Source organism: Neofelis nebulosa, chromosome 3, assembly GCF_028018385.1.
Source record: "Neofelis nebulosa isolate mNeoNeb1 chromosome 3, mNeoNeb1.pri, whole genome shotgun sequence".
Taxonomy (NCBI): domain Eukaryota; kingdom Metazoa; phylum Chordata; class Mammalia; order Carnivora; family Felidae; genus Neofelis; species Neofelis nebulosa.
Genome location: NC_080784.1, coordinates 186,969,912 through 187,114,090, shown reverse-complemented (window position 1 = coordinate 187,114,090; position 144,179 = coordinate 186,969,912). Strand labels below are relative to the sequence as shown.

Here is a 144,179-nt window from a genome sequence, read left to right as displayed (position 1 = left end):
CAACGTTTTTTATTTATTTTTGGGACAGAGAGAGACAGAGCATGAACGGGGGAGGGGCAGAGAGAGAGGGAGACACAGAATCGGAAACGGGCTCCAGGCTCCGAGCCATCAGCCCAGAGCCTGACGCGGGGCTTGAACTCACGGACCGCGAGATCGTGACCTGGCTGAAGTCGGACGCTCAACCGACTGCGCCACCCAGGCGCCCCTGTGATTAAGAGCTTTTATCACATTGTATCATAATTGTTGCATGGCGAGAGATTTTGTGATTATGTTACACAGGGAAGCTGCCTAAAACAGGTTATTTTCAATTTTTCACTATAAGTAATCCCAAGATGGTTATATCTCTGCTTATTTACTTTGGACATATTGAGAAATATGAATGAAAATCATACACTTTTTTTTTTGAAAATCATAAAAATTTTCAAGGCCCTCGATACATGTCACAAAATTGTTTTCCAAAAATGTAAAAATTTACCCTCCTACCAGCAATGATGAAAGATCCCTTTTCTCACCACACTCAGCAGAATTTTATTTAGAAAACAAAACAGGGGCGCCTGGGTGGCTCAGTCGGTTAAGCGTCTGACTTCAGCTCAGGTCACGATCTCATGACTCAGGGGTTCAAGTCCCAGGTCAGTCTCTGTGCTGACAGCTCAGAGCTTGGAGCCTTCTTCTGATTCTGTGTTTCCCTCTTTCTCTGTCCCTCCCCTGCTTGCTCTCACGTACATGGTATCTCTCTGTCCGTCTGTCTCTCTCAAAAATAAATAAACCTTAAAAAATACAAATCTGTCATATTTCTTTGTGTAAATTTTCAATTCTAGTTCATTTTGGGTTAATTTTAATATTGTGTATGGAGTTTAACTTGTACAACGTCTGTCTTTTCATCATACGTTTCATGCTTTAGAAAGTCCATTTCCATCCCTGAATCCTATAAACAACTTGAAATGTCTTCTAGACTTTCTGGTTTCTTGGGGGGGGAAGGGGAAAGTTTAATTCTCCAATCAGTAATTCTGATCAAACGTATGAAGTGAAATCTGCATTTCCCCCCTGATAATTAAATAGTTGTTCCAATATGTTTATTTAGCAATTTTTTCTTTACTCTTTTATTATATTTATCAAATAAAAATCTTATGCTAGAGTTTTTTCTGGGCTAAATCTTCTGCTCCATTCATCCATTTGTCTGGATAGATTTTAGAGGCTGGATTTTTACTATCACATTATGTTTTCTGGAAATTAGATTTCTCAAACCTCATAATTTCCCATCTACTCAACTATATTATAGGGCTATTCTCCTTGCCTGGTAGCCTTTATTTCATATCTTTCTATTTGAGTGTGGCTTCCTTGGGAAGCCCTCTTAACCCTCATCTAATAAATCTCCCCTCCCCAGGGCTTACCTAATAAAACACTTTATTACAATTCACTGCATAGAATACCTTAACTCTTTGTTCTCTTACCTGCTTATTCCATTAGACCATCAGCTCCTTGAGGGAAGCTTTTTGCCCCTTTATTTTGTATCCCTATTACCTAGTAAGTATAATGCCTTTCTCAAAGTAGGTGCTCAATAAACATTTGTTGAATTGAGTTAAATTGAGTTGAGTTGAATGGAAGCCAATCATATTGAATTGGATTGCTAATAGTGTATAGATTGAGCTGGGTCCCAGATGTCATTGTTTAGCAAACTGGCTTCCCTTTCTGTATCAGTTAGGCTCCAGCCAGGTAAAAAGAAACCACTCTAAGTATTTGAAACAGGAGGCAGTTACTGCTAGAATCACTGGGGGCAGAGAGGAGTAAGAAATATCCTGGCTTGGGGCGCCTGGGTGGCTCAGTCGGTTGAGCGTCCGACTTCAGCTCAGGTCACTGTCTCGTGGTCCGTGAGTTCGAGCCCCGCGTCGGGCTCTGGGCTGATGGCTCAGAGCCTGGAGCCTGCTTCCGATTCTGTGTCTTCCTCTCTCTCTGCCCCTCCCCCGTTCATGCTCTGCCTCTCTCTGTCTCAAAAATGAATAAATGTTAAAAAAAAAATTTTTTTTTTAAGTAAAAAAGAAATATCCTGGCTTCTGCCTTCTTTCTACCCTGCCAGTTCCCACCATTGGGAGTCACTAGCCAAACACAGCCAAGGTCAATTATATTGGAACCTCGGGAGCACAGCCTGTAAGGGCGACTCCCTCCACACAGAGCAGAACAGGAGAGGGAATGAATTCAAGAACAATAAGACCCATACATTTTTTTCTTTTTTGTTTGTGGTTTGACAATATTATTAATTTCTAAATGGAGCAGCTAGGGAAATGAGATAAGGAAAGTCAACAAGTGAAAAATCAACCCACAATGGAAGGCAAACTAACAGACTGCAGTGACTCCTTCTAATAGACTCTCCTCTCCAGTGGTCTAGGAGTCAGTATGGATGGCTAAGTGCTTGGGGAGCAGGAGTGGCAGGGGGGAGGCCATGATAAGTTAAGCATGGCTGCAGTCTCATTAAAGATCCAAGGGTGACGTTGTCCATCAATTTTCTTTTTCCCAGAATCTTTCTCTGATTTGATGCTTTGTGAAGATGGATGGCTGAAATGCAGGGAGAGGACAGAAAGGAAGTCTAGGGATCCTGGTATACTCCCGAGCTGCTGGGTCTCAAACTGGGCCAGATGTCCACAAGAAAGAGAAAAGAAAGCAACAAATATATTGCAAGATGACTACGGAATGCTGGGATCTTGGCTTCCACAGTCTAAACGAAGATCCAGAGAAAGTATGGAAGAGACTTTTAAGAGCTTTGCTTCGGGAATTGGAAAAGCCACTTTCAATTCTAAACTCAGATGCTGAGTTGACTGTGTAAATTTGGACAAATTACCCAAACTCCCTGTGACTCAGTTTCCTCATTTGCAGAATGGGAAAATGAATAACACCTGTCTCCAAGGGCTACTGTGAGAATTAAATAAGATTATACGTGTAAAGCGCTTCACCGTATAGTAAACATTCGGGAAATGTCGGCCGCCACTTTGGTGTTGTTTTTTCATTACTGGGCGTGTCTTAATAGAGCTGACCCATGGCTTTGTGTGTGCTGTGCTGTATTTTCTGCCTGAAATGTCTTTCTCCTTGGTCTCTTCTCCCTGCTTGGTCTCCTCCCACCCCTCCTTAAAGACCCAAATCAAATGTTACCTCCTCCAGGAAGTCTTTCTTTCCTGATCCCCACAGGTCTGAGTTGGCTGACCCTTCTCTGTGTTCCCATGGCATCCTGTTCTTACACTTACCATATATCACTTCCCACATTGTATTGTTTTTGACAGATTGCTTAGTGGGCCACGAGAAACTAAGACTACAACTAGGTCTTTTCATTCTATCTCTTTAGTCCCTAGTACCTGGACCAAGACATAACAGGTGCTGAAAAAATGCCTGTTGGATAAGGGAATTATAATTTCAAGAGTCCCTGGAAAACTCCTCTTACTTCCAGAAGTGCCTCTCTCACTTCCTAAAATTCTACTGTCAGAGCTTCTCCTTCTAGCTAACACTCTGGTCTTATTTAAATCCTACATATCGCCCACCATCCCCTGCCACCTGCCACCAGAAAATAGGTGCGCAACTAATATTTGAAGAATCTAATTGACTGAGGAGTTGGGAAAAAATGCAGACATCAGCAAATCAGAGAGGAGAGGATGGGGTGGGGCAGAATAGAAGGTACCTTCTCAGTAGGGATCTCTCACCAAAACAGAAGCCCAGCTCCTCCCACTCAAGGCAAAGTTCAAGGAAAGGGAAGGTTTCTTCTGGGTCCTCTGATTTTCCTTGGGTTCCATTTTCCCCTGTGGCCCTTCCAGACCTCCTACTTCATCTCCTCAGGAAAGCTCCTAGTGCCTTGGTCTGTTCCGTGCCTTTGAGAGGATAGACTTTACTGAGAAGCAATACTTAACTCACAAGAATGGGGATTTGAAGGAAGGAAGGGCAGGTACCCATGCCATGAACTCTACATGCAATTTGCTACTGCCTCTAATAATGCAGAAAGGTAAATGCTATTAGCTCCGTTTTACAGATGGGGCAAATGAGGCTCAGAGAGATGATCGCCTTGCCCAAAGCCAGGCAGCAAGTAAGTTGTGGAGCAAACACACCACAGCACCAAACATCTAAGAGGCCTTCCGTGAATGCATGTATTTTATTTGCTAAATCTGGCCACCCTACTGTATTTCAATGGTGGGTTCAAAGTACTTCCCTTGCTGCCCTAAGTTCATCATGGGAAAAGTTTTCTGGCCTTTTTCTTCTTCGTATTGCTGCTCTATAGAAGTTGGGTATACCCAACTTTGCATTTCTATTTCTAAGTTCCCTGATTTACGTGTTATCTCTTGGTGATTTTTTTATACCTTCCTCTTCAAAGTTTTAAAAGGGTTATCAAGCACTGGGCTAGCTGGATGTGTGGTGATGTGTGTTGTATTGATATAGAATAGAGAAGAAACACTGTTGAAATGTCTTTTTTGTTTTTGTTTTTGTTTTAATACACACACTCACTCAACAGGAGATGGGTGGTGGGTGATATGCTAAGAAGAAATGACATCATGTTTAGACCAAAGACTGGGAAACGCAGCCTTGCTGGGTGACAGCCAGTCAAAACAGCCCTACCTAATGGATAGTACAAGCGTTGTTTGGGGACATTTACTACAGAATACGATGGGGTAAAGGCACCAAAGGTGAACAAAATATCATCCTTCATAGGCAGAAACACAGGCAGTGACAGAAAATAAATTGCTGGCGAAGTGTCTCTTAAAGAAAAATAGGCTTAAATGTCTGCCTGATGTGAGTACTAGAGCCTGCTAGGATTTTTATCAACCGTAGAGATGGAGCTCAGCAAAAGAAGTTTGTTTTATTTTTTCTTTTGGAGGGGGCGACGTGATGTAGAAAAAGCTGGTTGGGTTTGGAGAAATATTAAAATGCCTAGCTTCTTTGGCAGTAAGCATTTTTCATCTTTCTTTCTTTCTTTTCTTTCTTCTTTCTTTCTTCTTTCTTTCTTCTTTCTTCTTTCTTTTTTCTTCTTTCTCTTTCTTTTTCTTCTTTCTTTCTTTCTGCTTTCTTCTTTCTTTCTTTCTTTCTTTCTCTTTCTTTCTTCTTTTTTTCTTTCTTCTTTCTTTCTTTCTTCTTTCTTCTTTCTTTCTTTCTTTTTTCTTCTTTCTCTTTCTTTTTCTTCCTTCTTTCTTTCTCTTTCTTCTTTCTTCTTTCTTTCTTTCTTTCTTTCTTCTTTCTTTCTCTTTCTTCTTTCTTTCTTCTTTCTTTCTTTCTTTCTTTCTTTTTTCTTTCTTTCTTCTTTCTTCTTTCTTTCTTTCTTCTTTCTTCTTTCTTTCTTTTTTCTTCTTTCTCTTTCTTTTTCTTCTTTCTTTCTTTCTGCTTTCTTCTTTCTTTCTCTTTCTTCTTTCTTTCTTCTTTCTTTCTTTCTTCTTTCTTTCTTTCTTTCTTCTTTCTTTCTTCTTTCTTCTTTCTTTCTTTCCTCTTTCTTCTTTCTTTCTTTCTTCTTTTTTTCTTCTTTCTTCTTTCTTTCTTCTTTCCTTCTTTCTGCTTTCTTCTTTCTTTCTTTCTTTCTTCCATATATTTAACCTCAAATAAATAGTTTGGGAGCAATATTGGATAACATGATGGTAGTAGAGTACAACACTGAAGACCACAAAATTTTGTAGCCGAAAGAGCTAGAGTTGCATCCTGACTCCAGTGACTATTAGCTGGTTAAGTTACTTAACCTCTCTGTATATTAGTCAGGATAGGATAGGCTGTGCTGCAGTAACAAAAAATGCCCCATAGCTCCAATTTGATTTCTGGCTTGTGTGCCAGTCTGATGCAGGTTGAACACCAATTCTCTGTGGCTCTGCTCCAAGCAGGGATTCAAGGGTTCAGGCTCCCCCCATCTTTTGACAGTTTCACCTTAAACACGTGGCCTCTGAGGTTGCTGTGGGAGGGGAAGAGAGGGTGACAGGTAGTGCGGGAGATTCCAAGGCCAGGCCTGGAAAGGATACGTATGACTTCTGCCCATACTCCATTTGCCAGACCCAGTAGAGTGGCCCCACCTAACTGCCACAGAGTCTAGAAAAGGCGGTCCCCCAGGATAAAAACCAGGAATTACCCCCACCACACTGTGTGAACATCTATGTAAGGCAGAATATAATAGAACCTGCTGACGTGGCTGCTGTGTAAGTCGTGGCTCGTGCCAACATAGCTACTGCTATTTGAATGTAAGCCGATACAGGTATAGCTAATGTGTCCAAAAATTAGGTTTGGGTTGTAGTCAGACTCATGGAAAACCTAGAATGGTGGTTACCAGGGGCTGGGGGCAGGGAAGAATGGGCAGTTACAGTTTACCGGGCACAGGGTTTCTGTTGGCAAGGTGAAAGATCTCTATAGAGGGTTGTGATGGTTTCACAACTGTGTGGGTGTACCTAAGGCCATTGACCTGTACACACACAGGTGGTTAAAATAGTACATTTTCTGTTATGTAGATTTTACCATAATTTTTTAAATAAATAATTTTGTTAAAAATCAGGTCTGGGTTAACTCCAAGATCTGGGTTCAGCTGGCTCCAGACGGAGCAAGGGCTGTGGAATTCGTGTCCGATGGCAGTCAGGTTGATTCTGGGCCTCAGCTTCCAAGGACATGAAGGAAGTTTGATCTGATCCTCTCGTGTTGTGCTTTATCTTTGGAAGCATGGTGTTTAAAGTTGTCGAAGTCTATCTAGAATGCAGTCACTTAGCATGAGGATTAAAGCAGTGATGATCCCAGTCACTTTTCCCGGCACCCGCCTCCCCCATGCTTGCTGGCTCTCCTGTCCCTGGGTCTTGCCCCGGTCTCAGTCGCCTCAGGTCTTAACCCTGGGTCTGCACCGTCCAGCTGGAGTTCCTGGCCCTGGTGCGCAGTCAGATTCGTCTGGGGAGCTTTAAAGCCTACGGATACCCAGGCTGAAGCTCATTTCAATTAAATCAGCCTCTCCAGGGTGGGGCCTGGGCACCAGTGCCGTTTGAAAAGCTCCCCACTGATTTTCCTGTGCATCCAAGCTGAGAACCACTGACTACAATCTGTTCTGGCCTCTTCCCAGCTGCCTTTCTGCAGCTGCTGAAAGCAGGGCCCTGAGGACAGACTCAGGCTTAAGCCCTATTTCAGCCCCTCCTGTGTGGCCTCAGGCACATTGCATAACCTCTCTGGTCCCTAGTCTTCATATCTATACAATAGGGGTGATGGGAAACAGTGAAGTGCCTGACACAAGGTTTCAGTGCTTATTATACAATGATATATATTATTATGAACGTTTCTTGTTACTGTTACCTCCTGAGAAGGATAGACTGCCAATTTCCCCACACAAATTCCTTTTTTTTCTCTTGTGTACCCATAGTCCTGGTTATAGAATCTATTTTCTATAAATTATTCAATTTATTTAAACTAAAAAAAAAAAAAAAAACATCAGTTCACCCTTTTTCCTACCCTCACCCCCCAACCTCTGGCAACCACCAATCTGTCCTCTGTATCCATGAGTTTGGCTTTTTGTTTTTAAATTCCACATGTAAGAGAGATCACACAGTATTTGCCTTTTTGCTTGACTTGTTTCACTTGCATAACTCCCTCGAGGTCCACCCACGTTGTCACAAATGGCCAGGTGCCTTCTTTTTCATGGCTGAGTGATGTTCCACTGTATGTACGTAAGTACCACAATTTCGTAATCCATTCAGCCTTTGATGGACATTTAGGTTGTTTCCATATCTTGGCTTCTGTAAATAATGATTCCATGAACACAGAGGTGCATATATCTTTTTGAGTTAGTTTCCATTTTCTTCAGATAAATACCCAGAAGTGGAGTTACTAGATGGTATGGGATTTCTATATTTTTTTTATTTAGGGGGAACCTCCATACAGATTTCCACAGTGGCTTCACCCATTTACGTTCCCACCAACAGTGCACAAGGGTTCCCTTTTCTCCATATCCTCACCAACACTTGTTATTTCCTGTCTTTTTGATAAAGTCATTCTAACAGGTATGAGGGGATATCTCATCGTGGTTTTGATTTGCATTTCCCTGATGAGTGACATCAGGCGTCTTTTCCTGTGCCCCTTGGCCATCTGGATGCCTTCTTTAAAAAAATAGCTATTCAGGTTGCTCAGTCAGGTAAGCGTCCGACTTCGGCTCAGGCCACGATCTTATGGTTTGTGGGTTCAAGCCCCACATCAGGCTCTGTGCTGGCAGCTCAGAGCCCGGAGCCTGCTTCGGATTCTGTGTCTTCCTGTCTCTCTGCCCCTCCCCCACTCATGCTCTGTCCGTCTCTCTCAAAAATAAACATTAAAAAAAATTAATAAAAACAATTATAAAAAACAACTATTCAGTATTCTGCTCATTTTTTAATCGGGTTGTTTGGGTTTTTGCTATTGAGTTGTATGAGTTCTTTATAGATCTTGGATAATATCTTCTTATCAGATATATGATTTGCACATTTTTTCTGCCATTCAGTAGGTTACCTTTTCATTTTGTGGATGGTTTCCATTGCTGTGCAGAAGCTTTTTAGTTTGATGTAGGAATGTTTTAACTTGCAGCGTGTTGCCTGCCCCACCGAGATCCCTCAGATTCCGTCAAAGACCATGAAGGGGCCAACTCTCTTTGTCCCTTAACATGGTCCCTCCCTTGGCCAGTCACCTGCTACTCTCTTACAGCGCTCTTTTCCCTTAGAACATTCTAAATCCTATTAAGCAAAACCAAACATGAATATAAATAATCAAATCCAGATTTCTTCCTCCTACACCTGCCAAGAAGTGCGACAGAAATGTTCTTATGGGGGGTGGCCCTTTAACCACGGCTTACAGGAATTTGTTCAGGCTGGTTTGAAGCTTAGGAGTATGGCAAGGTAAGGAGTTGGTGCCAGTCTGAGTTAAACTAGGTTTAGTCCTTAATCTCCTAAACAAACCCAATTCAGACAGGCTGAGGCACGAGGCATGCTAGCTAGAGCCAGGCCATTGGGACAGGTGGGAAAGTCAAGGCAGCTAAGGAACAGAGGGACAGAGACTAGGAACATGCTCTAGGTGCTAGCCTGGGAAGGGAGTGACCTTGTACTTGGTCAAAACAGGAGGTGAGAACTGCTCCCAGACATTGTAACGGGTATGAGTTTTATCCTTGCTTCATTTACATAAAGCATATTATTTACATAATTATACATCAAATTAAATACAAGTCAAGCCTCCACCTACCAAGTTCTTTTCCTGGGAAAGATCCTTAGGGGGTTAGGTGGGGGGGAGACAGGAGTTCGTAACTAATCCAGAACATCTTCAGAGGGCCCTTTTGGTGGCCAGGTCTCTCTGGACATTGTTGACAAGCCGGAGATTCTGAGGACCTCCAGGTGCTCCAGGTGGGAGCCTCCCAGAAAACCACGCTCAGGGCACCTCCTTCGAGGTGTAACCACACCAAAGGAACTGAGGTGAGGCCCCGCCACCCCGGCCGCTCTCCCAATCACATGCCCTTCCAAGTCTTTGAGAACTTTGCTCCCAGCTCTTGCGAGTTGGAGGTCTCCCGCTTCCCCGCTCATGCCTCAGTTTGCTCATCAATGAAATGAAAATAATACCAATTGTGCCCCCCTCAGAGGATCAGATTGCAGCAAAGAATGGAGGAGTTAATACGAGGCTCTTGGCACGGTGCCCAGCACAAAGTCCTGCGTGCCTGTTAGCTTTTGTTAATGCTGCTAATCCTCAGAGTCTCCCCCCGCCACCCTCAACACCACCCAAGCTTCTTGTTGATGCTGCTACCCCTCCCCGCACCGCCAACACCACCCAAGCCTCCGCATCCCATTGTAGCCTCTGGGCTCCTTATCTAAGCTTTCAAAATCAGGGGTTCCTTCCTTCCGCCCCAAGCATAACACAATGCTCAGTTTCAAGACTCCAAGTTTCCAAGCTCTGCTTGCCTCTTGAGGGGAAAGAAAAGACAAAACAACAACAACAACAACAAAAAAAAAACCTTTCATTTTTACCAACTCATCTGCCATTCCAAGGACATATAAAAACCTAATATTTCAATATCTTCAGCAGCTGGGAGCCTAAGGAAGAGGAAGATCCAGTTCCCGAAGAAGGAAGGCAGACCTTATCTTCACTTTTTCGTTTTGTATTAAGCACCTACTGTGTACCAGTAAGACAGCAACCCCCCCCCCCCCCTCCAGGAGGCCACAGTTTAGGGCTGTGTTCTTAACCCTGGCTGCACATTAGGATCCCCTGGGGAGCTTGTAAAAGCATCCATGCCTCCAGACCTGTTAAATCAGAATCTCTTGGGGTGGGGGTGGAGCTCAAGTGGCAGTATTTTTTAAGGTTCCCCAGAGGAGTCCAACGTGTAGCTAAGGGGAGAGCCAGTGATCTAGTAAGAGTGGCAGGTAAAAGATTATTCCGATCCGGTGTTGTTACAACAGGCAAGTGATACATAGTGCCACTATGATACCTCGGTAAAGCCGTTGAAAACAGGCAAGTATGAGGTTAAACAGGCAAGTATGAGGTTACCCGCACCCAGGGAGGACAGGCTGATTCCACCCAGGGACTGGGGTAGAATTCAGCAAAGCCTCCCAAAGGCGGGAAGTTTCCTCCTGCTTAGATAGCAGAAATAGACATGCTGAGATAATGAGGGGAAAAGTGTGCACTTAATTCTCATTTTGAAAGCAACAGCCCCCTGTGTTATTGACAGTATAGGACACACTGCATAATTAAGTCCGTTAATGAGTATTAATAGAATTGGCGCATTTTTTTCATTTAGATTAACACTTCTCAAGCCTCGAGGTGGTTTAGTTGGAGCCTACTGGGAACTCTGAGGGAAGAAGCCTGATGTGTGAGCAAGAAAAGAAAGTCCTGGACCAGAAAAAGCTCAGTGGCAGCTTTGACTCACCTTTCTCTCATCCTGGGTCTGAGGCGTCCCCAGTCCTCCTTAGTCTCTGCGGTGAAGAGAGTCCAGACATGGCCCTGGTAATTCCCCTTCTCCCGGTGCTTTTGTGCCATTCATCACGTTAAGAGGTGGGACCCTGGGGACGCCTGGGTGGCTCAGTTGGTTAGGTGTCCAACTTCGGCTCAGGTCGTGATCTCATGATGTGTGAATTCGAGCCCCGCGTCCTCTCTGTGCTGACAGCTCAGAGCCTGGAGCCTGCTTCGGATTCTTTGTCTCCCTCTCTCTCTGCCCCTCCCCCATTTGTTCTCTCTCTCATTCTCTCTCTCTCTCCCCCAAAAAAATCATTAAAAAAAGAGGTTGGGGCCCATATTCTCTCCCATGGGATCTGGACTGGCCGGTGACTTGTTTTGATCAATAGAAGGTTGTAGAATTAATTTTGAACTCCCATGCCCAGGCCTGAAGGGTTGGCAGGGGCTTCTTTGTCTCTCTGGAGCCCAGAGGTCATGCTAGGAGGAAATTCAGGCTACCCAACTGCATGGTCACACAGATTATGCATGAAGAGAGGCCTTGGAGGATGCTCTGGACTGAATTGCATCCCCCCTGAAATTCTTGTTGAAGCCCTAATCCCCAACGTGACTGTATTTGGAGATAGGTCTTTTCTGGAAATCAGTAAGATCAAACGAGACCATAAAGGTAGAGCCCTGATCTGAGAGTACTATCTTCCTTATAAGAAGAGAGACCAGAGCTCTCTTCCCACCCCAGCAACGAGGCATCTGTCTATACACCAGCAAGACAACCCTCACAAGAAACCAAACACTGCCAGAAACTTTCCAGACTCCAGAGCTGTGGGGAAATAAATTTCTGTTGTTGAAGTCACTCAGCCTGTGCTGTTTTGTTATGGCAGCCTGAGTAGAAACACATAAAATGTGAGGCCAACTTGGAAGTTCCAGGTCTAGCCAACCTCCTAAGTGAAGGGAGGCACATGAAAAAACCCAACTGAGACCAGTAGAAAGTTGCCCACCTGAGCTCTGGCCACCTACTTGACCTACAGAATCATGAATTTAATAATTCAGGAATCATAAATCAGGAATACAATAAATCAGGAATACAGAATCATGAGGAAATTAATAAATCATTGTTCTAAGCCACTAAGCCTTGGACTCTTTTGTTATACGGCAACAGCAACTGAAAAAAAATTCTCCCACGGCATCTTTCCTTTCCATTGAGTATCTTCACAGTCTGATGGAACCATACTTGTTGTGTCCCAATTATTAGTTGGGCAGCTATTAGCAGCCTCCCAATAAGAGCCTTTAATCTGGGGGTCATGGAATTCAAGAAGGTCCATGAACTTGGATAAGAAAAAAAAAATAACATCTTTATTTTCATTAACCTTTAACTGAAACTTAGCATCGTCTTTCATTATGAGTGAGACAACCAGTTACAGCCATATAAGAATACTTGTGGGGGCGCCTGGGTGGCTCGGTCGGTTAAGCGTCTGACTTCAGCTCAGGTCATGATCTCACCGTCCGTGAGTTCGAGCCCCGCGTCGGGCTCTGTGCCGACAGCTCAGAGCCTGGAGCCTGTTTCAGATTCTGTGTCTCCCTCTCTCTCTGCCCCTCCCCTGTTCGTGCTCTGTCTCTCTCTGTCTCAAAAATAAATAAACGTTAAAAAAAAAATTAAAAAAAAAGAATACCTGTGACTTTGTCACTAATAGAAATCACAGATAAATTTTTTCATATCATGTTACAATTGTTATCAAATATCCTAGAATATCTTTCAGGCTTATCACTACCCACTGCTAGACATTGCTATTTAAGGCATTCATAAAGGAGTGCACATATTATAATAAATTTGTTCATTAACATTTCGATAGCTGTACTTCAATGTAATTTATTTCTGCTGCATCCTAGTGTTTTGTTTGATGCATTTAGAAGCATCATCCTGCAATGGTATCTGTAGGCTTCACCAGGCTGCTGAAGGGGTCCATTGCCCTAGAAAGGAATAAGAAGCCCTGAACCAGAGGTAGATAGGAGCCAAAGTTCTGTGCTCTACAAATTTCCCACCAGGTTTCACTGAAAGCAAGTGTCAGACTAAGTCCTGCCACCTACACAGACATTTATCAGCAAGCTGGCACTCAAGCAGTTCCTACAATGTATTCTGGAAGCAAGATCAAGTTCTGGCTCCCTCTGTCTTTTTCGGAGTTCCTATGGCATCTCATCTGAAAGGTTCATTCAAGGCAAATATTCTAGTGGCACGATTCAACCAACTAGCAGCTGGACACTATAATCATGTCTTAGGAACTCTTCCAAAAATCAAAATCAAAATAGTGTGAATGCGAATAATATAACAGCTAGCACGTAGTTGAGAACTGCTTCTTACACTAAGCGCTCAACATAAATTATCTCATTTAAATCCTCACAACTACCAGATGAGGTAAGCATACTATTATACCCAGGTCGTAGATGAGAAAACTGAGGCTCACAGAGGTTAGTAACTTGCTCAAGGTCACACAGCTAGCTCCTAAGCAGCTGAGCTAAATGTGGAGCACGCCAGTTAAGTCAAGGTTGGCAGGCAGAACTCCGGTATCAGATTTCTTAAGGCTGCGCGATCACAATGTGTAGCCAGGTTTGAGAACTCACGTATTGTTGGATTCCCTGGACACTTAAACTCCGCTCGTGCAAGAGTGGGAGTCCCCGTACAAAATTCAAGCCCATCCACACATCTTGACTACTTCGTATTTCACCAATGAGAAACAATTTCTAGCATCCATTATGTTAATTAACAAAGCCTCTGACATTGACCCAAGATAAAGATTGCTGAAAACTTGTGGTGGCCACCTCCAGAGGTTAGACTGACTTGAAATGCTAACCACCCACCCCTGGAACACTCTGATTAGAATGTTCTAAATGTTAACTGTCTATAAAGCATGATTCAAAACGAACTCACATTTACATCTTATACTATCTCTGTTAAAATATTTTAGATTAACTTACAGACAACATAATGCTTCACCGTTACCTCTACTACCTTCTCATGTTGACAAACCTAACAAATCTTCCCGCCTGTCCTACAGTCAACAGCTGGAGTTTGGCTAATCAGCTAATTTATAATATTAGTAGATCTTTTTAACCACCAAATTTTCAACATGGAATTTCAAGATCGGGTGCTATTTCCTTGTCCTTGAGATCAGAACAAGATCACCTCAAGCTATCCTGTCCCCCCCCCTTTATACTTTATCACCACTATTCTGTCAGGATCTGAGACGTTATCCTCTTTGCAAGCTATTAAGTTAGCCTGACGTGGTTTCATGGATGTTGGCAGAAGACACGAGACTCTTGGGTCAGAGACAAAAGGATTCATTATTCACAGCCTCGCAAGTAGTGGGGCACAATGTTGGCACTGGTATTCGTATCTCCCAAGTCCCATTGGGATGACCCAGAGGGGCCTAGTGGGATGCATTACATATAATGGATTTGCACTCCAGCAGAAGAGTGTGGGGGAATTTATAGCTTCTATAGTGAGCAGTAAGCAAACCTGCTCTACGTGTGATGGGAAACAAGATTGCTCACCACAAACACAAGCCTGAGAAATGGCCTAGTAGAGAGGGTCTCACATTCTTGGCATACCAAGCAATGAAGAGCAGGACACTCAGCACCCATATTGGATTGCTTCTTCCAACACCCGTTGCTTTGTTTTATTTTCATCTCAGCACCTAGCTTCTTGATATTTTCTCATTAGTTAGTTCCTACCCACTTGTAATGCAGAAGCAGCTCCACGAGGGCAAGGACATGTCCATCTTTTCGTTGCTAATTCCCCAACACCAAGGATAACACCTGGCTTGGCCCACACAAGGTGCTCAGTGAATGTTTGTTGAATGAGTAGGACTGGCTTCAACTTCCAACATGGGCTCACTGCTCAAGCTCACCCACCCCAAACCCAGTTCAGTCCCCTCTCAATGTCCTTCCACCTGTACGTCTTCCTCTTTTTTTCCCACGGTTTTCCCCTTTGGCCTCATGCATTATTATTATTATTGCTATCATTATCCCCTTCTTCCCTACCATTATTATTTAGTTGCCATGGTTTAAGGATCTTGTTAACATGTATGTATATATCCCAGGTGGTGAGAAAAGGAGATGAGGCCAGGGAAATAGGAAAGGATAGTCCTGACAGTCTCCGGATATCTGCATTGCTACTTGCTAGCTGCATGGCCTTAGGCAAGCAGTTTAACCTCTCAGTGCCTTAGTTTTACTATCTGCAAAATGGGAGTATGCCCATACCTATCTCAGTGTTATTCTGAGAATCAAATGGGCTATTCTATGGAAGGTATGAAGAACGGAGCTTTTTGGTTATTTATGGCACACCTACTACCTGGATGTTTTAGATGCATTCTTGGAGGCCCCCTTGGGAGTGCCTTCCTTGAGGGCAGAGGTCTGGATTTCTGGTTCTCCTGCTTCCCAAGCTGCTCTTCACTCTGTGGGGAGAACACCTGACTACTGGGAGAGGGAAGTCATGGAAAGCATGTTGAGCAGATATCCCCAGATGAAGTCAAATCTGTCACAGAATTGGGAGTCGGTGCTCACACATGACTTTAATTATGGTCAAAAAGAAGGGCCTCATTGAGCCAAATGGCTGAGAAACGGTTACCCCACATTTCAATACTGGTAAGAGAAGCAAAAGTTATAGTGGGTCATCTTAGAGTTGGTTTTCTTGGTCGAGGAAGACAAATATTTCTAACTAGCTCTGGACTGGCTTGAACTAGTTTTTCTCCCCCAGTACTATTTTATTGATAGCAAGAAGCCACCTGTTTGTAGAACTTCACAAAACACCTTAACATACATCATCCCCTTTAACTTTTACAGTTCTCGGGGGTAGGCGTTTTCACCAGCCTCATCATTATCCCACTTCATAGAGGAGGAAACTGAGGCACAGAGGGTTGCAGATAACAGATCTGGGATTTCAGCCCCGTCCTACCCCTGAAGTAGAATAAATGCATTTCCAAAGATGACCTTGCCCTAATCCCCAGGATCTGTTCATATGTTTCCTTGCATGACCAACGGGACTTCAGAGCTGTGAATAAGTTAAGGATCCTAAGATGGGAAGATTAGGCTGGACCCTCTGGGTGGGCCCTCTCACGTGGGTCCTTAAAAAGAGGAAACCAGAATCATAGATAGGAAGATGCAGGGGCCACAAGCCACAGAATGCAGAACTCTCTAGAAGCTGGAAATGGCAAAGAGGTAGATTTGCCCATGGAGTTCCCAGAAGGAACACAGCTCTGCCAGTACCTTGATTTTAGCCTGGCTAGATTCACTGAGGACTTAGGGCCAGCCGAACTATGAAATGAGAAGTCAGTGTTGTTTTCAGCTAAGTTTGGGGTAATTTGTTACAGCAGCAACAGGAAACTAATACATCCCCCGAGTGGCTGCCAGGGCACCATGATGTTGTCAGCGTGTTAAGTGAATTTATACTTGATGGGAACAGGGTACAGGCACGTAGGATCCAGAAGGAGCCTCCATCTACCTTGTCCTGTCGGCTCCTGGAATTACCTCCTAGGAAATCAGTAGAGGCAGGACGCACGGTGGTTAGGACGTGCCTCTGGAGCTCACGGCCTGTGAGACACTAGACCAATTATTTAGCCTCCTTCCAGCTGTTTCCTTTTCTGTGGACGAGAATGAAAACAGTACGGACTTCAAGGGCCAGGAGAATTAACAAACGCTTGGAACTGCGCCTGGCACTGGGCCGTCAGTTATCGCTATTAAAGAACTTTCTAGTCCTTTAAAAAGCTTGTTAAAATTCAAACGTGGTAGAATGGATAGTGAGGGTGGGGGGAGAGGGGGGAGATCGCTGACTGAGCCTTTTGTCTGGTCACCTACCCAGTAGGTGGGGGATCTGGGATCCAGACCTGGGCTGTGCCAGGCCCCGTCTCAGGGACTGCAGATACACTATCTGATACATTCTCCTGACAACCAAGAGGTGAAGCTCAAAGGATTAAATGCCCAAAGTTATGCAGTAAAGACGAGGCCGAATTCAAACGCAAATCTGTCAGATTCCAAAGCTCTATCCAGAACCACCTCTCACACCACAGCAAGAACAGACAGAAATTGGAAGGAAATTGACAAGTTAGTGTATTTTCTGAGCCTCAGCTCTCTCGTCTGTATGATGGAGACGAAGTGAAGAATAACCAGAACTGCTGGAAAAAATCAGAACACATAATGCCCAGGAGCTTCCTTTGCAAGCCAAAATGCACTGTTCCGATGAGAGGGGCAAGTGTGGTTACTGGGAAAGTCAGCTGGGGTGGGACTGAGGACAGGGAGGGGTGGGGTGGCCAAATGTAGAGAGAGTGGCTGGGAGGGTGGGGGGGAGAGAGTGAACACTAGACCGAGGCACTTTACTCAAGAGCCGCTATTTTGAAAGGTGGTTCTGGGCCGGGCACTGGGCCAAGTGCTGGACATTCAGTCCTCAGGCCAGCCCCTCTCCCCCTGGAGTCGCCGATTCTTTTTTTCTTAGAGATAGAAGGAGTGGAGGTTTGGGGGGAAGTGTGCAAGCCACTAATACATCAGCAACCACCACTGAAATGCTGAGTGGAGAATGTTCTGGCCTGGAGTGTGTTGGCTGAAGGATTTTCCAGCAAGCAGTGGCCAGGCCATTTGGGGTCAGTAAGCAACCTGGTCTAAAAGCATAGGTTTTGTGGCGGACGAGAGGTCCCTGTGCCCCATGATCCCAAGCAGGGTGACCACCTTTCCTGGTTTGCCAGGGACCGAGGGGTCTTCTGGGACCCCTCAGGCTTTCAATGCTAGAACTGGGAAAGCCCGAGACAGAGCAAGTTAGTCTCCTTATTCCCAGGACTTTGGCCCTCCGTTCACCAAACCACCATTGGGAATTCTCCCCAGCTTGACCTGGAATAGCATGGATTTCAAGCCCTCGAGTTTGGATTTCCTGCCTGAAGCAGAGACTGCCAGCATTTCCAAACCAATAGCAAACACGGCCCATTTGCCGAGCTCTTTACGGCGTGCAGAGTGCTTTCTCACACACTAACATGTTTAGTCTTTAGAGCGATTTCCAGGCTAAGGAAAATAAAAAAGATAGCTGTATGAGGAATGCTTTGGGCTATAAGGGACAGAAAACGTAACTGGAGTACCTTAAGCAAATGGGTTGGATTGTTTCCCCAAACGGGAAGTCCAGAGGTAGGAAGCTACTGGATTTGATTCAGGAGCACAATGATGTCAAGCTGGTTGCCTGTAACTCTACTGGCCTTCCCTCATGGCTGTAAGACGGCTGCCACTGCTCCAGGCATCCTGTTGCGTTCTAGGCAGGAAGAAGAAGGGTGAAGGAACGATACCAGCAGAATTCTGGTTATGTTTCTTTGCCGGAAAAGTGTCATGCAGGCACTCCTCGCTGCACGGCAGGTAGAGAAACCAAGTATTTAACCTTCTAACCTCTATAGTAGAGGAAAGTAATGGATAAAAGATTTGGGAATGGTGTTGAATGAGTCACCTGCTGGTGACTGCTATCATACGAGTAGAGGCTACAGGCTGGAAGAGACTAGAATGACTTAGGATCTCAAGTCCTCAACACTTGGTTGTACATTAGAATCACCTGAAGATCTTTGAAAATAATGATGCCAGGCCTTACCCTAGACTACTTAAATCAGAATCTCAGGGAACGCATTCTGGCATTGTTATCTTTAAAAACTACCCGGTGGATTAAAATGCATGTAGCCGGCTTCTCAGAGCTGTTCTGTCCAACACGGTAGCCACGAGCCCCATGTGGCTATCGACATTGACATTGAGATGAATTAAAATTGGATAAAATTTAAAATTTACTTTCTCAGTTGCACTGGCCGCATCGCAAGTAGTCATCAACCACACGGGGCCGGCGGCCACAGTATTGGAGAGCACAGGTATAGAACATTCCCGTCACCGCACATAGTGCTGTTCCGGAGGAACCTAAGAGTGAGAGCCTGTTCAGCATTTCAAGGCTTCTTAAGTCTGGCCTGACTGAAGTGGGGCAGGGCAGAGAGGTCTGACCTGGAAGCAGTGGAGAAGAGGTGTTTAAGGGCATGAAGCACGGGGCCACACAGCCCAGGTCCGGATCCCAGATCCCCAACCTACTGGGTAGGTGACCAGACAAGTCACTTACCTCCTCTTTCTACATGGGTAAACTGGGAATGCCGTCTCCTGGGCTCGCGATGAGAACGCTAAGCTGCTTCGTGTAATGGTGCCGTGGCCCCTGCTATCTGCTGTATGTATCTGCAGCCCATGTTGTCTAGGAGGGCACCAGGTGTCCGAAGCCCCCCCGGAGGGGCCCTCACTGGCCACCTGTGCCATGTTACCCGTCAACACCACCGGGAACCGCACCTAAGCTTCCTGACTGGGGCCCCGACGCTGGCATTTCCTGCCACCCAGGAATCTCCTGGCACCCAGCTGGATGGCCCACCCTGGTCCCTGCCTGTAGGGCGAGTGAGAGAATGAATGAATGGATGAACCCTGCTCACATCCTTGTTTTCATTCACAGAGTGTAAGGAGGCCCTTTGCCATGTAACTCGCTCCTGGGTGTGGTGGCTGCAAGAGAGTGTGGGGGCAGGAGAGGCAGGCTGTGTGGTCCTGGGCAGGCCACTGGGCCTCTCTGAGCTTGTGGCCCCTGATCTATAAAATCAAGGGCTGGAGGGAAGAGGGAGTACAGCGTCTGAAGGGCGTGAGATCTCTGCAGCACAGTTTTCCCTTCTTGGGGAAAATTACAGCTTCCTAACCAGGGTGGCTGTACCTTGGTCTTCTTCCAGGGCTTCTGATCTCCCCAAGGTGAGATGGGTTTCCTTTCTCAGCTCCCCAAGCTGCCACCCGAGCCTCCCCTGTCCCTTCCCTACCTCCAGGCTGTGTTCACAATGTCTAGGAATGGGGTCCTGGGGTAGGAAGATGTGATTTACTGCACCAGAAATGAACACGATGCCCCCTCCCTGCCACATGAGGGTTCTCAGAAAGTGGGGGCGGGGGTGGGGGAGGGGGGCAGCGGCGAGGCTCCTTGAACAGTCCGCCTCCCAGGGAAGGAAGGGCGTTTTCAGATGCAACAACCTTGAGCCTCAGCACATCTGCTCCTGGCGTGCGCACTCCTCAGCGCGGCAGACACGCCACGATGGGTCCCAGTCATTAACTGGCTGTCAGGTTCTTCAGATGATGGAGCTAAAAATAGCGCGCTATAGATAGAACCTTCTCCCACGCAGGCAGGCACAGACTGCAAATGGAAGTGGGGAACAGGAGCTGCGCGGCTCCCTCTCCCCTAAAGGGAGGTGTGTGCCCATCTCCAGCCCCCTGCCGCCCTCATGGGCAATGCCCTGCCTCCCTCAGCCGCGCCCCCCCCCCCACTTGCGACCCGCAGATGCGCCCCACTGTCCCTAACGATCACTGCTGGCCCTGCGCTGCGGCGGGGTTCATTTGTATGCAGCACCCTGGATAAAAGTGATAAGGCCCCAAACCCTCCAAGGAGACGGCGCAGATGAAACCCCGCGCTGCTCGCTCCGGAGGCGAGCTATTTATAGAATCCAAATATCAGCATTTTCCACCCATTTACACAAAGCAATTTCAGCCTTTTCAGATGAGAAAAGAGCAGCCCGGGCCGTCATTCATTCCGGTGCCGGAATCACATTTGGGGCCAGGAAGCCCTGATTTTATAGGAAACCTCGAGGCGGGCTCGGATTAAAGATCAATGGCCACATAAAATGTAGGCTGTCATATTCTCGCTGCGAACTTGTCCTGGTAATAAAAAATGTTGGTTTAGGAAATAAACTCGGGGAGATGCATTGCCCGGGTGCTGTTTATCCCCCCACCCCTTCCCCGCACTTCCCCCTGAGCCCTGAGAGCAAAGGACTCAGAGACAGAAAGAGACAGGGAGCAGGTCATGGGAGCCCAGCGCTGAGCCTGCCCCCCTGACTCGCTCTCCACCCGCAGAGCCCACGGGCCTGCCCTGGGTAGGTCTCTCTCTGCTGCTTCCTTAAGAAAAGTGGGAAACGGGTTTGCAAATAATGATGATGCTCTGGTTGGCAGAGCAGATCCTGGGACGGACAGACGTGGGGCCGAGGTGGGGTCCTAGCACATTCTAGCTGCTGGCGTCTGGGGAAATTATCCAGTCTGCTGAAGTTCAGTTTCTCGTCTGTTAGGTGGGGGCCTGGTGGTCTCCCCTTCCCCCCTCTCTCCCTCTCTCTGTCTCTCTCTCGTTGGGCAAAGACCCTCGTGCATTCAGACCGTCCCCTCCACACATCCGCGTCCCCTCCGACACCACACCCTGATTTGGCAAACCAAGCCGAGAAGGGGGCTGGCAAGGACCTGTCGCTCATCTGTTTGCTCACTGGCTAGACCAGTGGTTCTCAAACTTTAGCGTGTCCTCAAAATCGCCAGGACAGCTCACTGAACCCCAGAGTGTTGAGCCCCACCCCCGGTTTCTGATTCAGTCGGGAGTGAGACGGAGTCTGAGAACTTGACGTTCCTAACCAGTTCCCAGATGATGCCAATGGCTAGAAGAGGACCCGGCAAAGAGCACTGTGGGAAGGAGGGGCCGGCGTATGTGTTGGATGGAGCCGCATGGCCGATGGAGGGAAGTGAGAGCAAAGGAGAGAATACGGTTAAGTATGAGTTTCCAACCCAAAGAAACCAACTGCCAGCTGTGGTCGCGTCATCTTGTCGAGACTCCTTGATGAGAGGTCAGAACAGATGCTCAGAGGCTTCCTCCTCCCCAGAATTCCTCCCGCCTGCCTCAGCCCCATCGAGTCCCGAGGCTGAGGGCCCCACCCTTGTTGACTGTTCTCACCCCGTGTATTGTTTCAGTTGGGGACTGCTGCATAGACACCCCAAGGGTTAGTTCTCACAACTCTGTGGGTGGGCTGGTTCCTCGGCTGGCCTCACCTGGGGTCTCATGTGCCCGCAGCTGGCAGATGGCCTGGGGCAGCTGCTCAGCTCTGTCCATGTTCTATTGGCGGAGGGGAAATGGAAGGCAGGAGGTGGAGAGAAGAGTCATTCCTTCCTGTTTTCTTCCTGTTTTCATCCACATCAGCCACAGCTTTCAGGCCTCAAGAAAGAGTCTAGAGGTTGACAGTCTGAAGGCTGGCTTAGTTTTTCAACAGGGTTGCAAAGGACCCAGATTCTGTCTTCTTACTCTGCCACCTGTGAGTGTTGTCTTTTCATCTTCATGCCTGTCACCTCACGGTAGCAAGATGGCTGCTGCAGCTCCAGACATCATGGCTACATCGAAGGCAGAAAGCAGAGAGATGGCTATGAGGGGCGATGAGAAAGAACTTCTTCCTTCTCTCTCTCTGTCTGTCTCTCTGTCTCTCTCTCTCTTAAAATTTCCTCAACAGACTTTCCCCCCACATTTCATATACCCAAACTAGGACAATACCTCTAGCCGCCTGGGAGGCTGGTTAATGTAATGTCTAGCAAAGGAGGATGAGATTACCATGAAGAGCTGAGGTCAACCGTCATTTCCTACCCAGGGCTCCGTGTACTACCTGAAAAAAAATCAGGGGCCTCTTCTCAGTAGGATGTGGAAGGGGAGCAGCGAAAATGGGGAACACTGCGAAGAAAGCAGTCCCCATCCAGCTCCTTGCCTGGCCTGCCTTCCTTGCCCCCGGCAGATCCACAGGCACTCCGCTGGGCTCCCCTCCAAGTCTCCTGACCCAGGGCTTGCTGCGACCTCTGGGGCCACCCCTGCAACACAGGAAGCGAGCTCCGGCCCTCCCGCTGCAGACGCGCAGGTGGGGACAAGCCTGGGGTCCCGTGCTCCGGCTCCCTGGCCTCTCTCTCTGCCTTGACTTCCACACTCTCGGCTACGGGCCCTCTTTCTGGCCAGCTAAGGAGACACATCTCTCCCTCCAAGCTCTGTGTTTCCACATACTCCCTCAGACCCCCCTCGGAAGAGAGGCTCAGACCTTAAAAAAAAAGGCACAGTCCCACCAGGGCCCTGACTCCCCATTCTCCCTGCTGCTGCTCATTCGTGGGCCTGCCTGTGTTCAAGAGAGAAATAAAGGAATTTAGGAAAACGTCTGTCCTCTCGACAGCACCTGGCTTCAGGAGACTGTTCTCTTACTAGCGCAGGCAAGAAGATCCCAGCCCAGGAACCCAGGGGACACCTCCTCAGGATGGCGTGGCTCCCCACCCCTGCCTCTCCACCATCACCCATCGCTGCGTCACTGTATGGACAGACTGAGGGCTGGGGTTCCCCGGAGGCCTGCTGCCTCCCCTCGGCCATGAGCACCCCGTGCAAATCTAGCACACCCATGCTTATCTGGATATTTCTAAAGCTACTCACTCTGCCGGCGGCCAGCAGGGAAAAGAAGAGCAACGACCTAGGTCCGTGACGTTTTCAGTCTCTGTCTGGTGCCATTTTTCTCCACGACCTCTTGGGGTCAGAAAGGTGGGAAAGGGATTTCCACCTCCTTTGTGTTATATCCTCCTTCTTCTTAACTCCAGCTCAGCTTTTGGTCACTGCTCTCTTCCCAGGGCCTAGAACAGTGACTGGCACACAGTGGGCGCTCACCGAGTATACTCTGGAAGGCTGAGCGCCTCTGGTCCCCTCCCTCACCCTGTTCCTGGGATGTCCGGCCCATCCTCCCCCACCGCCCCACCCCCACCCTGCCTCTTCCTGGCAAATCCTGCTTATCTGTCATCGTCCTGCACACATTCACATTTTCCAGGAAGCTGTCCTATCCTCTGCAGCAATTAGAATGACTCAAGAGTTTCTTCTTTCTTTCCCTGAGACTCATCCCCACCCCCTCTGCTTAGAAAGGACTTTTTTTTTTTTTTTAACTTTGTGTTTGATCAAGTTGCACACGCACCCTACCCCCATTCTGGGTGTTTGTTACTCGCTGAGGAGAATGGGAGACATTTTATTTTGCTTTATATTTATTCCCCCTCCCTCTTACCCCCATTTCCAGGGGCCATCACCATGCTTGGCACATAGTGGGTGAATATTCGTTGAACGACTACTAATGATTATTTTATTGTATATAATATGGATGTAATATTATATTTACCTATAACAGATGTATATTGTATGTCGTAGATGTATATATATGTTATGTGTGTTATATATACTAGTTATATATAATGAGTCTTCCTCTACACATTAACTCATTCCCTCCTCCCAGCAGCCCTGAGGGCCGCACAGTCAGTAGGAGAGAGTAGGAGAGAGAGCTGGGAATACAGCACTGGAGGGTGCTTGGTTTTAAAAGCATATTCTAGGGGCACCTGGGTGGCTCAGTTGGTTAAGCATCCGGCTTCGGCTCAGGTCATGATCTCACGGTTTGTGAGTTCGAGCCCCACGTCAGGCTCTGTGCTGACAGCTCGGAGCCTGGAGCCCCTCCAGATTCTGTGTCTCCCTCTCCCTCCGCCCCTCCCCCGCTCACGCTCTGTCTCTGTCTCTCAATAATAAATAAATGTTAAAAAAACATATTTAAAAGCACATTCCAAGAAAAGGGTGTTGGTCTTTGGGGCATGGTAAATCCGGGAAGGCTTCTTGAAGGCAGGGGTAGATTGCATGGTTATTTAAAGGAGAGGAAGAATGTTTTCTAGGTGGGTGGAGGCAGAGAAGAACAAGGCAGAGTAGGAGGCCCACGGCAAAGCCAGTTGCCCTTTTTCTATTCCTCCCTCATCTGGCCTCAAGTCAGCGAACTCGAAAGAGCAACTGCTTTATTTGGTTCCAGGGAAAGATGGTTCCAACAAACATTATCCGGATATGCTGACTTACTGGCCATCTTCGCTGCTGGAAAAGGCGCCCCGTCTTGGCGTATCAGACCTTTAGTAAGAGTTTACGGTCAGTTACCAAGGTGCATTACTTCCCACATAGGTATTCAGTGAATTGCAGAAACGCCATCCGCCGTAGCTAAAGGGTTCCATCGCCATCTGCATAATTCCCGATGCTGTCAGTCTGCGTGACATGTGTGCACTGGGCCTCTCATGGCCATCTGGCAGTCTCTCTGAAATCACAGCTTCCCCTGCACCCCCCGCCCCGTCCTCCATCAGGAGTGGGGTCCCCGAGCCAAGACTATCGGTAAAGCAAGATCAGGACGTATGGACGCCTGTGTGATGATTTAGCCGTGTCACCTGCTTTCTGACATTTCCATAGCTCTTCCCGGCTTCACCTCTGCGGCCGGCCAGTTGAAAGCTGCAGGAGGCAACAAGCAGAAATTGAATTTTCCACAGTCTGCCCACACTGGGGAGGCCCATTCCTCAGCTCTAGGGGCAGCTACGTGGGAAGGTTCCAGCAGCTGCAACTGTCCCCCACGCTCTGCCCTCGCCCACTCCCCTGAGAGGAACTGGCCCCACCCGGAAAGGGAAACGTGGCTCCAAGGACAGAGGCAGAGGTAGGACCGTGCTCTTCTCTGTGGCCCCTGAACAGGTGTATGGAGGCCCTCCCCCGATTATCCTGAGAAAGCCCAAGAGAATTTCCCATTTTGTGGATAATTTGGCCACACAGAGGCTCCCCGGGGCATCATGGCGAGTGTGGCTATGGGAAAGGCACATCCGCATCCACACTTGGCTTAGTTCTCTAAATCCCTCGGACAAAAGAATGTTTGTCCACGGCAAGGTAACACAGGAACCGGGAAGAGAGATTTTCCTCACGGTCTGCTGGGCACCGGACCCACGGGCTAACGTGAGGGTGCGTGAGTGAAGCGAGGGTTCCAGACAACCTGGTTATTTGTTTCCGTCTAAACCCGAAGTCCTCTTTCTCTGACTGAGCGTTTCACTCCAGCACCTATCAGGTGGGCCACGAGTGACGGTTCCTCGGTTGCGGTGTGTAAAGGAATTTCCTGGTGGCTGTGGCAGGACCGGTCCAAGCTGCAGGGGTTCTCACTGAGTCGCTTTGAGTGGACCCAGGAAAATACGCGTTAAACAAGTACCATGCAGGGTTCTCTTGTAGGTGCTTCTCAGCTGTAGTTTAGGAAGTGGAGTTGCTACCTGCAGTCCCTTCCTACCGCGTGGAATCTCTCCTTGAGGGTTAGGGCAACAGTGCCCACGGGTGGGGGTGGAGGGGGGGTGTTACAGATGTTCTGTGCTGCTTCTTTTCTTTTTTTCTTAAGTTTTTAAAAATTGATTTATTTAAGAGAGAGAGAGGGAGGGAGCGTGAGTGGGGGAGGGGCTGAGAGAGAGGGAGAGAGAGTCCCAAACACTCTCCACACTGACAGTGGGGGGCTCAAACTCACGAACCATGAGATCACGGACCGGAGCCGAAAAACCAAGAGTCAGACGCTTACCTGACGAAGCCACCCAGGCGCCCCGATGCTTCCTCTTTTCTATCCCTTAGACATGGGATACAGTCTCTGCAATTCACTGCTCGGGATGACCCTTGCTTCCCTGCGTTCTCCCTCCCGCTTATTTCTCCCCAAAGGCAGGTGCCTCCCCCGACTCCTTGTCACACGCTGGGTGTCCATGGGGGCAGCAGCAGAAACGACGCCTAGCATGACGGACTTTGTAAACATTTTCGAGCTACTGTGCTGCATATGTATTAAGTCCTAGCTTTGCTTCAGGCCCTAAGCTAGCTGCTAATGAGAAGAAAGAAGATAGAGAAATAATTTTAACCGAAATTGATAAATAGCGCTGGGGATAGAGGATGAAGCAGCCAATCTGTTGGAAAAAAAGGAAAACACCCAGCTTTGGCAGAGGTGGGGAGAAGTTCTGACGGGGTGTGTAGGACTGCAAATGGGCAGGGCCGTTCTGGAGAGCAATCTGGCAATACGTGACCAGAATAAAAATGTCTGTTCCCTTCGATCCTAAAATTCCAGTTCTAGGACACTTTTTCTAAGGAGATAACTGAACGAAGACACAAAGCTCTTCACCTGAGTTGTTCCTCAAACATCTGCTGAGAACCTCCTATACCTGGGCGTGGAGCGAGGCACTGGGCAGCCAGAGTGTGACTCAAACGGGCAGGACGAGGTGAGAGTGTGGATGGTGTAGGTGCGTGTGGGGAGGGGGACGGTTATCAGAGCAAAAGCCCAGCAGCAACCTACAAGGCCATCCGTGGGTGGCCCACGCAGCGTTTTGATAGAACAGAATACTGAGGACCCTAAGCATCCATTTAAAATGTTGCTGTGTGTTTGCAGTCGTTGTTGGAGGCTCTCCGTGACATTGTTGAATAAAAAAACATGCAAAACCAGAAAATGTCTCATTACGTCAAGTGACACCCAGATGTCCACGTGACTGTGTACATAGAGAAAGGTGTCGAAAACTTCACTGTCCCATGTCAGAATGTTCAAAGGGTTTGTTTCTGGTTCATGGGGTGCTCTGTATTCCTCTTTCTGCCCTTCTGTATCTAGATTTTTTATAAGAGCAGGCACTCAGGATGCAAATACCGTCTTTGTAAACGGAATGAACGAGCGAATGAGTGAACGAGTGAACCAACGAATGAGAGAAAAAGCAAAATAGCATCAAAGCTCAAGCAAAGAGCTAACTGCCTGGGAGGGCCAAATGGCTTTTCATGGAAGCCCTGGTGGGTCCTTGCCCTCGGCCCTGGGAGGACTCTAGCTCCTGGGGGGTAGGCACGAGGGCTGGCAAATGGTAGGTGTGCAACTGTGCGGAGGCTGCCCTTCTATGTCCTCGGGTGACACATCCTCACCCCAGAAAGCCTCACGGGTCTCCTCTCATCCGACAACTGTTGGACCCCATGGCTTTCCCGGGCCTCTTCCACCAGGGAGGCTCAGAGAGCTGAGACTCCGACAACAAGAGAACCCCATCCAGGCCTCATCGGGCTGGAGTCCGCCGGCTGGCCCCGGGTTGCTGTTTCTTATCTGCCGAGGCTCCGTTGAGCTGGCTGAGTGACAAGGCACAGCTGAGGCAGTTAAAGCTCCCCCAGCAACGCATGTGCGGTCAGGATTATTCACAGCGGCTTCGGTCCCCTGCCCAAGACCCCTTTTCCCCAAAGAAACCCTTCCAAGCCCGACGCATGGCTAATAAACCCATACCCAAATTGATCTCCCAGCTGTTCTCCAGAGGAGCTGCCAGGCCCCCTCGTCTGATCCAAGCTGTTTGGCCTTGCAATAAATCGGGGTGATTTTTCATCCGGGGCTTTCATTGGTTTCAGAAATTGTTCTCATTCAACAAAGGCTGTGTGTGTGTGTGTGTGTGTGTGTGTTTTAAGATTTTATTTTTTAGCGCAGTTTTAGGTTTACAATAAAATTGGGAGGGAGGTGCAGAGATCTCCCATATATCCCCCCTCCCCCTCCACATGCATAGCCTCCCCCCTTACCAACATCACTTATCAGAATGGTACATTTTTTTTTTTATTAAGGACAAACCTACAGTGACACATCATAATCACCCAGAGTCCACAGTTTACCTGAGGGTTCACTCCTGGTGTTGGACATTCAGTGGGTTTAGATAAATGTATAATGACATGTATCCATCATTATACTATCATATAGGATATCTTCACTGCCCTAAAAAATCCTCTGTGCTCTGCCTGTTCATCCCTCCCCTCCTCACCTCCACCCCTGGCAACTACTGATCTTTTTATTGTCTCCATAGTTTCAGCAAAGGCTTTTCAGTAGAGACAGTAACACATCTTGGCAACAACATGGGTTTGGAAAACTGGCTTTCTCCTATCACCACATATATTGGCCAAAAAGACGCCCCCCCCCCCCCCCCCCCATCTGCTAACATAGCTTGGTTCTTCCATGCCTGCATGATTTGTTCATGAGAAAGACAAGGAAACGGTGAATGCCCCCTTCTCACAGCTTCCTTTCATCAAATTGAGGCAGAACTTCAAACAACATGGCCCAGATGCAACAGGGAGGCTGGATATTAAACACCACTGATGAACTCAGTACTAGGCACTTGGGGAAACAGGAGAGGGGTGGTTCTTAAGAAGGAGGTGTCTGGAGGTCCATGAGGACAAGATCTGCAGACCACAGTAAGGCCAGCAATGGCATAAGCCCTGGAACCAGTAGCCAGAGTGGTGGTGGTGACAGCAGTGGGAGAAGTAACAATTATCATGACAAATATTTGTGCAGGGCTTGGCCTTCCACAAAGCGTGTGCCCATATATAGTCCCATTAGCTTTGGTTGCAAAGACAGATTTTCCCTTAGATGCATAGCAATATAGCACCCGATGACCATGCATGATTCATCCATTCATTCATTCATTCGCTCACTTATTGAAAAACACTTACCAAGCTCCTCCTTTCTCCCAGGCACTCTGCTAGGTAATTGCCAAATCCAGGGTATGCCACAGAAATAGAGCTGATATGATATTTGTATATAAAGAGAGAGCTTTAGGGGCGCCTGGGTGGCTCAGTCAGTTAAGCATCCAACTCTTGGTTTTGGCTCATGTCACGATCTCATGGTTTCGTGAGTTCTAGCCCCGTGTTGCTCTGCGCTAACAGTGTGGGGCCTGCTTGGGATTCTCTCTTTCTGTCCCCCCTCCCCAACTTATGCTGTCTCTGTCTCAAAATAAATAAACTTAAAAAAAATAGAGAGCTTTTTTTTTTAAGGAATCTACTTACAATTACAGAGGCTTGGGCGCCTGGGTGGCGCAGTCGGTTAAGCGTCCGACTTCAGCCAGGTCACGATCTCACGGTCTGTGAGTTCGAGCCCCGCGTCAGGCTCTGGGCTGATGGCTCAGAGCCTGGAGCCTGTTTCCGATTCTGTGTCTCCCTCTCTCTCTGTCCCTCCCCCGTTCATGCTCTGTCTCTCTCTGTCCCAAAAAATAAAATAAACGTTGAAAAAAAAAAATTTTTTAAAAAAATAAAAAAAAAAAAAACAATTACAGAGGCTGGCAAGTCCAAAATCTACAGGGGGGACTAGCAGGCTGGACACCCAGGAAGAGCTAATGTTGCCATTCAAGTCCAAAGACCATCTGCTGGAAGAACTCCCTCTTGCTCAGTGGAGGTGAGTCTTATTCTATTCAGGCCTTCAACTGATTGGACGAGGCTCACCCACTTTATGGAGGACAATCCACTTTACTCACTGTCACCTGATTTAAATGTTAATATCATCCGAAAACATCTCACAGAAGCATCCGAGATAACGTTTGACCAAATGTCTAGGCACCATGGCCCAACCAAGTTGACAAATAACATTAAGTATTATAGTAATGAAGGCACTAAGCTGAAAAACTCAGTCCTCAAGAAGATCGTAGACTAAGAGTAGAAGCAGTCGTATGTACTAGAATGGTAGCACAAGATGGGAAGTGATACATGCTACAAAAGAGGCACAGGTAACAGTGCCAGAAATCCAAACTTTGTTTGGCCATGGGTAGAAGGTAGAGGGGCAAGGGGTTCCCAGAAGGCTTTCCGGAGTAGGAGGATTTGAGCAGGCTTTTGAAGGATGGGTAGACTTTAGAAGCCTGCACGTAGAGGGAGGGATACGGCACTAGGTAGAGGGAAGAGTATGAACAAAGAAAGAGATTCGAATCTGTTCACTGAGCAGCCAGGAATGGAATACAGGTGTGTAAAGAATTAACAAGCAATGTTGCAATCAACAGAGCAGACAAAGGCATTGAAAGCGTGCTTTCTTGTCCCCTTCCACCTTCCTGTTCCCTGTGGTCTGACTTCTTTCTTTGTTCAGTTATAGTTAACTACGAGTAAGGCAGGCTGCAGGAGGCAAGCAACCCCCGTGTTTGTCCCAGCGTCCACGGAACGGCACCCGGCACTCCGCTCTGGGGGACACTCTTCCCCAGGCTCCGGCCCTGCTCTTCAGTTCACGCTCCGCCATTGGCTCTGCGACGGAACATCTGACCCAGTCCTGAACCAATCAGAGCCCCACACTCGCACTGCTAGAGTGATTGGTCAAGAATGGACACGTGACGGCACCGGGGCCAATTACGCGCTGCGAGCGGGTTTTCGCGCTTCCTCTCGCCCTGAATATGACTGACAGTATGAGTGGGGAGTGAGCAGAGAGGCTCCAGCGGAGGCTGAGCCTGAAGCCCACACGCTGGAGGGCAGAGCCGACAAGAGAGAGAAGATGCGTTCCTGTGCCTCCAAACACAGCCCACAAAACACGGAGGAGGCTTCTGTGAGCTCGACATCCATAAGCGTCTGGCAATGATTAAAAACCCTGATAGGAATGAGCAGCAACTGTTTATTGAACTCTTACTGTGAGTCAAACACTAACGTAGTCTGTCCTTGGGGCCTCCCAGCCTTGAAAGGTAGTTACTGTCATCCCCCATTTTATCGCCGAGAAACCAGTTGCAAGAACTTAAGGAACTTCTTCAAGGACCCCTATCAAAAGGTAGCAGGAAAATCAAGTTGCAAACCCGGGTCTCCCCAGCGGTGAACCCCAAGCTCTCTCCACCTCAGTGGTTCAGAAACCCCTGGGAAGATTCTGAGAGAGTGGAGAAATGTGGGTCACTTGGTCTGGAGGGGTTGCCCGGGCACCCCTAAAGGGTAGCCACCGCACCAGATCGTGTGGGAGGCAGTTCCTATTGCTGGAAAGTCCTCGCAGCCACGTGCACAAAAGCGTGTGACCCCGACCCCGCAAACTCCCAGCAGCCCAGGGCAACCCTGACTTTGACTCCACACCGCCATTTGGATCACGCGATTCCAGTTCAGCCCTGATTGCGAGAACTGCCAAATCTTCTAGAGGGTGCAAGGGAGGCGTGGGGGGGGGGGGGGGGGGGGGCGCTAGGCCAAAACAGGAGACCCCCTCCTTCTCTATTTAAATTTGGCCTGTCATTTTTAGAAAACAGGCTGCACAGTCCATGAAGTGAGGAAAAGCAGCTGCAGTGAGAAACGCAGGGACGTGGGCTCCTGGCTTGTCACAGCTATGATCCACGTTCTGTTCCACTCCACTTACAGGCACAAATGTCCCTGTGATATTCAGGGAACAGTGTGCACAGCTGGTCCCACCACAGCATACCACAGCCGGGGCCAGGAAAGAGGCTGTCTGAGGCAGGGCAGGAGCCTGACTCCAAGTCTGGGGGCCATTTGGATTTTTAATTGTTGGGCGGTGGGGATGGGAGTGGAGGGGGGGCGAGGAGGAGGGAGAGAGGTCGGGGTTGTTTGCTTGTTTTGGAGAGTTGGCCAAATGTAATCAGAACTTCTTTTCTGAACATTCTTCTTGCTTTAAAAAAAAAAAAAAATGCCTGGACTGCAATTTTGGTTTTATGGCTTTTCCCATGAGATCAGCTTTTATTTCAAAAGTAAAACCCCAGCACAAAGGGTAAGGAAGCTTGGAAACCTTTTTGAGGATGGCTGTATAGCATGAGTTTTCATTAAAACGCTTCAGTAACTCCTATGTTACCAGGAGAAGGCCTTTTGCACTTACTCTAGAAACTCCAGGTTCCTTCTGATTTTCTGGTCCTGTGATTCTCTTGTGCCCAGCACCGTGCCTGGCACATAGTTGGTATTCAGCAATTTTTCTTCCCGAAGAACAAGAGCAGAAGAGAATCCTTATTGACCAACTAGCTTTTTTCGTCAGTAGCAAGTTGCTGCAAGGACGTCAGTATTACACGAAACGTGAAATTATTGCCAAACTGAATTTTAATGAAACATTTCACCATGGGGGGAAACTTTAAGTAAAAAAAACAAAAACAAAAACAAAAAAACCAAAAAAAACCACAAAAGCAAAATTATCCTCCTTGTTGTTACTATTTTAACATGATTCTACAAATAAATAAACAAACTTTAAAATAATGCTCGGGTGGGGGGAAAGCCCCAGAATAATAGGAATAGTGTTGGAGAGCATGCTATCTATTTCTAAAATGCAATAGAGATATATTTAGGCCCAAGACTCAGCTCTTAAGACCTTTCTCTCACACTGGTCATTACTCAACATTCTTTGGCTACAACCAAAGATGCATCAATCTATCTGTGCTACGTAGCCAGACCACATTTCTTCATCTTGTCCAAAAGGCTGTTGTTAGTGTCTCTGATAAAGATCTCACAAGATCAAGGTCTACCAAGTCTTCAGCATTTCCCAGACCCATATTAACCCCATCCCCAAAAGAGTTTAAAGGGGTTTGGCATGACTTGTTTGTAGTGAACCCATGAGAGTACCTGGTGATCACTTCTTTCTTCTAATCCAGGTATGTCTAAACTGTTGGATATTTTTATGAGGGATTATTATCACACAGTCTGGGGTTTCTACAATATATCCTTTTCTCCTTACAAAAAGAGCTAGAAGAACCCTTTCCATCTCTGGCTCTCTCTCACGACTCCCCTCTTTTGATTCCTCATAGGACTCTGACAGCAGCTCTATGGCCACGCCCACAAGTTTTTCAATGTCCTGGAGTACAATTTAGCTGAGCCTTGGGAATGGCACTAAAGTAGCTCCATATGCTTTCACTATCTTCCTGCTCTTAAGAATCAGTTCGCTTATTCCCTGAACAATTGTTTAAAGGCAAAACTAAGTGTGATCGTGGTCTGTTCTGGGCTTCCACACATGCTCACATTCTCTAGAATAACAGCTGCATCTGCTGACGAGTCTACAACGTGTTGGACGTGAGTCTTTCAAAAAACTCAGTGAAGAAGGTACAGCTATTAACCTTGTCACGCAGATGAGGAAACTGAAGCATAGAGAAGGTGAGTCATTTCTCCAAGGTCACACAGCACAATGGCAGAGCTGGTATTCAAACCCATGTCCTTATCCAGTATGCTATACTGACCTGTCCATTCTTTGCCACTTTTTCTGAACTCAGTTTTAAAAGCTCTTTATGATATGACAGGATTATGGGAGATGATTTTTCAATTTTCTGCTAAAATGTTTTTATCCGATTAGTAGTTTATAAAGCCTGTTTAGGTGACTCCAGTATCACTGATAGGTCCTGCCTTTATGGAAGCCTAGCGAATCAGGCTCCTTTCCTGCCTCCTGCTTCATTCCCCATCGGTCTTTTCAGGAGCCACAGGCCCAGTCTAAGATGGTGGCAGGAACAGAAATCACTTCCGTGGAAGCATCAGCCATAAGGAGAGACTTAATGTTGTGTGTTGAAATGTGTCCCTCTAAAATTCACATGTTGAAGTCCTAATCCCCAGGATGTCAGAAGCTGACTGACCTTATTTGGAACCAGGGTCATTGCAGAAGTAATTAGTTAAGATGAGGCCATATCCGATATGACTGGTGTGCTAATAAAAAGGAAATTTGGACACAGACACACGTAGGGAAAATGCCATGAGGAGGCATAAAGACAAAGACAGAGATCAGGATGATGTATCAAAAGCCTAGAAAGACCAAAGGTTGCCAGCAAACCACCAGAATCTGGGAGAGAGGCACGGAACAGATTCTCCCTCACAGCCTCCGAAGGTACCAACCGAGCTGACATCTTGATCTTGGACTTCCAGCTTCCAGAACCCTGAGACAATACATTTCCGTTGTTCAAGCCTACTTTGTGGCACTTTGTTACGGCAACCCTAACTAATACACTGAATGTGAAACACTAAAGAGGGACGAAGGACATCCCAGTTAATGAAATCCTCTGACTCTCCACTTAGATGCCCCCGGTCTCAGGAAGCCTTCCCCAAGGCCCCGACAGTGGTCTACAAAAGAGGGGGGCTGGGGGCAGCTCCCTGGCAGAAGAGAAGGCCAGGGGAATGGTGTGGAGGTGGGGGTCACAAAAAGTAAGCCTAGGCCCTTAGTAAATAGCAACTATTCCCACCTTTGCTGTTCCATGAACCAGCCAGTGATATTCTTGGAGCCAGTAGCCCATAGTTGCCTAGGTGGTATGTGGGAGGTAGGGTGAGGGGGAGTGGAGGGCTTGGAAGATGTTTGGAGCAGGTCCCCAACTTCTCCTGCACTGGTTCCTACTCCCCAAACCTTAGGCAATTTTACAGCTTTGGGGACTCTCCAGGGACTCTCTTTAGAAGGCCATCCTGGGTGTGGGGCTAGTTCCTGTAAAAGTAGGTTGATCTCAAAACCGCTTCTTCCAAGATGTCAGTGTTTGGAAGCAGTCGCTGATGCTCCCACCAGCTCATCTGTGAGTGGTCTTGCCTATCTGGGGGCAGTAGACCTCTACAGCCACTCTGCTGTGGACACCCCGTGAGCCTGGGCACATCGGCACAAGGCACAGCCCTTCAGCTCTTACCAAGTCAGCTCGTGCAATGGTTGGCAGCTCCCAGGTCCATCAGGGTCAGGGATGGGACCCAGCCAACTCTGAACAGTGGAATCGATGCCCAGGACAGCACAAAGTCCCCTTCTGCTTCCCATCCATGTTAGCTTGGGTCTGGAAAGACTGACTACCTATGGTCCCTATTGTCTGTGCTGTGCTCTTTGCTCCTGGTGTCTTTCTGTGGAGCTTCCATGGTCCAAGCTGATTGCTTGAGTTCCAGCCATCACATCTGCATTCTGCGTGCTTCCCAGAGGCCCCCATTGTGACTGTTACTAAGTGCATGCCTTATTGATATGGGTGCCTCTTTAAAACATGTCCACAAATTCTCTGACCCTCCTACAGAGAAAGATGCAGGTGTATGTCCCCTCCCCCGAAGGTGGGCCAGCATTTGTGACTCGCTTGTAACCAGTAAAATGCAATGGAAGAGAGACTGCTGAGATCAGAAAGGTCATGCAGATTCCACCTGGTACTTTCTGGCTGCTGGCTCTGGGTGGGTGGGGGTGGGGGAGGGGGGTCATCACTTAGGAAGTCTCAGGCCCCAGAGCCACCATGCTGAAAAGGCCATGCCCAAGGAGCGACAACATTGGTATTGAGACCACTGGATGGGAATCAGAGGGTCCAGTACCAGCCGAGTGGCCGTTCCAGAACGGCAGTTTCTCTAGCCTGTGAGGGGACAGCAGGGCACACTGCTAGAGTGTGGACCCGAGAGACTGGGGGTCAGGATTCGTGTGCTGCTTCATCCACTCCCTGGCCGTGTGCCTTTCACAGGCAACTTGATCTTTCTGTGCCTCCGTTTTCCCCATCTGTAAGATGGGGATAATAATCGTCCCTACTTCACAGAATTGACGTGAAAATTAAATTGGTTACTACCTGTGACAGACTGAGAACCTTGTCACACTCAATATTGCCTTGCTCTCTTTACTTCGTGGCAACGATTATTTCCTGGCATTAGTGTGTTTCCTCATTTGTAGCTCTTTCTCCACTCGGATGTGAGTGTACAGGTAATGTGTCACGTGTACAGGTCTCACTGCGGGGTCACCACCACCTGGAAGAATGTGTGGCATATGGTGGGGACTAGTATCAGCTTAGAGCAGGTTTGGCTGTGTGTACCAAATGGATTCATGACAACAGTAGTTTTATTATTTTTAGAAATTTTTAATGTTTACTTATTTTTGAGAGAGAGAGAGAACAAACAGTGGAGGGGCCGAGAGAGAAGGAGACACCATATCCGAAGCAGGCTCCAGGCTCCCAGCTGTCAGCACAGAGCCCGACGTGGGGCTTCAGCTCACAAGCCAGATAATGACCTGAGCCAAAATAGGGCACTTAACGGACTGAGCCACCCAGGCGCCCCAGGACAATAGTAATTTTTAAAGGTAGCAGTTTATCTGCCTCTTGGGAAGAATGTCTGGAAGTGCCTCACCCAGGGCAAGTTTTGTGAAGCTGTCAGCTGTCATCAGAGGCCCCAGCTCTTACCTACCTACCCTACCCGGCTTAGTGTATCCACTTCGTGGTTCAAGATAGTTTCTTGAGCTCCAGCCATCGCATCTGAATTCTGTGTTAGGAACAAGGAAGCCCAGAAATGTGTATTGCTTCCCTTTTAAGGAAACTTACCAAAAGTCGCATACAGTAACTCAGCCTACCTCTCATCGACCTGACCTTTCTACGTTTCTACACCTAACTCCAAAGCACGCTGAGAAATAGAATTCATTGGAAGGGTGCCATTATTCCCGGTTAGAGTTGGGGTTCTAGGGGAGAGGTGGAAATACTGAAAAGAAGCTAGCGGTCTCTAGCCAGTGCTCAGTAAATCTTAGTTTGACAGATAGATAAATGGTGTAGTCCTTTCCAAGGGGATTGCCCTGGGGAATCCCATGGAACTGAAGGCCAGTTGACCTGTAATTTGCATACACCAAACTATGACTGCTGTCTGAGTCAGAGTCAGAAGGTAGGAGGCAGGCTCAGGAGAGAGGAATGCTCAAGGCAGAAGCAGTCACTCTTTGCTCTGTAGCATACCCGCTCCTTCCCATAATTAAGGTCCCCAGATCACGGCCAGAGCAAGCCCTGGGCACAGAAGAGGCGACTGACCAACAATGAGGCTGTCGGATGGAGTGGGCACGGCCAAGAGCTGACCTCCTTCACTTGCACTTCACCCCAGGACCTCATCTGCTTGGTTACCGAGGGTTCTATGCAAAGTGTCACCTTACTCATGGTCAGTGGGAGCGTCAGTGGTCACCTGGGCAGGCGCAGACCTTCCGGCTGACAAAGGGGAACTTCAGGCTTCCTCTTAGTATCCTGGGTCCTGAGAGCCCTGCTCTCACCTCTGGAGCCGCCCCCTTCCTTCCTCCAGAGTGTAGAATCATCTGAGGTGGGTCTCTAGAGGATCCCAGAAACATGTGCCAAGCCACAAGCATCTGCTTCTGAAAGGGGAGAGCAGGGAGCCAGATTTGGGCAAATCTAGGCCAGCCGCCCACATGCTGAGCAGACAGACTCAGGACTTTTTCCTGGATTCAGCTCTTCAGCAGCTTTCTGTGCTCCCAGGCGTCTTCTTCTGGCCTCCATCCCAGTCTTCCCTGGTGATGCCAGAGGCCCGTAGACCATGACTCCTGGCCTGGGTCTGAATTCTTGGGGTGATAGGATTGGAACGCTCTTTCCAAAGTTCACACCCTCTTAGTCCTCAGGAATTAGAGGAGCACACTTGGCTGATAGACAATTACCCCCCTCCCCCCACCACCAACACCAACACTCAGGTCAGGTTCAGAACCTGAGCTTGGAGGTGGGCGCCGATGAGGTACAGAACGGGGAGTTCATCGGCTCTGGAAGAGTGCTGACCCCATGCACAGCACCAAGGTATGCATTTGACACGCGTTACCCCCAATCCTATGGGGTAGAGCCTGTTGTTATTACCCCCATTTTAGAGATAAGGACACTAAGGCCAGGAAACACAAATTCCTTATCCTGATTTCGGGTCAGGAGACCTGACATGCAGCCCATGCTCGTTTAGCTTGGGCCTTTCTTATCACCGATGAGATGATTTTTAAGAGCGTATCTTTGGTTTAAAAAAAAAAAAAAAAAGGATTTCTGCCCTGTGGGCATGTCTGGGTTTCTCTTCAATGCACAATTTATCATTAGCGCCAGGTGCGGAAAAGGCTGGGGTTGTTTGAAAGAGACACGTATATTTTGGGAGGACAAACCATTCCCGACGTAGCATCGGGTCGTGGCACCTCGCATGTACCGAGGGCAAACTTACGACACACATTATGCTGAGTGCTTCACAGCCGTTACATTTCACCCTCCAGTTGCTGCAGGGAGAAATCATCACCTTTTCCATCTTGTAGTTGAGGACACTGAGGCTTATCTGGATCATCGGCCCCACTTCATAAACGGCAGGACCAGCTCTAAACGTGAATCGCACACCATGGCCCAGAGCAAAACCCAACCAGCCTCCTTATTTTTGTACAGCTCACGAGCTAAGAATAGGTTTTACACTTTTAAATGACTGGGGGAAAAAAAATCAAAAGAAGGCGAATATTTCACAACTCATGAAAATTATCTGAAATTCAAATTTCAGTGTCCATAAATAAAGTGTTACTGGAACGCAGCCATGCCCATCATTTACATATTGTCTGTGGCTGCTTTCGAGTAATTGCGGCAGAGGCCGTATGGCCTGCAAAGCCTAAAATATTTACTACCCGGTTCTTGACAAGAAAAGTTTGCCTGTCCCTGTTCTAAAGCAGGATCCTGTTTGAAACCCTTGTTCCAAAGTTTCCACGAAACCTCCGAAGGCCTGAGTCACAGCCCGAGCGCTAGGGTTTCTAAAGCCCTACCCCTCGGAGTGAGGCCAGACAAGACATCTAAGTCATCAAACGCCTCTTGGGTTTCACCGCAGAATAAGGATCATCACCACACCCTGCCTGGCTCCGAAGGCTGTCAGTGGATGAAAACATGATAATGTATATGAAAGCATTTTGTAATCTGGAAAGCACTCTATAGAAATGGGAGGGATTACTGCATTATTTGGTTCAGGAAAAGGAGGTTGGTATGAGGGAACGAAGCCAGTAAGTGCAGGGGAAGGGGGTGGAGGGGAATTCTACTTTGCTTTGGCATGATTCATTAATAAAACAGACCAAACCTGCTAGAAATGGCCTTTGGCATAAACCCTAGCCCCCTGGCTCATGTGGTGGTTTCTTTGGCCTTGCACAGTGGAATCCACCCTCAAATATTCATATTTGAGGCCAGTGCCTCGGCCCTGAAATGGCTTGGGCTGCCGCAGGGGGCGGGGGTGGGGGGCTTCCCAGGTCCACCCTTCTTCCCAAGGAGTGGGCTTCCTCCTCAGTGGCTCTTAAGGTGCTAGGAAGACATCCTTGCCCCCAAACATGCCCTGCTCTTCTGTTTTCTTGTTTGCAAAATTGCAAGAACTTCACTTCTATCTTTATTCCAAAGTTGTTAAAACAAATATTTCTAGAATAGGCTACCCTTCAACCCTATTGGTTATGTCTATAGTGTTTAGCAAGTTAGTTGATCATTTGTTCAACAAATATTTACCAATGTCCTCCCATGTGCAGAGCAAAAGGAGGAAAATTCGGGAAGTAGATCAATGCTTCCCCCAGAAAGGAGGCAATCCGTGGTCCAAGCAGGGGAGGTGAGGAGGGCGAAATCGAATCTGGTGCCATCACCACTGTGCTGAATCGACCCCATTCTTCAAGGTGTCTAGGAAATGAAAGGTGGAGAAGAAAGTGCAGCAGGAGTCTCAGGAGGTATGGTTAGGTTCGAAAAGTTTTGTAATATAGGAGGGCAGGGGTATGAGCCAGGTCTTGAGTCCGAAGGGATAGTTGGATCTGCCGCCTGGTAACTCCGGGGTGGGGGTGGGGGGGTCCGCGGCTGCAGTGAGCCCCCTCCCACTAACAGAAAACCTGCTGTCCTGTTGGCTCTGAGCACGAAAGCCAGGCTGGAACCCAACGGCAGCCCTGCTCTCCTATGCCCCCCGCCTGGATCCCCCTGCTGGCACGGTGCACGCCTGACACTCAGCCGATCTTTTAAAAGTGAGAGACAAACAAAACTGTGTGCGGAATTGGATGTTTATTTCCACCATCTGCGTGGCAATACAAGTTCAAGTTATAATGGCATCCGCTCTCCACCAGTATTAGGGAACCATTTAAACATCCACAGCCATTTACTGATTATAAACACACACTGAAAAAAAGGCGGCAAGTGGCATGTGGCCCCACACCTGCTGCCTTTGTGTGCGTCAGTCAATTTCATGCCTAGGAAGCGCTGGGCTCCGTGGGGATGGTGATAGAAGCAGCTTGGTTGGTTGTGAGTTTTTCTTTTTTTCCTTTTTTTCCCGAGGAACAGCATACACCAAGTTATAAACCAACCCCAAATACTCTTATTGCAGATAGATAGGAATCAATGCGACAGAGACAATGATCATAAATGCAAACCAAAAATGCTGTATTTCCTAATGTCAAAAGGTCCATTTGCTTCCAATTAGTAGATTAAAACTAGGGGCGCCTGGGTGGCTCAGTCGGTTAAGCGTCCGACTTCAGCTCAGGTCACGATCTCGCGGTCCGCGAGTTCGAGCCCGGCGTCGGGCTCTGGGCTGATGGCTCAGAGCCTGGAGCCTGCTTCCGATTCTGTGTCTCCCTCTCTCTCTGCCCCTCCCCCGTTCATGCTCTGTCTCTCTCTGTCTCAAAAATAAATAAACGTTAAAAAAAAAATTAAAAACAAAACAAAACAAAACTAAAGAATATTTTTTTTACTGGCCTTCCAGAAAAGTTACAGGGGTCACTGTGCAAAAGGCTCCTCTCTCTCTCTCGGCCATCGAAACCTCCCACAATCACCCCGGAAAATTGAGTCACCAGGCAATGGCAAGTAGGTCATAAATTGGACATGGGAACAGCAGGTGTGGGAAATTGAAGGAACAGAGAGAACTTGATGCATTTTACAGGCAAGAGAAAATTTACCCCAAAGCTGTGAAAATGGTCTCTGGATCAACTTTTTATCTTGCAAAGGGCTTCTTCACCTCCTTCAGACCTGCCCCTGCCCTGTCATGGGTCCGCTGGAGGCCTCAGCCTCAGTTCTGACCTTAATTAGCTGTGTGACTTTGGGTCCTCATTCTCAGAACCTATTTTCTTACTGGGGAAAGCTGAAGTGGGTTGGGGTGGTGGTGTTCCATTAGACCAGGGCGTTCCTGGGCCTTTGGATCACCCATTTCCCCCTTAACTTCTGCAAGGAGAGGTTTTGGCTTTGTTTGGCTTTGCTTTGTTTTGTTTTGACTGCTTGTTTGTTTGTTTTGCCCCCTCACAGCTTTCTTAGTGCAAGTACTTCCTGCATTTATGGTGTAAAGGACCCATCTATTGCCTTCACCAAATTTTTTTTGGAGCGGGGAGTGCAGAATAGCTCTCTCAGCTTTTTATCTGGTCAAAAACTCCAAATACTTCCTAAGAGTTCCTTCGTCTTTCTGATGTGATCCAGGAGACACATCAGGCTGACTCCTGCCACAGGAGGATCACACTGACTGCTCTGATCAGTCCCAGGGGGCCCTCTCTGCCTCCCTTTTCCTCTGGACACTGGCTTTGAGATGGCACTCTAGTTTCCACTGCTCATTAAGCCTGGCCGAATGGAACCAACATAATGGCTCGATGAGCCTTCGATACATTCATTTAGAATAAGGGTTCCCCCTCTATAGCTAGAACAATTACCCCCACTGCCTCGTAGGCCTAATGCACTTTGGGGTTCTAATTCACAGCGTTATATGAAGGAAGTGGGCATTGAAATTGTACACGAGTTCGGACTGAAGTCCATTTCTTAGGTTAACCAGCAGGTAAAATTGTGACTTCTCCAGTGTCCTGGGACATCTGTAGGATCCCATGCAGAGCACGACTATCCTCCACGAATCCAGTATCATTAGTCGGTGGAAAAGTCGTTAGAAAAACACCACCTCACATGTTTTGACTCTCCTCTCTCTGTGCTGGTCACATTTTCACTGTCCCTTGTGTTACTTCTCACCTTTTCCCCATTTCCACTAAAATCTACCCCTAGGGGGGCGCCTGGGTGGCGCAGTCGGTTAAGCGTCCGACTTCAGCCAGGTCACGATCTCGCGGTCCGTGAGTTCGAGCCCCGCGTCGGGCTCCGGGCCGGCGGCTCGGAGCCTGGAGCCTGTTTCCGATTCTGCGTCTCCCTCTCTCTCTGCCCCTCCCCCGTTCATGCTCTGTCTCTCTCTGTCCCCAAAATAAATAAAAAATGTTAAAAAAAATAAAAAAAAAAAAAAATAAATAAAATAAAATAAATAAAATCTACCCCTAGGAAATCGTATTTGGATCCTGACTCAACCGTAAAAAAAGAAAAAAAAAAAAAAAAAGGTAATTAGAAAAATGGACACTGGCAGTGTAGTTGATATCAAGGTATTCATATTAATTTTTTTAAAGTGTGATAATGGTATTGTGAGTTAAAAAAAATGAGTCCTTTACTTTAGAGATGCCGGAGATTTAGTTTAGAATAGGGTGGTGTAGGGGACACAAACTGCACCGTTCTCTCTGCTTTTGTATACGCTTGGAATTTTCTATAATAAAAAGTGTTTTCGTTTTTTGTTTTAAATAACCCACTCCTAGGGAAACGTGATAAACTCATCTACATTAAGATGTCACTAGCTGATAAGTGTAAATATAGTTATCTGATTTCTCGGTGTACCTGCATTTGACCGGGAGGAAATAGACTTATGGCAGAGCAATGAATCCAACAGTGGCAAGTCAGGAAGGGTCAGAGGGCACGGAGGGGCGGCAGCCGGGCCATGAGGAAAGAGGCCGCTTGAACCAAGAACTCTGAGTACAGTTCCAGTCTCTGTGTTCTTTTTTTCATCTGACCTAATAGGAGTTAATAAAGATCAGGCTGATGAACACGGCTGCATATTAAAAAGATTGTTTCCGGTGTTACTTTACTGCAGATACCGCCCAGTTCTTGCTAACCGCCATGTAAAAATAGCGACTATCTGAGCCCTTGCCATAGATCAGACTCTCTGCTGGGTACTTCACACATGTGATTAAGAGGATCTTTATTAACCCTTTTAGATATTGTTGCCTCTATTTTACAGATGAGTCAAAAGTGGCTTGTGCAAGGCCCCTCAGCCCAGGTGAGGTCTGCGTCTTAATGACTTCACGGTCCCTTTGCGCCTTGAACAAAAACTCTTCCTGGAGGTTGGTCATTGGATGATTTCCTTCTCTCACAGAGTATGGACCACTTCTCAAAGTTGAGCTAAATTATTAAGCCTTGCCGCATACTCAAAAACATTAATTAGTATTTTAAACTATGAAACAGCTAACAAATGATGCCACATTAAAATAAGAATCTGTGATGGCCAACACGCGAAAGATCAATTAAGCTAATGAGGAATCATACTGTGGATTGGTATTACTTAAATGGTAGTAAGCGGGTGCCCTCGGGTTTGGCCTGTTTAGAGCAAGAGACAAGAGGGGTGGGTGATGAAGCTGACTGGAATGGTGGGCAGGGGAGTATAGCCCACCCTGTAGGCCACAGGTGTCTGAGGTTGGAGTCTCTGGGAAGCACGGGCCGAGATAAGCACCTACCTTTTGTACTTAAGAGTACAGAAGGTTTATGGGAAGTAATAATGCCTGTCGGAGACAAGGGGGAGAAGGAGGCGGGAGCCGGGGGAGGCATCAGGCTGCGATGCAGGCCCCATGAAGTCCAGCCAGCCCTGTGGGAGACGCTGAAGCAAAGACATCCCCTTAGAGGAATCCTACGTTAGACAAAAAGCCGGGCCCTTGTACCACTGCCTTGCTCAGAATTTCCCCAAAGGGTGTGACTTTGGCTCCACAACTGAGCTTTGAGCTAAACCTTGAAGGAGCTCACAGCAGGGAGGCTAAGCACACTCCCCGGCAAGCTGGGTAGGAAGTCTTTTCTTGAAGGAGGTCTGAGCAGCAGTACCTCGGTGTTGAGCCCCATTCTGATAGTGGAAAACCACAGAATAGTTCCAATCAGACATGATGAGACTGCACATATGGTTATGTAAATATTCACCAGTGCCTATTGAATCGTTCCTACGACAAATATTTGAGTGTCTGTCACGTTCCAGGTACTTTTTAGATGCTTGGGATACATGAGTGGGCAAAACAAAGATCGCGCTCTGGTGGAGCTGACGTTCTAACCAGAGGGAGAGAGACAAACAATAGGGCACAATAAATACCTAAACTACTTAGCGTGCTGGACTCTTGCTCCTGTGTGGTCCATGTGCCAACAGTATCACCTAGGAGTTTGCTAGAAATGCTGGCCTTACTCCAGACCTACTCATTTCAAATCTGCATTTTAACGAGAACCCCAGGGGATGCTCATAAGCACAGCACAGTTGAGGCTTCACTCTCAATTTTAAGACCATCTTGAGACACTGTTAGAGCGGGGGAGAGAACTATAGTGTTAAAAAGGATAGTCCGAGTAGACATCACTGGAAAGGAAAAGTTTGATTAAAAAAAACGAAGGAGGTGAGGCCTTTAGCCGGGCGTCTGGGCTGAGGAGTTCCCAGGCAGGGGGAATAGAGGGAGCCAAGGCCCTAAGGCAGAGGGTGCCTGCGGTGCTTGAGGAAGAGCAAGACGGCCAGTTCGGCTGGAGCGGAGGAGGCCAAGGTGAAGAACAGGAAGAAACGAGTCAGATAAAGGAGGGAGGGTAGGATGGCCACATGCCGTTGAACCTTTGGGGACAGCAGGGACTTTGGCTTGTACTCGGCCACATGGGATCGGAGTCTGAGCAGATAGCTGATAGGATACAGGCCTTAAAAGGATCACCTTGGATGTGGGATTCACAACGGACTGCAAAGGGGCATGGAGAGAAAGCAGGGAGGCTTTTGAGGAGGGCGGGGAGCAGGGGGAAATACTGCGAGAATCCTGACAAGAAACGCTGATGGTTCAGATGCGGCTGGAGGTGAGCAGGGGGTTTGACTGTGGATAACTTTAGAAGGTAGATCCAAAATGAGTTCTTGATGGATGAGATGTAGGATGTGAGGAAGAGGGTTTTTTTGGCCTGAGTAATTGAAAGAACAGAAGTGTATTCAACTGAGGAGGAGATGGCTGTGAGTGGAACAGGGTTTGGGGGGAAAAGATCAAGGACATCACCTTGGCATGAGGAAGACGAATGTCTAACAGATACCCAAGAGATGATTAGGCAGTTTCATAGGAGTGTGGAGCTGAGGAAAGAGGTCTACTAAAGATGTAAATTTGGGAGCCTTCGTCAGTCATTCTACTGAATGTGCAGTCATCTAAGAATAGGGCTAAATAAAATGAGTTGCTGGCTATTCCAAACACTTTAGTCAGATAATGCAACTGATGTGGAAGTCACTGTGGCATGAACTGTTACTCTTAACATCTCCCTTGAGCTGTGATCCGAGTTCAGGTGCATAAAATAGTACAAGCATCTTAAATGTGGTTCTTAAAAATAATTCCTAAGTGTAAATGCAAAACAAAAAGAAATTCATAAAAACCAAAATAGAAACACTCTGAAAAAAAAAAAAAAAGAGAGATGGTCAGGGGCACCTGGGTGGCTCAGTCAGTTAAGCATCTGACTTCGACTCGGGTAATGATCTCCCGGCTTATGGGTTTGAGTCCTGCGTGCTGGGTCAGGCCTGGGTCAGCCCTGTACTGACAGCTCAGAGCCTGGAGCCTGCTTTGGATCCTGTGTCTCATTCTCTCTCTCTCAAAAATAAATAAATGTAAAAAAAAAATTTTTTTTTAAAAAGAAGATCATGTAAAAATCAACTACTTACTTTTTAATTTCCACTGGAGAATGGGCAAAATTCATTGATGACTCCCCCTCAAAAAAAGTTCTAATACATTCACTAGAAAATGAATATAATTTAAATCTAGTACAAACTAATTTTATGCTGAGCATCATAGCAGTTATTAACAGAAAGTGCTATTTCAGGCACTGAGTTAAATCTTTACATATATTACCATCTTACTTAACCCTCAATCCTGTAAGATTGTACCCATTTCACATATGACAGGACTGATATTCAGAAGTTAAATGTGAGCTCACATGGCTAATAAGTACCCGTGCAGAGGTCCAGCTCCAAATCAAATTAGAAGTACCTGCAGAATTCAAACATCACAATTTAAAAATGAAACCTGAAGAAGGAAGTAATGCTATTTTCTTTCTTTTCAAATAAAAGTGCTTCGTTTATTTTTTTTTTTTTTTTTTTTTTTTAAAAATTTTTTTTTTCAACGTTTTTTATTTATTTTTGGGACAGAGAGAGACAGAGCATGAACGGGGGAGGGGCAGAGAGAGAGGGAGACACAGAATCGGAAACAGGCTCCAGGCTCCGAGCCATCAGCCCAGAGCCTGACGCGGGGCTCGAACTCACGGACCGCGAGATCGTGACCTGGCTGAAGTCGGACGCTTAACCGACTGCGCCACCCAGGCGCCCCTAAAAGTGCTTCGTTTAGAAAAGATTCTGTACTTGTATGCATCCAGCTTTCTATGGGCAATAAATCCTCTGCAAAAGGTTGGAGTGTCATCGCCTTCCTCTTTTAAAACAAAAACAAAAACCTAGCCCCCACCCCCATGACTCATGATTCTCATTGTAAGTATGACTTTTCTTGCTGATTGATACTGATGACTGAATCAAAAAAATGAGCAAGTAATTGGTATCAGTTATCTGTACTTCCAGATTTTATCTATAGCAATGATTAGGTAAAATAATGCACTGTCAATGACTTATTAAAAATTTATTTCATGTAATAAATTATATAATTCATTTCTATTTTTAAACAGTCTACACCAAAAATATTTTTTGAAACATTTTTCTTTTAGTAAAACGTACAGGGTAGCAGGCTGACATCACTTCACTTCTAGTAGGTAAAATCCCCTTGCAATTATACAGTCAAACATAGCTTTTCCTCACATGTCTCTAAAAGTTCAAGTTGACACCACTTGATAAAAACAAGACAGCATAACATAAACATTTCCAGATTTTTGCCTAAGGCCTTAGATCGAACTGAATATTAGGTGGAATATTACAAAGATATACTCGGCAGCCTTGAACTCATCATCTTACGTGTATACACACACCATATGGCTACAAGGAGCAGGAAAACAAGAAAGGCACAAAAGGACACAGTGGGGAAGTCTCAGACTTGTACATCAACAATGGCCATAAGAGACATATAACCAACACAATGTGACACACAAGGAAGTTATTTACAGGAATTTTTTAACTGCTAACAGCATATTCATGGTTTTTATCAAATTATTCAGAGGATATCAAACTTCTGAAATGACCAAACTTCTGTGTACACACACTGGATTAATTTTTAGTTGCAAAATAAAGTCGGCCTCACAAATGCAAAAACATAACAAAACCATTGAAGGGCTTGGGAGAAATTAGTAAATGGGAAGAGAAAACTCAAGTGTAATCTGAATGATACTCATCAGAGTTTGCTGTTGTTATTGTCAAATGTTGGCTATTTTCCTCTTTGAAAGAACACAAGAATTTGATTCTCGTGATAAGCTACTAATTCAATAAAGCAATATCACTGGTTAAAAAAATTTGCCTTTATTTAATTTAAATTTTACACCTATCATAGGTATATAGTCTAAAAACAAAAACACATCCAAGAGCTTAGGCCTCAATGAGAGTGTTTTGGGGTGCTGGGGAGAAATACCAGAAAAAACTTAATTTATATTTAAATTTACCATTGTGTATATCAAGTGCCTACTGGCTGAACAGAACTGTAGTCAATAATTCACACTCTATAACTTCATTCAACTAATACAAAAAGCTAAATAGAAAGATTTATAGTTGAACACCGAGTTCCTAAGGCTGGTATCACATATCATTCCCTGATAGAGCAAGAATTCATCAACAGAGGACATAGGAGCCAAATTGAGAGCTGGATTTTAAAATACCTTTCCCTGCTGTGCGTATAAGTAACACATTGTGTAGTGACCTAAAGAATATTCTGTGTTACTCAATTTTCTTTTCTGGGAAGACTACCACAGTCCAGTGACTTTAAGAACCAAACTCCAAAAACTCTACCTGAGAGCCTTAATAAGGGCAGCTGGGTCATGATTGGAAAATCTATCAGCCGATGCCCCTCTGCCACAGTTCAAGGGTAACTAGGCCAATTATGAGGCTTACCCAATGGTACCAATAATTTAAAATAAATAATTGTACGTGTATACTTTTTTACACTTACACGTGAAAACGGGCGAGAGTGAGTGAAAATGATGCTTGGCTGGGAGCAAAGGAAACCTACGACACCCCTTCAAAAACTCTTGTGAATTCCAGGACCTCAAGGTCAGATTTAAACCAGCAGGAATAGGGCTGTTATTCCAAAACCTCCGAAAAGAAAGAACTAATAATAAAAACTGCAGCTGATTTTATGCACCAGGAATGAAATGTTACAACACATCTATCATTCACATGTGGGTTCATGTAATTTATCTTCAATTAGAATTATTATCTATTCAGCAGCTGAAGCCCAAGAAGTGCTGATACACTGCAGATGAGAAAACATTTGCTGGTCTCTCGGCTCTGGCCTTCTCCAGCTAAATGATGAGCACACAACACAGATCACTCGTTCTATAAAACAACCTTGGCTCACGTGTCCAGTTAAGCTGTGCCGCCAGCACGTACATTTGCAACATCTCTTCATCCCGTCTCGTGGACCCCAGAGGCTCCGCTGGGGCTCTTCAGCTTGGTTGGTTCTACAACTCGGTCCCAAATTCACATAAAAAAAAGCCTCACACAACCTTTTAATCCAGGATTTACTCCTCTGAAATGTATTATTGGAGCTATAGCTAAAATATTTGAACCCCAAGGATACAATAATTTAAAAGTAACCTTTACAATATTTATAATTGAGTACTTTATCTCCACAGCCTTGACTTCCAAGGTTGTCAAGCTAGCGTCAAAGTACTTTAACTTCCGCGTTGATGGGAGTGGCGTCCCTCTGAGCTCGTGTTTACCGCAGTTTACACTCTACCAAATCAACAGGGAAAAAGACAACCCGGAAACAAAGGCAGCATTCTCGACTGCAGTGTTCTCAAAAGCATGTTCAGTGGGATGTCAGTAGGTGTCTAGCTGAAAATAGGGGTTTCATCTTCGGATAAGGACACACTCAAGCTGGTTTCCAACCGATTCTTTGAGCCTTTCATGTGCCGAGAGGCAGGTTTGCAAGGGCCCCAGATTATCTGCCTCTGAACATTTATCCCCGTGAGCACCTCCTAGGAACACGGCTCCACAGGGCAGGTCTTGAGAAACATGGGTTTGGCATTTTGGTGTTCGGAGACTTCACTAATCCCTCGGGCTTTGAGACCACAGTCTAGTTCTTAAAAATAAACAACACAAGTAACTGTGATAGCCGGTAAGTCTGGAATAGCAGACTCAGAAATTGAGCGTGTGGGCAGGGAGGGGAGAACACACCTGTTTATCCTCCTACAACATTTTCATCTCCCCAGCAAAAATACGTCCCCAGATTCCCAGGTTAACCGCTCCTGATAATGGCTGTGCACAACACCTGAACGAAATAAACAACATACAAAGGCCGCTTAAAGCAGAAACAGTGGAATAAAGTTTCACTTGCCCAAATGGGGAAATGAACAAGTGCCATATAATCTCATGTTTACAACCGGTAACCCTGGTTATTGCTTACGAGTCTGACACCGTACAGGTGCCTGGGTGGCTCAGTCAGCTAAGCATCTGGCTCTTGACCTCAGCTCAGGTCACGATCTCACAGTTTGTGGCTTCAAGCCCCTGTTGGGCTTTGCACTGACAGCTTGGAGCCTACTTGGGATTCTCTCTCTCTCCCTCTCTCTCTCTGCCCGTCCTACACTCATGCTTTCTCTCTTTCTCTCTCAAAATAAATAAATACGCTTTAAAAAAAGAGTCTAACACTGTATAATTTGATAACATTTATAGAGCTTTCTTCTTTGAAGCACTACTGAATAATTAAAGTTGCTATGGCAAACTTCTTTACTTGAGGAGTTCGTTTACTTTCGAGTAGGATTTCTTGACCTCAGTACTACTGAGATTCGGGGCTGGATAATTCTCTGTCTGGAGACGCTGTCTTGTCCATTGTATGGTGTTGACGGTACACCCCCGGCCTCAACCCCTGGATGTCGACTGCACTCCACAAGTTGTGACAACCAAAAATGTCCCCAGATGTTGCTTAGATATAAGCAAATCATCCCCAGTGGAGAGACATTGCTACCGAGTGCAAACTAAAGCTTGACTCTGCTTCCCTGGGCAATGTCCATTTCGCAGGCATACTGTGACTTAGACACATCAACGTCTTGTAAATAGTAGCATCAAATCTTTCTACCTTCTCTGTGACCAGAAACATAAGTAATCTGTGTGTGAATGGTAGAGAATGGTTAGAAGGAAGCAGTCTACACATTTCGAAAGCAATCAAGAAGTAATTTTACTGTCCTGTAAGAATTATCGGAATCCTAATGCATAACTGACAAATAGGATAACAATTAGGAAAATGTTAATTGTGTATTATCTGTTAAGGATCATAATGACTGAGGCGGTCTAAGAGTAAAAAAACTAACAGTCAACAGCGACTAGCTCCGATCACATTCTAGTTCTCCACCAAACATTCTCCACGAAATTCTCAATTCAAAAACCTAAAGTCTTGTCTTTAAACCGCTTATTTGTACCGCAGCCTCGTCACTTCTTTCAAATTATCACAGAGAAACCTTTCACATGTCATGAAGAATTCTGGTATGTGTCAAGAAGCACATTATCTAGTTTTAAAGCCATTTCTTCAATATCCACATTTTCAGTTCTGTCATAATTGTCAACTCCAGACACATGACTCTCTTTACTTTGTTCTTTCCTTACTGCCTTTAAACACTTGTCAAGTCTCTTTATGAACAAGTCCACATCCTGCGTCTTCATTCCAATGGCTGCGGCAGCATTTAGGTAAGCACAAGGATAATTATTTGTATGCGACATAAAGCCTTGGAAAGTGTAGCCACTCACGGTTTGCACAGACCCAAGAGGCACAACCCTGTAAGAGGAAAGATTTAGCAATTTAATATGTCTGGTGATGCTAACAGAATATCACTCATAAACAAAATATATCTGTGTTACTAAGCCTTGTATCTACTTATTGAGAAGTTTAAAAACAGTCATAAATCATGACCTATGAAAATACACTGTGGCAGCCTTAAAATAAAATTATGCAATACGTTGCTATTTTACATAGAAAAGTACTGCCTGGAGAGTACCGCTCACTCATCTTCTATTAAAGAGCCATAACCTCTTTAATACCTGCAAATACCTTTGTACCTTCTTCAAAGAGAAAAAAGAAAATGATTTCTGTTTTGGTACCAACTATGGAATCTGACTTCACATATACCTACCTTAATGAAATACTGAAATTTGTAAGTCAAACCACTTTGGTTAATTGTGTATTGCCTCAAAAAATCAACAAACTAAAATCACACCCATCTGATCTGTGCTGTGCAATGGAGAGCTGTAAAGCAAAGATCCAGAAAAAACTATGCACCTGCTCACAGTGGATGGTGGTCAGCAATCAGTATATTCAGCAATGGCACGTGCATTTCTTAAGCTAGATTTCATTAGCGAACTTGATATAAGCAGATTTCTACCAGTATTTCTTTCAAAAAAATAAGTCAATTAAGGTCAATCTAAACAAAAAGACAAATACTGGCGACACTAAAAGCAAGGCTAAGAAAACCACTTTAGAAGTGTCAAAACTATGCTGTGTATAGACAGGAGTTCATCAAGGTAAAAGCTGAATTAATCTAAGATTTTTTTCTCTTAAAAAGTTGTCCTTTGATGTGAAATCTCTAATCTCTGGTAGTCAAGAGAGAAATGCTTTCATAGAAGCATGTAAAGAAGAGTACTTAGGGCAAGATATTTCTTTTCAAGTCATTTTTCTCTGACCTCATCAAATATAAAATGAAAAATGAAATTCATTTTTAAGCCGTGTATCTATAAGAGAAAAAAGTACACTTTTCAAAGGTAGCACTTAGACAAGAATTGCATAACCTTTTTAGTTCAGGAAATGGGCTTCTCCTTAAAAATGTTTTCATCTAAATTTAGTAATGAAGATGACTTATCTCTAACACCCTGATGTGACACCACTGAAGATTATCTAACAAAGGAAAATAAAGATAAAAACGTATAGAGACAGGCGATGTAACTTTGTTTCTGTAGCTCTACGAAACAGACAAGATCCCGATCTCCCTGAGGCTGTTTCCGGCGTGGGCCTTCCACAGGCGAGCTTTCATAGCACCACACGTTTTCCATCTCTTCATTCTTTCACTCATGACAAATCCTCAGATGCACCTCAGCATATACATGGGGGACTATTGTTAAGGAAAGGTACTTTTTTACAGGCAGCTTGGAAAAGCCAAATAAATCCAGCCTCTTTCAGACACACTCACCTGGCTCCAGACACCTGTCTGGTAAACAGCATTGAGCCAAGCTGAGTGACAGCTTTGTCTTCGTCGTCACCTAGTGTCTTAAGTGTCATGGCTGAAAGAGAATAAAGGATCCCAGTGTACTTTGGTTCACCAGCACAAAATCACTCAGAAAAAAAGTACTTAATGAGGGAGACCTGACTTAGGTGTGTGTGCGTGTGTGCCTGTTAAAGGACACATAACATAAAATGTCATCATCTTAACCATTTTTGAGTGTTCAGCTCCGCGGTGTTGAACACACCCACACTGTTGTGCAACCATCCCCACCACCCATCCTTGTCACTCCTTCCATCTTGCGAGGCTGGGACACTGTACCTCCATTCTCCCCTCCCCTCCAGACCCCCAGCAACCACCATTCCATTTTCTGTCTCTAGGATTCTGACTACTCTAAGTACCTCATACAAAAGGAATCCTACATTCTTCGTCTTTTTGTAACTGGCATGGAGATATTACTTTTTATTCATTGTCAAGGGGCATGATTTCACGTTAATGCACTTAATAAATCTTAATAAATGCAGACAAAAATTTGTTAATGTAAACGAACATACTCAGAATCAGAACAGAATTTCCGGATCACCCTTCTGAAGAGTGAACATTCCAATTAAATAGATGGAACGATGACATGATCAATATGGCAGTTTATTCAAATTCAACCATGTTTTAAGAACTTATAAAATGGGAATGTGGGATATTTTCAGCACATACATAAGGTTATGTAAGATCAACTTCTGCATATATAAATGAGAATAATCTTTCTGAGGTTACATGAGTAAACTATGTTCTCACCACCACTACTAGCTACTATTTCCTGAGGACTTGACTTCCCACACTAGATACTTTACAATCTCAACCATTCTTTAACAATTTTGCATGTGAGGGATCACTGTCTCTATTTTACATAGATAGGGGAAAGGAGGTGAGAGGTTAGTACATAGCAGAGTTGTGATTCAAAATCATACCATATCATCTTCTGTAATATAAACCAGCAAAGGACTAAATGGGATGGGTTTTATTATATATTGGTGGCATATATAATTTGTTATATATTAATATATATATTTAATATATTTTTAAATATTTAATATATATTATATATTTTTCATGGAAGCCAACTCCTGCAAAAGGCTTCAGTTACAAATGATTGTTTCCTAACTTTCCTCAGATATGCATGAAATATGAAACATTCCACTATATATATATTTGCAAAAGGGAGAATTATGAAGCTTAAAAGCTAAATGCATAAAAGTCAACGTTCATATTAACCTGTTAGTAGCCTTTGTACTACATAACAAAAATATACAGTCCTTTTACAAAGGAAATTATCATAAATATGGAGTTCTCTAACATAAAGACAATCAGGAAAACAATCACAGCATTAAAAACAATATAGATTTAATTTTTAATATTACGGTGTTTTGTTAAATGGTGAACATTTTAATAGAGTTCTTACTAGTGACTAAATTATTTTGGTTAGAAGCAGGAGTCAAAGTATCTTTTTCTGTATATTCTAATATTGATTTGGATTCTTTCCAGTGTATGGTTTTTCATCTCAGGAATACATTAAAGCATTTCTAAAGGCTAACTAAACCTTTTCAATTTACAAATTAATAATGTAATGAATTTAGAAATATCATTGTAACCAGAAAGAATTCATACTCTTTCTAGAAATACCAGGTCCCTGCTGGGGATGGTTATGAAGCACTGATTTTTTGTTTCTTAAGAAAAATATATTACCTAAAGATATGGGATTGCGAGGTGTATGCAACAGTCTTTCATTGTAGGTTTCTGACAGCTTCTTTAGTTGGCTGGACAGATACGAAAACATTTCCTGCAACAACAAAATGTTACATTTATTCTTTTTTAAAGATTTTTAAGTAATCTCCACACCCAACACGGGGCTCAAACTCACAACCTCAAGATCAAGAGTTGCACATTCTATTGACCGAGCCAGCCAGGTGTCCCCAAAATGTTACATTTAAAGAAAATCAAATGAATGCTTACTGAAACTTGCCAGATTTAATAAAACAAAATCTGTTTGGTGTGGTATCTGTGCTGTAAATTAACTCATTTCTGTGCCCTGGGAGCCAATTCTTTCCTTTGATACAATATAGTGAGATTCAAAGCCGCCACAATTATCAGAAACCACAGGATTTAGGTGAAGAAGGCAAAGGACCGGCAGATTTCCTGCTTTGGGGATATTATGGAGCTATCACAAATCCGTCCTCTCTTCCGAACCTCCAGGGCTACCACTCTGGTCCAAGCTGCCATCACCCTGTCCCCTGGACCGCAGCAGTAGATTCCAAATGATTTCTCTGTTGACTTTCCTGCCCCTCTACAATCTGTTCTACATGCAGAGGCCAGAGCAGTCTTTGAAAAGCATAAATCAGATCACGTCCTTCTCAATGATTCCCGTCTGTAAGTACTGAAAACCCAAACTCTTCACCTATTAAGGCCCCAAATGATCTAGCCCGGCCAATGTGCCCAACTCAGCAACTGTCATTCCCCCATTTAGTATAGCGACAGCCACATCAGCCTTCTTTGCAACCACCAAACACAGCAAGCTCATTCTGGTATAAGAACCTTTGCGCCTGCTTCCTCTACACACAAGACAGTGCTTCTCCCAGAACGTTCGATAAGCCCTCCCTTTATTATTTGCCTATTAAAGTCCTCCCGGTCTCCCTCCTACAACCACTACCTATTTTGGTTTCTTCACTATACTTATCACAATCTGAAATTACCTTATTTATTAGCTTAAATGAATACTTCCTGTGACTACCTACTCGAATGGGAAAACTTGAAAGCAGGGACTTTGTGTTCTTCACTACTGTTTTCCAAACACCAAGAAAAACGTGCCGTACTTTTAGTATGTACGTAACATAGGAAAAAGTAGTTTAAAATGCATTTCCTTCAAAGTGCACAAACTCAATATTAACAACTCCCTCAACTCAAAAGAACACAGCAACTCAAAACAAAAAAAAATTGTGTTCTTGGTCCTACTCTGGAAAATAATGTATACCTAGGAGTAGAAAATAAAATAAAGATATTTTATAAGTATAGTTCCATGTGCACATGTATGTAAGCAGTTTAATAAAGTCTAATAAAATAAATAAATCTTAAATTGGCAACTGTTTGACCTAAAATTATACTTTCTTCTAGTAAGCCCTTTATAAAGTGTTGAAATAAAAATCTGACCAAATGAGTCTTTCCTGAAGAAGCCCATTTGCCCTGACCTCCTCTAGTCACAGTCAAAACACATAAACTCTACAGATACACTAAAGGGCCAAGGGCCAACAAAGTACCAGGTGTAGACAGCAGGAAATGATACTTGTCCTACTTCGAAGGCTGCAAAAAGTGCTTCAGTTTTCTCTAAGGTAAGGGTTGAATAGTCTGATTCTACTCAATCCATCTTCTGTTAAGATTAAGAAGAAGAAAAGTCCTACCAAGTTTGTTAATTATTAATGAGTCTACTTAAGACCACAAACATTTTTTTACCAGTATATTTTGTGCTCTGACCTGAAAAAAAATTTTAAACTAGTAGTCATTCTTAAATTTTTAGGCCATTATATAAGATCAATTGTCTCAGCATGTCAGAATTGTGAAATCTTAGATCACTAAAATAAACTGACTTTTTTATATTAGAAAACTTAACATACATATTGGTCATATCTAATGAAGTTATGAGGAAATGTTACTGTTAGATGTAATAAACCTTTCTCTTTCATTAAAAAAATAGAGTAGGGACGCCTGGGTGGCTCAGTCGGTTAAGCGTCCAACTTCAGCTCAGGTCATGATCTAGCAGTTCATGAGTTTGAGCCCCACGTCAGGCTCTGTGCTGACAGCTCAGAGCCTGGAGCCTGCTTTGGATTCTGTGTCTTCCTCTCTCTTTGCCCCTCACCCACTTGTGCTCTCTCTCTCTCTCTCTCTCCGTCTCTCAAAAATAAACAACAAAAAAAATAGAGAAGTAATTAAGGAGGCAAATGTCCTCACCACTTGCAAACTGTAAAGAGCTGTTTAGGCAACTTTTCTTAGACATATAAAGATTTCTTGGCCCCTCCTTCTTAAACTACTGTTCTGATATTCATTTCAGAAGGTGAAACAGTAAGAGAATCAAATGGAATGCAAAGATCAAGAGTTTTTCTGACAACTGGAACAATTCCTAATCTTTTAGTACTATACCAGTAGTAATGAACAGTAGAATTTCTGGATTTCATTTATATATTTTCATCTACTATAAAGTAACTAGGCCACTAATCCAAATGCTCTGTATTGCTTAAAAAAGAAAAAAGCAGTCACATTTTAATTTAGATGTTAACTGCTGATTTTTCATCATCTATATTATACACCGAAGTCTTAATTTGCAACTGTCTGTCTAACTCTCTTAGTCTCAAATTCAACTTCTCATAAGCAGAAACAAATCTGATAGCTAGGAAATGCCTTTTATTAGCCTCCTACATCTTCCACCCTAAGAGTAACAGCAAAATACTTACTTCAGTGGTGAGGACAAATGTAAAATATTATTCTATCCAGTATGGCTACCACAAGAATCACCAATGTGAACACACTCGTAAACTAAGAAGCCTGACGAGTAATTAATATGTATTTATTTGTACTTAGCTATTTCCAAAAAAAGAGGAAATGTTTCCCTAGTAACACCCCTAGAGGGTGCTTTTAAACTTACTGATGCATACATGGCTATTAAAAAACTGAGATTCTCCTAATACTCAATTTCTAATACTTTAACAAACCACTTTTAACCAGTTCTACTGATTGCTAATATCACTAGGAATCAGTTTTACCTAAAACTTTAGACTACAAACATAATGCTAAGGTACATCTTTAGACTACAAACATAATGCTAAGGTAACTAAATCTTACATATAACGAGTATGGGAGTAATTACACAAAAAAGAAAACATCTGTGAGTCAAGTTCACATCCATCTGCAAATATTTCGTGTAAAGGGTTATGATAGGTAATCCAATAAGCAAAGAAGCTTAAATATCTTAACGTGCAATACACTGAGTCCTATAATATCTGACAGGTTAAGGCCCTCAATGTTCTCCCATTAATATCACTACATTTAAAAAATATCATTTGGAAGGCTGTACCACTATTTCCTACACTACTACTTAGCTAAGCAGTTTTTTCCTGATATATTAAAGGTACTATAAAACCTGCACTATTTTTTTGCCACAGTTAAATCTATAACTGACATTTATTATAAAATACTTCTGTAAAGGGAGAAATTTATAAGTACCCAAAGCAAATGTATATAGAAAGATCTTACTTAAAAGAAATGAAATATTATTGATTTTCTATGTCTTTTGTGCTGTATTTAACTTAATTTTAAAAGACTCTTCACTAGAGATAAACTGAACTGCATACCTGAATGCTAATGTCAGCTATATTTCTAGAATAAAAATACAAAACTTTACACCATAGTTCAAGATGTTAATGGAAGGGAAGCTGAATTATATTAAGCATTATCTTTCACATGGCCTTTTGTAAATTGATTTGCAGCTGTAAAGCCCGTTTAGCCTATCCCTCCCCATAACCCCCAAATGTGCATAATTCACTGAATTTTAAGGGAAAATATCTTATGTAATGTTTTCAAAACATACTGCTTCTTGTTACAAGATAAGATGAAAACAGAGCTTCAAAAATTATTATAATATGTCTTACAAAGTAGGTAATAGATCGAAAGGGAAACGTAACAAGTGGTCTAACACATCCATGGTACCATGAAAGGACAGGCGACAACTGACCGCACGTACAGACCCATGCACACGGAGGTCCCCGTGTGCACATGCCAGCACGGAATGCAACGTGCTGCTCTGGCCGTGGCCAGCGGCAAGGACCTGGGTGCCCTCAGCAGGCCCTACATCTCAGGCTAACGCCCTGCTTTCAAACTCCTCTGTGGAGGCTCCATAACCAGGCCTGAGATCTGACACTCTGGTGGAAATTCAACTACTCCACTTGTGGGACTGCAAATCTACTCAGGTTCCCAAGCTTAGCTCTGTTAGAGAACAGCATCTGAAGCTGTATGTCTGATGTTCTTTCAGAACTTAGCTGGTCTTCCAAGCCCAGCTAGCAAGCGCTGGCCACTGGAGCGGCCCTTCCGCTGTCACTCCTCATCCACCCTTGGCCCACTCAGCAGATACTTGCAACGACGAATGATTATGCACGTGCCCTGTTCGGCAAAGCACTCTTCTAGAAGGAAAGCTAAGCAGAATGCTGGCCTTCTCTGGAAGCAAAGAGAAGTCAGGAGAAACTTCTAAGACTGATCCTTCTTTTTGCAGAGAGAAACCCATAGAAATGGTGTCTTAAATTTTAACCCCTTTCTCAAAGGGTTCTTCAGTTAAATTCATGGCCATCTCTCCCCTCAGTGAAGCAGAATGTTGATCAGGAAGGGGCTAAGGGCACAGGTTCAATTCACACGCCGAGTGCCAGTCTCTCTGATCCTTTCACACTTCAAAAAAGAAGGCTTGAGAAGGAATGGCTTCAAGCTGAGTTCTTGTCTGCCTCTACTGTGAAAAGATAAAATGCTTTCTGAAGAGATACACTAGATGAAATAACCTCTAAAAATATCATTGTGGTGAATAAGGGCACAGAATAAAAAAAAAAATCCTAAGTTTTCTTTTAACACTCCTTTTTTAGTACGCAATAACACCGATAATATAAAAAGGAGCTCTCAGTGATGGTATATAAATAGCTCCGGCTGAAGCAAAATAACTTTGCCTCAGCTTCTCCAGAGCCGAACCGATAAACTATCACGATTAAATTTTCACAGTTCAAAAGCAAGTCCATTTAAACAAAAGAGGCCCTTACTCCTGCAACAAATCCAATAAAAAAACAATATTTATGCCACATACATGCAATTAGGGCTCATGGAGGACGTCCAGATTTTTCAGTGAAGAGCCCTGCCTGTTGAATGAAGTTGTTAAAGAGTAAACTTTTATTCACTCACAATGACAGGGTTCTCAAAGGAGTACTTTAATACTTTGAAGATTACTACTACAGGTAGTCTCTAAGAAATTCTACACGAAGAATTTTAAACATTAGTCTTTGAGGTTTTTACATACCTCCAGTAGCAAAGAAGAGAGGGTCGCGAGATCATCATTTTTATGGCTCTGATGCCTAGCACAGAGCAGGAAACCATGAAGCAGTGGGAAGGGAGTGGTTAAGACACAAAGCGCAGAGGCGTTAGAATCCCACAGACCTGGGTTTCAGTGGCAGTTTTGGCACTTCTTGTGCTCTTTGGAGAAGTACCTAACTTCTTTGAGCCTCAACTTTATCTGTAAGATGGGGATAATACCTACCTCGTAAACTTGCTTTAAGTCGTACATGAAATAATGAATATAATAAACCTAGCAGAGCTCCTAACATACAGCAAACATTCATAAAAATGCCAACTTTCCACCCACCTACTTTTCCCTCCTAAAAGAGCTTTCTGGTTAAAATAACTAACATCAGCTGGCAGGACTCCATGAACACATGCCAACACCCCATAGCTATAATCCTATTCTTGTCGTCCTGTGCATTCCACTGTATTCCATCCAGATAAAAGGAAAAGAAAAAAGTTCCGGATGTTACAAAGACAAGTACTTCTTGACATCTGAGATGGAGCCATCCAACTTGTAAATATCACTAGACATAAAATTAGTCTCATAAAATATTTGTTCGATGATTAACAAAGAACAAAGTCCCAATGAGAAGCAGAGCAGGGCTACCTGCTGGATCTATTCACTTGTTAAGCTACATATTCCTACAGGTCACTCTCAAGGCAGGTGGATTTTCTATGCTGAGCAAACTGTACACACGCATGGGTGTTTGGAATCATCTAAATGTAAGTGAAAAATTTAAAGTCAAACCCTAAATGTCAGAAGTCAGAAGAACCATGGCATCACAGAAATTCTTAGATTCCAAAAAGATGACAGAGCCCCTGTAAGATCAACAATTCCAAAATCCTACAGTAAGGAAATAAGTTTGGAAGAGGAGTAGCCTGATATAGCACCTGTTACACACAACAGGTTATCACCATTTTAACTCGTTCCTTTTCACAAGTTATGGTGAGTATTGAGAAATACTGAGAAATATTCCTATGAGAACATCTAGTTCATAACGTCAGTATCAAAAATTATTTGCTCTCTAACTGGAAGATACTTATTCTGCGTAAAACAAGAGATGACCATGCCAAAGTAAACCTAGGTGTTCCCTAATACCTCCCGTTAGTTCATTCAACCAACATCTGAAGAGCATCTAGCGCCTCAAGCAAAGGATGCTAAGCCCAGAGGGATGAATGCAAGCTCCAGGCTGGACACTAGTCTCCCAGACTCCCCGTCCAAAAGGACCAAGTCTCATTTCACACCCTTGATGGTGATTTCTGGGGGGTATGCACTCAGATAATCAGTTTAATATGCTAGCTAAATAAACTTAACTACAAAATCACTCAAGACTGATATTAGTTTATTACAGCAAATACATAATTTTATTAGCTATTATCATATATAGTTTCAATTGAAGAACAGAAATAGGAACTACTGAACAGTACACTTATTTGATACTATAACAGCATATAAAAATTGTTAAGGTTTCAGGGCGTCTGGCTGGCTCAGTTGGTTAAGCATCTGACTTCAGCTCAGGTCCTGATCTCATGGTTCATGGGTTCAAGCCCTGTGTCGGGCTCTGTGCTGACAGCTCGGAGCTTGGAGCCTGCTTCAGATTCTGTGCCTCCCTCTCTCTTTCTGCCCCTCCCCCCACTCTCTTTCTCTCTCTCTCTCTCTCAAAAATAAACATAAATTTTTAAAAATTTTTTAAAAGTTTCTATCTATATGATAAACAATAATCTTTAAATGTCTAACTTAAAACTTGATGTAATAGTCTTCTCAGAGATCTTATATTTCCAAAAATGAATTTTTAGCCAAATCTGCAGAGGGACCATTAGAAGGCAAAGAGCAACAACAATACAAGAAAGGACTATAACTAGGACAACTAAAGAGATCAGAAACAGATAACTAACAAGTTATATTTTTAAACCTTTGATATTTTGGGATATTTATACAGTCCATCTCAAACTCCATAAAATATTATCTACCTATGTACTAAAATGATAAAAAGTTATGTTTCTTCTCCAAGTTTCTGTTATAGATACAAGTGACCTGTGTGCCTCCAAAATAATGGGTTTCAAACTAGGATGCGCATCAGATTTATCAGGGAAGTTTCTTAAAAATGCAGTTGTCCTATCACTTCTTGGCCTTTTGGCTAAGATCAAGTGTAAAAATGCAGTTGTCTTAGCCCCACTCCAGACTTACTGAATCTGAATTTATCATAAAGGAAAGTTAATTTTATGAAGTGATCTAGAACAAACTCTCTTGGAACTGCATAGGACTTTGCTTTCTAGACCCAGTCTAGAATATCCTGTAAGTAGGGCACTTAGGTGGCTCAGTTGGTTGAGGGCCTGACTCTTGATTTTTGGCTCAGGTCATGATCTCACAGGTCCCTGAGATCAAGTCCCACATCAGGTGCTGACAGTGTAAAGCCTGCTTGGGATTCTCTCTGTCTCTGTCTCTGTCTCTGTCTCTTTCTTTCTCTCTCTCTCTCCCTCCCTCCCTCCCTCCCTCCCTCCCTCCCTCCCTCCCTATCTCTCTCTCTCTCTCCCCCTCTCTTTCTGTCTCTTCCCTGCTTACACTCTCTCTCTCAAAATAAATAAATAAAAACTTAAAAAAAAATACCCTGTAAGAGTTGTACAGGTAGTTTAGCCATCCAGTCTAGTTTATGATGACACCATAAGAGTCTAATAAATGCACAAGTTGTACCTTCATAGAACAGATGCCACTTCATCAGGGAGGCTTTCCCCAACCCTGCCAAAACTGGGTTAGGTGCCCCAGCTGGGTTGGGTGAAACATGCTCTCATATCTTCTGCTTGTCCTTACATAAAGCCAAACAGATTTGTAATTATTTATTTAACATCTAGATTTCCCCCAACTATAACTTCCATGAGGGTAGAGACTACACGAGTCTCACTGGTGAATTTAACCTTAGGGCCTAAGCATAAACATTTCTTTGCCTGAATAAATGAACAAGCAAGGTCCAATACTGCCAACATAATGTGGGGGCCGGACTATAAAGGATCATGATGACAGGGTAAGCTTTGTCTTGCAGGCAACCAGAACTCAAAGCAGAATAACTTGAAAAACTTTAAAGTATTAACCTGGCACACTCATTTACAACACAGCAAATGAGAGTAGGCTACAGATTAGAAGGAGAATTAGTAAATTCCTGTAGCCATCCAGGGGTGATATGGTAAGGGCCTGAGCTAGGGAGCGGTAGCAGTGGAAGGGAAAAGGAGAAAATGAACGTTGGGAAACATTAGGAAGGACTCAGGGGCATAAGAGGAATCACAAGTATCAGTGTCAGAAATGTAGTTTAAAACAAAAAAGGGAATTTGTTGGTTCATCTACAGCCAAGTCTACAAGGAGGCATGGCTGGATCCAGAAACTCAGATGATTCTTAGTTCTGTTTTCCCTCTTAGATTTTCTAGTCCCAAGAAGGCTTTCTTGGTGAGGCCAGAAGTATGGCAGGTGAGTAATAAGATCATATGCTTACAGTTTACTATCTGCAAAGCAACAAACCCCCTCTCTCTCAAGACTCTATCAAGTCTGTTGGAAGGAGTCGACCTCCACATGCCCACCTGTGAACCAAGCTAGCCGGGTCATATGCCCACCGCTCCGACAAAAGGAGGAAAGAACACTGTAACTGACAGTCCCACTGGGATCACCTGGAGTCAGGGAGGGGCAGCTTCCCATCAACAGCGATTCTGTACAAACAAAATACCTTATATCCTTTCTAAAATACAACTGAGCTTTTTTGGCCAGGGTTGCTAAATCCATTCATTGCCTTTGCCTCCTTTGCGTATTGGTAGACATAAGTCTTCAGATTTATAGCTATGTAAGATAACTACAGAGCTACCAGACTAGATTATTTATCCATATAGGAAAAAAGCAGCAGAGTTTAGAGGTTAAGATAGAGGATCAGAGGCCCAATTGCCTAGCGTTAAACCCATGGCCCACAATTTACCTCAGACACGTTATTTATCCTTCCATCTCCCGTAAAAATGAGGACAGAAACACCTCACAAAAAATCTGCAAGTTCAAATGCCTTTTCCATAGTAAAACAACCAGTTGTAGGAGAGCTAAGACCCACGGGCACCCAATACAACTAAACTCTCATATGAACAATACAAACAGGTGATAGTTTTGCTCATCTATAAACAGGTCTCATCTGTCATACGGAAAAGGCTCCTTGGAAGATTTGTTGAGGTCTTCTCTTAACTACAACAATCTATTACCGTGATGATCACTTCGGGGAGTTGATCAAACTGGAGTTTTAGTCAAATCATTTGGAAATGTTTGTTAGGTTTATTGAGGCATAATTTATATACAGTAAAGTTTCAGAGGCCCAGTTTTCAGGGATTCACGTCTATGAGTTTGGACAAACATATACAGTTATGAAAACACTCCCACTCTCAAGATACAGAACAATTTACTACCCCATGAGTCCCCTCGCTCAACCCAAGACTGACAACCACTGATCTCTTCTCCGTCCTGATATGTTTTTTGCCTTTTCCAGGATGGCATACAAATGAAACCATTTAATATGTATCTTTTGAGCATGGCTTATCTCATTTAATATAAGGCCGTTATTTTGTTGCACATATCAGTCATTTGTTCCTTTTTATTGCTGAGTATTATATACCACAGGTTGTTTATACACCAGATGACAGACATTTGGGTTGTTTCCAGGGTTTGGCAATACTGAATAGAATCACTACAGACATTCACGTATAGGTTTTTGTACAGACATAAATTTTCATTTCCCTTGAGTAAAGCACTAGGAGTGGGCTGGCTAGTTTATATGGTAGCATATGTTTAACTTTATAAAAAACTGCGAAAGTGTTTTCCAAAGTTGCTGTACCATTTGTGTTCCCATCAGCAATGCCTGAGCGATCTACTTGCTTGAGAGGTTTGCCAGCATCTAGTACTGTCAGCTTCCTTCTGCGAGGTGTGCAGTGGTACCTCACCGTGGTTTTCATACGTGTGATGTTGAGCGTCTTTTTCCATATCACATAAGTATTAAGAGAGGTCCTCATAATATAAACAATTACTTTCCTATGGACTGTTTTTTGGGGGGCGGGGGGGCGGTGCGAGGACTAGAGTAAAACAGGGAACAAAATTTTTCAACTTCTGTTGCATATTCATAAGGCTGTTGAGAGGATCTACCACAAAACATACATAAAGTATCTTAAAATACGTGAAGTGCTATTAATAATCTAAGGGACTACAACTGCTACTGATGGTTGGGAAGTTACACAGATACAAAAACTGTCCCAGGGGCCGCTAGCTCTCCCAGATGGGAGATGAATAAAACATTTTAGTCTGACCCGCCCTGCCAACACTGTCTCTGTCTACAATTCTGGAGTTGTCCTGAATTAATTAAAGCTAGTTTTTAGTGTTGGAGACAAAGTCTAGTTTTCAAGCACAAATGTCACTTTTCTTTTCACAGCCAACATAACCAATGAGTTCAGCGTTGCGGTAATGACAAGGGATGAATTTATTATTTTAGAATGAGAAGCTAGCTAACTTCTGACCTGGTTCTTTCTCCTGTGACTGACATCTCACACCTATACAAGTCTTCAGACTTCCAAAAACTAAGAGGAAACAAACCTGTATGTTTGTTTTTCAAGGGCCTCTATCTTTAAGTGATAAATGAACTGATTTTTACTGAACTAATAAGAATCTCTGATGTAGGAGTTTCTCAAAAAACACAAAAGCAAACTCACTCGTCCAAGATCTCTCACCATATCTGGACAGACAGGAGAGAACGATTCACTGAAAACCCCCTGGGGTGATTCCAGATCAAAGTAAATGCTCTAGGACCACACTAGCTAGCTCTGCCTTCCAAGTGGCAGACCAAAAGGCAAAAACACCAGTAATACGGAAGGATTTTAGTCAAGGGTATGATTTTGTACCGAAGTGGAAAACTTACCTTTCTTTCTTTTAATAGCTTCTTATAGCCATTTGATCCAAGTGATAATAAAGTAATAAGGACATCTAAAGAAGGTGAAGCAGAAGCTCTTCCTGAAACAAGATGAACAAGTCACATTCAGGGCAGGGAAATTAAAATTTATTATAGTGGCCTAGGTACAAATGGAATTTTTGTTTGTTAGTTACTTTTTCTGAAGAGCAACTGATTTATTTACCTGGATACATCTTGCTGATTTCCTGAATGAAGGAATCATTAAAGCCAGCAATTATAGCGCCACCTACTGGAACCATGAAATTTTTGTCCAAGCTCTGTACGAAAGCATCTATTCTACCAACTCGAGCCCCCTAGAATGAAGTAACATGTAGTATTACAGATTGGCTTCTAGAAAAAGAGACGACAACTGCTATTAACAAGTAAATACCATTAAACAATGCATGAAATGTCGGATCAAGTATTCTAATTTTCTTTGTAACAGTGCCAATAAAGGATTTTTAAGTATTAAATGAGTTTTTAAATGCTGCTCCTTTTATGTGAAAGAGCACTTTATAGTTTACCACCTGCTTTCATGCAAACAAATCATTAAATCTTCACACCACCCTGGGGAGGAAGGCAGCGTTTCCGTAGTAGTTCAGGTGAGAACTCAGCTTTTCACCTTAATGTTGGATACGACGGTAGGTTCTTCCCTTGTCTCTCATCTGTGATCTTCCGTTTGACAATAAATGCCAACAGTGAGTCCTGCAACTATTAACTAACTTTAAACAAGAGCGGCCACCACAATCTAATAGACGTTAGCCACCCATGTTGCCAATCGATTAGCTATACATTTAAGTACTGTACTTCTCTTTGATGCTTGGATAATCTACTACCTGCATGACCACTTTAAGCGACAATCTGTGCTCCTACCACCATTCAGATAACACGAGAGAAAATTTATTTTTAATATCAACTAATGGAATCTTTTTTGTATACTCTTGGCAATGTTTCTAAAGAACTCGTGTTTCCTAATGTCATAATCTTAGGTGATCTTATTCCACTGCAAATGAACTTCAAGTGAAAATCTAATATTCTAGTGAAAAAATGAATACTTACCTACTAGGAATGTAAAAACTAAGTTCTAGTCCCCATCCAACATAGTCTGTGACCTTCTATCTGATGTGCTTCAATTTTCTCCTCTTAAAAATAGAGATACTATCTAAATTTCAACTAAGATAGTTTTTTTTCTTTATCTGTAGTGGCAGATTTTCAATCTGTATTCACAATCTACATTCTTATTAATATAACCACATTTGACCTTCATCTTCACAATTTCCCTCCACATCCATATCTCAGGGAGAATAGAAGGAGCAGATAGCTGGCCTAATCTAAGAGACCAGATCCAGGCAATCGGCAGAAACACAAAAGCAGGAAAGGGAAGCAGACTACTTCGGAAGCTACTGCATGATTGTTTCAATCTCAACCTTTCCCTACTACTCTTCTAATTTCCTCATAAACTATGATCAAAGAAAATCTCACTGTATCACAGGAAAACAGAGAGAAGCGGACAAAGACTAATAGAATAACTGAACAGCACACAAAGTAGTAGAAGGTAAAAATAAAGAGGAACAGTTAAGAGTTGTCTTTTATTAACACTTCAGTACTGTCCAAGGCTTCCTGAGAGAAACATGAGCCTAAATCAGGTACAGGAGTGTAAGAGAACCATCACTGCATCGGACTTTGCTAGAATCCCCTCACCGCTAAAACCCAGAGAGCATAAAAGGCACTACCACACTCCATGGCAAGAAGACAAACAGGCTCCCGAAAAACAGATGGTTTTATCAAAGAAACAGAACAAATATCTAAATATTCAGTGTATATCTAAATATTTTTAAAAGATGAAACTTTGCAAAAAAAATGTGGAAGTATGGTTTTTTTCAAATTTTTAAGCGAAAAGATGCCAGCTTTAGTGAGATATAATTGACACGGTATGTAGAAGTTTCAGGTATACGACACGATGATTTGATATATGCATACATTATGAAGTGATTACCATAGTAAGTTTAGTTAATATCCATCAAGTATGGTTTGATAAATTGCTTAGCAAAAAAGATAAAAAAGCAAGCTAGACCCACTCACTGAAGTCAGAGGATATCAATGAGGAGGAAAAAAATACCAGAAGGCTGAAAGGGTTTTTAAATAAAACGGGAATCATACGAGCATGTTCTATGAAGGAAAGGGTTGTCAATTACCAGCTCATTCATTTCCTTGTTTATTCACAAAAGAAATATCTGGGCACCTATCAGCTGCCAAACATTGTCCAAGGTTCTAGGGACAACGATAGCAAATAAAACAGATACTTGTTCATATAATAATTTCTGCCAGTATTTATCGAGAACCTACTGTGCGTCAGGTACTGTTCTAAGCACTTCACATCCTTAACCCTTGTAATAACTATATGAGGTAGATGCTACTATAATTGCTATTTTACAGATGAGAAAATTAAGGGACAATAAAACTAAAGTGACCTGCCCAAGGTCAGGAGTGTACTTAATATTAACAGCACAGCTGGGATTCAAATCCAGGCAGTTAAAGCACCTCACTAGAAGTCACCAAGGTAATCAAAGATACAACAGGGACTAAAACCTAGGTAATCTGGAGGAAGAGCCCAGGTTTATAAAATAAACTCTTATTCCCATGGCATGTCCACTCTTCCAACTGCCCAAGCTGAAGCCTTGGGCTCTGAATTCTCATTTCCTCACACCTCACATCTGATTCATCAGTACAGCCTGTAAGAGCCACTCTCAAAATACATGTGAATCTAACCATTTCTGAACACCTTAATGGCTACCATCCTGGCCTGAGCCACCAACTTATTTCATGTGAGCTCTGCAGCAGCCCTCCACTCTTGCCTTCCTACAGTCTATTACTCGCACAGTAGCCACAATGATGGTCAAAAAACGTAAATCACACATCACTCCCCTGCTCAAAACCCTCCCATGGCTGACGACCATACCAAGGATAAAATCCCAAATGCTAACACACCTCACTTCCCTTTACTACCACTGCCGCCCTCATTTGCCCTGGTCCAGCCATACTGGCCTCCTTGTTCTTTGCATACCCCAAGCACACTCCTGCCTCAGAGTCCTGGCCCTTGCTGTTATCGCCTGTCTGGACTCTAAAGAGCTGCGTGGCCTACTCCTTCCCATCACTCGGGGCTCTGCTCACGTTACTTCCTGGGGAGGACTTTCTGGATCGCTCCATCTAATCTGATACCCCCTTCCCGATCCAGAGCATTTATCAAGGCCCGTCGTACTTATTGTTTACTGTCTGCTTCTGCTCCGTGAACATAAGGATTTTGTTGTATTCGCCCCTGTATCCCCAGTGCCTAACCTGATGCCTGGCACACAGAGGGAAACCCTGTAAATGTGTGTTGAATGAACTGAGAATTAGGTCTGTGAATAAGTAGTATAATACCTACTTTTCCCAAGTTCTTTTGTTTTTTAATGTTTACTTATTTTTGAAAGCAGGGCAAAAGGGCAGAGAGAGAAGGAGACAGAGGATCCAAGCCGTTTCTCAAATTCTTTTTTTTTTTTTTTAATTTTTTTTTTTTTAACGTTTATTTATTTTTGAGACAGAGAGAGACAGAGCATGAACGGGGGAGGGGCAGAGAGAGGGGGAGACACAGAATCGGAAGCAGGCTCCAGGCTCCGAGCCATCAGCCCAGAGCCCGACGCGGGGCTCGAACTCACGGACTGCGAGATCGTGACCTGGCTGAAGTCGGACGCTCAACTGACTGAGCCACCCAGGCGCCCCTTTTCTCAAATTCTTAACAAGCGAAGCCACTGCTTCCCACACTTCGGGAGCCTTACAATCCATTCTGACTCTAAAAAGATTAATCCTATGTATTTTTGTGACTCTACCACATCCTTCTCCATTAATCCGTCCTACTATCCGTATTCCATCAGTCTTCTAAATGAGTCAGTTTAGCATAGAAACAGAAGCACAGGTTGTTCAGAGCTGACTTCAACGACACGTGCATACCAGAATGCTTTCTGTGCTGAGGATTAAGTCACCCTGGGGCAGCGTCTTTAAAATAAAAATAAATAAATAAGCTGACACGCTGTAGCTATAGCTCTTTCTTCACTGACGGTTTGATTACTACACTGCTGTCTTCTCAAGGAAGTGTTTACAGTTTCAGCATGCTGTTTTTTAAAGGAAAACATGGGGCTTTGAAGCCTCACTGAACTACATGGGCCATTTTGTAGCTACTGGACCTTGGGCAAGTCACTTAATCCTTCTAAGTTTGCTTCTTCATTTATAGAACAGAAATAATAAGTACACCTTAAGTCGTTAGGATTGAGCTAATAAACTTTAAAAGTCCAGGAGGATGCCTGACGCATGGTGGGTACTCAGTAAATGGTACATATATCACTAAGAACTATTGAGATGAATGAAAGCTAACTTTAATTTTCTAGAACATCATGAAACAGCAGTGGCACTCAAAAAGACCCAAATATTTATTTAGTTTAAAGCCACAGTACCAACACCTCTCTTTGTGAGGGCCAATTTGGGAAAATTCAAATGTTTGAGTACTGTTGTTTTTTTTTTTTAAGAACTGCTAATTTTAGAAGGTAATACAGTATCTGCGACAATACAACAGCTGTGTTTAAAAACCACTCACCCACCCATCTTAAAGTGTTATTTTCTGGTTAAGATTTTCACCTCACCAAGGAAGAGAGGGGACGACAAAGGCAGGCATTCATGAAGCACACTTCCACGGGCACCTTCTACATCACATCCTGGAACGCACTGTCTTTGTCTTAATCTCTCCAGTTATGCCGCCAAATTTTCCAGTATTCAAGATTATACCATGGGCACCACAACACTAAGCACTTCTGGGTTAAATATATAATATCTGAGTGAATGTTTTGGAATCACTGAAATGATCTTTATGAAGATTTCACAGGCATGTGGAGAATACAGAAATGTAATCTATAAAAATTAAATATTTTTTGCACTAAGTTTAAAATAGTTAACACTAAATGTACACAACGACTGTCACTATTGTAAAAAAGGAATATACATATAAAAATGAGAAGAAAGTAGACACAAACTATTAAGGGTACTTGTTAGTGTACAGGTTTATGAGTGATATTCTACTCCTTCCTCACTCTTCTGAACTTTTAGTAATGCTGATGTGCTTAACTTTCAAAAGAATTGAGGCTGATAAAACTTAAAGAGGAAAAGGGGAAAGGGAGAGGAGACATAAAAACAAATCACTGAAATAAAATGTTTTTCAAGATTTCCAGTGTAGAGAATTATACAGCTTTTCTCTGCTACCATTCACATTGGAGATAATCTAGCCTAGAATTGTGATGAAAACGTTCTTTAAAAGTTCAGGAATAATGCAAAAAGATATGGAAGAAATGGTGCATGGTCTTCCTTGACATAACATGCCTACCACCCACTCCAGCTCTGGACTTCTTGCGTTATGTAAACTTATGGATTTCCTCACTGGTTAGGCTAATTTGAGTTGGGTGTCTTTTACTTGCAGCCAATTGCATCCTAACTGGTACAACCTTTGAGTAAAACAATTAAGCAGGGGCGCCTGGGTGGCTCAGTCAGTGGCATCCGACTTTGGCTCAGGTCACGATCTCACGGTTTGTGAGTTCAAGCCCCATATCAGGCTGTGTGCTGACAGCTCAGAGCCTGGAGCCTGCTTTGGATTCTGTGTCTCCCTCTCTCTGCCCTACCCCCACCCCCCCTTGCACTCGGACTGTATCTCTCAAAAATAAATAAACATTAAAAATTAAAAAAAAATTAAGCAGATCAGCTAATACCATCATATAAACCACATTTATATGAGAGATGATACCAGCATGCTCCAAGAAAATTTTTTTTTCCAGATAGGATCTACTTGGCTAAGAAACATTCACCACCACACTGGAGATCACAGATAATCTGTGAGTTAAGTCTTGCCCACGTAACACAAACCACATGTGCCAAAACTGAGTATGTGATTCACAACATTATGCGTACAAATTATGTAACTTACACCATACATGGATAACGCCTATCCACATCCTCATACAGTATAAATAATCGTTGTAGTAGCTATAATACTTCATTTACTCATCCAGTTTTTTCAGTAACCAGTTATTGAGTATCAACTATGTACCAGAGACCGTCTTAAATACTGAAGACATAACAGTGAACAAAACAAAGTCACAAAGTCTCTTCCCTAACAGAACCTTAATTCTGATTACTACCAATAACTAGACAATAAAAAAATAAATATCTTATCAAATGCTATGAAGTGCTATGAAAAACAGAGCAAGAGGTCATCAATTTTAAGAAGCATTCAAATTTTCCACACTACTAGGTAAGAAAAAACATTACCAATTAACATTACAATGTTAATCAGACACCACTGATTCTAAGACACCCCAATTTCAGGGATGTTATAATGTGGAAAAATGTGTACCTTAAAATCAATGTTTCTGGTAAAAATACAAAAAAGGAGACAGAAAATGCAGGCAAGACACAGGACCCTGTTATTTTAGACAGAGAGTCTAAGAGAGTCTCACTGACTTCAAGAGAGGTAAGACACCAAGTAACTCTCTGGAAGAGGAATCCAGTGAGAGGAAGGAGCAAGAGTAAAAACAGGGCAGTGCACACATATGTGGCACACGGGAGGCACAGAAAAAAAGGCAATTAGGCCCAGAGACAGCGGATGGGAGGGAGAGCACAAGTAAATGAAACTGGAGAAGGTGCAGAGGCCTGAAGACACAAAGCCTTGCAGGTCACGGCGAGATTCTTATTCCGAGCGGGATGGGATGCCCAGACACATTTTCAAAACATGAATCTAAAACAGATGACCAGGATCTAGTTGATGCTTGTAAAAACAAAATCGTCACGTGTTTTAAACCCTGCCAATTCCATAGCTATACACTAAAATGTTTATAAGTGAGGCCACTTCCAGCCTAGGATAATGAGGTACAGTGGTTCCTTAAATGTTAAATATGGAATCAATCATCAATATAGCTTAAAAAAGACAATAATCCAGTAGATTAGAAAAATGAGAATACTGGTAATGAAATGTTCTCAGAAAGTCACAAAAAATAAGCTACTGAAGTATTTCTGTGTTGGTCTTGACCAAAGCTAGTAGTCCGATTACCATTAAAGAAGAATGATTTTTACTGTGTGGCTATAAAATGCTAATTTCTAACCCGCCATGAAGTTGAAGATGCTACAGAGTTGATTTTACTACGTTAAGTTGTAAGAAAAACAAGTAATAATCCTGTAATACGTTAAAATCATTGTTTCTTGACGCATCTTTCTAAACTCTCTTACCTGCTGGATGAGGTGCATACATTTGGAAGACTGCACCCCGTACGCATTGTTGACTACATGCGGAATGCCGTAATCAGCACAAATCACAGCCAGTTCTTCTAATCTACAGACATAAATATTCAACAGAAAGACATATTTTTACTGTGCTTTTATAAATTACAGTGTGAAAACTTTTCTAATTTAATAGTTATTCTTAATGTACACTAGGAAAAAAATGGGAAAATTGAAATTTCTATATCAGAATTTTAGCATAAAATTCAGCAGCAGGCACTTTAGGATAAATCTAAAAAAGCTTTTAAAATAATGTTACCAATAAATGAGAAAACGGGTATTTATAAAAACTTACATAGATGGTAGCTTTTAAATCACTTTAAAATTTCCTATATATATATAAAGCAAGAAGCAGATTATAATGACCCCTTACAAGGTGGTATGCTCATTTTTAAACGCTTTTGGTTGCTTATTATACTAAAGCTAATATCTGCAAAATAATTAGCATATCTTGAAATCTTAAGAAATCTCACATTTAACATCTCATAAAGTAAAAAATACATTTTCAAGTAGACTTTAATGTATTAAAAAATACAGAACATTAAAACGTTTCAGTACCAAAATAACATTTTCCAACAACTTGGAAACTAAAGTATCTTTTAAATAGCTGCCAGTTTTAAATTCACTCTTACTTTTTCATTTGACACTCCTTATATTAAAACAATTTGAGAGTCTAACTCTATGTAAAGTAAGGTAATAAATTTCAATTAGAATGTAATAAATGATGTTCCTCTGAGAAACTAACTACTACTTGTGACAGAGGTGATCTCTTAATAGAAATGTCTTCACGTGCTGCGAAGCTAAGACTAAATCCTATGATTTAATAAAGTTAAATTTTTAAAAAATGTTCTTTCTACAATATAAAGAATCTAGAAGCAAAGGACTTTTATTCAGTAAAAGTTCTTTCCCACACGGATGTATTTCAAATATCTATTACATAGTTTTATTACTTACTTTTGCCAAATACGTTTTCTTTTTTAGTAGATACGCGTTAATATGTTTTTAAAGTACAGATAGGACTGACATTATTCTGTTCATTCGTCCGAAGTTTTCAATCTACTTCCTTAAAGTATTATGAATTAAAGAGTCATTTTATCATTCATTTTCATAAAGCTCACAAATTGACACAGGAACCTTTCTACTACTTAAATTAATCAGATGTCGTTTTTAACAAACTAGACCTTCTGGGATATACCCCAGTATTTTCTTCACAAAATGCACTTTTATGTGTTTGTGTTCTAATGAAAGCATTCCTTAATAACAAACTTCCTTGACAGTAAGATACTATAACAACATAAAGTACTATTTTAAAAAGAAAAAAGAATCACTTGTGAGTAGTTTTAAATACTCAGAATTGAGGAAGTCTGCTCATGTTTAGAGCGTGTATAAAGGTATTTAATGAAAGGCAAGGAGAGACAAAAAATCTTACATGTGAATCAAATTGTATTCTAACTTAGCAGCCAACTGAAGATCAGCTTGTCAAATAGAAAAAATGATATCCTTTTTTATTACATTTCCTTTGACTGATTTTGCCCCACAATACTCTGTCAAATGAATTAATAAAGACAACGTATATATACAACTATTCAAATTAAGACTATAAAGGAATTAAGCTTAATGCAATGAAATAAAATCATATTTTAAATTTAATAAAATCAGAAGTTCAAACATATTACTACAACTGTGTATTACCATTTTCCTAAAGTTCACCCGTACCAGAAACAGTCATTCTATAACACAACTAAAAATAATGGCACATGAGAATTTTGCTCACGGATAAAAAACTTTTGTGATTTGTTTCCAAAAGAGATAATACATGTAAAATACTTAACCCTACACCAAGCATACTGTAAACATCAAAAAAAAGTCAAAATGAAACAAAACTATCCTCAAGCATAAATAATCTAACATAGGGGCCCCTAGGTGGCTCAGTTGGTTCAGCATCTGACTTCGGCTCAGGGCATGATCTCACAGTTCGTGAGTTCAAGCCCCGCGTTGGGCTCTGTGCTAACAGCTCAGAGCCTGGAGCCTGCTTTGGATTCTGTGTCTCCCTCTCTCTCTCTCTCTGCCCTCCCCCGCTCGCACTCTGTCTCTCTCTCTCTCAAAAATAAACATTAAAAAAATCTATCACAAATATCCATGTGCTGTTTTTAGAAATGGGATTTATTTCTATCACGTTAAAATTCTTCTAGATAGCAATATCATCAATGAAGAACAATAGAGATGTTTATTTAATATTTCAATACAAATTTAAAATCTGATTGGTAAGTAACGAATAAACAACAAAAGCATATGTAACATGATCTTAAAATAGAATCCACAGAGTAACATAACAAGGTAAATTTTCAAAAGCATGCTCTTAAAATTGTCTCTTAAAACATGCCTATAATAATAAATAGCAATAATAATAGTAAAATGATAAAAATTAACATACATTCATTACTGCTGAAGTATGTGATTCCATGAGTTAAAACTAAAGTATATACAACTCAACCTAAAAAAAATAGTCCAAGTCAATATAGTTTTCACCAATTATTAGCACATCAGTTCAAAATGGTTCAAATGAAACAGCTGCTGTCAAAACTAGGCATCTGTATTACTATACTCAGGCCTATTACATTTCCAGAATAAACATTTGTGGACACCCTTTAAAGAGTAAACATTTGCTTTCTCCCTTTCTGCTTTTCTTTATTCTTTTCTTCCCTTTTCTCTTGAGAGAAGAAAGGTGCAAGTGAGCAAGGGGGAGAGGGAGAGGGAGGGGGAGAGAAGAGAGAAAGAGAGCAGCAATGCTCTCCTGAAGCGAGGCTCCAGCTCATCCGATGTGGGGATGTGGGACTTGAAATCACACACTGTGAGATCATGACCTGAGCGGAAGCCAGATGCTTAACAACAGAGTGACCTAAGTGTCCTTGCTTTTCTTAAATGTATGCATTTTTCTCAAAATGTAAAGACATCCACTGTGAACACTTGAGTGTACATGTGAGTTAATCTTCCAATTAAAAGAATTCAAAAGGCAGTAAATAATCCTAAAATTTTCTATTTAAAAATCTGTTAATACTGATAGTTCTTACATAGGAAAACTTACTGTAAGATCAAAGAAATGGAGATAGCAATGAAAACAAGTAAATCCAACATTATGCTTAGAAACTTCTACAAAACAATGAGGAAAAGATACACAGAGATTAGAAACAGGAACAAACAAGAAAACAGAGATGTTTTTCGTCTGCTCAGGTCCACTTGCTACTAGTTGTTTTCCCAACTTCTCTATCCAAATTTTCATTTTCCCACACCACTGTCGTTTCTCCACCGGTCCATTCACCTATTTACTGCCACGTGTTACTTAAGCATGTTTGACAATTAGTAGGTCTGCATTTCACTTAAAAGACCAATCAACATCTACAGGACAGTATTTACAAATTATTTACCTATCAGGCACCCTTGGAGCAAAACAGGAGGTAGTAGAATGAACGCACAGAATGTGATCAGGCCCAAGTTCCCGGACTTTAGCCTCCACTGCTTCCAGGTCTGTGCGCAGCTCATCACCTTCTAACACGTTCTCTATCACCACAGGTTCAAAACCTAACCAAGCCAATCCGAGATCAAAGTGTTAGGTAAACGAAAGTAAGAAAAATCCTGGAACTCCAGGAAACAGTGCCATTCTGCATAAGAACTCTAAATATTTGATTTGGTCAGTGAACCCTCCCCTAGTGATAAAGACCTGGCTCAATACTGGTACGAGTCAAAGGCAGGTCAAAATAATGTGAAGGACCCCTAGACCACAATTAGGACCACAAAACTATTTAACACTCAGATATGCCTAGAAAGATATGCCTATTTCTGGGAAGGAAAACAAATGTCAAATAGACACCTATAAAAGTAATTACACAGTCATTGATAAAAGGATCACTTAGTACATACAATTTCAGACCACAGAAAAGTAAATCTACTCATTCTCTGGCAACATTTCATTCTAAGTTCACCTTATGTCAGGAATGAACAAAAAAATAATACAATTCAAGTACCAAAACAAATCACAATCAACTTAGTATTTTACTAAGGAAAAAGTAATGCATTTTAGTAGCCTAATGATCACTGACCCATCTCATAGTTTACAAGGGTCTTCTATAACTTACATACAAAAACTTTCCCAATTGTCAATTGAATTAGTACACTTAACTAGCATATGCTCAAAGGTCTACCCAAATAATAACTATGTAATCTTGTATGGTGAATATTTAGAGATCCATGAACATTAAGAGTTGTATGTGCAACATATACACTAAATAATGTACGAAGCATTTATTTTTTTATATGAAATTTATTGTCAAATTGGTTTCCATACAACACCCAGTGCTCATCCCAACATGTAAAGCATTTAGATAACTAAATTATTTTGTAATATTAGTAAGTACTTAGGGTAAAAGTAAAATCTAAGTGCTTAAATCTTACAAACTGGATAGAAACTAAACTTGGGAAATTTTACACATAAAGTTATTATGCAGTTACATCTTGAGTCTTCCCAAATAGCAAATCCACAGCAGACTAGATTCGTGGATTTAGGAGCTGTAAGAGATTTAGAAACCATTTAGCTGATCTCACTCGTGTCAAAGATAAGGGTGCTGAAGTTTAGGAAAATTGAGTGGTTTTCACAAGACCACACAACAAATTAAAGCACAGTTATGAGCAAGTAGTTTTGTGTTCTAAAATCCATATCAAGTTGTCTGCATTCTATCTACAGAAATATAAAAACCTGGCCACTATAAAATCAATTCAATTATGTTGGTGCAGAGATGTCCAGGTTTTATACCTGTATTTTCACAGCTATCAAAACAAACACACAAAACTTTACTTCAATAAGTAGCTTCCTAATTACAGCTGATTTTCTATTATTTCTCAAATTCTCTAGACACGATCTTATTTTTGCTTTTAAAACTTTTTAAAATGAAAATTTTTTTTGAGGATACAACTATCTTATTTACTAAGAATTAGGCTATCCTAAGAAAGGATAAACTATAAATTGTAGTACAAATCCTAACATCTTTTGGAAAAGTTTCCAGTTTTTCAACATGGCAATCTTTCCCAGAAGTTTGGTTATTAGTTCTTTGGTTAACATGATATAAATAAACAGACTTAACAACTTTATGCCACTTAAAATAAATCGGTATATTTTTTAAAAGTCTATCAGTTTCTGCTATATGTCCTTACTATGAATCCCTTTACATGAGTTTCTTTAGGATTACTCACACAGTTTAATTATAGCCTAATACAGTTCATTTCATACAACACACTGAGGCCATTCAAAATTAACCTCAAATTCCCAATTTCGACTTGAATTAATCAAGCCAAATACTAAAATACCAAAGTAGAGTTTCTGCCTCATTTATACTTAATAATGTCTATATCCTTACACTTTTTCTTTCTTTCTGTCTTGACTTAGAGACAGAAAGAAAGTGTGTGCACGTGTGCACGTGAGTGCAAGCAGGGAAGGGGCAGAGAGAAAGGGGGAGAGAGAATCCCAAGCAGGCTGTGTGGAGTCTGACGCTCAATCCCATGAACTGAACCATGAGATCATGACCTGAGCCAAAATCAAGATTCAGACATTCAACCAACTGAGCCACCCAGGTACCCCTGTATCCTTACACTTTGATTCATGCTAATAATTTATGTGTATTCCACTTATGTATATGCAACAACCATTCCTGAAGCACGGTCTATGCTCCAAGGATTGCTGTTGGGCATTTCATATGCCATCCTATTTAATACTCAAAACAATCTTGTGAGACGGGTAATCATATTCTTTAAAATGGGGACATATGATACAGCAATTCCACTTCTGAGTATACACCCCAAAGAATTCAAAGCAGAGACTCAAACAGGTACTTAAGCACCCATATTCATAGCAGCATTATTCACAAGAGCCAAAAAGTGAAAGCAACCCAAGTGTCCATCAATGAATGAATGAACAAACGAAATGTGAAATATATATACGTATATCTATGCATATATATATATATATGCATAGATATACGTATATATACACAGTGGAATATTAGCCTTAAAAAAGGAAAGAAATTCTGATACGTGCTACAACATGGATGAACTTTAAAGATACTATGCTAGGGGCGCCTGGGTGGCTCAGTCGGTTGGGCATCCGACTTCGGCTCAGGTCACGATCTCGCAGTCCGTGAGTTCGAGCCCCGCGTCAGGCTCTGGGCTGATGGCTCAGAGCCTGGAGCCTGCTTCTGATTCTGTGTCTCCCCCTCTCTCTGCCCCTCCCCCATTCATGCTCTGTCTCTCTCTGTCTCAAAAATAAATAAAACGTTAAAAAAAAAAATTTTTTTAGTTTAAAAAAAAAAAAAAAAAGATACTATGCTATGTGAAATAAGCCAGTCTCAAAAGGACGAATACTCTTGATTCCACTTACATGAAGGACCCAGAGTAGTCAGATTCATAGAGACAGAAAGTAGAAAGGTGATTGTTAGGAACTGGGGGTAGTGTGGAGGGAGCAGTTATTGTTTAATGGGTAGAGACTCAGTTTAAGACGATGAAAAAGTTCTGGAGCTGGTGTTACGCAATGGTTGCACAACAATGTGAATGTATTTAATGTCAGAGAACTATACCTTTAAAAATGATTAAAATGGTAAATCTTGTTATGTGTATTTTATGACAATAAAAGGAAGGAATAGGAACACGCTTAGTTTCTTTCTCACTCATCTATCTCTATATAAACAGTCTGAATCTTCTGCATTATATATCCACTCCTCTTCCTTTACCTGCAGTGATCATGGATTTAAAGCAGGACTTCTGGTCTATTCTTGGCCATATAATATATTTTGCCTTTGGTCTTCTGTGTCGTAATGTTAAGAAACACAAGGTGAGACTCATACCAGTTGCCATAGGAACTACAAAGCAGTTGGTCACTGTATGGACACCTAAAAATAAGAAGTAAAAGAGAAATCAGTTATTCCACTGAAAAACCAGCACCCTTCTTGAAGAAATGATATACTTCTTCAATTAAATAGTAAGAGTTATAGACTTAGTGCTTCTTCTGTCCTTGGTCTCAGGAGGCTCACTGCCAAATTCATCCTCCTGGCTTATGGTTCTGATTTTCCATCTTTTTCTAAAGGGTTTAAAATATATATATATCTATATATATATATATATATATATATATATATATATATATATAAATAGATATATATATATATATCTTTTCAAAAGCCATTTATAACCTATTTGGAAAGAGGCATTAATAAAACATATTAGGCAAAAGGGTGTATGGCTGGTCAGCCAAAAGTATTATGATTAACAGTACATACCAGCCAACTTTATGATGTCCAGGACCAAAGAATTGGTAATTTTGTTCAAAAGGCTAGAACCTGCAGCTTTTGGTTGCACAGCAGAAATATCACCCGATCGTCCAATTCCATGAATGAACCTAAGCAAAAAATGGGCCAACAAGTGGACAAAAATATTCAGTGTTCTAAGTAATCCACTGTATAAGTATATAGACACAATAATCAAAACAACGGGCAACACTTGACTATTGTAGATATTTTTCATACACTATTAACAATGTAAAAATATCCTAGTTAAGTTGAAACAAATTCATCATTTATACTGTGGTAGCTAGTCTCCCAAGATGGCCACCATCAATTCCTTTTCTCCCTATGCTACACACTATTGTCAACACCAAGAGAGAGAATCAAATTCCTCTGCATTGAATCTGCACTGGCCTTAGTGAACTGCTCGGCCAGGAAGAATCTAGCAAGAAGTGATGGTCTGGAATTTCTGATCTAGGTCAAAGAAGCCTTAAAGTTTCACCTGACCTCTTGAAGGGCTTGCTTTTGTGGGCGTTCCCTCTCATAATCCAGCGGCCATGCTGGGAGAGGCCCATGCCACCTGGAGAGGCCCATGCCACCTGGAGAGGCCATCTGATCTCTCAGCCATCTAAGTGAGTCAACTTAGATAAACTGTCCAGTTGAACCTAATGACTAAACTCTCAGCCAACATCTGACTACAACTGTATGAGAGACAGAAAGCAATAATCATCCTGCTGAGCCCAGTTAACCCCCAGAACTTTGAGAGATAATAATAAATGATTGTTTTCAGCCACTAAGTTTCGAGGTATATGTTAGCAGCAATAGAAAACCAGAATATATATAACATCAGATTCTCTTCTTTCTTTCCATTTCCTTAACCAGAGCAGTGGACTAAGTTCCCATGGGCATGAGCTGCTATTTCAAATATCACCTTAATTTTAAAAATACTACAGTTGACCCCTGAAGGCAGGAGTTTGGGGGGTGGCCCACACAGTCAAAAATTCACAAATAACTTTGATTCCCCCAAAACTTAATTACTAATAGCCTACTGTTGACTGGAAGCCCTACCAAGTGACACATATCCTGTATGTGTATTATATACTGTTTTCCAACAATAAGGTAAATTAGAGAAAAGATCATGTTATTAAGAATATCATAAGGAACAGCAAATGCATTTACAAGTACTGTACTATATTCATCAAAAAAAAAAAATCCACATGTGAGTGGACCTGCACATTTCAAACCTATATTGGTCAAGGGTCAACTGTGTATACTCCTTAAAATAGTGTGCAAATCTACTCATTGTATATTAGATGATGTCATACACGTGAGAGATACCTCTGAATATTCTTCAGAATCAAAAGTCTGTTTGTACTTTATAGTTAGATCAGAAATCCTTCACACTGGGATTATCACAGAACACTAGTGTTATACTTCATTATCCCTGAAACCTAATGTAGAAAGCATTTTTTTACAAATATTATAAATCATGTTATCAGCCCATTTTAACCATGAATTTTTCATCCAAGTTATAGATTCATTATTATTATTAGTTCCGACTGCAATGGTTTTGATTGAAATAAAATTCTACTATCTGCAGAAGAGTTTCATCACTGCAAATTTCAAGACAGGAGTGTTTACTAGTTTACCTATATTTCATGGAAACTTTGAAGAACAGAGAAATGATCATATTTGGAAATACTGCCAATTAAATGGTTAACAGAATTGATAAAAAGCTCTCTAAAATATTGCAAAAGAAAAAGGTGACTTAATAATCTAAAATCAAATTTAATGTATCTTTCCTGCATCTACTACAACAAAGCAAGGTATTTATAAAATAACTCATTTTAGATACAGATGAACAACATTTTAAAGTTCTACCTACATATCATTCTCTTAAAAAAAAAAAAAAAACTTGCAATGTTAGAAAAGAAACAGCAAACTGGGGCACCTGGATGGCTCAGTTGGTTGGGCAGCCGACTTCAGCTCAGGTCATGATCTCATGGTCCATGAGATCAAGCCCTGTGTTGGGCTCTTGCTGACAGCTCGGAACTTGGGGCCTGCTTCAGATTTTGTGTCTCCCTCTTTCTCTGCCCCTCCCCTGTTCATGGTCTCTCTCTCTCTCTCTCTCAAAAATAAACATTAAAGAAATTTAAAAAAAAAAAAAAACAGCAAACTATAAACAACCTTAACATATTTAAACTCTTGCAACCAAACAGGCTTATTACATTAAACGTTATTAACAGAACGTATAGGCAGTATTGTTCACCACCCAGAACCTGACAGAATAGCCACCACTGTCATCCTACTGTCCTGAAAAACACATACTCAAATTGTTTCCATCTCCCTGTTGCATCTAGTTTCTATGTCCATTTGAATAGGGGAGAAGTAGGTTACCAATGAACATTGTATAATTTAATATGTTACTATTACCACCATTGTTTTTAACAAAAAAAAAAGGGGGGGGGGAATGTCTTCTACTTTAAAAATATACCTGTAATGACGCCGAGCAACTAATGCAGATGCCACTCTCCCTTCTCTTTCACCAACACCACAATTACCCAGGAAGTTGTTGCTGTCCATGATCGCAAGTTCATGCAAAAAGAGTTCAAGTGTACTTTCATCCCAACCATCCTCTGGACACTTGCCCTTTAAAACAAAACAAAACAAAACAAAACAAAACAAGTATATTGAAGAAAACCATCCCCCAGGACCTTACTTCAATACATTTTTTAAACTTTGTAATGTGTATTTTGCCATACTCCTTGCTTTCTAAACTTCAGACATGAATTCCGCACTATGAAGAAACCTCGAATAGGCAAAACATTCGTTACACTGCATTACAATTCTCTACAGATTGCCAGAAGTGATAATAAATGAATACGATGAGATCTACTCAGGTTTGATGTTTCAGTGAGTTAAAGTAACTGAAAACCAATAAACCTTATCCTCAACGAGGACTGTTCCAACCAGGCTGCTGAAACTAGGGATTGTCAAACGTCAGTGAAATTAAAATTCGGCATATTGGTAGGAACGAGACCTGTGAAGTTCGGGGGCAGCTCTTGGCTCGAGTTAGTATGTCGTGGTTTAGAAACAAAGTGTTCCGTGAGTCCTTGGGAGTAGTGGAAGACGGAAGATGCGAACCTTGCTCTTTTCGCCAACAAAACAGTAGCAACTGGGACTTCCACATCCCGAAGTTAGAAAACAACCAGACTCAAAATCCCGACTCCCGCACGCTCCCTTCACAACACTCTGGGTTTTGCTGACTTTGGTGAGGCTGAGAAGGAGATGAGCGCAGCAAGTCAGCACAATGCTTGCCAAGCTGCGACAGACTGCCGCGGACACGTCTCAACCAGCAAAGAGGAGCGGGTGGGCAGGACGCAGCACGACCGGGGCGCTGGGCGGAACCGGAGGCTGGGGGGGGGGGGGGGGGGACGCTGCGGCTGGAGAGGGACCCGACACCTCGGTACCTTCTCCAGAAGCAGCCGTACGAGGTGCTCATGCGAGCGGCGGGCCTCACAACCCTGCCGCACGTAAGCCGGCGACACCAGCCGCTCGCCCGCCGCGAAGCTCTCGCGGTTCATTTCGGCGGTGGCGACCGCAGCAAGAGAACACTCGACACACCCTGCACCCACTACTGAACCGGGACGCAACTCGCCGCCTGGACGGTACGGCAAGGCCTTGGGACAAAAAGCGCGTCTCGCTTTCGCACATGCGCAATCCGCATAGATGGTGCACTAGCAAGCGTGGACTTGAGCATGCGCAGACGTCTGCGCGTGTGGCGGGCTCCTGAGACGGGCTTAAAGGAAGAGTTTGCCTTTGTGCAGAGGGGCCGAGAAAAGTACAGGGAAGCTATGTGAACTTCTCTGCAGAAAAACTTTCGGATCTTATGTGTTCCAACTCCGCTGAATGGTGAGAGTTGCGCAGTCTGTGCTTCAGCCTTACACAGTGTTTCTCATATTGCAGAACCTTTCATCCTTTTTGCACGTCCCAACATTTCCTATTATTGCCTTGACAGCCCGCTACGAAATAACCGTGTCCCGCTCCTTCCGTCCTTTGCACTACAGAAAGCCACAATACTTGTCACCCACCAACTGATTTTACTTTTTTTTTTTTTTGTATACCCCACACCCACGCCCACATACCTATGGATATAAACTTCCTAAAGTCTAGGGACTTGGTTTTCGCTGCCATACCTCCCCAAGCGCCTAGAACAGTGCCCAGAATATATAGTAGGGACTACAAAAATTTTCATGTTGATTTAATGAATTGCTTTGACCATTAAACAACCCAGGGCTAGGTATGGATATATAGGAATGAAAAGATAGGATCCCTGCTTTCAACTTCCTTGCACTCTTCTTAGGTGAGCCTACAGTAATTCCTGACATCGCTCGAGTCAACTTGAATTGGTTCATACTCGCTTGCAAAAGCTGATTGTTAAATGTGCGGTAATTTTGTGAGCTGGTTTTTCAATACAGCCACTTTAAATTATATTAAAAGCAAAAGTGATGAATACACAAACTTTATCACTTCCTACTTATTTTTACTACATTTTATTGTTTAAAGTGCGCTTCTGAGATTATTTACCTCTATTATATCCGTGTGGTGGAAACACAACATAATGGTGTACCACCGCACATCTCTTTCCAACTCCCTGTTTAGGGGCATCATGATGGGAGTTTGGAATTGGCCATGGTAGAGTGGAAATCACCGTGGAAATCAACAACTGCTACACATCAGGCCCTGACCTCCCTGCTGCTGCCCAGGAATTACTTGTTTAGTATGTACCAACTCACCACTGTTCCTACTACATGTTCCCAGGGCATCCTACCATTTGTCAGCCTGGTACTTGTCAAGCTGCATTTCCATTGTTAATTTTCTGTTTTCCTCACCTAGATTGCGAACTCCGGTTTGAGGAAAGCTATATGGGATATCTGTGTTCAAAGCACAGAACTAAACACAAAATAGATGGGCCACAAATTCAAATTTATCTGAACGATAGACGGTTTAAAAACTTTGTAAAATTACACAGAAATATAAGCCACAAAAATAATGAGAATTTAGCTCATTTTTTAAAGTAAACATCAGCCTTCAAACTTTTGAAGAGTTCAGTTCTTATTCCCAAAATACAACTATTTTTGCAACTTCTTTGGAAAAGCCTTCAAAGCTATCTTGTCAATCACATGAAAGTACAAGATCCATCTCATTATTGAGTGGACACTCTAGGTTTTTGAGCCAGCAGTTTCTCTCACCTTACTTACCAGTCTTAATTTGGAAAAATGTTTGTTTCCAGAAACTAAATCCATCATCAAGGTATGCCTTCATAGAAATTATTCAAAAACTGCAGGCTGTGGAAGCAATTTCAAAAGAGGTATTCCAATATTGTCTTCATCCATTCACACATCCAATGAGTATTGAGCATCTAACATTTTTTTAATTTTTTCTTTCTTTCTTTTTTTTTTCTTTAGAGAGAAAGCGGCTGTGCAAGTGGGGGAGAGAGGGAGAGAGAGAGAGAATCCCAAGCAGGCTCCATACTCGGTGCAGAGCCAAACATGGGCCCCAATCCCACAACCCTGAGATCATGACCTGAGCTGAAATCAAGAGTTGGATGCTCAACTGACTGAGCCACCCAGGTGCCCAGGCATCTAATATTTTTAATAGCAACAACATCAGAATAATTTAATTGTCTTTACAAGATGTAACATAGTTAAAAATAGATCCAACATTCATAGTCTGAATTTTGCTTGTGTCACTAGTTGTTTGACTTTGGGTACATTACTCGTACTCCCTGAGCTTTACTTTCCCCATTTGTAAAATAGGAACATGGACGAGACCATTGTCTTGACTAAATGAGATGTAATCTCTCAATGCCATCTTTGCCTTGATGGACTGGTTGTACAAATGGACAAGGACTAGACCTTGTCTGATGTCCTAAGAACCCCGACCCATAATCTCTGCAGTAAGTAGCCCAGGAAGCCAAACCAAAACCCCTGCAGCAATCTCACCAGAACAGTTAGGACTCAGTCAATGACTTCCAGCTTCCCAATTTTTTCACTTGCTTCCAACTCAGGACTAACCAGAGAAAGCCAAGTATGCTCCCTAAACCAGTGACATAAGATGCCCTTTTCTAATTAGCCTACCTCCATCTTCCCCTTGCTAACAACTCCCAATCAGAGCATACCTGAACCCTTCCCATTTTTTTCACCATAAAACTTTTCCACCCTTCTGCCTGCCATTGAGTCTCCAAATGTGAGTGATGGTGACTAACTCCCTTGCTATAGGAAGCTCTGAATGAATAGTCTCTGTTTATTATTTGGGTGGTCTTTGTTCCTTGCCACAGTTTTCCTGGAGACTCCACTGAGACATGGTCTGCACTGTCCATCACTGTGGCCCCCAGCCTTTGACCAGATGTGGTACACGCAGAGGACCCTTGTGCCTTGCTGCTTGTGGCCTGTCAAGTCTGTGCCATCGTCGTAAGTCAGTGCTGGGTCTGAACTCTGCTATCTTTGCATGGAGTTCCTCAGCTATTTATTGTACTTATTCTATCCTTGGTGGAATCAGGCCATTCCTTTTCATTCTTTTTTGGCTGTCTTTTATATTTTTATTTTGTATTGTGCTACCTGAAAATGCTGTTTGTCATAAAAAGGAGAATCATAGGGTAGAACACAGCCATAGGCCCTATAAGCCTGTTGTTCAAACCAGCCTCAGAGACCAGTGAGTTTGAAGTTCTCACCAGAGGGCCATCCATTTGGACAAACATCACTGTGGGTCACCAATAAAACTGAGTGAGGCACTCCTTCCATCTTGATTTTTGGTCTTGAGAATTTGCCTTTAATTTAGAGAGGGGGCTCACTCTAATTTTCTACCTGCTGCGGGGGGGGCACAGATTGTCAGGTCTGTGTTTGGAGGGGCCAACCCTCAGGTGGGAGGCCTGAGACACAAAGAGCATAAGCATCACTTTCAACCAACCATTGCCAGCTCTCCTGGGTTTGTCTAAGCCTAAATCCACTTCCCCGCCAGGAAAAACTGCTGCTTCTTATATGTGGTGTCATTACAATCCTACTTCTGGTGGCTGTCTCTCTTAGTGGCATAACTTCAGCAATGAGGATCTGGGCCTTCCGTGGCCACGCTGCGGGACATTTGACTTGGATAAATTTGGTGTTGATAGGCAACCTAGAAAAGAAGGGGAATTAAGATTTCTCAGGTCAATGGACTGCAGTTTTTAACTGGTATGCAGAAGCCTCCAAAAGAAATTCTGGTTCAAAATTTATTTCACTTAAACATTCTTTGACCAAAGCTCGTGAGCAATTTGACAAACTTAGGCAACAAGAAACTAGACTCATTTCCTAGTAAATCCTTCCTGTCCTTGTCTTCCAGTGGCCCCCCTATATCCAATACCCCTCTACTTCTTTACCCTTCTCATCTCTGTCTTTCCTCGCTTCTGTCAACTATGCCATTCTCTTCCTCTTGAGCAGACCCCCCCCATGTTTGCCCAACAGCCTCCTAACGCCACAAAATATCACATGCCTCTGAAGATCCATATCTTATGAGCCAGATAAGCAGGCAAGTGTAGAATTTAAACTTTGGATGATGAATTAAGATGAATTAAGAGCTATAGTTAAAGACCTCCTTACAAGACCCCCAACATGGGGCGCCTGGGTGGCGCAGTCGGTTAAGCGTCCGACTTCAGCCAGGTCACGATCTCGCGGTCCGTGAGTTCGAGCCCCGCGTCAGGCTCTGGGCTGATGGCTCGGAGCCTGGAGCCTGTTTCCGATTCTGTGTCTCCCTCTCTCTCTGCCCCTCCCCCGTTCATGCTCTGTCTCTCTCTGTCCCAAAAATAAATAAAAAACGTTGAAAAAAAAAAATAAGACCCCCAACAAAACCAGCAACTATTCCTAGAAGAATTTACAATGCTTTTGGGTACATATGATTCAGGGCTACCTAACCTACATCAGCTTGTATACATGTTGGTCAGAACCTCAGATGCTAAGTCTTGGATAACAAAAACTAATTGGATTGATGCAGAAAGGGGTCTACAGGCTCTCTTTTGTCCACAATAAATCTAGGGTTTAAAAAAATCCTGAAGGGGCGCCTGGGTGGCGCAGTCGGTTAAGCGTCCGACTTCAGCCAGGTCACGATCTCACGGTCCGTGAGTTCGAGCCCCGCGTCAGGCTCTGGGCTGATGGCTCAGAGCCTGGAGCCTGTTTCCGATTCTGTGTCTCCCTCTCTCTCTGTCCCTCCCCCGTTCATGCTCTGTCTCTCTCTGTCCCAAAAATAAATAAACGTTGAAAAAAAAAATTTTTTTTTTTAAAAAATCCTGAAAAGTAGGGCAAAGCCTCTTACAAGCCATACCCCTAAACATTTCCAATAAAAATTAATCAGACTATAATTTAATCATGAAACCAAGAAAAAAGGTAAAAGTATAAGGTACTTTCTTTTGTGCTAGACTAGAAAATACCTCTGACAACATTCGGGAGTCAACAAAGGTGTCAGTGTAAAAGCAGCCCTTTTATCTCATTCTGCCAATGGAGTTAAGCCTGAAACTGAAGCCTAATTCAAAAATAGAAATTAGAGTAGGAAATAGCACCTTTGCCTAAACACCTGTTGGTATATTTTAAAAAGGGTTTAGAATCAAAATGAGACAGAGTCTAAAATAAACTATGATCTTGCCGAACCAACAGCCAGGTGATACACCTTCCAAGCAACGATTTTTGACAAGGACGCTGTAGACGGTATAAATAGAAGGGACACTGGCAAAACAGAATGTCCTATCTCATAAAAGAAAACCCGGGACAAAGGAAAACCCTCAATCCTGATCAAAAAGGGTACTCTAAAGAAGGAAAAAGCTCCCAATATCCTGACTTACCCTTAAATGCTCAAGTTGAATAAATACAGTTGGTAAACCTAATCAATTCCTGGTAGACAGGTGCTGCTCTTACTACATTAAACTCCTCACTTGCTCAAAGTCTTTCTCAGACTAAACATGTGCACAATTCTTTCAGACAGAAATACAGATAGGTCTTTTAGACAACCCACAGACTTTTCCTAACTCCCAGCCCTTAACTGTAGCACTTACTCTCTTGAATGAAAAGCACTCCTTTCTGCTCTGTGATAGCACCCCTGCGAGTCTGATAAGGAGAGACTTACTCCACAGATGTAATTGTAATATTAACTGCTCAACAGAGGAACTGTTAAAGTTCCAGAGCACTCTTCTATTCATAATCAAATTGTGTCTGTCAAGATATACCTTTGCCCTCCTCAGTATAATTTATGCATACTCCAGATAAAGTTCTTGCCATCATACCTGACATTCTATGACCTTCAAAGTCCAATGACACAGAAAAAATAATTGGAGCAGAATGCAGAAAGTTCTACTTACCAAACAGGGAAGGGTTATCATTTGTTTCAAGACTTAAGGACAATCAATAAAATGTTTGTCCCTTGCTTCCCAGTAGTACCTAACCCAAATATCATTTTGGCATAATTCTACCTAAAGTTAAGTTGCTTCAAAATAGTTAATCTTTGCTTTGCCTTTTTCAATGTGCCAGTCCAGGATAGCACATTGTATTCAGTCATCATGTCTCCTTCATTTCCTTCAGTCTATTATAATGTCTCAGTTTATTCCTGTTTTCCATGACTGTGACAATTTTGAGGAATACTGGTCAGGTATTTTCTAGAATGTTCCTCACCTGTAGTTTGATATTTTCTCATGGTTAGACTAGGGTTATTGGTTTTGGAGAATCCCATAGAGATGCAGTGCCCTTCTCATATCAGTTGTACATGACATTCAAATGATTTAATCACTTGTGGTATCCTAGATTGGATCTTGAAGTGGAAAGAAGATATTAATTAGAAAACTAGAGAAAGCCAAATAAAGTCTGAAGTGTGGTCAAGAGTATGTGTCAAGTTGGCTTCTTAGTTTTGACAAATGTATTATGGTATCATTAGGGGAACCTGGGTGAACATATGAGAACCTTCTGTTTTATCTCTGTAATTCTAAAATTATTCCAAAATTACAAAAAAGTTTACTTTTAAAAAATGAAAGAGACATTTTCAGATGAAAACAGAGAATTCTCACCAATAGAATACCATAAAAGGAAGCCCTAAAGGGTATTCTTAAGGCAAAAGGAAAGTGGTTTCAGGTGGAATATCAAATGCAAAAAGGGGTAAAAAGCAACAAAAATGGCAAGTTATTGTGGTAAATGTAGGTTAATATTGTCCATATAAAAAAACTACAGTAATGTGTTGAAGGGTTTATATATCTATAGAGTCAAAGTACATGATTGGCATTTAATTATAGAGCGACTTAGTAAATAGAGTTAAGTGTTATAAAGGCTTTGTACTCATAGAGTGGCCCATGGAGGTTATTAGAAGGCAGAATCATGGACTTCTTCTCAGACTTACTAAATCAGAATTCCTATTTTAACAGGGTCCTCTGTTGTGGGAGATAAACTTAGGAATCCCCCGGGGTTACACCAATGGGTTGACAAGTCATAAAGAAATACAAAGTCATAAAATGTTCACACCCAAGCTTGGGTAAACCAGATTGACACTCCAAGAATAGCGGGGTGCAAAGACACCCTGAGAATAGGGAGGCACAAAGGTGCCAGGAATAGGGAGGTGCAAAGGCACCCCAAAATAGACAGAGAGAGGCAAAAGCCTGAAATAGAAACAGTGCAAAGGTGCCCAATACATAGAAATAACAAGATTAAATATTCAGGGTGAACGCACCCCAAATTTAGTACTATAGCAGAAAAGCTCCTTTCATAGGAGAATAGGGCCAGGTTAGGTAAATTGGTGAATTGGACTGTGGACCACTGCGCTGCAGGCAAAGCAGCCCAGAGTGGAAATGATTAACAAAAGAAAAGGTGCCTTGTCAACCCTGAGGTTATTTCCCCTACCTGTCTCATCCCTGAGGCTAGCTAAGGTAAACACAGGTGCTGCCTCATGTCCGCTGTAAACAACCCTCCTCCCAACTGCCTGGCGCCCGGATTTTGTTTTGTATTAACCCAAACCCCTAACCACAAATATCCTCAAGACCCCCTTTCCCTCACGACCACAAGTTAATGTTCACAGATTCATTGTCCCTTTGTGCGTGTCCATCACCATGTTTGTAAGCCTTCTGATCCTAATAAGAACAGGCAAGGACCCTTATTCAGGGCTTGTCTTTTCCCAGACACTAGCCATCTCTCTCTTTAATCCTGCGTCTGCTCCTTTGCTGGCCAAAAGAGAACTTTAGACATAGAGTCTATGACACTCTGTGATTTATATACACATTAAAATTTGGGAAATTCTGTTCCAAAGGTACTTCTATTGTCTCAAAAGAGAGTAAAAGTACCAACTGACATTAGATTTTTGTAAATATAGAATTTATTTTGTAATCTCCAGGATAACCAATAGAGAAATAGTAAAAGATTATATAATTTCCAAACTAATACAAGGGAAAAGATGATTAATAAAAATTATCAGTTCAAAATGAGGTAGGAAAGAGAGAAAAAGAAATGAGTAGGACATGTAGAAATCAGTATTAAATATGAGTGAGCTGAATATTCCTTTTAGAAGATGATGATTATCAGACTAGATTTTTAATGACAAAAACAATTACATGCTCTTTGCTGAGAATGCATCTAAAACAAAAAGCTATGAAAAGATTAAAAGTTGAAAGAAAAAGAATGGGAAAAGATATAACGTGCAAATATTAACAAAAAGAAAGTAAGCACAGATTATTAATATTAGACAAGTAGACTTTAAGACAAATGGCATAAAAAGGAATACTTCATAAAGATAAAAGATCCAAATCACCCAGAAGGTAGAATAATTCTAAATTTGTATATACTTAATAACATAGTTTCAAAACGCATAAAGTCAAAACTGTTGAAAGGAAAAATAGACAATTTTACAGAAATACTGAGATATTATAGAACAGTTTTTAAGAACCAATAGAACAAGTTAGCCCAAAAATTGGTAAAGATACAGAAACACTATGTTTAGTAATTTGACCTAATGTACATTCATAGAATGCCATACCCAACTGGAAATCACACATTCTTTTCAAGCTCACATGGAACATTTACCAGAATTGACTGAATCCTGGGTCTTGAAACAAGTCACAACAACTTTCAAAGCTGTGAAATCATGCTCTGACTTGATGCAACTAAGCTAAGAATCAATAACAAAAACAAGACTTATTTGGAAATGAAGCATAATCCATACATCAAAGAAAATATTACAGTAGAAGTTAGAAAGTATTTTGAACTCAATGGTAATAAAAATGCCACATATCAAGACTTACAGGAAACACCTAAAACCATACGTAGGAGGAAACTTTAAAAGTATATAGTAGGAGGCACCTGGGTGGCTCAGTCAGTTAAGCGACTGAGTCTTGATTTCAGCTTAAGTCATGATCTCATGGTCATGGGATCGAGCTCCCATTGGACTCCACTCTGATTGTGGAGCCTGCTTGGTATTCTCTCTCTCCCTCTTTCTCTCTGCCCCTCCCCTACTCGTACACACACACACACTGTCTCCCTCTCTCCCTCTCTCTCTCTCTCTCAAAATAAACTTAAAAAAAAGTATATAGTAGGGGTGGGGGCAATAGGGGAAAAAACATAGAGTAGAAAAGGAAAAAAAGGCTAAAACTTTCTGAGCTAGGATTTTTATCTCAGAAGTTAGTGAATGAACAGAAAATAAATCCAAAGGATATACAAGGAAAGAAATAATAAAGACCAGAGACTAGGGAAATAGAAAACAAAGAGGGGACTAGCAAAACCAGTAGTGGTTTCTGTGAAATGAGGGGAGTCCAGGTCCAAAGGCCAAAGAAACTCCAAGAAGGCTGTGTGGGTGGAGATTGATGTGCAGCAGGTGGCCAGGCAGTGGGAGAAGAGGCCAGACTTCCAATGGCGGATTTGAAGTGAAATGCTGTATGTTCTAGAGGAAACCCCCATCTACTTCTCCCTATGAAATAGTGAGTCTTTCTTATTAATCCACTGTAGGTTTGGGTCTATTTGGGGGATGCCTTGAAGCACTAAATCCTGTTGTAAGGGAGGTGATAGAGTGAAATAAAGGCAGCTCAAAAGCACCTTGTCCTCTGATTCACACTAATAAGCACTCATACCAAGCCTGTGTACCAGGCACTGCTCTAACTTTACCTGCTATCACTCATCCAGTCCTGCCAGCAGCACGACGATGCTGGTATGATTATCGTCACTCCGTTTTACAACTGAAGGAGCTGGGCATCAGAAGGGCCCGGTGGGATGGCACCATTGGTCAAGGGAAATAGCCAGGATTGTGACCAGGCTTCTGACTCTGGAGACTGTGATCTCCCCCACTCCTCTGCACTGTCAGTATGTAGTATCAGGGTTCTCTCCACGGGGACGTGGATGGAATAAGAAGAATAGAGCCAGAAGGGGAGAGAGGACAACTTGCCCAGAAGTGTACTAAGTCATAAAGCCCATTAAATCCCATGACCCAAAGAGTCCCCCAGCATATTGGTGCCAGGAGTCCTTGATGCTAAAAGTACAGAAAGCATCATAGACTCCTCCACTCCAGCACCACTCACACCTCACCCATAAGCAGTCTCCTCACGCCTCGCCCTGCCCCTTTCTCTCCACCTCTCCCACCAGCACCTAGACCAGACCTCTGTCAACCCCCCCTGGACAAATGCAGTGGCCTCTCTGCTTCCACTTTGGCTTATCACCCCTTACCTTTCTCCAGTCCCTACTCAGCAGTGAGAATTATCTTTTAAGTAAATATCAAATCGTGTGCTTCCCCTTTCGTTTTCCCATCACACCGAGCATGCAATCCAGACTGAGCAGTAAAACCCTGCAAGGTCGGGCCCCCCCGCCCCGACACCAAGCACTTTCCTCCCTCACTGGGTGGGCTCCCACCTCACTGACCTCCCTACAGACCCTGAAACACACTAAGTTCTTCTTTTCCCACCTCAGTATCTATCCACATGCTGTGCCTACTGCCTTAAAAGATCTTCCCCTCTTCATTTTGCATGGCTGGCTTCTAGTTTCCTTCTAGTATAAATGTCCCCTCCTCTGAGAAGCCTTCCCTGAGTGTCTTATCTAAGCAGGAATCCTATATATATTCACTGGAAATTCTTTTATGAATTGATTGCTTGTGTAGTATTTGAGATAGAAGCTTCTGGAAGATAAGAACTCTGACTATTCACCTACTCTTCTAGCACTTAGCACAGTGCCTGGCACATGGTAAGCATTCACAAACATTTTTGAGTGGAGAAATGATAAGAATGGGTCCCAAACATTGCATATCATTTGGTGGTTGCTGGATGAACCCAGGTGTGGAGAGAGGAGAGAGCAGGGAGTCAGGGACAAATAGGTGACATGTCAGATTATGAGGGCATTTTATTTTTTTAATGTTTATTTCTGAGAGAGAGAGAGAGAGAGAGACAGAGACAGAGCATGAGTGGGGGAGGGGCAGAGAGAGGGAGACAGAATTGGAAGCAGGCTCCAGGTTTTGAGCTGTCAGCACAGAGCCCAATGCGGGGCTCGAAGCCACAGACTGTGAGATTATGACCTGAGCCAAAGTCGGACACCTAACCGACTGAGCCACCCAGGCGCATTTTATGAGGGCATTTTAAATTGTGCAGGAGCTATTTTCCATTGGGAGATGGAAATAACAAATAATGACCATACCCCTTTGTCATTCCGTTCACATGTGTTCTAAAATGTTTGGGTAGGAGAAATGACAAGTGTCTTAAGCATGGCAGGATCTGGCTGTCATCAACCTCATTAATGAGGCCTCTTAAGCAATTTGAAGCAAAATAACTTCCACGCCAATGCCAAGCTTCAAAGAGCACTTGGAAGGAGGAAGTGGGGGAAGAGTAGAATCAGTAACTAGGTTGCTCAGAGAAGTCTCCTGTGATTAGAAAAAAAAAAAAAAGTAGTAATTACATTTTGCTGAGACTCAGGATTCAGAAAGCTTGGTCTCGCCTTCATCTTGTCTATTTCAGATGGAGAGAGATGGAATAAAAGTAGATGTGGATGTAGCAGAAGGTAATTTAAGACCTTCCCTGGGATGAGTGGAGCAGTTTCCTCTCTGGAGGGAGGAGAGGGGGGTAGAGAAGGCGGTCTCTGAGCACTAACACTGCAGAGATGGATATAATCCCCTGTAAAAGACGGAGCAAGAGAAAAGCTGCAGGAAACGTGTCAGGAGTCTGTGAACCGGCCCAGAGCCTGGGGCTTGCTGACACTTGAAAAAGAGTGAGGAAGACTTTCCCAGGCCTTTGACACAGAGAGAGGGCTGTGGTGGAGCCCTGATAAAGGCAAGTGGTCAGGGAGTGCTGGGGAAGGTGGCTCTGGAATCAGGCCAATGGAGTCCAGAGTGGCTCTCTTTCTTTCTCTCTATAAGTTTGGGCAAATTACCCAGTGTCTCTGGGCCCCAGCTTGCTCCTCTGTGAAAGGGGCACAATAATAGTAGGGGGAAGTCAAGGAGGGATGATAGGGGCTCAGCCCGGCACCCAGCGCGGAGGAGCACTCGGCAAATGTGAGACTGTGATCTCTGCCCTTACAGCTAGTCACGGCCATGGTAGTGAGTAAGCCATTTGAGCCCAAGTGTGGACTTGCTCACTCGGCTTCCTTTTCATGGACCTTACCAGGGGTGGGAGAACTACAAACTACATTCTCCCAACTCCCTCCCAACTAGCGTTCTAGAAGCAAATTACATGTAGCCCATTAGACATACTTGCACAAGAGTTGGAAGGTGGAGGGCATATTCTTGCTTCTTTCAACTGTGTTGTTAGCAAGCAAGGCAGTGGAGATATGAGGGTTGTTTTTGTTTGTTTGTTTGTTTGTTTGTTTGTTTGTTTGCCTTTTAGAGTCTGTTCCCTGGTGTCCAGAGGAAATGCGTCTTCCTGATACAAGTAGCAGCCTTGGCGATGGGTTCTTGACATCATAGTCCTCATGGTGGTCTTGGCAGGTGGTAGAGCCCCTGGTGGGTCAGTTCTGAAGTATGCTGGGACTCAGTTCTAGAAGCCCAGTCCAGAGCCCACATCTCTAGACCTCCCAACGATTTTGTAAACATCTTATTCCCTACGCTAAGCTCCTTCATAGTTAAATTATCTAGAGTCACATCTGCTTCCTGCACTCAATCCTAACTGCTGCTCTAGGTGTTTGCATTTCTTTCCTTCACAATCTCAATTATGTACCACATTTTTCTGCAAGTGAGAAAACATTTTAAAGCATCACTCACGACACCTGGTAATATTATTTTCCTGCTTTATTCACACCTACGGAAAGACTGACTAAATGTCCTTTCTCCAAATAACTAAGCCTAAAGCCTTGACATCCCCTATGACATTACAGCTGCCCCAAACTGCAGCTGTAATGCTGGAAGGGGATATCAAAGTCAGAATAATCCAAATAGGGCAGACCTCACAATCCCAAACCAAGAAAGTGAAGCCCAATCAATACTGACTTTCTTATGGAATGTTATAAATGGGAAGAGAGCTTTTCCAGTATTGCCCAAGAAAGATGGAGCATTGATGACTCAATATAAGTCTTCCAATTTTGAATCTTGGCAGATTCAGCCTTTTCATCGAGTGTGACTCAGCATGCCTCACTGGTGACTGTATTACTTAAAAATAGCCACTCCCTTTGCAATGGACTCAAATCATTTTTGGAAAGAGGCAGAAAAGAAATATATTCTACAACCTTACTTTTCTTGGTTACCCTATTGATAAAAGATCATGCCGAGCCTGTGACACCTCTGCTGGTGTGCTTGTCACTTCTCTATCTCCCAGAACACTCACAAGTTAGCATTCTAGACTTTTCTCAAGCCTCATAGGTCTGAAGTCATTTTATAAATGATTCAGTTCTATAGAACCTGAGAACCATGCCACAGAGAACTGAGGACCATTTGTAAACCTATAGACCTGAGTCAAAATCTGAGCTTGACTCTATGAAAGCCCGCTAACCCTGAGACTCTTCTTCTGTCCTTAGAGCCTGACTTGCATTCCCACAAAGACAAACATACACTCCGATAAGTTTTTTTTTTCAGTTTATTTATTTTGAGAGAGGGAGAGAGAGAGAGAAAGAGAGAGAGAATCCCAAGCAGGCTTCACACTGTTGGCATGGAGCCTGATACAGGGCTCAAACCCACGAACCATAAGATCATGACCTGAATTGAAATCAAGAGTCGGACGCTTAACCTACTGAGTCACCCAGGCACCCCAAACATACTCTCTTTGGTCAATTCTTGATTGTCTGCATGTGGCTTATTCAAAACACCATGTATTCTCATTAAATTAGGGGACTAGTTGAAAAGACCAAGCTCTTGGATTTCAGAGATATGGGTTCAGAGGCTTCCTGGCTCTGTGGTCTTGAGCAAATTATTTCACCTCTCTGTTTCACTTTCCTAAGGAGCCAATATGAATACCTCCTTTGTGTGAGATGAAAAATATACAAAGTAACTAAACTCAGTAAATTGTAGCAATTGATATTTTTTGCTGGAAATACAAACATGAGCAAGCCACACCAAAAACCCTTTAGAAATATCTAGTAGAGGTGGGAATCAAATTGGTGCAGCCACTCTGGAAAACAGTGTGGAGGTTCCTCAAAAAATTAAAAATAGATCTACCCTATGGCCCAGCAATAGCACTGCTAGGAATTTACCCAAGGGATACAGGAGTACTGATGCATAGGGGCACTTGTACCCCAATGTTTATAGCAGCACTCTCAACAATAGCCCAATTATGGAAAGAGCCTAAATGTCCATCAACTGATGAATGGATAAAGAAATTGTGATTTATATACACAATGGAATACTACGTGGCAATGAGAAAGAACGAAATATGGCCCTTTGTAGCAACGTGGATGGAACTGGAGAGTGTTATGCTAAGTGAAATAAGCCATACAGAGAAAGACAGATACCATATGGTTTCACTCTTATGTGGATCCTGAGAAACTTAACAGAAACCCATGGGGGAGGGGAAGGAAAAAAATAAAAAGAGGTTAGAGTGGGAGGGAGCCAAAGCATAAGAGACTGTTAAAAACTGAGAACAAACTAAGGGTTGATGGGGGGTGGGAGGGAGGGGAGGTTGGGTGATGGGTATTGAGGAGAGCACCTTTTGGGATGAGTACTGGGTGTTGTATGGAAACTAATTTGACAATAAATTTAATATATTGAAAAAAAAAAGAAATATCTAGTAGAGGAGAATACCATCTATATATAGGTAACTGTAATAGTCTGAATGAGATGTGCTGTATGATTGACGACCCCATTCAATTTAGATAGACATCAAGCTTAAGTAGGAGGTAGCATTTCAAAGTGGACTAAGGCTCTGTCCAAAAATAGTGTTCCAGGAGAAGGGAAGAGAAAAAGCAATAGCGTAGGGATAAAAACAAGCCTTATAGGCCTTTCTGGGGAAAGCCTAAAGGCCAATTTGAGCTTGAATAGTTGGATTGCAAAAGCAGCTACAAATGCTTCTGCCTCCCAGCAACCACACCCTAGGTAACTGTGGCACACGGATGCTGAATTTGGTCATGCAACTTGCTTTGACCAGTGAGATGGATGGTAACAATGTGATTCAGGTAGAGGCATGAAAAGCACATTCGGGCTTACCCTGATGCTGCACGTGAAATCTTTCTGCCACCATGTGAACGAGCCTGCCCTATCCAGTTGGATGATGATAAGAAACACGGCCCAGTCCTCTCCACTGCCCCAGTCGACAGCACTGTCGGGGACAGCAACCGAGTGCCCTGCTGCTGGCCATAGATGCAAGAGTGAGCCCAGTCAAGACCAGCCAAAGAATCCTCAGCCGGGCCCAACCCTAATTATAACCCACAGGACTGTGAGCAAAAGAAATGGTTGTTGTTTTAAGCTACTGAATTTTGGGCTGGTGTATTAATGTGGCAAAAGCTTGCTGATAATGTGGAGCCAATAAGAGGTGGGGGCACGTGAAGGATATGATATGCTATCCAGATAGAAGTGCCCTTAGGAAATTGGAGACACATCGTAATTACTAGGTTAGGTAAAATAATTATTAATCTAAATATGCTTCAAAATAAGTAAGTTGATAAGTGCTTATTTAGTGTGGAAGGTAGCAATTCATAATATCCTCCACCTTTGCTACTCAAGTGTTGTCTGTGGGCTGGAGGCAGCATCACCTGGAGCTTATTGGAAGTATGGAATTCGGGCTCCACTCCAGACCTGTTGAATCAGAATATGAATTTCAGCGACATCTCCTAGTGATAAAATTTGAGAAGCAACTGTCCTATCCTAAAAATGCAAACTGAATCCACATTGAGTACTCATTCGCCTGGTCTTTCCTATTCTACTCAGATTTTTTTACTTCCTTTTTTTTTTTTTTTAACTTTTTAAAGTTTATTTATTTATTTTGAGAGAGAGTAGGGGAAGGGCAGGGGAGTGGAAAGAGGATCCCAAGCAGGCTCCCGGCAGTCAGCACAGAGCCAAACGTGGGACTTGAAGTCACAGACCACAAGATTATGACCTGAGCCGAAATCACAAGTCAGACGCTTAACCAAGAGCCACCCAGACACCCCTAGATATTTTACTACTTTAGATGCTTCAGTGTACCCTCTTTCCTACCTGCTTCCTACCATAGCTTTAATAAAAACAAAGAAAAACAAACTAATAGGTGTATGTGCTTTCTTGGGAACTTTGAGTAGGGCCCAATAAATAAAACTGCTTTCCTCACCCAGGTTTTGAACCAATTAAGAAAAAAGATAAATGATATGGCAGACAGAGGCCAAAATGTCATCTTAGTCACTGATAAGGTCTACGTCAGAGACATTGCCAAACGGGCTTCCTATACATCATCCAGAGTTAGCCAGATTTATCCACAACCAGTGCCAACCCAGGGCAGGCTCTCCACAGAGAAGGAAGAAAGGCCTGGTTGGGGGGAGGGAGAGGAGTGAGTGAGGGGCTAATGACAACTGGAAGCGTTACCTCTGTCAAAGGAGACACTGAGAATGGTGATACGTATGCATGTGGTGGTGGTGGGAGAGACATGTTCTGTAGAATGCAGTCAATGCAACTGCTTCAAACCCCAATTCTTTAGAAGTAACCCTCAGTGGCAACTGATTGATGGTATGATCTTCTATTAAAATGAAATAATGAAGATTGTCAATTCTGATTCTTTTAATGTTTCTTTCTTTATTTTTGAGAGGCCTCACGACCTCAGCCAAAATGAAGAGGTGAATGCTTAACCGACTGAGCCACCCAGGCACCCCTGTGATTTGTGATTTTTTAAAAACAAGATTAGAGTTTAGGTTGGGTGGTAATAACAAAGAACCTGTTTGAAAGTTTACGAACAAGAACAGTACAAAACTGAGATGAAAGAAGAGTAGTGTCAATGTGGGGAAAACAGGGCTTTATTTATGAAGATGGGCATTTGGCCCCGGAGTGGAGAGAGCCTTCAAACACCGCCATGGTACCCCATAAACCGAAGTTGCCCCAAGACACTATACTATGGTTGCTAATAACATCGTGATAATGATGGTGAAGCCTTGCGAGGACTTACTGTGCGCCAGGTACTGAGCTATGAGAACAATATTTTATTTAAGCATCACGAGAAGCCAGCGAGGGCAGTATGTTTTATCACCAGTGTTCCAATTTTAGGGATGAAATCAAGACTTAGAAAGGTTGATAACTCATCCAAGCTCACAAACTGGTAAGTGGTAGAGCAAAGGTTCAAAGCCAGGTCACCAGTTCACATTTGTGACCTTGTCCCTTTTATCCTTGTTTCATGGTCACCTATATTAATTCCCTTTTTAAGTTTTTTTTTTTTTTTTTCCAACGTTTTTTATTTATTTTTGGGACAGAGAGAGAGCATGAACGGGGAAGGGGCAGAGAGAGAGGGAGACACACAGAATTGGAAACAGGCTCCAGGCTCCGAGCCATCAGCCCAGAGCCTGACGCGGGGCTCGAACTCACAGACCGCGAGATCGTGACCTGGCTGAAGTCGGACGCTTAACCGACTGCGCCACCCAGGCGCCCCTAATTCCCTTTTTAAAAAATAACTTCTTATAATTATTATTTCAAGTACGACACATTTTTTTTATATTTCTAAAAATTTAGAAAATACAGATTAAAAAAAAAGTAAAAACAGGGGCACCTAGGTGGCTCAGTCGGTTAAGCATCCAACTTCGGCTCAGGTCATGATCTCACAGTTGATGAGTTCGAGCCCCGCGTTGGGCTCTGTGCTGACAGCTCAGGGCCTGGCGCCTGTTTTGGATTCTGTGTCTCCCTCTCTCTCTCTGCTCCTCCCCTGCTTGTGCTCTATCTCTCTCTCTCTCAAAAATAAACGTTAAAAATAATAATAATAAACAAACAAGAATCAGCTATAATTTCCCACAGAGGGATAACCACTTGTTAAAATTGTGGCATATGTCCATCCAGCCTCTCTTTTGTGCACATATCTACTGGTTTTGTTGTTGCTGCTTTACAAAAAAGGGAACACATTGTAGGGGCGCCTGGGTGGCTCAGTCAGTTAAACGTTCAACTTCAGCTCAGGTCATGATCTGGTGGTTTGTGGGGTTGAGCCTTGCATGGGGCTCTGTGAGCCTGCTTTAGATTCTGTGTCTCCCTCTCTCTCTCTGCCCCTCCCCCTCTCTCTCTCTCTCTCTCTCTCTCTCTCTCTCAAAAGTAACATTAAAAAGAATTTTTCATAAAAGGGAACACATTGTATAATGTTTTGTTTTCTGCTTTTTACACTTAACAATGCATTATAGACATTTTCAATGTAATTCTAAACCTTGTATTCTTCTAAAATACCATCTTCAACATCTTTTTTTTTTTCTGTTATATGAATCCATTCTAGAGTAGTTAACCAATCTTCTATTATGGCTTATTTAGGTTGTTAAAATATTTTCACTGTTACAAATAATTCTGCGATGAAAATTTGTAGCCTCATCTTAGTACTCATACTTATTTCAGACATTTTTTTGCCTACTCCAACGCCATTTCCTCTGCCCTCTTTTCCCCCTATGAGAACCTCCCTTTTTGGACGTTAAGGAGTGATAACTTTTTGTCTAGACACCTTTTTTCAGCCCGTGTTGCAGTTGGGTGTGGCCATATGTCTGAGTTGTAGTGGATGGAATGTCTGTGAACTTGAACATGTCTTCTCCTCGTCCAAGCTCGAAGAAGCAGCTGTGGCTTCCCATCCCTCTGCCTCCAGCCACTGGAGAGTCGGAACAGCAAATGCATTGTGGAAGGTGGCTGTATTCGTCAAGGTTCTCCAGAGAAACAGAACTAATAGGATATACAGAGAAAGAGATTTACTATAAGGAATCGGTTCACATGATTATGGTGGCCAAGAAGTCCGAGATCTGTGGTTGGCAAAGTGGAGACCTGGCAAGCCAATGGTATAGTTCCTGCCCAAGTCCAAGGCCAAAGACAGGAGGAGACCGATGTTCCAGCTCAAAGACAGTCAGGCAGAAAGAATTCTTTCTTCCTCACCCTCTTATTTTGGACTGGATACAGACTAGATATGACTGACCCACTTGAGGAGGGCAACGTGCGTTAGCCAGTCTTCTGATTCAAATGTAAACCTCACCCAGGAACACCCTCGCAGACCCACCCAGAAATAATGTTTTACCAAATATCTGGCCGCTCCAGCCAGGTCCAGTTGACACACAAAATTAACCATCAAAGTGGCAGAGTCACAAGATGAAAAGAGTCTGGGTGACTTGATTGCCAGTTGGAGAAGCACTTGCCAGAAAGAACATCTTCCTTACGTTCTGCTGTGGGTAAAAAATAACCTATTATGTTGGAGCCATTATACAGATATTTTTGCTGTGACATGGAATAGATGGTGCTGAAAAACACACATTCAGCAAAATTGTACATGCAAAATGTTGCTTTTAGGAATATTAGGATTATAGTCAGATCACTAAACATTTATGTAACTTTGCAACCAGAGCACTAACAAAAACAGTCATTGGTACCTCGAGAGATAACTTGGACAGTCCAGGCAGGAAGCTTAGCGTGGTTAGACGTTGCCTCAAGGCTATTAAAATGCTATTAAAAAATAATTGTGGGAGATTATAGAGATGGAAAATGGATTTGCTGTTGCTAGGGATTAGGGGTGGTGGAAGGGGCTGGGCATGGCCGTGAGGGGGCAGCATGAGGGGGCCTGCGGCGATCCAACAGTTCTATAGTTTAGTTACGAGAATGCCTATACTAATCCACTCATATGATAACATTGAACAGAACTACACACACACACACACACACACACACACAGTGCACGTAAAACTGGTGAAATCTGAATAAACTCTGTGGATTGTACTGATGACCGACGTCATTTTTCTGGCTTCGGTATTTTGCAATAGTTGTACAAAATATTACTTTTGGAGAGACAGAAGACAGGGTATATGGAACCTCCCTGTACATTTGCTTTTGTGCAATTTCCTACAAATCATTTCACAATCAAAAGTTAAAAAAAATGTGCAGAAATGCTATCTGTGCTTGTAGAAACAATAGAGATGGAAATGGAGTTCTGAGCCAGTGGGACTGCATCTAGGTGGCCAGAGCGGGGAAGGCAACCTGCCCTCAGCAGGGCTGGGGCAACCTGTCTGGGAAGGTGTCACACTTCTTACTTCCTTAATAAATACCCAAAAGACCTCTTGCCTGTGTTTCAGCCAACAGGGCTTGGAAGGTTATAATTCAACTCCTGCTATTCAAGCTCCTCATCTTTCAGAGCATGTTAATGTTTTGAATTTGATTTGTTTTCTGTCTAGCCACTTAGACAGGTATACTTGATGGCACGTGGATATTTTCAAAATATAAGCCATAATATATCTAAAGGACAGAGTTTTCTGGGAAGATTTGAATTATATGAACACACTTGCTTTTTCTGATGTTCAGGTGTACTTCTGGGACTAAGCTTCTGCAGATCGCTGATGCCCTTGTGTGTAAAGAAAGACACAAGCCTCGGGGCGCCTGGGTGGCTCAGTTGGTTAAGCTGGCTAAGTGTCCGGCTCTTGGTTTCAGCTTAGGTCATGATCTTGCAGTTCGTGAGCTCAGGCCTTGCATAGGGCTCTATGCTAAAGGCACAGAGCCTGCCTGGGATTCTCTCTCTCTCCTCTCTCTGCCCATCTCCTGTTGTCTCCCTCTCTCTCTCTCTCTCTCAAAATAAATAAATAAGCATTATATATATATATATATACACACACACACACACACACACACACACACACACACAAGCCTCAACCAAAATGGAGTCAGTGACTGTAAAAGCCCTCAATTCCTATAACTTAACCATCAGTGTGTAGGAATCACCAGGGGCATTTGTTTAAAACACAGGTTACCTGATCTCCCACTCTGAATTTCTGAAGGTGTTGGTCTGGGGATGAGGTCCAGAAGGTGTAATGTAACAAGCGCCCCAGGCCATGTGGCTGCTGTTTGCCTGAGGATCTCCGTTTGAAAAACATGGGCATAAATCCTCAACAAGGAGGAGGGTTGCCCACTAGCTTTTAAGTATTTAGTTGAGTTCCTGCTGAAATAGTGCAATTTGGCTGAACAGTGAGCTGTGGAAGAGACGAATAGAGGCGATGCTTCAAAGACATGCTGAGCAAACTGAAAAGCAAGTTAAAGCACCGTGACATTGCTTCCAGAAGCCCAGAATTGACAGCAGCTGAGAGTCATGCTGGTACCGGTGTCACCTCTGAATACAAAGAACGTTGGGTATTTTGACTTATTTCAGCAGGGATGAAATGTTAGGGAGGAAAATATTCCCCTAACTAGTTCCCTCCTCTGAAACATCAGTGTGGAATAATAATGCCTTATATTCATGCATCAGCTTTCCAATCACCAACTTATTTGAAGCCATCACAAGAGAGATCTTTTAAATCACCTGCCCTTAGGCAAATGGTACATTTCTTGAAATTCCTTGAATGTTGAAAAATGTACTTTTGAAAAACACATTCCAAGTTCTTTATAGCTGAGAAACATTTCCTTCTCAGGCTGTTAAGAGATGTCCGGCTGAAATAAAAGTGAATACAAACGGAGGCAGAAAGTTGGTTAGCAGATGGTTAAGACATCGAGGAAAATTCTATCCCCAAGTGACACTGAGCTGCATTTGAATTTATAAAAATTATGAGACCCAGGTTTTTCCAAACACCATCCTGAACATTAATTGAAGAACACTCTTCTTAGTATACTCTTGGATACTCTGGGGTCTGGTCCATTTTTAGAATGTGGGTTTGGAATATTCTTGGCTTCTCAAGGACAAAGACTACAATCCGTTTGTTTTGTTTATTCTGCATTTAGTATCTCATCTGATGTACGAAAGATACTCAGTAATTTTGGAACAATGAAAGCTCTCCTAGAATGCGCTAACCGAGGGGAATCCAGAATGAGTGGGAAGGGTATCTCCAGGCCCCTTCCTTCTTTTTGCTAATGATTTGCTCAGACACACAGAGTTAATCAAGCTGAATGAGGTGGTGGTGGGATTGCTGTAGGCCAGAAGGAACAGTGCAGCGTAAGAACTGCAAGCACTCCTCATAAAGCTGGAGATCTTCAACAAATAAGACCAAGTTCCTAGTCTGGCTGCTCTAATTGGGCATCTGAATCACATTTAATTTAAGGTTAATAATAACAATACCAATATGTTCTGCGCCCGACCCTTTATTTGAATGACCCCATTGAATTCACACACCAACACCTATGGAACAGACATTGTTGTCTGTAAGGGACTGTGTTTGTGCTCACTCAGCCCTGCCTCCCCAGCCACTACTACATAGTGGATACCCAAATAATAGTGCTTCGGTAAATGAAGCAGTGAGTGAGTGAAGAAAGTGAGGCTCCGGGAGGGAAAGAAACTTGCCCCAGTGGCACAGCCAGTCAGTGGGAGCTGCAATTTGAACCCAGGTCTGCCTTCTGGAGAAGCCCACGTGACTTCATTCCCTCCCGTCATCTCTGAAGAAAAGACATGGTTTCATTTTATAACAAGGGGACTTAAATTATAAACTCATCTCCTGGCGCCTGTTTATCAAATTATCTGTATCTTCTGTGTAAGACTTGTTTCCTCAGACTTCTAAAAGTCACAACTTCGAGGACACACTGAATCCCTCAGAAATGACAGATAGCTTGTACATGTGCAGTGGCGGTTCTGAGTGTAGACGCATGACCAAGCCTACAAAAGTAAAGAGAGTAGAAGAAATAGCAAACTAAAATATGTAATAGGGATAAAATGGACTGAAGGAGCAAGATCAAGTGAGATATCATAACGAAGGAAGTGGTACAGACCTGGCTGATGATGGAGACGCCAGTGGAAGGTAATGGAGTCAAACACATCATGGATGCCCTTCAGGGAATAGGGAGGTTTCTTGGAAAACCCATGAGTAACTGAAATTTCATTTCCTACATACCTTCTACTCTTATATTTAAGGCACATTTACAAAGATTGGTCATATAGTTGATCAGAAAGACAGCCTCAATAAATTTTGAAATATGTTATTTCCAGAGACCAGGCACCACCACCACCACCCCCACCCTGCAGAAAAACAAAGCAAAACAAAAAAACAAACCTTAAGCAATCAGGAATATTAAAACTGAATTTTAGGGGCACCTGAGTGGCTCAGTCAGTTGAGCATTAGACCTCGGCTCAGGTTATGATCTCACGGTTCATGACTTCCAGCTTCGTATCGGGCTCTGTGCTGACAGCTCAGAGCCTGGAGCCTGCTTCGGATTCTGTCTCCCTCTCTCTCTGCCCCTCCCCTGCTCATGCTTTGTCTCTCTCCCTCTCTCTCTCTCTCCCTCTCTGTCAAAAATAAAGAAACTTAGGGGCGCCTGGGTGGCTCAGTCGGTTAAGCGTCCGACTTCAGCTCAGGTCACGATCTCGCGGTCCATGAGTTCGAGCCCCGCATCGGGCTCTAGGCTGATGGCTCAGAGCCTGGAGCCTGCTTCCGATTCTATGTCTCCCTCTCTCTCTGCTCCTCCCCCGTTCATGCTCTGTCTCTCTCTGTCTCAAAAATAAATAAACGTTAAAAAAAAATTAAAAAAAAATAAAGAAACTTAAAAAAATCAAATAAAACTGAATTTTAAAAACAAAGCAAAATTAAACAATGGAACAATTAGGAAATGATTTCATACCTAAGCCTATGCATACAGGTCACATGATACTCAAATGGCAACGTATAGCCTTAAATGCTTTCATTATTTTTGAAAAAGTCTGAAAACAAATGAAATAAGTGGTCAATTTAAGAAACTAGAAAGAGAACAAAATAAAACAAAGAAAGTAGGAGAAGGTAATTAGTAAACATAAAAGGTAAAATTAGTAAAATAAAAAATCCAAGATAATAGAAATAAAATACCCTTAACTTATTTTTGAAAGAACATTGAATATTAATAAACAAATTAGCTGAATAATTATTTATTAGCAAATCAAACCCAGTAGTATATTGAAGGGATAGTATACCACTTCCATGTAGATTTTATGTCAGCACGCTAGAATGGTTCCACATTATGAAATATATCAGTAAAATTTATTACATCAAGTTAAAGAAGAAAACTGTAATTAAATCAATAGATGCCAGTAGAATGGACCAGAGAGACCTAACTGCATTCAGCACTCTTCTGGTTTTGAAGCTTATTTATCATCCCTACATCTGTTCTACACTGAGATGAGAATTCTCCTAGTAAGAATAAAAACAGAATGCTCCTGACTGCAACCTCCCTCTCCCCTCCCCTCCCCACCAGAATATTTCTTATAAAACAGTAAGTGCATAGTTATATTAACGAAAATCCTATCTTCTCTACTTTCTTCATTGTAAGTCTTCTTAGACATATGGTGGAGGAGTCCCTCTTGAATGCAAATCATTATACAGGCATTCTGACTTGTGCATACAAGAAATTCTAGAAGTCTTTAAGTGGGGAGAATGCCCATCTCAGGAAACGGCACCACCATCGATCCATGTGCTCAGGCCAAGAAACCAATGAGCCACCTTGATTCTTTCCCCATCCCTAGCCCCTCATCTAATGCATCAGTGTCTTAGTCACCTCAGGATGCCATAACGATATACTGCAGGATGGGTGGCTTAAACAACAGAAATTTATTTCTCACAGTCTAGGAGATGGAAATCCAAGATTGGGTGCCAGTAGGGTTAGTTAGGGTAAGGAGCCTCTTCCTGGCTTATAGGAAGATGGCTCCCATCTTGCTGTGCCCTCAGATGGTAGTGAGAGAAAGTTCTTCCTCTTCTTATAAGGGCACTAACCCCATCATGAGAGCTCTATCCTCATGACTTCGTCTGATCTAATTACTTCTCAAAGGCTTCACCTCCTAATACTATCACACTGGGGGTTAGGGCTTCTACACCTGAATTTGAAGACAGGGGAGACACAGACATCCAGTTGATTACAATCAGCAGGTCCTGAGGCTCCAAGTTTAATTTTTTTTAATGTTTATTTTTGAGAAACACAGCATGAGTGGGGGGGGGGGTGGAGAGAGAGAGAGAGAGAGAGAGAGAGAGAGAGAGAATACAAAGTAGGCTCCAGACCCTGAGCTTTCAGCACAGAGCCCAATGCAGGACTTGAACTCATGAACCATGAGATCATGACCTGAGCCGAAGTCGAATGCTTAACTGACTGAGCCACTAAGGCACCCCCTGAGACTCCAACTTTAAAATACATCCCCACATGTAGCTACTTCTTACCCTATCCACACTGTTCTAAATACCATGATCCCCCTCCTAGACTTTTGCCATGCATCTTCACTGGTCTCCTGCTTCTACTCTTCCCCCATTGCAGTCAGGGTGATGTCTTTAAACATAAGTCAGGTCTGTTGCTTTCTAGCTCAAAGTCCTTGAATGCTTCCCACTGTGCTCAAAATACAAGGCAGCTTCAGGGCCTCTGATCTCATCTGCCACTATGCTCACTCCACTCTGCCATTCTGGCCCCTCTACTGTTCCTTAAAAACCCAATGCTCCTTCCTACCTTGGGCCTTTTTGTTTTAGTTGACTGCTGGGAATGCTTTTCTCCTGAATCTTTGCATTGCTGACTTCCTGTAGGGTTCTGCTCCACGTCACTGCCTCAGAAATGCCTTCCCTGACCACCCAATGCCAGCTCCTCTTATCTCGAAACTCTAACTTTTCACCTGATTTGTTTTTTTCAAGTATATATCTCTGCCTGACATATTGTTATTTGGTTTTGTCTGCCCCCCACACTAGAAAGCTCTCCAGGAAGGCAAATATTTGCCTTATTCACAGCTTTATTCCTAATGCCTGGAAGGAACTTGGCTCATAATTGGTCCTTACTAAGTAATTGTTGGATGAGTAAGTGGAGATTTCTTCACTGTTGTTTCCATAGATTGCCAGGCCCTAATGTTGGAGATCTCTGATTTGAGGTCTGAGTGATATCTCTGGTTAGGGTCCCCAGGAAGCAGACTCTGAGATGGAGATTAGCAGGCAGGAAGTTTATCAGCATCTGTGAGAAGAAGGGAAGAAAGCAGGATTGGGCAGAGGGAGAAGTTGAGTTTTGACACAGTCTTAGTAGGAGCCTCTGCCAAACCTACAGGGAATTCTGAAGATAGGTTGACCTTTGAGGCTGTCCCAGGCTGGACTAAAGGGACAAGGCAGCCCTCTCAGCTGATGCAATTCCTTTGGACAGCTGAGGGCTAGCTTCCAGAAGCCCTCCCAACAGCTGGGGAATTAAGTCCCTCACTTCTGTGTGGCACACCAAGACATCTTCCACAAATAAGAAGACATGTGGTTTAACTATGGCAATGCCAAGGAAGTTTATGGCCCTTTACCTAAAGATCTCATAATGTGACATCTATTGGCAATGTCACAACTCCCCAGGGACTGGTTCTTGGTCTGCCAAATCCAAAACTCTTGTGAGTTCTGATGGTGCCAGCACATAAAAAATGGACTAGTCTTAGTCAGACACTCACATTAATTGATGTTCTGAGATAGCAATGCATACCAACTGGATGCCAATTAATTTTACAACTAATGACATCACTTTCATTAAAACTAAAGCCACCAGCGACTTGCCCATTCTTTCCAGAGCTACCTAAACACAGCTTCCTAGGCTATCTACTGCAGAACCCTAGAGGCTGCCATTCATGTGGATGGTGATGTCCCTCACACACACAGTGCACCACTGTACCAGCCCTGAGGAACCATTAGGTCGATTGTTGAACATGGAATCAGAGTGAGGAAAGTCAGGTAGGAAGAGCTTAGAAGTGGTCATCAGATAACATGGTCTGTGACATTCTTCCCCACTGCAAAGATAGTCTTGCCAATAGAACCACAATATTATATGAAGTCTGTTGGCCAAGGTTCCATTCCAAGTGTAGCTTTTGAATGAGACCTCCCTCCATTTAACCAAGAGAAAAGGGTACACTTTACAGACAACTTCATTGCCTCTTTGCATATAATTCCGTTTAAATAACGAAATGCTAACTAAATAAAAAAAGCTAAAGCTTATTTTTCAACATTGTTCCAATAAGACTTAAAAAGAGCTTTTGTTTTTCAAAAAGAAACAACAAATATATGCCAATATGTACTATTTTTCTTATGGCCCTTGGTGTGTAAAATGCTCCGTGCTAATTTAGGTAATTAGGAGACCAAAAAGTTTGCATTTAGTTTGATGAATGAAAACTTGAGTTTAGGATCAAACAGATATCAGTTCAAGCCCCACCTAGTCACTTAGCAGCTTAGTAATCTGGGGCAAGTTCTGGGTCCTCTACACCTCAGTTTCATCAGCTATAAAATGCCAATAATAGTAACCAGTTCATAGAGTAGCTTTGAGAGTGAGATAAAATTACATGAAATAAAACAGCATCTAATCCGTAATGTATTTTCCAAAGTGTTGAGTATTATTGATTGAGTGGAATCAGGGGTTGGCAAACTTTTTCCATAAAGGGACAGATAGCAAATATTTTTGACTTTGAGGGCCATGACATCTCTGTCCCAACTATTCGACTCTGTAGAGTAGTGCAGAAGTAGCCACAAATACTATATAAATGAATGGGCGTGGCTGTGTTCCAATAAAACTCTATTTACAAAAGCAGGCAGTGGGCTATATTTGGCCTGCAACCATAGCTTGCCATCTCCCAGACTGGATGAATGGATTGATTTTGTGGCACCATAGTACTATAAATGCAATACTTTTACATCCTTTTTAAAAAAATTTTTAAATGTTCACTTATTTTTGAGAGAGAGACAGAGCATGAGCAGAGGAGAGGCAGAGAGAGAAGGAGACACAGAATCCGAAGCAGGCTCCAAGCTCCAAGCTGTCAACAGAGTCCGACGCAGGGCTCAAACCCACAAACCACGAGATCATGACCTGACCTGAAGTCAGAAGCTTAACCAACTGAGCCACCCAGGCTCCCCTCCATCCTTTTTATTGTAAACTCTAGGATTAATGCTCAAGGATTCCATGAAAGTTCATCTGCCTCTCCTTGCCTCTCTCTTAATGAACATCAACTCTACCGGGAAAAACGCGGCTTCTACCCTATCTCTTCAAGCTCACAGCTTCAAAACCCAAGGAAAAAAACCCTAAATTTGACAAGTGTCCTTACTGGACTCAACATAACATACCCAACGTATTGGAATCGCTATTTTACGTTTTCCAATGTGCTAACAGGCCACATAATTAGGCTTATTATCTGTGCCTCCACATGTTCCTCTGCATTATTGGAGCTGAGTTCTGCCAGCTGTGAATCTTCGCAAAGATAGGTGGCATTCCCATTTGATATGAATACGGAGGGCTCACTCAATTACAGCTCCTTCCAACATGAAGAAATAAGACACCCCCTCAAGCATTTCAAAATAGTTATTTATAATTAAGGCAAAATAATCATGTTATCTAGAATTTCATCTCAATGGCTTTGATAAATGTATCAACAATTACTCCTTACAGTCTGTAGTGGATTGAATTTTACCTCCTCAAAAAAGATATATCCATACCCTAATCTCCGGAACTTGTGACTATGACCTTACTCAGAAAAAGAGTCTTTACAAGATTGAATCCTGTTAAGTATAACAAGACAAGACCATTATGGATTAAGGACAATTGTCCTTAGAAGAGGCAGAAAAGGAGAGACAGAAGGAGAAGTGGAGAAGGCTATGTGAAGGTGGAGGTTCAGCTCCAAGCGATGCAGGCACAAGCCACGGAACACCTGGACCCACCAGAGGCTGGAAGAGGCAGGGGAGGACTCTCGCCCGAGCCCTCGGGGGGAGCACAGCTTGCCAACACATTGGTTTTGGACTTCTGGCTTCCAAAACTGTGCAAGAATAAATATCTGTAGTTTCAAGCCACCAGGTTTGTAGTGATTTGTTATGATAGCCCTAAAAAAGCAGTATACAGTCCGGATAAGTAAAATGGAGTCAAAACGAATAAAATAAAATAGAGCCAAAAGCAAGGCAGATCGTTTAATACAATCATGAAGTTTCAAATTCAACCACTTAGCCAAAATGTCCAACCTACTACACTGTGGGTCTTCTATGCACATATCACTGTGAACGTGTGTGTTCACATCATTGGTAAGACAGAATTATATTGGAGGGTTGTGTTTTGATTTCCCCAAAGATACCAAACCTGTCTCTTTTCTAAGATCTTATCACTCCCGTACATCATTCAGGAACCATGAGGCCATTCAGTTGCCCACGACAACTTTTCCAAGTACAGTGTTAGAAACAAAGCAGGGACTTCATATAGACAAACACGCATTACGGCATCCCTGAATAAGCCACTGTTGTCTTGGTTATTATGACCTTGCCTAAGCCCTCATTCAGATACATTCAGCAAGCATTTACTGTGCACCTAGCAGGGTGCTGAGCAGTCAAAGATCAATCACATGTAGTTCTTGTGGTTTAGTCAAAAAAACCAAAGTCGACTGAGAGATGCATGTGATGAGTGGAAAGGTACAGGAGCACAAATAGGGGCACCCCTCCCCCAGCAGGCAGGAGGAGGAGGAGGACATGACACCTGGGCTGAGGCTTGAAAGCTTGGTTAGCTGAACTGGGGGCCAAGACGTGTGGCGTAAGGGAGCAAGAGTAAAAGCGGAGAATTTTGGAAAACTGCCAGAGGGTCAGCACGTCTGGATTGGGGATCTCTTTTACGGAAAGACTAGCTATGCAAACAGAGCTGCAAAAGTGAAAAGCCTTGGTGAGGGGTTCGAACTTCACCCTTTAAACAATAGAGCACCATTAAAGGGTTTTGCATTGGGTTCGCATCCTTTCTTGAGTGTTCCCCTATCAGATTGCTTTTCGGAAACGTTCATCGGCTGGTATGTGGACGCTGGGTCACATCGGGTAGCCAGGGAAACCGGGTAAAGGGGCCGTTGCTGCCACCGATCTGGACTTTCAGAAAACCTAGCAGCAGCAGTAAAGGTGGAGAGGAGGAGAAAGTCTAAGTGAACATGTAGGAGTCGGTCTTAAGGCTAGAATGTGGAGGGCGGGGGGAGTGAAGAGTAGCATTTGAGAGTCACTCTGTGGAGGTTTTGAACTCCTGAGAGATTAAGTACTGTGTTTTTATTCATCTCTGTGCCAGCCCAGCCACTGGTCCAAAATATATCTTCAGTTTGTTAGTGGTTGAATCAAATTTCCTAGGTTTCTATTAGAAAGTGAGGTTCTAGGTACTTTGCACCGTACTCCTGGAATACCCTTCACTTTCAAGTATATAAAGCTGTTATGAGAAATAATTTACAGCTCTCAGAAGGGCCTCCTGTTTTTGTTCGTCCGCCCATTTAGCGGCTTCTTACTGGATTAATGGCCTGATGCATGAATCATAGTGACTGCCTGTGCAGAATTAAGTGCTAACAGGAGGTTTTGGGAGAACCAGCTCTGATGCTGCCTGGGCAAAGGTCAGACAGGGCTGAAGCCCCCAGCCCCTCCAACCAGCCTGCCCCCCCACCCCGGGGTCTCTCACAGGCGTCTGTAGCATACATATTTTACTCATTCAATACAAAGGCCCCTGTTCTTGTCTCTCTAGCTACAAATCCCTAAAGAAATTCCTACAGCACTGCCAATTGAAGCCTTTTTAAATCATTTTGTGACTGAGTGAGCAAGCAAAGCACCGTAGGCCCAAGTCTGGACACAACTGAATAGCAGACTGGCTTCTTGAAGCCAGAGTGGCTCCAATGGGCTTTGACAGACAGGCTTTTAGACCTTAGACCAAGAATAGAAAAACAAAAACACAACCAACCAACCAACCAACCAACCAACCAACCAACCAACCAAACAAACAAAACATAAAAAGAAGGGCTAAAAGCTATGCAGAAGAGCAGAGGTAGCAACAGCATGGAGTCATTCAAGAGGGAGAGGTGACCTGGGGCCAGATTGCCCAGAGAAAACCTTGCAGAAGTGCCTGGGTGGCTCAGTCAGTTGAGAGTCCAACTTTGGCTCAGGTCACAATCTCACGGTTTGTGGGTTGGAGCCCCACGTCGGGCTCTTGCTGACAGCTCAGAGCCTGGAGCCTGCTTCGGATTCTGTGTCTCCCTCTCTCTCTGCCCTTCCCCTGCTGTCTCTCTGTCTCTCTCTCTCTCCCAAAAATAAATAAGCATTAAAAAATGGAAAGAAAGAAAAGAAAGCCTTGCAGAGATGGCTTGGATTAGGTCTCTAAAGAAAGAATTTAACCAAAGTTTTGGGGAGGTGTTCTTGGCAATTTGTGCTGGATGATTCATTCATGGGCCATGCATGGCATAATGCTTAACATCCCCAACTTCTGCTCCCTAAGTACCAGTAGGTCCAAAATGCTCCCTGACATGCACAGGTTTTCAAATACCCCCTGCAGGAGTGGACTTTCCTCAGTGTGGACCACTGATGGGTAGCAAAGGGATGTGTGAGGGTGATTGAAATGGAGGAGATTCAGATGGGGAGGAGGGGCACATGAGATTCTGGGACCCTTGGTAGAGCAGAGTGTTTGTGGTAGACGATGCAGTAGGAAAACAACATTTAAAATGGGCTAAAAATGAAGTTTATCGTTAAATACTATTCACAACGTGTTCGAGCGGCCCCAAAAGATCATTTTAAACACTCACATCAGGTCCAATTAAGAAGTCAAAGGCAGGGGCGCCTGGGTGGCTCAGTCGGTTGAGCGTCCGACTTCAGCTCAGGTCACGATCTCGCGGTCCGCGAGTTCGAGCCCCGCGTCGGGCTCTGGGCTGATGGCTCAGAGCCTGGAGCTTGCTTCCGATTCTGTGTCTCCCTCTCTCTCTGCCCCTCCCCCGTTCATGCTGTGTCTCTCTCTGTCTCAAAAATAAATAAACGTTAAAAAAAAAATTAAAAAAAAAAAGAAGTCAAAGGCATGTAGTAGATGGAAGTGAATTCTAAACTGGGACCTAATTGAATCCCAGCCTCACCACTTACTAGCTATTTCCTTGGGCAAGTTACTCCTGTTAACTCGCCCTGCTTTATCATCTTCAAAATGAAGATCCTACTTTCTCAAAGAATTAATGGGATGTCTTCATGTTGGAGGAGGTCATCAAGAGGATGTGACCTGGTTCACCCACGGGCACAGGTGGACACAGCCAATCTGAGGCACCTCGCTCCCTCCCCTCTATATATTTGGCCCACTGTTGCCACAGCTGGAGCCACTTGAAGGAAGCAACCTAGAGAGAGTAAGGTGTTGTTGAGCCAGCCTGGACTCTACATAAGAGTAAGACCTCTAGGGACGCCTGGGTGGCTCAGTCGGTTGAGCGTCCAACTTTGGCTCAGGTCATGATCTCACAGTTTGTGAGTTCGAGCCTTGCGTTGGGCTCTGTGCTGACAGCTCAGAGCCTGGGGCCTGTTTCAGATTCTGTGTCTCCCTCTCTCTTCCCCTTCCCCACTCATGCTCTGCCTCTCTCCCTCTCTCTCTGTCAAAGATAAATAAACATTAAAAAAATTTTTTTTTAAAAAGAGTAAGGCTTCCATATAAACTCCCAAATTCTGGCAAGCAGGTGCAGAGATCAACTCATCTTACTGCTGCCCAAGACAAGTTTTGTAGGGTAAGTTGCTTTGTTTATTAAAACTGCCAGCTAACGATCAGGAACGGCCTGCCTCTTTCTTCATTCTCCTCTCAACCTTTGCAAATGGAGGCCCATTTTTGAATTTTACCTGGGGAACACCTGAGGCTGCAAACCAGCGACTAAGTGTTCTGATACTAAATCTGTCATCAAATCTGCTTGCCTGATACCAGTGTATCAAACTTTTCTTTTGTAAGCAAGTCCTCTAAATGTTGATTGTTGTTCAAAGATAACTGGAAATTTTTTCCTCTTTTTTGTTAAGGTATTATTTACACTAATTTTAAATGTCTGGTTTGATGAAGGTTTGTAATTTTGGACAATCACTTAACTGCCACCACAGTCGAGAAAGTGTAACAGCAGTGCCTGGGTGGCTCAGTCAGTTAAGTGTCCAACTCTTCACCTCAGCTCAGGTCTTGATCTCAGCGTGATGAGTTCAAGCCCTGCATTGGTCCTGCGCTGAGTGTGAAGCCTACTTAAAAAAAAAGGAAAAAAAGAAAAGAATATTCTCCACCCTAAAAAATGTCTTCAGACCCTTTGTATTCACTTATCTCCCTTACCCTGGCCCCAGGCAACCATTGATCTGCTTCTTATCATTATAGTTTTGCATATTATAGGATTTCATTTAAATAGATTCATACAGTTTGGAGTCTTTGTCTTTGACTTCATTTAGTTTAATATTTTTGAGATGTATCCATGTTGTTGTCTGTATTAATATTTTCTCTTTTTTTATTGCTGCATAGTTTTCCATGCTACAGATGTACCACTCTGTTTCTCCATTCATAGTTATGGACCATTGACTTGTTTCCAGTTGGGGGCTGTTATGAATAACGTTGCCACAACTGTTCATATACATGTTTTGTTTGGACATATGTTTTCATTTCTTTTGGGTAAATAGTCAGAAGTAGAATTTTTTTTAATGTTTATTTATTTTTGAGAGAGAAAGAGAGAGAGAGAGAGAGACAGAGAGGAAGCATCGGGGAGGGACAGAGAGAGAGGGAGACAGGGGGCCCAAAGCAGGCTCTGTGCTGACTGCAGAGAGCCCTATGTGGGTCTCTTACTCACAAACCATGAGATCATGACCTAAGTTGAAGTCAGAAGTTCAACGAGCTGAGCCACCCAGGCACCCCCCCAAGAATTTCTGCTTATAAGAATGGTTGTATGGTAATGAATCTTTAACTTTATAAGGTGATGCCATACTGTTGGCCAAAGTGACTGTAGTCCCACCAGCAGTGTATGAGTTCCAATTGCATCATATCCTTTTTTTTTTTTTCAACGTTTTTTATTTATTTTTGGGACAGAGAGAGACAAAGCATGAACGGGGGAGGGGCAGAGAGAGAGGGAGACACAGAATCCGAAACAGGCTCCAGGCTCCGAGCTGTCAGCACAGAGCCCGACGCGGGGCTCGAACTCACGGACCGCGAGATCGTGACCTGGCTGAAGTCGGCCGCTTAACCGACTGCGCCACCCAGGCGCCCCTGCATCATATCCTTAACAACACTTGGTAGCATAAGTCTTTTTTTTTTTTTAGTCTTTTTTTTATCTATCCTAATATATATAGTGGTATCTCATTGTGATCTTAATTGGCTTTTCTCCGGTGACCAAATTGTACATCTTATCATGTGTTTATGAACATTCTTAAGCAAAGTATTTATCAAATTAAATTCTAAAATTCAGTTATGGGAAGCATCATTTTCAAACAGGGAGACTTGAAATTTACCCTTTATTAATAAGCACAGGGGGCTCTGAACCCATTCAACAATGAGCCCTCAGCTAGTATACAATATTAACATTGAAATCCTGTCATTGTGTTTTGAAATATCTCACCTTGTAAGATGAATCATTTGCTAAAGCACCTATTTTTAATTGGATAAATTTATGTTCTGAACAGGAATGAAATGAAATTCAGGAGACCTATCATTATGCAAAATCATAAATAAAGACAACTTCTTTGATGAGGTTTTTCTTATGAAATATTTGTTGAAGAAAGGTCCTCCGTGAAGGCAAAAAAAAAAAAAGGCAGCATTTGTGAAACTATTTGGGCTGAGATATTTACACATGGCAACATGCAGAAACTTAAAATCATGAGTATCCTTGTATTCATTTGCTGGGCTACCATAACAAAATAGCAGACAGGGCAGCTTAAACAACAGACACTTATTTTCTCCCAAGTTCTGGAAGCTAGAAGTCTAAGATCAAGGTGCTGATGAGTTTAGTTTCTTCTGAGACCTCTCTCCTTGGCTGCCTTCTGGCTGTGTCCTCACAGGGTCTCTTCTCTGTGTGTGCACATTCCTGGGGTCTCTCAGTGAGTCTTACTTCCTCTTCTTATAAGAACACCAATCAGATTGGATTAGAGCCCACCCTAATGGCCTCACCTTCATTTAATTGCCCTTTAAAGACCCTATCTCATCCAGTCACATTCTGAGGTAGTATGAGTTAGGGCTCCCACGTATGAATTTTAGCGTGATGTAATTCAGCCCATAACACTCTTCCTTTAGCAGACAAGTTTCTGACATCCTTTTTCCTCCCACATAACACAGGAGGAAACTTGGCCGCTAGCATCCAGAGCGGGGTATTCAGTGGACCAGAAAGTAAACGCCCTCTGCCCAGCAATCTGCAGTCACCCTTGTGTTGTGTGCTTTTCCGCGTGTCATTGTTGACCTGCCAGGCTCCAAAGTCCACGTATTCAGACCAATAATAACTAACTAACCCTTTCACATTGGCACACTTCAACAAAATAGTCTTGTTTCTTCTTTTGTAAAGTAGCGAATGCTCACTGAAAAAAAAGATCAAATATTGGTGAAGTATAAGAAAAAAAAGTATGTAATAAGAAGATAAGGATCACCTCTGAAAACATAGCCAGCGGTATCCAGTTACCACATTAGTTACATGCTCATCAGAATATTTTGTTTAGCAAATACTTGTATGCTTTTTAATATAAAAAATAGAAATCACAACATATATACTTTTTCAGCTTTGTTTTTCCTACTTAATATATTATAGACAGTTTTCCCTTTCAGTAAATAGATGCCTTAAGACATATTAAAATTCAGGCTGGCCAACCCAGCCTCCCTCCAGAGCCAGGCTTTCCTTAGACTCATTGCAGTGAAGTGGAAATTTCAGGGCCCAAAGAGGCAAAGCCAGTCAATATGAAGCAAGTCTAGGCATTAGCCCGTATGCATCCAACCACCTGCCTGAAGGTGAGATGTGTAGATTGCCAAGGGTTGCTGGGCCCCGAGTCAGGGAGGCTCTTTTGTGATCTGGGAGCAGACAGCAAGCAAGCTCTGGTATCCTGCAGGCTTGTGGGGACTGCCTTTCCTAGGTGGGAGCTGCCCTCACCTCTTTTACTGACCTTCCTCCGGGCTGAAATTGTGAACCTCGTCCACTCCTGATCACAGTTCTCTTCTCATTTAGGACACGGAGGGGCATCTTTCTTCCCCCAGCGCTCAGATAGACACATAAAAAGCAACTCACCCTCACCCCAACACAGAGAAACGGTCAAAAAAGAATTTGCAAACATCACGCATTCTCCTCCTTTGCTTCAAATACACAGTCCGTCTTCTGGGAATTGGGCCCAGAGGTGCATAAGAAAGATGTTTGCCCTAGGCTGTTCATCCCCACCAGACAGGAAAAAAACTACAGGAAAAAAAAAGCCCAGCAACACAATATCCTCTTAAAGAGGTACTAAGTGTTGCACTGACTGATAGAAATTATGCCATAACTGATTTCCTATTGCTAGATATTTTACTTTATTTCCAAATTTACTAAATGACACTTCAGGGAATATCTTAGACACATATTTTGCACTCTTGCCTTAATATATTTCATTAGAATACATTCTTAGAAGTGAAATTTATGGGTCGAAGGATATGCACATTTAAAGTTATGACAACTATTTCTGATCTGCTGTCTGCAAATGTTATAGCAGTTTATATCATTTCCGTTATTTTAGGTATATACCTTGGAATGAAATTGAGGGTGATTTGGTAAACCTATGTTTAACTTTTAGAGTACCTGTCAGATGATTTTCCAGAACAGCTTTGCCATTTTATATCCCATCAGCAGTGTAGGAAGGCTCCAATTTTTCCAGATCCTCATGAAGGCTTGTTATTATCCCATCTTTTGCTAGCTCTGTGAGTAGGTGTGATGTGCTATCTCATTGTGGTTTGGATTTTCATTTCCCTGATGACAAATGATGTGCTCATGTGCTTATTGGCCATTTGTATATTTTCCTTAAAAAGAAAAAATAAATTCAGACCCTGTGCCCATTTCTCAAATGGGTAATTTATCTTTTTAATGTAGAGGAATAAGAGTTCCTTATATATTCTGAATACTAATTCCTTATCAAATATATGACTTGAAAAAAATTCTTCCATTCCACGTGTTGTCTTTTCCCTTTCTTAATAGTGTCCTGTGAAGCACAAACGTTTTAAATTTTGGTGAAACTCAATGAATCTATTTTTTCTTTGGTTGCTATGCTTCAGGCTTCACATCTAAGAAAACACTGTCCAATCCAAGGACAAGAGAGAACATTTATTCTAGGAGTTTTATAGTTTATACACTTACATTTAGGTCTTTGGTTCATCTTGAGTTGTTTTTTGTATATGGTAGGAGGTAGGGGACCAACTCCATCCTTTGCCTGTAGATATCTGGTTGTTTCAGCACTATTCGCTGAAAAGACTAATCTTTAACCCACTGAATTGTTCTTGGCATCCTTGTCAAAAATTAATTGACCCTAGGTTGATTTTTTCTTAATTCTCAATTCTGTTCTATTGATCTATATTCTGCTCTATGCCAGTACCACACAGTCTTATTTACAATAGTTTTGTAGTAATTTTTGAAATCAGAAAGAGTAAGTCCTTCAAGTTTGCTCTTTTTGGTTTTTAGGATTGTTCTGTATATACTGGAGCCCTTGCATTTCCAGATGTATTTTCTACCATTAATTTATAAAGTTCTTTCTATGTTAATAGTACCCCTTTATTAAACATATTATTTTTCTTAAATATATTTTTTTCCACTCAGTAATTTTAATATTTAATTAATCTATTAATCTTTCACTCATTGTTTTGGGATTTGGCTATAGCTAACTTTTTGGTATGTCAGTCTTCTGCTCTACCTAATGTAGGCTAGTCCTTTAATCTCCCCATCCTTGATCACTGTGAAACTCAGACTCTACCTGAGTCATAATCTTGTTACCTTCTTCTTATGTAAATAGTGCAAAAGATTAAAAATGGCCAAAAATTATTTGCCACGCCTCCCATCAATAGATGAGGTGTATGTGCCCTCCTCTTCAATTTAGGTGCGCTCTGTAACTGTTTTCATCAATAAAATACGGCAAAAGCTTACTCTGTGCCTGGGTTTAAGCCTTAACAGACTAGAAGCATTCACCTCTTGGTCCTTAGAACATTCTTTCGAGCCCTAAGTTGCTATGTAAGAAGTCTGACCACCCTGAGACCACCATGCATGCTTTGTGTGGGAACCCCTGACAGCTGGGGGTCCCAGCCTTCCAGTCATCTTCCAAGAAACCAGACAAGTGAGTAAAGCCTTTCAAAGAGGTCACCCACAAGCTAAAGCCACCAGGTGACCCTAGTTGACCATCATGATGTAGAAGAATCACCCAAATAAGCTCACTTGGATTCATAACCCACAAATTCATGAGATATAATTAAATGGTCATTGTTTTGAGTTTGGCAGTAATTTGTTACACAGCAGTTTGTTACAGATCAATAACCAGCAGTTAGCCTGGGCTAACCACCACCCATGTACCGGTAAAATAGATGGAGAGAAAGATGCATATAATCCTTTAAAGAAAACATTTTCCCTTTTGAAAAGAGGAGAAAGAGTAATGGTTGCAAATCAAATATGGAAGCTCTGTCAAGCCCTTGTATCCCTTGCAGATTCTGGATGAGAGAGGAAGACTGGCTGGGAGGTGGACAGGCAAAAAAAGGCGAGGCTTTGAGGAAGTCTAATGGAAGTGGTGGCTTACTCCCTTACTTTGGTTAATCTCCCCTGAAAACTCCTCCCACCTATGTCATCTAGGAAGAAGATTCTTTTTAATCCCCTTATTTCGAGGATGGAAGAGATACTAGGAAGAGTAGACTGGGACTAAGTTCTAAAGTGCACCTGGCTTGCCTCCGATGCAGAATCGACTTTAAAACTGCTTTGGCTATTGGTAGAAATATAAAAGTGTAGCTACTATGGAAAATAGTATGGCAGTTCCTCAAAAACTAAAGCATGGAATTGCTCTATGATGTGGCAGTTCTACTTCTGGGGATATATACAAAGGAACCAAAAGCAGGGTCTCAGAGAGGTGCGTATATACCCACGTTCGTAGCAACATCCTTCACAACAGGCAAAAGTGGAAGCAACCCAGGTGTCCACTGATGGATGAGCGGATAAACAAAATGTGTTATAAACACACGATGGGGCATTATTCAGCCTTAAAAAGGAAGGAAATTCTGACAAATGCTTCAACATGGATGAGTCTTCAGGCATTATGCTAAGCGAAATCAGCCAGTCACAAAAAGACAAAATACTACTTAATTCCATTTATAGGAGGTACCTGGAGTATCAAATTAATAGAAACAGAGAGTGAAATGGTAGTGGCTAGGGGCGAGGGTGAGGAGTATATCGAAAATCGCATGAAGAAGTTCTGGAGATGGGTTACGCAACAGTGGGTAATATGTTTAACACTACCGAACTGAGCACTTCAAAGTGGTTAAAATGGCTAATTTTATGTTATGTGTATTTTCCCACAATTAAAAAAAAAATAAAGAAAATGCCAGATTTTTTTCTGGGTGGAAGCTGGGGGCTCTGGATTTTGGGAAAATGGCTGCTAGGCTGTGAATGCTAAATCCTCAGCGATTCCAAAGATCAATTGTCTTCATCGGGTAAAGGACTTCAAAGGCACTTGTTATTTATAGAACTTCATTTGGGAATTGTATTTTTTTCAGCTCCCAAGATTTAAAGAACAGACACTATTAGGAAGTTTTCTTGTAATTTAAAGATGATCTGTATAGATGTTTATATTATAAAAAGGTATTCGTGTTACAGTACTAATTTGTAGTAGCTAATATTTATTGAGTGTTTACTATGTGCCAGGCCCTTGGCCAGGCTACATCAGTTAGGATGGTTAGGTTACACTGTGACTACAAACAATCCCCAAATAAGCAGAATTTTGTTTTAAATAAATTAAAGTTTACTTCTCACTCATGTGACACAGGTGGGCTGGGGACTGTGTTCCCACATATCATCCTCTTTATCCTAAGAGCCAGACTGATAAAGCTGACAATATCAGGAACACTGCCAGGGCCCTATCAATAGAAAAAACAGAAGCAGATATTCAGCGTTAAACCAAACTGAAAAATTTGAGGACACAATCCCTAAGATTGTCTTCACTTCTGACACCAACTGCAAGTTCAGAAGTTTCCCCCAAATACTTTCAGATTCAGTAATTCACTAGAAGGATTCTAAGAACTCGCCAAAAGCTTTTGTGCTTACAGTTACACAGCTAAAGGAAGAGACACATAGGGCAGAATCTGGGAAGTTTCCAGACACAAAACTACGCAGTCCTCAGGATGCATTACTCTCCCAGCATCAATCCCTATGCTACTCACAGAATATTGCTGACCAAGGCAGCTCACCTGAGCTTCTGCATCTAGAGTTTTTATTGAGGTTAGAGAAGCATGATTAATGGCAGGATTTAATGATTGATTGAATGATTGACTGACAACACGTGACCCAAGGTCCCCACCCTAAATCACATGGTTGGTCTTCCTGGTGTGGCCAACCGCCACCCTCACCAAAGACATTCCTATCAAGTATGACATTGAGTACCTCGTGGAAGCTGAGGGCAAAGGCCAGTCCTTTCTTTGGGCAAGGCCAAATTCTTTTTTTTTTTTTAATTTATTTTTTTAATTTACATCCAAGTTAGCTAACACACAGTGCCACAATGATTTCAGGAGAGCAAGGCCAAATTCTTTACTACACACCCTATGTCAAAACACACACTGGCCTTTAAAGCTTCCACTCAGAAGGAACACATGACACTTCTTCTCACATTTTTTTGGCTAAGTCAAGTCGCAAGGCCAAGTTTAACTTCAAAGGGGGTGGGGAGGTACATTCTTCCCGTAGATGATTAGATATAGGTGACTAGAGATCCAGTCTACCATGTAAGTATTTTTTGTGTGTATTATTCACTTAATTCTCTCAACAATTCCTACTACTATCTCCATTTTTCAAATAAGGAAACTGAGCCATAGGGAGTATCTATGATAACTGAGTATCTTACCTCTCTACTAAGTGTCAGGCCTCAAGTCATGCGGCCGGTGAGGCCAGGGCTAGAAATGTCTGGTTTTAAGCCCAGGTACTCCAGCTCCATAGCTCATGCTCTGTAAGACAATAAGAAAAAAATTGTATTGCTTCCTCACGTTTCTTCTTCTCTGCATTCAAATACTATTTGATGAATACTCCTGCTGTGCCAGGCACTGGTCTGTGATGTGCTGGAAATATAATGGTGAATGTGACATTAGGCACTTGCCCCAATGAAGCTGAGGTTTGTCTTACTTTCTTCCTGGACAAAGGATGAAATACAGGGCCTGGAATAATCAGGTCCCATTTGCCACACGCACAGTCACCATTATGACCATCGTATCACACTTATTCTCCCCAACTGGGATAGAATCTTGCCTACCTGCTTCTTGAGACTTTGGAGGGGCAAAGAAAGAGGTAAAGGAAAAATTAAAATTTGGGTGAATGAAATGAAATAAGAGTGTAAAAAGCACAATAGGGTAACTCTTTGCCACTTCCCCTTACCACAGAATAGTCAACAGGTACAGTATAGGCACTGCCCCATCTGTTGGCAATTACAAACTGTATTCCCACCTGGACTGGTGCCTTCTGGCTCAGTATCAGCCCTATCCTTACCCTTCATCCTCCAGAGCGCATACCTTTTCCTGGAACTATTGAGGAAAGGATATGTTTTCTCGTACTGAGTTTGCTGAGAAGACAAAATGTTGGCAGCTATCCTGTCACCACTGGAGATCAGCCTGTCTGAGAATGGAGCCACAACAGAGGAAAGCAGGCAAGATACAAGACATGCAAACCAATCCTTTAACATTTGAGCTCCTGGATCCAGCCATGCCTGAGGTCAGTATGTCCTAGACTTTTCAGTTACGTGAACCAATCAATTCTCTTTTTTTATTTTGTTTTATTTTGTTTTTAATTTAAATCCAAGTTAGTTAACAGACAGTGTAATAATGATTTCAGGAATAGAATTTAGTGATTCCTCACTTACATATGACACCTAGTGCTCATCCCAACAATTGCCCTTCTCAATGCCCCTTGCCCATTTAGCCCATCCCCCCGCCCAACACCCCTCCAGCCACCCTCAGTTTGTCTTTTGTATTTAAGAGTCTCTTACAATCAAGTCTCTCTTTAGGGCCAAGAAGTTAAGTTGAATTTCTGATATTGCAACCAAAGAGTCTCAATACACCCATATATTTTCCCCCTTTTAAAGTTCCAGTGCCACAAAAGCCATCATACATCCTCCAGAGGAAGGGAGAAAGGTTTGTATTCAAGAAATGAAAAGAAACCTGAGGAAGGCAAATGAGGCTCACAGAGCATGATACCAGTTCCTAGGAACCACCTGCTGAAATTGTCACTGCTTCTACCCATACAGCCTGCAATTTTTAGCAAAGTGTGAAGAGCAACAGAAGGAGGAATTGACCACCAGGAGCTTGGAGGGATACCAGCGCACTGAGTATCTTCTCTCCACTAAAAAGATTTAGTGCCAGAAAGCTGAAGTGAAGCCTCATATCCTTAAAATTCATTACAGCCATAAAAAGCACCGCCATATTTTCATGAGCTATTAAAACAAACAGTTAAAAATAAAGCCCATTTGGTATCCAATATCCTTCACACGATCGTATTTTTTCATGTATTTGTGAAGCAACAAACGTTGGCTAACTGCAATACATCTCCTTGTAACTGATTCCAATTTCCACATTCTCTTTTGCATCCTAAAATAATAAGCTGCAATTTCTCTAGCCATACAATTTATAAATTACATAGACTTCCATCACCGCATGAAATGCGTTCTCTTTGTTTCTCCTCTTCACCTTTCTCAACTGATCTTTCATTTTAACAATTCTTGATGAAATCCCCACAACATGGAGTGACGTGAGAATGAGCATCAGAACAGTATAAAGGGAGGGGAGCCTGGGTGGCTCAGTTGGTTAAACATCTGACATCGGCTCAAGTCATGATCTCAAGGTCCGTGAATTCGAGCCCCGCATCAGGCTCTGTGCTGACAGCTCAGAGCCTGGAGCCTGCTTCGGTTTCTGCCCCTCCTTCTCTCTCTCCCCCTCCCCTGCTTGCGGTCGATATCCTTTTCTCTCTCAAGAATAAATAAACATTAAAAAAACAGGAAAGAAAATGCTGAATACACTTCACTTCAAACATCTTTGCTGCTAGAGCATGAGTGTATGACGTAGGGCCTGAAGGAAAATCTACTGGAAATTTGAGGGAAAGGATTAAAAAATAAAATTCACAAAAATAATAAATAAACAAACAAAATTCACACACACACACACACTCACACACACACACACACACACACACACACACACGAAGAAGGATGCTCTTTCTCCCTACTTCTTGTTTGTGGATGAGATCTTGTAATGATGTGATACCTGGAACTGCAGCAGCCTTCTTGAGAGTGAGGGTATAACCTGAAGTTGAATACTCTAAAGTACTCTGAAGATGGTGAGAAGGAAGAGCGGTTTTTAGTGACATCTTTGAACCTCTCATTTAACTAACCCTGGGACCCCGCTACCTTAGGATTTAGCACAGTGCCTGATACATACAGAGCACTTCACAAACATCTGTTGAATGAATAAATGAATGGTTTTAACTTTTCACAATTTGTCTTCAGAGGAGATAAAAGAAATGTCTACCCAAACTAAATCTTCATCCACCCATAACTCAGCAATTCCACTCCCAGGTATATATCCAAAAGAAATGTGTTAGTTGTCTACAATAGACAAGAAAAGCATTCATAACACCTTCAAACTGGAAACAACTCAACTGTCCATCAGCAGGAGAATGGATAAGTCAGTGTTGGAATATTCTTGCTTTGGGAGACTATAAAACAATACAAAAGAATAAACTATTAATACAATAGCATGGATGAATCTCACAGACATAATATTGAGCAAAAGACACTGTACCCGCAAGAATACTTACTATATGATTCCACTAAATAAAGTCCAAGGGGCGCCTGGGTGGCTCGGTCACTTAAGCATCCGAGTCTTGATTTCAGCTCAGGTCTTAATCTCACGGTTTGTGAGATCAAACCCTGAGTCAGGCTCTGCAATGACAGTGCAGAGTCTGCTTGGGATTCTCTCTCCCTCTCTAAATAAATAAATTTTTTAAAATGTGCTTAAAAAATAAAAACAAAGTTCAAGAATAGGAAAATTAATCCAAGGTGATAGAAGTCAGTGGTTACCTCTGGGAAGTGGGGATGGTTATTGAGGGGTACAGGGCATAAGAGAACCACCTATGGTGACAGAAAGGTTCTTCTATATCTTGATCTGAATTGTGATTACATGGGTTTATGCACATGTAAAAAAATCATCAAACTACACATTTAACAGCTGTGTAACTTCCTGTATATGTTATACCTCAATTTTTCTTTTAAAAAAGATTTTATAACGTTTATTTTTGAGAGAGAGAGAGAGACAGAACGTGAGAGGGAGAGGGCAGAGAGAGAGGGAGACACAGAATCAGAAGGAGGCTTCAGATTCTGAGCTGTCAGCACAGAGCCCGACGCGGGACTCCAGTCCATGAGCCGTGAGATCACGGCCTGAGCTGAAGTCGGACGCTTAACTGACTGAGCCACCCAGGCACCCCTACCTCAATTTTTCTTAAAGCAAAAAAAGTTTTGTTTTTCTTTTAAAGGAGGTAGAGGAAACAATTTTTACTCAGTATTTATTTAGGGAAGGTATTACTTTAAGTGCCTTACAAAATAAGCTTCATAGTAACAACTATCAAGTAGGCATTGCTATCTATATACTACAGATGCAGATATGAGAGTCAGAGAGATTAAGTTACTTTCCAAGGTCACACAGCTAATCGGTGGCAAAGCTGGTATTTGAATACAAATGTATCTGATCCTAAGACCCATGACGCTTTCTCTGTATTACTATGAAATGTACAGGTACCTGCATGGCCAAACTTTCCAAGGTCATGGAAAGAAGCACCACTGTGACCCACGAATCCTCTTCCTGAAGGTGGACTTTTCTATAGAAGTTGCCTAGATGGGAACAGAAAAGGTTTTATGTACAAAGATAGTCATTGCAGAATTTATCATAGTGAAAAACCGAAAACAAGGCAATTATTCAACAGTGTATAATTAAGCAAATGATAATACATATACTCAATAGAATATTATACAGCCATTAGAAATTATGTTCAAGAAAGCTTCTGATGTAATGTTCAATGGGGTAAAACAGAATAGAAATTGAATTTACTTTAAGAATACGACCATGAAAAGCAAAAACTTGTTAACTTAGAAGGAAAAGCCTCAAAGTGTTTGCACGTAAAGAACATTAACAATGTCTGCCTCTGAAGAATGTGATTTGGCAAAGTGGTTGTAGGGGTTGGGGTTGGTGGGGGGTTAGGGAGAGGACAGGGACATTTTTTGCTTTATAATCTCTGTATTTGATTTTTCACAATGAGTATGCATAATTTTATGATGACATTGTAACTCATTAAAAACAACTGGAAGGAAATTTGTAAAATATTAACAATAGTTGTCTTCGGATAACAGGATTTGAGAGATTTTTTTAATTCCTCCTTTCACTTTTCTGGACTTGGTAAAATTCCTATGATGAGTATATGTTTCCTTGTATCTGCAAAAAAGAAATAAATTTATTTCAATGAGGTGATGCATCTGAAAGCACGCTGTACTCTGTGAAGCAATTCAATTACAGGTGACTTTATAACTACCGTAAAACATATGAAATGCTGTCAATGCCATTGTAAGAGCAGAGGGCAGGCCCTCTATCCTGCGGCCTGAACACGCAGTTTCTCCACAGCTGCCACCTTCAGAAGGTGGAAGCAGGCTGGGCAAACCACGATCTGTCCACTCAGGACAATTGTAATGCTCAGTAGTTTTTCTGGCAAAACCACGGGCATTAGTTTAGAACATTTCTTGAGGCTGTGCTTCTCTGCCCAGGCTGCACATTAGAATCATTCAGAGGTGATTTTTAATTTTTTAAAAACGTTCTACCCCCAGGGATTGCAATTCAATCTCTTGGGGTGCAACCCAAATATGGATTTTTTTTTTTTTTTTTTGAGAGAGAGGGTAAGCAGGGAAGAGGCAGAGCGAGCGAGAGAGAAAATCCCAAGTGGGCTCTGTGCCATCTGTACAGAGCCTGATGCAGGGCTCAAACCCATGAACTGTGAGATCATGCATTACCTGAACTGAAACCAAGAGGCGCTTAACCGACTGAGCCACCCAGGTGCCCCTCAAGTACGGATATTTTTAAGATGTTTCCCAGTTAATCCTGATAAGCAGACTGGAGAGTGATGCCTTCTGGAAATACCGTGGATAAATTATCTCCCTGTAATGCAGGAAAGTGTTCTAAAACTCCTCTGGGAATGCCTCACTGTCCAACCAAAAAAACTGGAAAAACATTTGCTTTCTTCAAACCAACCTGAGCTTTGTTTTTTAAAAAGTAAGAATTTTAATCACCACTGCTACATTTACAGTTTATAAGGGGCACTCAAGGAGTTAATATCATTTGATGATCTCATTAAATTACGATAACTTGTATAAACTGCTAACAGGTGTAAATGCCTGGACAATTCTGGGAGGTAAAAGAGGCAGAAACTATTATTTCCATGTTGCCCAGGAGGGAACTGAGAGGGAAGAGTACAGAAGTTTCCCAAGATCTAATAACAGATTTGAACCCAAGTATTCCTTCCTCCAACTACAACATTTGACTTATGTCTTTGAACTGCCAGGGATATTACAATGGAACAAGAGAGTGGAAAAAGGCTTGCCTGCCTCCTTTTTCTCTGCATCACCAGAACACAGAAAGCAAAGTGAATGTATTGCGTAACTATATTGCACATGGAATTGTGCTACCCAATAGCACTGCCAAGGACGAGGTCTGGACACATGACTAAGTGCATATTGAATGAAAGACTGAATGACTTTATCATCCAAGATAATACTACCCCCATTTGTCTTAGTCCATTCAGAATGCTATTGCAAAATACCATAGACTGAGTGGCTTATAAACAGCAAGGATTTATTTCTCACAGTTCTGGAGGCTTGGAAGTCCAAGATCAAGGCTCTGGCAGATTCAGTGTCTGATGAAGTCCCACTTCCTGATTCATAGGTGGCAGTCTTCTCCATGCAACTTTACATGGCAGAAGGGGTGAGGGAGCTCTCTGGGTTCTCATTTATGAGAGTACTAATCCCATTTATGAGGACTTTACCCCATTACCTAATCATCTCCCAGAGGCCCCATCTCTTAATACCTTCACATTCGTGGTTAGGATTTAACGTACACATTTTGGAGGCACACAAACATTCAGTCTACAGCACCATTTTTAATAGGAGGTAACAAGACTCCAAGAGGGAAAGTAACATATTGAGGTAGAAGGACTTGTAACAGAGAGACCTGGAAGAAAAGACAAGTAGGGACAGCCAACCTTGTACTCTTATCCACTATACTAAATTACCAACTGATTATAGTTTTTAAACACCAAGCCCTAAAGACCACAGCCTTAGAGATAATTTATACAGCAACTCTACTCTAGATATTATACACAGATATTACAATAGGAGGAATATTAAATAGGAGTTGGCAGCAGTGATGTGCTATTACAGTGTTTTATTGCAAACAATTCATTTTACTTAAGATCTACTTCCAGAATCCTTAGTCTGACTAATGACAACCTTCTGAAATGATTTAAAAAAAAAAGATTCTGCTTCCTGAAAAATTCACATAATATAGTATGTGACAGATCTCCATAGTCATATATTTATATCCACAATTACTAGATATAAATAAAAAAGAGCTAGAGAAAAGCTAGCATATATGCTTTTAATCAGGAAAGAAAGACCTCTCTAATCAATGTCTTGCAAAACCATTAACCAAAATCCTAAACTGAAGCTCAAATAATTGGAAAATGAAATGATCCACCTACTCATGACAAGGTGATTGAAGTCTTACAAAAAAAAAGTTGATGTACATATAGATGAAAAGGACTGATGCTGCCATTTGGTAATTGGCTAAATAACAGTCATAAATAAATGGAAGAAATAACTAAGTTGGGAGCAGAAGTCAGAATTTTCCCCATCATTGTCAAGAGGCCACAACACATTTATCCAGAACATCGATGCTTAAATCATCAGTTATGTGGAACAGAACAGACAATAGTAAAGGGCATTATAATTCATCCATCCATTGTCTGTCTGTTCGACCATCCAGGCATCCATCCAATAGATTTAACCACATCAAATTGCCATTATTTGATTTTTTTTTACTTACAAGAGAGACAACTTAATGTAGTTCAATACAAAATATTCAATTAATACTTGTTGAATATACTCCTATGTTCAAAGTACTGTGCAAGGTTTGGGAAGTCACAATTGAGTAAGAAATACACTTCATCTCTGCAAACCCCCAGTGGGAGAAATACACACCAACTACTATATATAAGAGAGTCATGAATATACAAAGTACCATGAGATTATATTAATACATATGCATAGGAAGAACATATAGCAAATTGTCAGCAGGGACGTGGTTGGTGGAAGTTTATAAAATTATTTTTCCTTTTCCTTATTTCTATTTGAAAACTCTTTATTCGTGAACATGCATTATTTTGTAATTAAAAGTTTTTTGAAAATGTACCATGAAGGTTGCAGAATTGATGTCTATTAATAGAAATGTATAAAATAAAGGATTTAAAAGTTAAAATACGTGAAGCAATCTAAGTAAAACAAATGAATGAGAGACTGAATATACGAACGATGGCCAGACTATATGTAAAAACAGAGCTCTGACCTACAACCTGCAGCAACCAGCCTGGGAAACCAACCTATCATCTATAGTAACCAGCCCAGGAAACCAATCTTCTGTCTACAAGTCAAACCACTATCTATCAACCAGCTAGGAAGCTAAATAATGATCTCTGTAGCAACTGACCACACACAGCTGGGATTTAATTAATAAGTTAACATGCCTAATTTTTGAACTTTGGACTAACCAGAGACAGCCCAATATGTGCCCCTAACCAATCATATAGAATGCCCCCTTCTAATTAGGCCCCTTCTAATTAGCCTTCTAATTAGCTTCCCCATGCCAACAGCCTCCAATCAGGACATACCTAAAGCCTTCCCTTTGTTTCACTACAAATTTTTCCTTCCCCTCTGCCTGCCTTTCAATCTCTGCCAAAACACAAGTGATGGTGGCTGACTCCTTTGCTATAGCAAGCTCTAAATAAAGACACCTTGCCTATTCTCGTTTGGTTTGTCTTCATTCATTTCTGCAGAAAAGAGAAAGAGAAATAAATTCAGGAATGAGCTTAGCACACAGAATGCAAATAACAAAGGCATATACATTTATGAGAAATGAGCGTTATAGTAACTCTCCATACTCCACTAACCACAGGGACTAGCTGGGTTCTCATTAAGCCCCAAGAAGATAGAGTTATTTTACTTCTTTGTACTTCCTTCTTTACACCCTCTTTGTGAGCATGGTTTATGCCCCTATCCCCTTAACCTGGAGAGCAAAATCCAAAGCCATGAAATACCTCTCCTTTTACTTGATATTTGAAGGCTGAATCAGAATCAGAAAGACCTAGGTATCAAATTCAATCGCTAAAATATCAACTCCATGAGGGAAGGGGACATGTCTGTTCAGTTCAGTTGAATGATTGAAATAAACACATGAATGCATCTGGGGCATAAGCACCACACAGGACCTGTAAGAAGACAACCCAAATGACTAAATCATCTCAAAAACCTATCTTGCTTCTCCGAAGGTCCCGAACCAAAGCATAGTCAGAGAAAATAGATGATCCAGCACACCAAGTATGGCCCAAACAGACTAGCCACACAGAAGCCAAAGATTGGGGTCATCACTGCCTAGTAATTTGTCCCATGATGCTCAGTGCTTAGTTGGATACAGCTGCATTTCTAAACTCCATCTTTCTCTCATGCTCACTGGATAGTAAACATGAATCGCTATTAATAATAATTTTCCACTGCACGTCCAGAACAATCCATCCAGAGAAAATTGGAACTTCTTCTTTGCTGAGGTCCAGTCCCATCAATTTGATGCTCATTTTCTAGAAAGGCCATTGAGCAAAATTAATGTACCCAAACAAATAGAGTTTGTCCTTGTAACTGATTCAGAGTATGACAGGAAACAAAAGGGCTGCCTTAATGGCCTCCTCTGGGAAATTTATTTTCAGAACATTGAGTTATTTTCTTCTACTCTACCAGATTAGATTAAAGTCTTTATAAAAAAAAAAGAAGAAGAAGAAGAAGAAGAAAGGAAGAAAAATAAAACTTCATTGTCTCTTTTCATAGAAATCACTTTGAGATCTAGCTTCATTTAAATTCACTTGTTATTGTCCAAGTCAAATAATGTTATAATCTCAGGGTTATAACATTCTTTCCACTTTCCATTTTTTCCCATTTTCTTCACACTGCCCCCCGGCATGTTTTACTCCCAGCCTCTTAACCTGAAAAGGAAAATCTAAAGGCACCATATGCCAGAAATGAGGTCACCTGAGCCTCTTTAAAATACTATCATACCTTGCCATGAGATAACACCTCGGACTATTATCCAAAAACTCTGGTCATCTTTTTTTCTGCTGTATTGGACAGGTCAATGAAGGTACCCACCTCACTCTCAGCCACTGGAAAAGAAAAAAAAAAATGCCCTCTCACAGTCTCTAGAATGTTCTATGCCACATGATCTGCCTGCCTCCAGACCACTTCCATCACAGCCAATTGGATCTAAAAGCAGCCCATTCATGGGCTAACCTTTGAGGTGATGAGGCATGAAAAATTCTATCCAAATAGGAAAGATAGTAACAAAAGAAGCCTACCAGAGTACCCGGTTGGAAACTACATTTAGAAAATACAAAGAGCAAGGCGTTTGGGTGGCAGGAAGAGACTGAACAACTGCAGAGAGAAGGCATGAGTGAGCCCACAGTACTCATAAGCAGCAGCCACAGGGTCAAGAAAGCATGATCAGACAAGGAGTGAGTGGGCAAAAGGAAACGGATAAGATCTGGCAGAGCTGAAGCAGCAGAATGGCAGGGAACTGGTGACCCCTTGGTGCTAAGGAGCAGAGAGAGAAGCTAGTTCCTGGCCGGGTTTCCCTTAAAGTCCCTGGCCATTCCCTGGATGGCCATTCCTGTCACACGAGCTTCCTACCATTATATGTACACCCCAAAGCAAAACAAAACAAAACAAACAAAAACCCACGAACCCCTATTACAGGAACCCAAGTGTGCATCTCTTTTTTAAATACAAAACAGCTGGACACAGATGCCTCTAAAAACTAAACCTTGACACAACTGGTGGATCTTCACCTTCCTGCACAAAGAGGAGGTGCAAAGTGCAGAGGAGGCTGAAGTCGTAGGCAAGAGCCCTGAGGTCTGATCAAGCTCTGCTACTAATTTGCAAGGTAATCGTAAGTAAGGTGGTTTTCATTTCGAAGCCTATTATTTTAACCATAACATGGAGTTGGATGGGATGCATTCCCTTGGTAACTATCTATCGAGTGCCTCTGCTATGTGGCAAGTTCTGTGCTGGCTGGTGGGGCGTAACAGTGATCTGAGCATAGTTTTTGCTCTTCAGGCTCGTGTGCCAGTTAGCAAACAGGTGAACAGATTATTACAAAGTTGCATGATGTTAGTGCTAGTTAGAGAGTTCATTTGGAGCCAGTGAGGAGGGGCATCTAATCTGGTTGGGGAAGGAGGCCTGCATACAAGTCTTCCTGAGGAAGTCAAGACCTGGAAGTAGACTGGGCATGTTCTGGCTAGACGGGAAGAAAAGAACGGTCCGTGTGATGGTTAGTTTTATGTGTCAACTTGGTTAGACCGTAGTGCCCAGTTATTTAATCAAACACTGACCTAGGTGCTGCTGTGAAGGTGTTTTGGAGAGGTGGTTCGCATCTATAATCAGTGAATTTTAAGTGAAAGAGATTACTGTCCATAATGTGGTGGGTCTCACCCAATCAGTTGCAAGGCCTGAAAGCAAAAACTGAAGTTTCCCAGAGAGTAAATTCAAGACGAGAACATCAACCCGTGGGTTGCCAGCCTGCCACCTGCCCTGCAAATTTTGAACTTGCCACCCCCCACAATCACAGGAGCCAATTCCTCTAAATAAATCTTTTATATCCTATCGGTTCAGTTTCTTTGGAGAACCCTGACTAATACAGTCCACAGACAGGGATAGGCACAAGCCCCTTGGCAGCAAAGCCAGAAGGATGGTTTACAGAAAGTGAGGAGGGCAGTGTGTAGAGCTTGCAAAAATTTGTAAACCCAAATAACGTTTTTAGATTACCTTCTAAGTATCAGGTGAAACCACCAAAACGTTAAGCAGAGGAGAAACATAATTAGAAATGTGAGTTGAGAAGATCACACTGGCAGCTCCACAGAAAAGAGATTTGGGGGTGGAAGGCCTGGCTGACACCTTTGGTGTCTTGTCCAGTATCTTTTCCTCGCTTACCTCCTGCCAGTGGAATTATAATTTGGTCTGGTGTCCATCTCTTCAAGGTGACTCCAGAAAGTGGGGTTGTATTCCCAACTCCAAGGAGAAATTCTGATTGTCCCAAGTCAGTACAATGGTCCCATTCTCCTTGTCAGTCATTGGTTCCACAGTGGCATGTGAACGAGTTCTGGGCAGTGAGCTTTGATGGGAGGTCTATCATGGAAGACTTCTGGGAAAGGCATCCTCATTTGTAGAAATGCACCAGGGGGCAGTCCCTTCCTGCTTCTGGATGTGGCCATGTCTGGGTATGAAGCTGCTTACAACGGCTGCCACCACTGTTCACCCATAAGGGTAGCATCCTGAGGGTAAAGCCAACAAACTAAGCATGGATGAACTAAAATGGAAAAGAACCTGGGTCTCTGGTGACAGTAATGAGCCCCTGAGTCAACCAGCTCCCAATTTTGCCCACTTGCTGGCCTTCTCCTTTGGAAGAGAATGAATTTCTTTTAAACCGATTTGTGTTGGGATTTCTGTTTTTGCTTCCCATGATATCCTAACTAGTTTGGGGGCTAGAGTAGAAATAAGAGTCTAGTTAAGAGACTGTTGGAATGGTCAAGACAGAGATGATGAAGGTTTGGACCATGGTGGTAGTGATGAAGAGAAAGAGAAGTTGATGATTCAGGAGATATTTCAGAAGTAGAATCAACAGGGTGAAGGGTGGATGGATGGAAGGATGGATAGATTAAATCATTAGGAAAGTTCTTTCCATGTTGACAATGACTGTCTTAGTCTATCTGGGCTGCTGTAATAGAAATATCATATGCGGGTGGCTTATAAACACTATAAATTTGTTTCTACACTTCAGGAGCCTGGGAAGTCCAATTAGTGGCACCAGAAAGTTTGGTGTGTGGTGAAAGCCCACTTCCTGATTCACAGGCAGACATCTTTTTGCTGTGTCCCCACATGGTGGAAAGGGGCACGGGAGCGCTCCAGGGATCTTTTCTGTAAGGATACTAAATCCCTTAGTGAGGGTTCCACCCTCATGACCTAATCACCTCTCAAAGGCCACACCTCCAAATACCATCACATTAGGGATTAGATACCAACATAATGAATTTTGGCCAAGCACATTTAGTCTCTACTAATTTTTTTTTTTTTAATGTTTATTTTTCAGAGACAGAGCGTGAGCGGGAGAGGGGCAGACAGAGAGAGGGAAACACAGAATGAAAAGCAGGCTCCAGGCTCTGAGCTGTCAGCACAGAGCCTGACGTGGGGCTCGAACTCACAAGCTGTGAGATCATGACATGAGTGGAAGCCGGACGCTTAACCGACTGAGCCACCCAGGCGTCCCTCTGCTAATTTCTTAACCGCTTAATATGTCATTTGAAAATTTCTTGCGGACCAGGAATGATTGCAGTTGTACTTCTGAGGTTCTTTTGAATCTAATTCATTGGCCAACAATACTAACTCTGAGACACAAGTTAGAAATAATATCAGCAGGTGCTTGGGTGGCTCAGCCTTTAAGCATCTGACTTCGGCTCAGGTCATAATCTCATGGTTGGTGAGTTTGAGTCCCATATCAGGTGAGCTCAAGCCCCACTTTGGGTGAGCCCCACTTCTCTCTCTCTCTGCCCCTCTTGGGGTTTTCTCTCTCTCTCTCTCTCTCTCTCTCTCTGCCCCTCTTGGGGTTTTCTCTCTCTCTCTCTCTCTCTCTCTCTCTCTCTCTCTCTCTCTCTGCCCCTGACTCACTTGTATGCTCTCTCTCTCAAAAAACAAAAAAAATAGTATCAGCATGTTAAGTGTGTTTGTTAATCTATATCAGCATCCAAAAGTCTAACTGGGAGCAGAAATTAATGCACAGCCACTCTCAAGGGTTTCCTCAAAGCCAAGAATGACCATTTCCAACCTCCAGAACTTTCTTGAACAAATCAACTTTTCCTTTATTTTGAGACCAGCTTAATGAGAAAGCCTAGCGGAGGAGCAACCTCTAGAAGGGGGTGGCTGGAGGTCATTTAGTATAGCTGGGGCATCTTCGTGGATGGCTCAGACCAGTGTGGATATGTTTTCAAGCATGTGCATATTGTCCCCTCCTTAGCCTTTGATTGCACCTGGATCCCGGCAGGTGGGCCTATCACACACTCAGTGTGGAGGGGACTGTGCGAGGAAGCTCAGAGCACGTTCGAGATGTCCCGAAAAATTAATGGAACCCCATTGGCTGTGGTTGTTTCATCGGCAGATTTTCTGGCAGGTTTCCTTCAACAAAGACCTTTCATTGTGAAGTTTGCAATCATGGCCTTTTCATCCAAGGAAAAGCATAAATCTGGTCACGTACGGGACGCGGTTCTGCTTTTGCTCACTCTGTCTCTTTTGTGACTACTCGCTAGGTTTGGTCAGTGGTTTCCTTTTTTGTAACACCGTGCTAATACACATACCAAGGCTTTGATGGGGGGGATCTTCCATCTGATAATAACAGGTGCAAATTACTGTGATGGGGTTTTGTAGTGAGTTGAATAGCTCCCCTTGACACTCTACCCCCCAAAAAATTCATGTCCACTCAAAATCTCAGAATGTGACCTCATTTGGAAATAGAGTCTTTGCAGATATAATTACTTAAGATGAGGTCATACTGGATTAGGCTCGGCCTTAAATCTAATGACCGGTGTTCTTAAAAGAAGAGGCAAAGGAACACAGAGATGCACAGAGAGAAGGCTAGGTGGCTTTGGAGCAGAGATTGGAGTAATGGGTCTACAAGGCAAGGATGCTGGGAGCTCCTGGAAGCGGGAAGAGGCAAAGAAGAGCCTTTGGAGGGAGCGTGGCCCTGCTGACACCTTGATTTCCAATCTCTGGACCCCAGAACTATTGGAGAATAAGTTTCCATTGTTTAAACCAGCCAGTTTGGGTTAATGTGTTAGGGCAGCCCCAGGAAATGAACACAGGCTTCAAAGGCTCAGCCCCAGGCTCTCTGCGGGCCGCATCTGTCCCCATTTCTTTCTCTCCGCTCAGGCCTTAAGGATTTGTCACTTTTCCTTTTCTTCCAGCACCTGTGGTCACTCACTCGCCTGCTCTCCACCAAGCCCAGCAGAAAGGGTACCCTGTTTCCCCAGCTTGCCATTTTCCTGCGGACAAGCCCAGAGCCCTCTCCTTATTGTCTGTGTTCTGTTTTGTTTTGTTTTTTATTCTTTACTGCAGAGAAACAGGCAACCACACAAATAAGAATCCTGGGGAAATTACAAAGTTTATAAAACTTGTCAAACCACAGTCCTGCTCCCGAGGTTCCTGGATTTAACTAGCCTCTGCAATTAAGTCGGCACTTAGGGAATTTAGCTATCTCTTAAAATGAAAAACAAAATTTGAATTGTATATGTCTATACAGTTCTAAAATGTTTTACATTTTTTCCTAAAGTAAGCTGCACAAACTGGAAGTACCAATCAATGCATTTTATTTAAGTACATACATTTCTCACCACCACCTCAGCCGTGCATCCCATGAACCCATCCCCATCTGTATCCCAAACCAGGATTCTGGAAGAGAAACTCTGACAACTCTTTTTTTTTTTTTTAATTTTTTTTTTTAACGTTTATTTATTTTTGAGACAGAGAGAGACAGAGCATGAACGGGGGAGGGGCAGAGAGAGAGGGAGACACAGAATCGGAAGCAGGCTCCAGGCTCTGAGCCGTCAGCCCAGAGCCCGACGTGGGGCTCGAACTCGCGGACCGCGAGATCGTGACCTGAGCTGAAGTCCGACGCTTAACCGACTGCGCCACCCAGGCGCCCCAAGACAACTCTTTTCTTAACTCCCTTCTGAGATAGTCCCTGAGGAACTAGGGTTCTGTCCGTTTTGTTCATTCTAGAGCACGGAGCTGACCAACCTTCTCCTTCTCTTGCTGAGATGTATCCTTCCCTTCAGAAGCACCTCCTCTCATTTGGCAGCTGTGATCATCACTGAAAAGGCCATAATGGCCCTTGCCTGACATCTGGGAACTTGGATTTGGGGAGAGTTCCCACCGTTCCTGGTCAGAGCGATTCACTGCGCCTAAACTGCTTGTGCAAACAATATGGTGTATGCTGGATACCTGCCTTGCTTCTATGGGGATCTGGAACTTTGGTAGATGCAAGGCAGAGGGTGCCCACATGACTGGCCCCAATAAAAACCCTGGGCACTGAGTCTCTAATGAGGTTCCCTTGTAGACAGTCTTTCAGTGTTGTCATGGCTTCTAGTTTGGAGGAGGTGTGAGTTTCCTATGTGACTCCACTGGGAGAGAGCTCTTGGAGGTGAGTGCCTGGTTTCCTCTGTACTTCGTCCCATGGGCCTCTTCCCTTTGCTGATTCTGCTTTGTATCCTTTCATGATCATCTGTCATAGACACGAATATGGCCATATACTGAGCCCTGTGAGTCGTCAAAATGAATCTAGCAAATCTAGTGAATCGTCGGCCTAGTGAATCTTCAAAACTAGGGACCCCCAACACAGATTGTCTTGATGATATTTGGAGAGCAAATATCAATGCTACCAAAGAGAACTTAGGGGTTGATGGCTTCTACTACAAAATTCATTTACATAATTCTTTTAAATATAATTTTACTCATTCATTTATTGGTTCGTGAACTATAAAACTTCTGTCAAGCACACACTATGTTCTTCTAGTCACTCTTCTACCCGAAGAGGGAGAGAGAGAGAACGACAGAGAAGGGAACAATGTATCTCTCCTTGCAAGGGGCTCACATTTTCATGGCACCTTCGAATAGGGAAAAAAAATTAAACTTCAGTGGGAGAGGGCTTCATCAGAGGTCAGAGCAAGGATTTGTGGAAGACACAAGGCAGAGACGTTATGATCTCTGCTTAGGAAACTGGGGACAGTATTCCAAAGGCATTGATATTAAACTGGTGAAGAAGAGAGTAAGGATATCCTGGCAGCAAGGATAGACATGGAGACATGAAATAACTGATTCTAGAAATAGGGAGAAGTTCAGGATGGCTGTAGCTGAAATGAGGCAAAACATAAGGCTTACGTTAGAGGTTAGGACCTACTCTTCGGGAGAAATTACGTGCCGCAGTAAATTTTTAGGTTTGTTTTTGTTTTTGTGTTTTGGTGACCAATGGGATAACATTAGAAGTTAGCGACAGTGATCAGAACTGTGATTCTGAAAGAACTTTCCACTGGTTTCCTACGCGAAGAGAAGTTAGAATAGGAGTGGCTTAAGAAGGTGAACTCAGAAAAACGTTGAAAAAAAAAAAAAAAAAAAAAAGGGGCGCCTGGGTGGCGCAGTCGGTTAAGCGTCCGACTTCAGCCAGGTCACGATCTCGCGGTCTGTGAGTTCGAGCCCCGCGTCGGGCTCTGGGCTGATGGCTGGGAGCCTGGAGCCTGTTTCCGATTCTGTGTCTCCCTCTCTCTCTGCCCCTCCCCCGTTCATGCTCTGTCTCTCTCTGTCCCAAAAATAAAAAAAAATAAAAAAAAAAACGTTGAAAAAAAAAAAAAAAGAAGGTGAACTCAGACCACCAGTATTCAATGCTAACTCTGCCACTTTTTTCTGGGTAATCTGAGACAGATTACTTAATCTTTATATGCCTTAGTTTTCCCCTTAGAGTAAAGGGATAATAAGAACTCCTGTCTCAATAAGTTGCTGTGGAGGTGAATATGCTAATAAACTCAAAGTACATACAACAGCAGTCTGGCTTTCAGCAGCCTGTAGCCTTGATTAACACTGCATTAAAGCAGCATCTTATTTGTACTTAAGTTTTTGAGAACAGATTCTGCTGAAAGCAAGGTCCAGTATTAGTAGAAGATAAATTTTGGGAATGATAGGAAACTGGGAGTTATTTTTTAAAACATATCTGTATTCAAATCACAGCCTATACAAGTAAATATTGAAGTGGAGTAGAATACAGAGTGAAGGGGTCATCTAGAGGATCTCTGTGTTTTCTCAAGGTAATAATGGATTCCCTATGAAGCAAAAGTCCACTGGAGCGAGGTTAACAAAGCCAAAACAGATTATCAGCCTAGTGGCAGTTATCAGATTTACTCAAAGACAAGTGTTCTCTGTTTTCTGTGTTTACTGATTGCATAGCAGTTGAACCACAACCTTTAAAATCACATCTAATTAAAACTTTCACCTTAGTCAAGTAGTTCTTGGTTATTTTTTTTCCCATTGCTATAAGGGCCTGATGATACACTAAATCATTTTTGAATGTAATGTTTTGGTTAAAAAAAATCAGTGTGAAAAGGTATACAGCAGTAGAAGTTCCAACATTTCCATATAGAAAGAATTCAGCGGCAAGCATGTATTTGGAACATTCTCCAAGCTAGCCTCATAGCTATCGCTATCATCCTCAATTCCATTAAGACTCTCCTTGAGTCTTTGTTGTGCTTGTTTTTTGTGGCTGTTGGCATTCCTCGACTTCCTTTGCTTGTGGCCACATCCCTCCAATCTGTGCGTCTTCACATCTGCCCCCGTGTGTCTTCTCTTCTCTCTCAAACCTCCCTCTGCCTTTCTTTTATAATACACTTGTCATTGGATTTAGAGCCAACCAAGATAATCTGCGATGATCTCATCCCAACATTCTTAACTTAATCACATTTGCAAAGACCCCTTTTCCCGAGTAAAACAATATTCGCAGGTTCTAGGAATTTGACATGGACATATCTTTTGTGCCACCACTCAACCCACTACCTAACGTAAAATAGCACCTACCCATTCACACCACCATCATTCTGTATTTCCCATCCTGCAGTGTCCTTTTTCATAGCATTTGTTATCATTTTACATGCTAAGATCCTCTTCCTTACTTATCGTGTGTCTCCCCCATGAGAGTGGGAGCTTCTTGAGAACAGACACGTGTTCATTCCTCTGTCTCCAGCAAGAGGATAGCACCTGTCACCAAGCTGGCTCCCCTGCCAGGATTGCTCTTTTCCCCATTCTTCTCACAAACAGCACTGGCGGTGCGGAGCAGGCTTGGCATTCTGTCTTTCCTTCTCTCTGCCCCTCCCCTGCTCTCTCTCTCTCTCTGAAAAATAAATAAATAAACATAAATAAATAAATAAATAAATAAATAAATAAATAAATAAAAGTCATCTGCCCTGAGGGCCTCCTCTGTCATCTATCAGCCCAACAAAAGGCCACAGCTGGATTGCTGAAAGAAATGTCAGAAACTTCAGATGAGATTTTACTCCAGCCAAGTCTCTTTCCTACTCCTGTATTCTCTTTCTTAACCCCCTTTCCTGATCTCTGCCCCTCTTACATGCCCTCATAGCAGCCTGTTCTTCCTCCACACAGCATTTAGCATACTGTTTTTGTAAAATGCCTATTTGTCTGTAAGTTCCATCTGATCATAATCTCCACGAGGGTAAGAACCTTGAGCTCTTTGCAGAGTTTTGTGCATTGTTCTACCAAATTAGAGAACCCAAGGGAATCATGAGACCCCCCTCGAATTTGTAGACAGTTGGTCATAAATGCAGGTAGTCTGGGGACCCCCGAAATATGGCTGGCATCTGAAGTGTGGGCAGTTTTATGGAGGACTGACCCCTTAACTTGTAGAATCTGTGCTAACTCTAGATTGTTAGTGCCAGAATTGAACTGTACTATACCAGTTGGTGTAGGAATATCTGTCCTGAATCATCCAAAGGCTCCTTGCTTCCGGGTGCATAAAACTTCAGGCTCCCAACAAAGACTGGATTTCAAATACAGGTTTTGGAAAACTCTCCGTATACAAAGGCCCCATAAAATAGCAGCAGTGCATTCTCTATTTTCTTATTAAAGGAGCATTATTTTCAAAGCGATGACAACATTAGACATGGTGCACTTAGGCGTGCGTTAGGATGTTCTAAATACATAGGTATTGTAGAATGAGATTGTGGGAGTGGTGACAAGTTTCATTTAAAGATCTTGCCTCGGGGCGCCTGGGTGGCGCAGTCGGTTAAGCGTCCGACTTCAGCCAGGTCACGATCTCGCGGTCCGTGAGTTCGAGCCCCGCGTCAGGCTCTGGGCTGATGGCTCGGAGCCTGGAGCCTGTTTCCGATTCTGTGTCTCCCTCTCTCTCTGCCCCTCCCCCGTTCATGCTCTGTCTCTCTCTGTCCCAAAAATAAATAAAAAAACGTTGCAAAAAAAAAATTTAAAGATCTTGCCTCTTCTGAACCCTGACTACTATTAAAAAAAAAAAAAAAAAAAAAAAGCACTCCTAAGGGAATAGTCCATGGGAACAACGTGAAAACTGAGATGTTGAGGGGTGCTTGGCTGACTCGGTTGGTGGAGCATGTGACTCTTTACCTGGGGTTTGTGAATTTAATACCTGTGGTGGGCATGGAGTTTACTTGAAATTAAAAAAAAAAAAATTAAAAAAAATTTTAGAGAAACTGAGATGTTGACATAGGGCATATTTTGTCATGTTTGTGTAAATGTTTAAGTCTGCTTTGACTGACTGATTTGATAACGAAGACTGTCTTTACCAA

General features: G+C 42.7%; 1 protein-coding gene and 3 long non-coding RNA genes across 6 annotated transcripts in view; 2 read left to right on the top strand and 2 right to left on the bottom strand.

The window, feature by feature from the left end:
• LOC131507751 (uncharacterized) overlaps positions 1 to 2,710 on the top strand; it is a 5,899-nt gene extending 3,189 nt beyond the window's left edge. Inside the window, exon 3 of the long non-coding RNA XR_009259686.1 lies at positions 2,513 to 2,710. This is a non-coding gene — a long non-coding RNA (uncharacterized LOC131507751). The remainder of the gene's footprint in view (positions 1 to 2,512) is intronic.
• A 43,849-nt stretch (positions 2,711 to 46,559) lies between these two features.
• On the bottom strand, positions 46,560 to 83,646 carry SEPSECS (Sep (O-phosphoserine) tRNA:Sec (selenocysteine) tRNA synthase). Of its 2 annotated transcripts, none has more exons than XM_058722944.1 (11): positions 83,521 to 83,646; positions 82,545 to 82,699; positions 80,048 to 80,166; positions 79,502 to 79,660; positions 76,154 to 76,307; positions 72,678 to 72,780; positions 65,563 to 65,692; positions 65,349 to 65,440; positions 54,040 to 54,133; positions 52,270 to 52,360; positions 46,560 to 50,864 (listed from the first exon to the last, which is right to left on the bottom strand). In XM_058722944.1, exons 1-11 carry the CDS (start codon positions 83,632 to 83,634, stop codon positions 50,561 to 50,563), a joined length of 1,515 nt encoding a protein of 504 aa, XP_058578927.1. In that variant the 5' UTR covers positions 83,635 to 83,646; the 3' UTR covers positions 46,560 to 50,560. The 2 variants fall into 2 exon arrangements, with proteins under 2 accessions (XP_058578927.1, XP_058578928.1); XM_058722945.1 differs by lacking the exon at positions 46,560 to 50,864 and adding an exon at positions 50,871 to 52,191.
• A 75-nt stretch (positions 83,647 to 83,721) lies between these two features.
• Positions 83,722 to 125,511, top strand: LOC131507750 (uncharacterized). Its single transcript, XR_009259685.1, has 3 exons — positions 83,722 to 83,962; positions 86,391 to 86,523; positions 124,925 to 125,511. It is a non-coding gene; the product is annotated as an uncharacterized LOC131507750 (long non-coding RNA).
• Positions 118,057 to 128,386, bottom strand: LOC131507749 (uncharacterized). Of its 2 annotated transcripts, XR_009259684.1 has the most exons (5): positions 128,207 to 128,386; positions 127,049 to 127,127; positions 124,276 to 124,375; positions 120,000 to 120,217; positions 118,057 to 118,761 (listed from the first exon to the last, which is right to left on the bottom strand). It is a non-coding gene; the product is annotated as an uncharacterized LOC131507749 (long non-coding RNA). The 2 variants fall into 2 exon arrangements; XR_009259683.1 differs by lacking the exon at positions 127,049 to 127,127 and having other exon boundaries at positions 128,207 to 128,378.
• Positions 128,387 to 144,179: the final 15,793 nt, after the last annotated feature.

Excerpts from the sequence above, each read along its gene's own strand:
- SEPSECS (XM_058722944.1), bottom strand. The coding sequence starts at position 83,634 with ATGAACCGCGAGAGCTTCGCGGCGGGCGAGCGGCTGGTGTCGCCGGCT. Across the intron at positions 72,781-76,153 it reads GCTCCAAGGGTGCCTGATAG|ATTAGAAGAACTGGCTGTGA; the intron begins GTAAATAATTTG and ends TTATGTCTGTAG. Across the intron at positions 65,441-65,562 it reads AATCAGCAAGATGTATCCAG|GAAGAGCTTCTGCTTCACCT; the intron begins GTAAATAAATCA and ends ATCTTGTTTCAG.